This window comes from Perca flavescens, chromosome 9 (genome assembly GCF_004354835.1).
Source record: "Perca flavescens isolate YP-PL-M2 chromosome 9, PFLA_1.0, whole genome shotgun sequence".
NCBI classification, from domain to species: domain Eukaryota; kingdom Metazoa; phylum Chordata; class Actinopteri; order Perciformes; family Percidae; genus Perca; species Perca flavescens.
In genome coordinates, this window is record NC_041339.1 from 22,994,061 (window position 1) to 23,138,239 (window position 144,179).

At 39.9% G+C, this 144,179-nt stretch overlaps 4 protein-coding genes and 1 long non-coding RNA gene across 6 annotated transcripts; 3 read left to right on the plus strand and 2 right to left on the minus strand.

The window, feature by feature from the left end:
• Positions 1–9,345: 9,345 nt before the first annotated feature.
• srek1ip1 (SREK1-interacting protein 1) lies at positions 9,346–13,245 on the minus strand. Its single transcript, XM_028587685.1, has 5 exons — positions 13,077–13,245; positions 12,346–12,393; positions 11,206–11,352; positions 9,847–9,925; positions 9,346–9,639 (listed from the first exon to the last, which is right to left on the minus strand). Exons 1-5 carry the CDS (start codon positions 13,099–13,101, stop codon positions 9,405–9,407), a joined length of 534 nt encoding a protein of 177 aa, XP_028443486.1. The 5' UTR covers positions 13,102–13,245; the 3' UTR covers positions 9,346–9,404.
• A 9,738-nt stretch (positions 13,246–22,983) lies between these two features.
• alpi.1 (alkaline phosphatase, intestinal, tandem duplicate 1) lies at positions 22,984–33,997 on the plus strand. Its single transcript, XM_028587741.1, has 12 exons — positions 22,984–23,434; positions 24,172–24,288; positions 25,473–25,598; positions 27,696–27,811; positions 28,752–28,926; positions 29,966–30,138; positions 30,384–30,518; positions 30,607–30,682; positions 31,457–31,591; positions 31,914–32,105; positions 32,424–32,540; positions 33,723–33,997. Exons 1-12 carry the CDS (start codon positions 23,191–23,193, stop codon positions 33,995–33,997), a joined length of 1,881 nt encoding a protein of 626 aa, XP_028443542.1. The 5' UTR covers positions 22,984–23,190.
• A 6,120-nt stretch (positions 33,998–40,117) lies between these two features.
• alpi.2 (alkaline phosphatase, intestinal, tandem duplicate 2) lies at positions 40,118–47,895 on the plus strand. Its single transcript, XM_028587935.1, has 11 exons — positions 40,118–40,193; positions 40,653–40,769; positions 42,268–42,383; positions 42,963–43,137; positions 43,916–44,088; positions 45,552–45,677; positions 45,835–45,904; positions 46,247–46,385; positions 46,559–46,749; positions 46,865–46,975; positions 47,624–47,895. Exons 1-11 carry the CDS (start codon positions 40,118–40,120, stop codon positions 47,893–47,895), a joined length of 1,566 nt encoding a protein of 521 aa, XP_028443736.1.
• Positions 47,896–48,365: 470 nt separating this feature from the next.
• On the plus strand, positions 48,366–56,839 carry ankle1 (ankyrin repeat and LEM domain containing 1). 2 transcript variants are annotated; one of them, XM_028587501.1, is made up of 9 exons: positions 48,366–48,779; positions 49,679–49,831; positions 50,188–50,293; positions 50,440–50,563; positions 52,062–54,512; positions 54,964–55,132; positions 56,148–56,310; positions 56,389–56,521; positions 56,667–56,839. In XM_028587501.1, the coding sequence occupies exons 1-9, from the start codon at positions 48,715–48,717 to the stop codon at positions 56,831–56,833; spliced, it is 3,531 nt and encodes a 1,176-aa protein (XP_028443302.1). In that variant the 5' UTR covers positions 48,366–48,714; the 3' UTR covers positions 56,834–56,839. The 2 variants fall into 2 exon arrangements, with proteins under 2 accessions (XP_028443302.1, XP_028443303.1); XM_028587502.1 differs by having other exon boundaries at positions 48,366–48,467.
• Positions 56,840–64,494: 7,655 nt separating this feature from the next.
• On the minus strand, positions 64,495–91,728 carry LOC114562145 (uncharacterized). Its single transcript, XR_003693444.1, has 4 exons — positions 91,441–91,728; positions 78,663–78,769; positions 68,844–68,957; positions 64,495–64,866 (listed from the first exon to the last, which is right to left on the minus strand). It is a non-coding gene; the product is annotated as an uncharacterized LOC114562145 (long non-coding RNA).
• Positions 91,729–144,179: the final 52,451 nt, after the last annotated feature.

A 144,179-nucleotide genomic window follows, 5' to 3' on the forward strand; every position in this document is an offset into this window, starting at 1 on the left:
TTCATAAAATTGATACAGTGTTAAAACTGCACACAAGGGCATTCACCGTTTGTAGATTGCAGGCTGTGGGAGGATTTCAGACTGGGCACTGCAGCACACCAACACGGTGCTCTGTTCAGACTGAAGCTGTAGGTGGGGGACAGAGTGTCTTGGGTCTAGCATTTGTGTGTGTGTGTGTGTGTGTGTGTGTGTGTGAGTGTGTGTGTGTGCACGTTTTTGTTACCTCTTGGAGACCTTTTTGTGTGTGTGTAAGATGTTGCTTAGGGCCCCAAAATGTTCAGAAACGTCTGTGAGCAGATGCCACATAGTGTTCTCAGTCATCCATTGTTAAATGCCTCATCCTATTCATACCAGCTTTGCTTTCCCACGAGCACCCACAACTCTTGCTGTCCTGCTGATAAGGCTGTCTAAAAAAATGTGAAGTTCTCCACAACATGTAGCGGCTCCCCATTTATTAAAACTGGTGCTGGAGGTGTTATATTAATGTACACCACTTGAGTTTTGCTGGTTGATGCTAATACCTGTTTGCTTTGCAAATATGTCAAGATTGTCTGTCTTTTCTTGTATGTTATGGTAGTTGGTGGCAAAGATCCACTATGTTTTGGAACATAAGTTGAACCTATAGCTAACCTATATGCTAAGAAACAGCAAACTATGTTAATTGTTCCCAAATATTAAAAAATAGGCAATGTTGTGGTGAGAAAAATATGTATGATGTGCTAAAAATGACGTATTCTTGGTAAAAACCTTTGAGAGATGTTAGTAGTAATCACTTGAAGCAACCAACAGACTGACGTCAACATCTGTCAAAAAAGATGTGATGACATCAGTGCCAGTCTCATTATGAAGTTTTCCATCATACCAAATAAGAAAAAATGAAAGCCAAGGATAGTGACGATGTAAGAGGACAAAAAATAACCATCTTGATCATGTTCAAGCCATCATGTGCCCCTCTGGCCCTGTTTGATGTCTCTTTCAAACAAAGGGACAGAAACCCCCCACAGAACAGAACAAAGGCATACAACACTTTCCATATAAATGTTGAGTGGAAAGAACACTAAAACCAGAGTAAGAGTGAGCAGATGTGCCCCGGCAAAGAGATGACACCATGTTGTTCGTCTTTGAAAAAGCCACATGTGTCTGATGTTGGGGACATGTAAAAAGTCTATCGTCGTTCGAGGAGTGGAGAGGAAAGGCTCTGTGGTGCTGAAGCTGTTGGGTGGGTGGTGATTTTTTTTCTCTGCTGGTGCGTTGTCAGCAGTGCCACTCCTGCCACCTTCTGGACCTCAGTGAGACGGAGGCATTGGGTCAGAAAAGGATGAAGAAGTCAACAGCATGCGTGTGTACAATAGACCTCATCCAAAAGGTACATGGAAATTACAGCATTTCTTTAAAATACATGAGTGGGGTCCCTACAACTGAAACTTGAAGAGAAATTAAACAGCCAGCAAGAGAGGCAGCAAGTTTGTGATCGAAGTTCTGAAACTGCACTACAGGTGTAAATGGACTGGGACTGTGTTCTATGGTATTTCGAGTTGGATGCTTTCATACATGAGGGGATGCATGGAGTGAATAAAACATATCGAGAAAGTAGAATAAAGTCCCCTGGGGTACTAGCATGAATACCATACCTGCCATACAAGATGGAAGGTGTGGTGACAAATCTATTGCATCAAAGAAAAGTCATAAAAGATAAAATCCATTTGGAGAAGCTCAGACTGCTGGGGTGCCATCCATTCATTCAGTCATATTATGGTCATTTGAATGCAGTCAAACATTATGGGAAATATCTCCAATCCTGGCTCCTGGCACACAGCGAGAAATAAACTGTTTTTGCTCAGATGGGGCACGACATGACTGATTGTGTAGTTTTAAAATAAAGCCCCCTCTCTGCAATGTTTTAATTTATTTGCCAGGATGATCACCGAGTACATACTTTAAAAAATAAGAGTGAACTCAACAGGAAGTTTATGGGGTATAAAAAATGTGATTAAACTCAACATTAAATGGTACATCAAGCTGTTTAAAAAGCTACCATCTAGTGGATTTTTAAAGCATGAATATGCAAAACATCAAAGACATCAAAATCATTTACATCACCGTTCTTTCTTGCCAAAGATAATTGAGGTCTAGAAATCACATTTGCATCATTCATTACATCAGTAACCCTCACTATTAATAAAATGTGTCAAGTTCTCTCTGACCTTAGTGTTCAATCTTTCCAACTTTCTTCATACTGTACACTATGTGGCTGAAAATACTGTGTACACTGAACCTTCTCCCGCTATACAAAAAAGGGATAAAAGATCTTACAGTAGACAAGAGATTCCCAATCTCACCAGGGCTAATCTGGAAAATAGTGGTTAAATAAAATGATTTAGAAATTATACACTAAGTAGAAAAGCATCAGAAGGATCCATGATTTACAGAATCGAGGCCTACATATCCTGGGTTCTGACTGACCCATATTCCAGAGCCAGGAAACTTGTCCTCACCACCACCACCTCCACAAGCAGCCCGGTCCAACACAGGTTAGCCGTAGAGGGCCTACTGATCGTGATCCAAAGCGACCCTGTACTAATTCCCTGGTGAAAGCCACCCAGTCAGTCCACCGATGCCTCAAACCTCAAGGTTTATATGAACAAGCTCCACTCTGAATGAGAACCCAGGCCGGTAATAACAGACCTCAGGTTTTGACCGAAGAGAGAGCGGTGAACAGAGACTCACCCCGTTCGCCCCCTCGTTTTCTTTCCCTGCAGGTTTTGGGAGAATGTCGAACACGCTTCCTGTAAAGCGATGTAGTATTTATTACAGCCTCCGTTTTTGATGGCTGGGGTCATGTAGCCTGCTGTCTATTTATCCTAGAGGTCATTTCCTACATTAGGCCTAGTTTTGGGGCCAGGAGAGGAAGAGAAGAACGAAATCTAAGATGCAGAAACTAAATTGGTAGCAAATGTATAGCCTCCAACTTGCCCCTTGGCCCTAATGCGTTTTTCAAGTGAGCTCTGCTCACCGTGCTCCAAGATGCGGGGACGGCTTGCCTCTGAAATAATATTTCAACAGTGGTTACAGACGCAAAACCGGCGCCATCTCTCAGCTTGGGTTGTTCCCACCAAAGTGCAGCATAAGGGATTTTCTTTTTATTTCTGGGAAGATGTTATGCTTTGCTGTGTAGTGGTGGAGGCCTTAAGGTTAAGAGAGCAGGCCCATGAACAAAAGGTTGCAGGTTTGAATTCCCAGGACGAATGATCTATCTAGTCTCCTGAGCTATTCCACTGAGGTGCCTTTGAGCCAAGCATTTTGTATCTCCAGTGGAGCTGTGCACTGGCCTCAGCAAGAGACTGTGGTTGTACTGGGCTGCTCCCAGGTTGGATGAATGAAAGTGTGTGAACGTGATGCAGGGCGTTGCTGGAAAAAAGAGAGCATGTGTGCTCAATTTCCCAAGAAAGGTTAAAAACAGACACCAGCACAGAGGCTACCAGGCCGCCCACACAAGCCTGAAATGGAGCTACTAAAGTTATATAAACAAATTGAAAAACACACCTTATGCTAATGAGGAATCATTTACCCTGATGGGGTCATTCTGGTCAGCCATTTAGCAAAAAGGATTTCAACTAAGTTTGAGATCAGTTTCTCAAAGATGTTTACCTGGAGGCTAAATTGCTGCTCTTCTGCAGCTAAACTCTCTAAAAGATGACTTTGACCATCTCATTTTCATTTAAATGGCCAAGTGGAGTCCCATTTGCTCGCTGCTTTCCGACAGCCCAACAGGCTCAATAAAAGCCAATGATCTGATGAAAACAGAAAAACCTTGTTGTTGTCTTATGCAAACAGCATATGGTTTGCTCAGTGTGGCTGCACATGGCAGCACTCCTTCGCCTTCATTTGCTCCTTTGTATCGAGTTGTCCTCTTACCATCTGGGCAAAGTTTCCCACTCTCCAAGTTTCTTTTGTCAACACTTTACAGTAGTACAGCCTTCATCAAGTGTATTAATAATCATAATGTTAATATGTTTAACAGCAGGCATAATGGTATTGGTATTTTAAAATGAAAATAATGAGTGCTCATTTATAGATGCTTACAACAAATGTGTAATTCACATCACAGTATTTTTATAATAATAACGTTTTTGTTTGAATCTTGATGCATTAGTACTCAAGAATCACTTCTACTTGTATTTTAGAAACATCTTTGAAGCTTATTACTCATTATTGTTGATTGCTCTCTGAGCTTTACCCTGCAGTTTCAGAAAATGTGCATATTCGCTTTCTTGCCAAGAGTAAGATGAGGAGATCAAGAGATCAAAACCACTTTTATGTCTATGATATATTAAGCTTTTTGAGTATTGATTATTTATTTACAGAACAGAAGCAGGGACTTCCTGAAGTATAAGCTGGTTACATGGCAACCTTACTGTGACCGTTAAGACTCCAGGATGTCACATTGCCTGACCAAGAAATAGGCCAGCGCTTTGGTTTCTGTACAGGTATTAGAAATGAAATATAACAAGTTAATTAGTGAGCTTTAAAGGTGCTGTTAGCTGGATGTGTTACATTTAGACAAAGCCAGGGTAGCTTTCCTTTGTTTTCAGTCTTTATGCTAGGCTAAGCTAACTATCTCCTGGGCATTATCATGAATCCCACTTGCTGAAAAATTAAGCCAATGCCTAAGTACCAAAAACTGCAGTTCATCGAGTGGCCGCTTGGGGCTGGCAAATGAGAGTCAATCCGCATAGACCCACATCTTAAAATGCTCAACTTTACAGCAGAGTTAAACATGTTAACAGTATGGTTAAAAAAAGGTTTTGGTATCTATAGCTAATTTCCCCATTTATAACAACTGTGGGGGGAACTGAGTGACTGTAAATGGCACTATTTAAGACAAGTCTCAGACATGAGTTACTGAGTGAGGACATGGGCTAAAGGTGTGAAATCACTTCCATCATCTGCCACATGAATCATACTTCACGCATTCCCAATTCCCAGCATTTTCATTGAGTACTTGACTGTCTCCACAAACAGCCAGCAGCAGCTAAATGTTGGTTTCTTTGACAAATTTGATGAATCTGCCCTCTGGACCTCAAAAAGATAAAAGAGCAGGGACTCATCAAGTCATAATGACGGGCTGTGATCAGCAGCCGTGCACGTAGCTGTCAGGTTGTTGCAGATGTTTGGAAAGATATCCCCTTCCCCAAGGCAAAGTGAAATTAATGGCGCTATTATAAACATCTGTCAAACAGCCCAGATCGCATAAAACACAAGGGCTTCCAAAGATCCTTGTTTTGTAATGTATGTACTGCTCTGTGAGTAATACTGACGGCATGGTGGTAGTGGTATGGAAGCAATAACTAATAAACTAGTGCAGTGCCCGTTAAAAATGTGCCTGTTTGGAACGGGCCGATTGCTTGGCCTGTGGTATTGCTGCTTGTAGAATTCATCAAAACCAAATTGTAACCCAAAATTATTTAAAGAAGTGTGTGTGTGTGTGTGTGTGTGTGCAGAGAGAGAGAGAGAGAGAGAGAGAGAGAGAGAGAGAGATTGCGACGGTGTTGTCTCGTGTCGTATGATCATTAAATGGAACCCCGACTAGTACGACATGTTGGCCTTATAAGATTAACGTGGGCGTCAGCTATAAAAAGGTGCTACAAAAACACTCCAAATCTTTTGTTTTTTTGTTAAAAAATGCAGAAAATATGTTCCCTCGTAGGCAGCCATGGTTATTTACGTTGCAATGCATTCTGGGGTAGTGACGTGTATTGGTTGTGTACCCACGTACCGGCTATTGACAGTACAGTAACAGCGAGATGAACACGTCTGCCGTTCAGCCTTTTCATTTTGACCGTAGGCTTAAAGGACGAACCTAGGGGCTAATAACAGATGTGTACCCACTCTGTCGTTCTCTGGGACAGGTTTTCATGCTAATTGATTGTGTTTGGAGCTTCAACGACGTAAATAACCATGGCGGCCTACGAGGGAACATATTTTCTGCATTTTTTAACAAAAAACAAAACATTTGGAGTGTTTTTGTAGCACCTTTTTATAGCTGACGCCCACGTTAATCTTATAAAGCCAACATGTTGTACTAGTCCGGGTTCCTTTTAACAAATTTAACATTTCAGCAGAGGTGTTAATTTCCATGCAGGTTTAGTGGCTTGACAGTTAACGGTGAAGTACGGGATTTGATTCGTGGGGGTACTTTGGCGACGGTAATGTTATTAGTTAGTAGTAGACTTAATTAACCCAGGGTGAGTCTGATGAAAAGTGCTGTGTCTGCCCGGTTCGGCTCTGAGATTTTCTCGCATTGCACAGCGCTGTGAAGGAATAATCTCCGAGATTACTCTATATTCTGCCTCTGGTTAGAAGTGGTGAATGTAGGCCACAGCTCACAGCAACTTAATACTATATAGTGTCTGGCGTTTGTTTGATATTTAGTGTTGGCAAATGGCTTTTTGTTGAGTTTCCTCTTAGCGAGAACATAAACACGGAAAAGAATAGCGCCTTTTTTTCGCCAACCTTATTCCACACAAAATTTGCTATGTTCCTTTCAGCTATCCGCTCGTGCTCCAGGAAAGTGAAGAAAAGTTAGTTTGGTATATCCAGCAATCTTGTAGCTAACGTTGGAAGCAGGAAAAGAGTCAAAGGTGGTAACACCCCCCCGCTGTTGTAAAGCCTTCTGCATGTCTGCGTGTGGCGTGCAGGTACCTTCCCACCAAACACGCCCCCAAACACGGACAACGATGTGACTCAAAAACAGTGTCTGTTAGCCTGCCTATATGTGGCATCACCCTTTGTCTGCGTGTTGTCTGTAGCTGGTTGTGCTTTGCATGTGTGGGATTCTGAAACGTCCTTAAATTTGGGAATTGTTGTTTGTTTATTCAAAGTCAAATGCAATTTATAGATATAAATAAATGCCTCTTAATGGTTTGCTGCACCTGTCTGTGGACCACCATGGGGCCACATGTCTGGGCTCCAAGCAGTAGGGTCCCCACAGGAGGCGGTCCAGCCCTGACTTCCTGGTGACAGTTTGTGCTCTTTGGTTCACCACTCTGACCATGAAAAGTGTGTGTGTGTGTGTGTGTGTGTGTGTGTGTGTGTGTGTGTGTGTGTGTGTGTGTGTGTGTGTGTACTGTAAGTGGATTCAGTAACCCTTTTAATTAATTTGAAAGGATGTTTATATATTCTGAATCTCAAAATGATTGTAGGTGTGTTTTTTGAAATGTTTATGCATGTGTCTGTGTGTATATTAGCTGTTTGAAGATATTCATGCCAGTATGTGTACGTGGATTGAATCTCTCCGTGAGGACGTGATATAGCCTACGTGATATACGTGACTCCCCATCTTTATCAAATCCCCCCCCCCGCCCCCCCTAAACATTTACTGTAGCAAGTGAGATTGATGTTTGACACAGGTGCCTCTGCCGTTAAGGTGTCGAGCCAAAGGGTGTTGTTACTCAGCAGCTTCTGTCTATTCATGATTATTTGGCAAATCATAAAAGTGTCAAGTAGTTTTGTAACACTCCTACTAGTCTCCGTCTGCCTGTCTGTTTGTCTGTCTCCACTGCACATTATTAGTAAAAAGGATGCCAGCAACTTGAATGCATTGAATATTCACATCATAACCACAAGGTGGAGTTAGATATTTGATACTGTAAGTAAGTCTAGGGTTGTAAGTCATTATTATGGGTTTTAGTCAGATCATTAGTCTTTTAGATTACATATTGCAATGTTTTTCATCTGCCCCGTTTCTGCCATTCACTCTTTTATTCAGTGTGTTTTTCAATTTAAATTCCTTTTTTGTCTATTCATCAACCACTATGTAAAAAAAAGTATGTTAAAAAAAGGGATTCAAATACAAGTACCTGATGCAAATCAGTTCTGTTTCACTCAATGGATATCTTTTCCATTTGTTTTCCCAGTGCTGCTTCTTTTTAACAGGCCGTGTTAGCCATTGTATAGTTTATCTGCTGATAGCCTGTTCAGATTGTCCAAAAAGTATGATAAAGACAAGACAGTGAGGCTTGTTACTGTGCTTCACACCTCAAGAGCACTAAACCTAGACTCTGACTAGAAATATTAAGAATTAACGTGATATAATGTAAATGTGTGTATTTGGCATGTGCCATTGAATGACTGACTAAATCATGTTGTATTATTTTAGAACTAAATGCTGAAATGTTAGCTTAGGATACAAACACACCAATTATTGATTTTCTACAGAGCGTTTGACACTTGATACTACACAGATGAAATGTTTTCTGTTACATACAGCTTAATATTTTTAAGATCATTGTCCTTCATCTTACATTTAAGGTATGTTGCTGCCCTCTACAGGAAATATGAATTATATTTGTTCTATTACCATGTAAGGTTCCAGCAGGTTTCTCTGGCATCATGATCTGAGAACTTTTTTGACTAGTTTCTGCCATTTCACATGTTGAATTAATGCAACTATAAATTATTTCCAAAACTAAACTGAGACAGTAGAGATAGATACAAAAATATTTTTTATTACAATGAAGGAACACTTAATGTGGATGACCAAACAAGACAGATTGACGCAACGGTAAATTGTGCATAGGAAATAAAAAATGAAAAGCTGTATAAAGGGGTACAGTTCCCAAAATGCAAACACATCAATGTTTTTGGAATTAACTTTTTTTATGTCATGATGGTTTCTAACCAGGGGTGGGTACATGACAAGTCATATTTTGACAATAATCATATTAACAGCAACTACACTACACTTTTTTTTGGTCTTTTGATATTAGCCAGTAGTTCAACTGCTGCTGACTTGTCAGCACTGACAAAAAGAATGTGTTGATAATTATTCATATTATCATTGTTACCCTTAGCCATTTGAATCATGTCAAATGAGGTTTGGCATTCATAGTTGACCTTTTAAAATGTTTTAGGGTACAATTTCAAAGAAATAGTGAAGCATAAAAGTCTATAAAAGAACAAAAGACAAAAGGACCGCATGCAAAAACTTATTACCAAAGATATCCATTTTTTTTCTACATTTCTTGATTGGACTTGAAAAACTCAAACTGATGTTCAGCAATATGTATGACAGGAGACTTAACATGTTACATATTTCACTGTCAAATGTGAAATGACAGTGGGTCTGCAAGAACAAAGAAACGCTAAATCTGAACATATTCCCTGGGTTTGTATGTTTTCCAAAATGATTCAGAGAACCCCAAACACATTTGTTTCATGTGCATGATGTTATAGGCAGTGTACAATGCACTCTACAGTGTTTTTGCACTAATTAATCATTTAAATCCTGGTCTCAGTAATATACATTACACTTGTATGGAACAAGATGAGGTGCCTTATTTACACTTTTCATGGACTGGAGAATAAACATATTGGACCTCCAGACACTGCAGAGTTCAGCTGTCTCAGTCACTGATGTCTGAGGATTCACTGGAGCTGGAAGAAGAAGGGGAGGAGGATTCTTGTTTCCTCTTCTTCTGTCTCTTGTGATGCTTCCCATGTTCCCTTTTGTTCTTTTTGCTTTTCTTCTTTTGGCTTTTTACTTTCTTCTTCTTCCTCCTCTCCTCTTCGTCAGATGAGGAGTCGGAACTTCTGCGTTTTTTTTTCTTTTTTGTATTCTCATCACTCGACGACTTAGACCTGAAGAGGAGAATAAAAATACAAATATGTAAAATGACCATTAAAGGCAAACGCGTCAGGTTTCTCAACACTGTATTATTTTGTTGCCTAAAATAATATCAGATTTTACTGAATTATACACCTCTTCACCAGCAGAGAACAAAAATATATATAAAACCGTGATGTTTAGGGTCAGTGTGGACCAAAGAACAGAAAAATTGTAGTTACCTCTTTCTTGACTTTCTGTCGCTGCTCTTCTTCCGTTTGTGTCTTTCTTTTCTACCATTGTTGTCATCGCCATGGGAACCTACACATATTTGTAAACAGTCAAGGCACTTTTTAATGGAAAAGTAGCTGTGTCTATATACAATGGAGAAAGAACTGGAATACAGCATTTTTCCCAGGAGATGTCACACCCAGTTTGTAATACTGCAAATGTTTAAATATTGCAATACTTTCAGCACTGGGCTATAGGCTCAATCATCATTGTGTTACCTTACTTCAGCGATAGAGTGTGCCTTAACAGACATTTATTTAAATGGAAATGTTTATGATTACAGCTTTTAAGTAGCTACGAGGAACTTTAAACGTTTCTGAAACTGTTGAATTTTCCATCTGATGATTATAAATGACTTGTAACAGCAAACGAGACTAACAATGAAAAATAACTGATTTCGGTGTAACACCGGAAAAGCCTGTCTTTGAGAATCCAACCAATTAAAAAGTAGCAGGAGATTTCTTTAGTAGGCCTATTTCTATTTTCATTAAGAACAACTAAAAGCTAAAAGGGAGACTAACAGACGGCGGCCGAAAACACAAGTAACCTCAGTTTTTTAGTCTGCGTTTGTGTTAGCCTATTTTCTTTTTGTCCCCCTGTACTTGGGTTTCATGAAAGGCTCTATAAACATCTAACTTCTTCTTCGTCTTATTATTATTATTATTATTATTATTTTTATTATTATTATTATTACTACATTGGTTGCTACAGCTAAAGCTTTGGCTGGTGACACAGAAACAGTGACACCCCGTTTAGCTCACGATACATCCAAAGTAGGCTATGTTACCGTATGCAACAGTTGAAAAGCAACGGTAACTTATTCTCTCATTGTAAATGAATGATTTTCTGTCTGAGCAAAACATTCATTACAACTATATGACTTCCCGGTAACGCCAACTCTAAAGGACCTTTACGACAGCAGGTGTGGTAAAAATACTACCGCTTGCATCTAAAGGGGCCGCTAGAATCAACACAAACTGAAAGTTCCACATAGCCACTTTTAGAGCAAAATAGAAACTGTATCCTGTATCAGCATCAGTAGAGAAACTAGTCATTAGCATTTCTTTTTTTCTCTCTTGCTGCTTTGTAACGAAGCATCACACTCCGGGTTGGCAAACATTTGTTTGTGGGGTATTAACATCAAGTTCCATGACTTATGACTGAGTACTGATGTACAAAGTTTTCTAATGGCCTTTTTTTTTTTTTATCAAATTCAAATTGTCCTCGTGAATGATCATCTTATCTTTTCTATAGAGACTGTATACTGAAAAGGCCTACCTAAAAAAAAAATCATGTTTCATGGTTTTTACCTCTACTTCGCCCCAGCTTCTCATTGCGCTGAGGTGGAGGTTCGTTGTCTTCACTCTCCTCGCTGCTGGTGCTGCTTACATCCAGAACAATGTCTTTCTGGGGGTCAACTCTGACAAAGTTTCGGCACTCAAAGGTCAAGTGGCCCGCTGAAAAATAAATGTCCAAACAGAATGAATGAATAAATATGACAAAGCAGGACAATTTTACATTTTAGAATTATAAACCTTCCAGCTGCCATAAAGAAATATAAATCAGTGCCCAGTGAATATTACCTCAATTTAAAAAAAATATTCAAGCATTTGATTATCATTTTACTACTAATACTCACTATTACCATTAAGACTTCTGGATTACATCTAATTGTAAGAGCCGCATACAATACTCACTGGAGCTTTGCAAGAGATGCTACCTTAACTTTAACAAGCCCACATTAACCAAAGTTAAAACACACACACACACACACACACACACACACACACACACACACACACACACACACACACACACACACACACACACACACACACACACACACACACACACACACACACACACACACGCCATCCAGCAGTCCTATTATTCAATCTTGCCTTCACCCTTTTCTCCCATTTCTCACGCTTTCCTGTACTGTGGTGCAGTTCCTGATTTTATGGGGCCAGGACCAGAATGGAGTCGGAGAATTACGCCAGCTCATATTGTTAATCAGACATTAGCCTACATGAACAACAGCTGCCACACATAAAAACAAAGAACTGAAAATGTAAATGCAGTTGATAAAGCCTGTGGGGGCAAGACTTAGAACTGATATTACCTCACATTACAAAGTCATTGTATCCACTTGCCCCCACTATCCTCACATTCAAATCCACTGAATGAAGTGAAATCTGTACAGACACACGCCAGATGGTACTGTTCAGACATGCTAGCATCATGTGATGCTCTAGTGATGGCAGTGTTGATCAGTTAGCTAGTCCATCACATTGGTCCAGACTGAATATCTCAACAAATACTGCATGGATTGCCATGGAATTTAATGCAGACGTTCATGGTGCCCAGAGGATGAATCGTAATGACTTTGGTGTAATGACAACTCCTCCTTTACCTTGTGATGGAACTTGTGTGTCAAAAGCTTTACTTACGATATCCACATTTCTTGCACCCAGCTCTGATGTTGTCCTTATTTGGACCTGTGAGATAATAAGTAATACGAGTGTTTTAGTGTTTAAAGTAGCCTAATTAAGTCTGTGTTACGTTATAAAAGCCCACGTGACAGTCCAATAACAAGACTATTACGTTAGCCTAGGTCACTATGTTCATTAGCTAGCTACATGTAGCTAAATAACTGCATTTTAAGTGAGATGTTATACGTCGGGATCTCCTTTAATTCCTATTAAAGCATTACGAATAGGTAGCTAGCTAGCTATGGAGTTTCGCTTAATACTTCTACTGCAACAACTAACAACAAACTAACGTTAAAGCTTTCCACTATGACGTTAACGTTACACTGGGGCACATTTCAGCTAACGCTGCTCATCAAGTGTAGCTAGCTAGCTAACGTTAGGCTTTATTACAGCGCTAAGGTTAGATGTAAACATTTATAAAGAAATAAAAATAGTAACACTTATGTCTGTTTCAATTGTTTAACAGTTTCTCGTGAGACGTGAAAGATATTTTTTCTATTATTAAAAGGTTGTTTGGTCTGTGTTCTAAAGTTAACGTTCGGCTAACGTTAAGGTTAGCATCACTTTGTTAAACCATATCGTTAATCTGTTTTCCATAGCTAAACGTTAGGTAGATTTCAACAGGAAACTCCTTGAGTCATAAATCTGAAAATGTAAACCTATAGACATAAATCAAATCTATAACCAACCAGGGGTAGCCATTGAGTTATCCATGGTAAAGCCGTGAATTTGAAGAGCAAACAACAGAAATTACACGAGTCTTCACTCAAAATAACGTCGGATGGAAACATTTGTTCTAGAAACTACTAGGTTCCGTCTTCTTCTTCTCTTATTTTCACCCCCATTTCACTCACTGGCGGCTTGCAAACCAAATTGTTGGCGCATTACCTCCACCAACTGGATTGGAGTTTGGCGCAGCAGCTTGCAACGCCCTTCCAACAACAGCAAATACATTTCAAGCCAGCTTTGAGCTGAAAATACAAAATCGTCAGCAATTACATTAAACAATATAGGCTACAACAGTTGAATCACGATGTTGAATCTGTGTTTTGCATTTAATTTCAATACAATATAGGCCTAAAAAAGCAAATGATGCAGGGTTTAGGAACTGTTAATGTGAAGAGGCAAAATGCTCTAAATCTGTTAGGTTTATACTATGAATTATGAATACTGTCTGAATCACTCAGTGTAAGGGGGTTTAGCTAACATATCTTTTTTTATTTATTGTTGGTGTATTTTCAATGTTTATGCTATATGTTTATTTGTTGGTGTAAAGGCACATGGGCATGGGTTGCCATAAAGAGTGATGCAATGTCTGCTGAAAAGTGTGATACATTAAAAAACATTAAATTTGCTCTTCCTGAATTGCCCTGATCCTTTCTTAGTTCACTTCAAGTTCTTTAATTTTTATGCAGAGAAGCAGTTGCTGGCAATGACAATCTTAGATGTCAGCCTCCCTCCAACAATGCTCATAAATATTTATAAAAAACAACCATGCAAGTAAAAACAAAATTTGAAACTAAGGCACACAACAGTGCAAAGATAAACTTTATAGATAAAATATACATTATACAGTATGTAAAATATAAAATAAAATAATATCCTGGAATTCATGCATCAGGTTGTAAAAAAAATGAATGAAGAATTTTTCAGAAACAATATTTGCCCATGCTTAATTGCTTTCCCAGTAAAGCCAGTTGTGGTTTTTGTCAGGGGTTAATTGAAGACAGCCAGAGTCAGACTGGCAGATGGAAAATGTCGACAGATGTGGGGCCCCCAGACTTGCCCTCATCATCATGTCTGTGACTGTAACACACACACACACACACACACACACACACACTCTTGGTCTTTTGATCATGCCATCTGCTTCAGTGACCGTTCTGGCAGAATTAATACTGCAATTTACTTTATTTACGGTATAAACTGTCGTTATTACAGTCAGTGTTACTTAATCAGATGATGCCTCACAATAACCTGCCTCACAGCTCTGAAGTTCCACTCAGCCAGAGGACTTTGATCTACTCCACCTCACCTTATTTTGTCTTGTTGTCACCTCACACGCTTATAAACACACAACCTTACTTTGTTTGCTCTATTTCCAGCCAGTGACCAGATGTATCCACGCCTTCTGTCATGTATAATTATCAAAGTCACAGAAAACTGAGGAGTTTTTTTTTTTTTTACATCAAATTATTCAAGGCATGATAAAACGAGATCTTTTGTAAACATTTTAGTACCTTTGTTTCATTATCAGTGTCTTTTACGGTAAGATTAGATACACAAATGACAAATGATACAATACCACATCTGCTCTAATGTTTCAAGCCCAAGTCAAAAACCTGCATACCACCCACTCACCAGTTAATAATATTTAGAATTACATAAATCATTGGTCTGTCTACATCAACAGAGTGGAAGAAATGCATACCACCAGTCTGCTGGTTGCAAATTAACTGTATATATCACATTGCATTCAATGTAATACAGTGTGACTGAGGGTAATCTGAAAGTGTAATTCCAGATATCTTTTTATAAGTAGTGTTTTTATTCACACATGCCATTTCATGTCTTAAAGTCACAGTCTGTGATCCAGATGTAAACAAAGGGTATCCAAAAAACAAAGCACAAAGTTGAGGGATATGATTTAGAGGCACAAGGATCTTTTGGTTGCCTGGCTTTGTTAACTCCAACTCTGGATAAGCAGTCTTGCAACGCTAGATTGTAACTGCTTGTGTTTAAAGTGATTCAACTTGCCTAGTTGTAACACTTGGTACTCATTATTACTTGTCAGTTCATGGTACTCATTATTACATGTCAGTTTATTGTAAACGTAGAAACCTTTTAGATTTTTGTAGAAAAGATGACTCTCCATAAGCTGATTGCTGATTAGCAGGTGGGTTTTACACTTAATGCTTTAATAGGAAAAAAGTGCCTCGGAACACACCAAAGCGTGACTTGAGCGTACGTTCTGCGCGTGTGCAAGACGTAATACGTCTCCATAACAGCAGGCAGCACTAATCTGTATTGTCACCCAAAAAATGAAAACCGGCAGCTGATTGGATGAACGCATCACGTGGGTCTGGTTTCTCTGGAATTTCAAAGCCAGACCATCATGGCGGCTCGTTCGGAATATGATCTCATATTTTACGAAACAGTTCACCGAAACGTGTTTCTGAAAACATTTTAAGCGAGAAATAGGCCATGCAGTTGCTGAATCTTCATTTCAGATCAACAAAGGTCAGTTTAAAAGATTTTCGTCAGATTTTGAGAGACTCTAGTCACGCTCATCCCGCTCGTCATTTGCGGGTTAGCACTCCACCAATCAGATTGGTCATTGAGTCCGACTGCCCACCTTATGATTCACTGACTGACGACGGCACAGAACCCACCGAAGAGACTCGAGTCACTGACCTCGCCAGACTGTCTGACGGCCAATAATTGGGTTGGTGAGTCAGGGCCTTAAGCTGAAACTGCTCCAGATCAGGTTTACTATGCAATGATGGTTACCAAGGTGATCCAGCTCAGTTAAAAGTGAACTAACCAAATTTGGCTAAGCTGCTAATCTTGCCTTGTGATCCAAGCCCTGCATGGGCATTTAAGGAGGGCCTTATTGGTAGCTGCTGACAGGCTGGTTCACAAACTTGTCTACTACATGTCTGCGGATGTCATAAAAAGCCTCCTGAAAAAGATAAGACAAAAAATTCCTCACTTGCTATGCTATTACTATTTTCCTTTCATCATACCTGAGCCTCACTTCTACACTCTTTGTCCTCCATTTTGCCATCTGTTAAGGTCTAACTTGATAAAAAGAAACAGCAAAGGTGTATTTTTGTAAATGTGAAAACATTGAGCAAGTGAATCTCCAGTGAAAAGCAATCACACTGTATTTGAGATGCTAGAACAACTTTGACCATGTACCTCAGAGTTTGTTATACACCTTCTACACATGATTAAAAAAAGACATTAATATGGTTCTGCAAAGTCTTCCTCTTTTTCTCTGCAGCCTCTGTGCATCACAGCTGAAAGAGGGATTTTTTTGTTTCCCTGGTGCTACAAACAAAACCCAGCTTTTAAAAAAGTTATGGATGTAAGTGTCACAATGAGATACTTATAGTTTCTGGGAATTTTTCTTGACTGAAGTTAGATTTGAAAGTGATGCAAACAAAACATTTCCAGGAACCCGTTATACTGCATGAGCCTGAGAGACAGAAATTCTTCCTCAGGGCCAACAAGCCCTTATTCACAACTTCTGCGATGAGACGCTGATATTGTTAAACAAGAAACCCAACGTAAAAATGCTTAAATGCAATCGATAAGATGACAATAATAGGTAAATGTGCAGAAACAGATGAATCATGATCATGATGAATGTGGTTTTTATTTCTTGATGGGATTAATGTAATCCTCCAACTGAGATGAACCATGTCATTTACACACCAAGGTCAATTCATTGCAAAATGGCTTTGTAATGTGTTTATGAGCAAAGTCGAAAACAAAAGATTGAAACAATATGTACTCCACTGGGACGCTCTACAGTCAATTAAACCTAAAATGTATTTCCTTGTTTGCCATCTTTTGCACGCACTCAGATTCATTATTCACATCTCCGTGCCACAAACACACGTCAAAGACATGGCTTCAAACTGGAACAAAGTACTCTGGTGGTGCCTTGAACCTTTTTCCCAGCCTGAATGTTGTTGACACCCAGTTGCATGTTACCCTAACAATCATCTTGAGAACTGGGCTAGGGGGCAGCAGGATGTTTAGGTATGAGGGACATTTTCCTACAGAAAAAAAACACAGTGTTCTTGAGCAAGAGGTTGAAACCATTTGTGCTCACTCATCTACATCAATTAACATGTTTTCATAAAGAAAGACTAAGTGTAACCAGAAATGCAAGTGGCTCTGTAAGGCTATACGTACCCGCAGCAGTGCTTATCAGCAGTTACTGCAGGTAAAGATGCTGGGAATGTCATTGATTTTACAGGTATGTGCTCATAAAGCATTATATTTGGACACAGTATTGTTCAAATTCCAAATTTGACCTGATGATGGTGTTAGATGAAAAGTTGAGGGATTACCAAAGTTAATGTAATTCATCCTTATGGGGACATGAAAGTGTGCACCTCATTTCTCAGCAATCCATCCAGCGGTTGCATTTCACTCAAAACCAAAAATGTAAACTTCATGGTGGTGCTAGAGGAAACATCAGCAACAATCATGTGTGTAAAGAGTGCCAAGAGTAGCAGAAAAAATAACAGCTATATGTTGCCTCAGTAGCGCTTATTCTGGCTCAGTGACGGTTGAAACCTTTATTTTGTATAGTGGTACTTTATTCATCTATTGTGAAAATGCAAGTGTGGACTGTGTGATGAAGCTCATAGTTTAGGTTTTTTTTTTAAGCCAAGGACCCTTTAAATGAAAGAGAGACGGAGCAGGGACCACCTACTACATACAGTATATTGTATAAAATGAAGTTGCATGTTAAACTGGGCCTACAATAAGGTGTAGGGCGGCCTAAAGCCTTTATACATGTATACATTTTTTGCTATTAAAATAGCCTAATAATAATTGGCATGATTTTATAAATCATGTTTTAATGTTAAACATACATGTGGCACAGTGAATCCTTAGGATTAACTGTGTATGTGGATGGCCTTGAACTACCTGACTTATGGGCCAGTTAGCAGTGGGGATTTCTGTTTGCTAATACAATTTTGGATTCATGTTAAGACTTTTTAATTTTTGAAAAAACTTGTATTAACAATAATTTGGAGGCCCCCCTGCACTGACTCTGAGGACTTCCTAGAGGCCCAGGACCCCCTGTTGAAGATCCCTGGTTTAGGCTACTTACTGTAAAACCCATGGAATGACACATTTCTTAGTGCATACAGCCCTCTGGGTGGTCCAGTGTGGTCCTCAAGTAATGTCAACCCCGTGCCTTATTGGTAATCCATGCATGAGTGTGTGACCTGAATGCCTAAATTGTAAATGAAAATGAATACCTCCAAGCCAGCTGAATGAAAGAAGCTGTCCATTCTACAGCAGTTCTCCTTACTCTGCTAACAGGCTTTGTCTGGTCAGCACCTGGCGGACACTGAGGATGCTGCGGAGGATGTTTTTGGACAGAGGCCTGCCTAGGAAAATAAACCTAAGTCTGACCTCAAGCGCCAGTCGCGGAGTCTTCCAACCTCACCACCTGACACAATGTTCCTCCCACAAGCACAAGCATCACGCCTGGGTGGCCATGTAGGAAAAGGGAAATCTCTTTGGCGTCCTCTCAGAAGGGAAAACAAAAGCTGTGAAGAAGAGCAATATTCAGATTTTATGCTGTTCCAGCACTCTGATTGGACTCATTGATGTGTTAACATTAATCTTCATTTACTTTGACTCCAATTAAAAACGTATTTGGGAATAGTTTTGCACATTGTTCTTTCACTGCAGGGCTATGTCTTGTGTTTCTGCCTGGTCTTGTCCGAGGTCTTACCAGATGAGGCAAATAGCAGCTGGAATTGATTTGTTTTGAACGATACGTCTGTATGCAGTAGGAGTGTGGTTGCTCTCCTTCACCCCCTCCGCCCTCCCACCTCCGTTCCTCCCTCCGGGTTCTCTCTCTCTCTCTCTCCCTCCCTGAATCTTTCTGTGCGTGTTTGATAGCTCCTGTAATGAAGGGTCTTTGATGTGGAGGAGATCTAGGGTAAGCAGAGTGCTTAGTTGAGTGGGAGTCGAGGAATGCAAGCAGGTACACCACGGTTGTGTGTGTTGATTGAAACTCTGTTCTCTCATCAGACCACGCTCGACCATCCTGAATACGAACGCATCTCACTGGCTTTCAACTGTTTCTGTCTTTCCGCATAATTCTGGATTTCATTCAACATTTAGCTCATCAAAGTACAAGTTTATTTTCACATGCTCGTCTTTGTAATGTACAGCATCTACACACTTGTTTACTACCCTGCATTCCATAAACCCTTTGTCCCACTTTGACTCCTTTGAAACCAATTCAGAAATTTCCTGCAGCAAACTACAAAGCCCTAACCTGTGTGAGCTGCTGACAGACGTGTCCACAAAGGAACGAGAGAAAAAAACAAACACTTTGATACGATGCATTGTGGAGGAAAAAGATGGGCAGCGTAGGGAGGGAAACAGGCCCGCTCTCTGATTTGATGGATATTTGTGACGCAAACTGGTAAAAAGGTGAGTGCTGCTGGTACTGCAGTTATCTGTGAGTGTCCAAATAAGTGTGTTCCCCTCTCCTCCTCAGCTTCTTCCTCAAACAAAAGATGCAAGCCAGATCTACAAAATGGTAGTGGTGGAAGGAAAATAATTGTTTTATTTTTTTTATCAGTCATTCGTTACTTCTCTGGATTCCTTGGAGGTAAGAAACTTTGTCCGCCATTGTTTCAGAAGGAAACAAGAAAACAGGAGAGGCAGAAGAGGAGTAAGAAGAGCAAGGTGGAGAGAACTATAACAGTGTTGGGAAAGAGAAATAAGTCTGATATACTGAAGAGGTTTTAAGAATCAAAGGCATGATGATACTATTGATGTGCTTCTTTCTCACTGGATGTGGCTGCGCAGGTGAGTCAGAATTTTGTATTTGTGATGTTGCTAAGAGAGCGAGAAAAAGGGCGAAGGTTAGCAAACCAACAAACATGAGCAAATATTTAATGTGGTCAATGTGTGGCCATGAAAGCATTTTTTCATGACTTGATGTCAAATGCACACAGTAACACTGGAGCCATAAGCCTGGATATGACTTTAACTTTTTCATAACTTTTGGTCTGAACTCAGACATAACAAACTATAGACAATTATAACACATCACAAAGAGGCAAGGCACAGACACACACACACACACACACACACACACACACACACACACACACACACACACACACACACACACACACACACACACACACACTCACACTAAACTCCATATTTCCTTTATGAGTCTAATTAAAAATTAAGAGGGGCCCCTTCTCAAAACTTTGAGACTGTTTGATGTCGAGGTAGCAATCTCTCCCGTAGTTTCTGTGAGCCGTCTTGTGTTGGGACGTGGGTCTCTCTGTATTTCACTTGTAATTGTCCCCCAATGGAGTTGCATGCCAGCAGTAAAACCTTTTATGACTGGCCGTCAAACTGTTCTGAGATGGGATCTCAGTCACCAGCGTTTCACATTAAAAGGGCTTACATCATTTATGGTACCTCTTTAAATTGATGGAGATATATTCTTCTCCTGTCTTGTGGATGTCACTCTGTGATTGTGTGTGTTTTGGGGAAGGGGGGTTCATTTTTGTTTCGAGGCCAAAATAGATCACAGGCATCATTGCAGACTTGGTGTAGTTGTTCCACCAGTGCTGTCTCTGTTTTTATTCTCTCTCTGGCAGTCCGTCTGTCTCCTCAGTCTTTTTCTTTTTTCCCTGGATGTCTTACTCTCCCTTTTATAAGATTCCAATCTACAACTTTGATCATCAATATTCTTGGCCTAATCTCTCTTTCTCTATCTCTTTCTCTTTCTCTTTCTCTTTCTCTTTCTCTTTTCTTTCGCTTTCTCTCTCTCTTATTTTTGTCATATCTTAAAAATAAGTCATTTTAAAAGCCATCTTTTAAAAGCAGGGAAAAGATTTTGGCTCTTTCTTTGAAATTGTGGTTGTGTGGTCTGGCGCCACCCACATGTACATCCTTGCTTTGACAACCTGAACCTAAACATTTTCCTCCAGGAATTGTAATCTAGATGCAAAAATCTGGCTAACTACTATAATTTACAGAATCTACAGAATCGGTTAGAGGAGCCTGGCATAAGGAAGGGGAGCAGAGGGGAGTACAACATTTGTAATTTACTTTTAGGGGAGTCTGACTCAGGATCCAGATGCTGGAGGGAGGGAGTGCTCGTGTCTGTGAAGAGGTGTGTGTAACTGTAAACCAGTGTGGTCTGCTGTAGGTTCTTTACATATCAACCATACAGGGCAACCCCTGCAAGAAACGTCTTTATAAGAACTCAGGAATCCCAAGTCACTTGAATGTTCTTCCATTCTGTGAGGATTTTTTTAAATATTATTATTATCATGCTTTTTTTGAGACAGTGAATATGAGATAGCTGTACAAGACCAAGGATCGTCTAGTCTTAAACCCTATCATCCACCAGGACGACCAATTCTTTCATTGTTGTGGTGGTTTGGGGGGATTTTTCCTTTATTAGATAATTAAAACAGGGCATCAGTGTTACATGTTTCGTGCTGTACCCACTAGAATGCCAATTGACACTTCATCAAGGGACACGGGGAATATAGACTTTCAGTAAGGGACTCCAAGGAAATTATATAATTATATCTGAAACCCCTCTAAAGAACTTGTAATAGTTTGTTGCTTTTTGATATCTTATATTCTGGTACTCTGTTCAGAAAAGGAGGTGGTGTAGAACTTGGATTTACCAAATTTAATACAATGACAATGTCCTCCAGCTTAGGTCTCATTGACAATTTGTTGATGACTCTTTTCTCTTATGAGCTTTTCATTTACTTTATTTGAATTAAACAAAACAGCATCACCTTAGAAAAGCAAACTCCCGGCAGAGTAGACAACAGCAAAACAAGAAGGAAAAGATATAGCCCAAGTGTAGAATTTCCTTCCACAGTAAAATATTCACCATTCGAAAGAGACGTGACACCTATATACTGTATATGAAGCAATGGCTGTCATAGATTCAAAACAAACAATATACTGTTTTTAGCAACAGTTAGTATTAGTCCTCGTCATGGGTTATGATTGTTCTTTACCAGGCTGGATAATTTTAAGATTCATGAACAGGTGCTTTGTTTTGGTTGGGTAGAACAGGAAATCAGTTTGAACGCACCACATGATGAAGAAAAGCCCCCCACTGTATGAGTTCCTCTGCGTCGTGATCTCAATAGTGTACACAAGTCACCATCTGCTACACTATAAATATCCCATATACACTTGCTCTCCATTATAGGCCAGGAAATGTATATATACAGTAGGCTATACTGTATATATTCTACAAGCAGAGACTCCACACGCAGCATGTGATTTATTTCAATGGATCATGGTTACTTGTAGTCATGATTGCTTTGCTCAGGGGAATAAAAACATGATATATGTTTTTGCTGTTAACAGGAAAGTTACATATCTAACCTTTGGAGGTAGGTAGGTGACAAATGTTGGTCCTTTTTAATACATACAGTAGATCAAGTTGGAAATATTATGTATAACCTATGAAGAAGTGGCTTTAATTTTAGATACTTTATGTTTGAAATCAGAAATTGGTTTCATTACTGAAATGTATATAACATATACATTGAGATTGAATTTCTTAAACTGTTGTTGTGCTCTGCTTTGTTTACATCATTCTTCTAAATTCCCAGGAGTTTGCCGCCTTCCCACAAGCATTAAGCATGCCATATAATCAGCCAGCAAAGCTACTAAGCACTGTTTGGTGGATGGATGATCCACACTGAGACCTAAAACAGCCACCAGGTGTTTACACTTGTTTTGCAGGAAACTAATTTGACTTTCCCAACATAAGATAGACTTTCTCTCAGGGGCAAACCCATAACAAATGGAGACAGACAGGCCTCCACAAGATTTCCTACTCTTTGCGCGTTGCGCATTGCCGCTGGTATTTCCAGTTCATGCGGTGTGGGCCGAATCATGTGAGGCCTCTTTACCAAGATCACTGCTATGATTTTATTGCAGCCTTGATTAGGCACATGTGACTAACTGCAAACTCCTGTTGGCAACGGGTGAGCGGTTGCCTGAAGGCAGAGGTCTTCCAAAGCAATGAATTGTAACAAGATTCAGCCTCCCGGGTTCACGAGGCAAGACCCGTTCCTCGGGAATTCGATTCTTCTGGCCGAGTGGAACAAAGTTGGACCAACTCACTTCATTTCACACATTAACTGTTGTGTTTGCGTAAAAGAGAGACTTTTTCATTCTGCAGGCAGTATTCCGCAGCCACTACCTCACGGAAGAAAAATGCAAAACCCGCTTCACATCCCACGGAAAAACCAGCCAAGACAACTTGGTGAGGGAAAATTTTGGGGTCTTTTAAATGCAAGAGGGGGGAAATGGAAATATGACCATTTTCCTGACATGAAAAGCAGAGCACATCAAGACTCAATCATGATATTTTCAAGAATAGCTTGGACCTCGTTCCCTTTCTTCCCTTGGACTGTTTTTCCAAGGGATGGGGGGGGGAGAAATGGAAAAAGACACAGTTATGATTTGTATCGTGATGGATGCCAACACAAATTGGGTAGCCATTTTTTTTCTCTCCCTGTTAAAGGCTGCTGCATGAAAAAAAGACCCATTTTACAATTACCACATCAAAGGACCATTCACATTCCTATCACACTTCAGAGTGTGTGTGTGTGTGTGTGTGTGTGTGTGTGTGTGTGAGAAGGAAGAAGGAGAACTAAATGCAAGCAACCTTTTAAAACAATAAAACGGGGGTGGTGCATTTTCAGAAATCAAAGTGAGTAGAGGGGTTGTGATGCTACATCACTCTTGTGTGGTCCCAGCTTCTCTCTCTCTCTCGCTCTCTCTCTCTCTCTCTCTCTCTCCCCCCTGTCTCTTCCTCCTCTCACATTTTCTCTTCCCTCTTTTGTGGCTCTAAGCCTATGAGCTGGCGTGGGCACTTCCTTACTACACACCCAGCGGGGCTTTAAAAAGGCAGGGCCGGAGGTCTTAGCAGCCACACACACACTTTCTCTTTTGGTCTCGGTGTACTGTTCTGAAAGCTGGCTGTGTCAACCTCTCCAGCCTCCAGGTCGCTTGGATTAGAGATGCAGACGCCACATTGCAGGACCCCCAATCTCCTGCTCATCCTTCTGGGCCCCGTAATGTTGGCTGTGGGCCGGGCCGCTATGAAGAGCCAAGGTGAGGAGACGACAGACTTATTATTGCTGCCTGTGGTTGGGATATTAGTAGCACTTTGTGGGCAGACAAATGGACGCGCAGAGGGACTCAAGCAGGTAACCTCAACCTGGGAAAGGGTGAGTATGTGAGAACAGACTGTGCTTGAGAACTTCAACTGCATTCATGAGCACAAACACAGGTGTGTAGGTGTAATGAAGAGTCTGTGAAAGTGTAGATGCACAGAAGTGCATAAGTATATTTTTGCCTGTGTCTACCTGTTTATGTAAAATGTGGGATGGGGTGTTTGCCTTTCCATTGTTTTGATTTGTGGCAGGAGGGATGTTCCTGTTTGACCTCCTGCACTGTGACTCTCAGTAGGCATGAACGGATAGAAACCAAAGTGTCTTCTTGGCTATTTTTATCATTTTTGTCACCACTTAAGAAAACCTCCTCTCTTGTCTAACCCCAGGCAAAATATAATTCAAAGTGTCAGAAAAAGACGCAGAGAGATGCATGAGTGTGCAGGCACCCACAGACACACTTGAATTCACTTGAAGCCTCTGTTTTCTTTACTATTCTACGCATGCAAACACCATACACCCACACGTACACAATCAATATCACACCTGATTCCAGTGGTGGAATGTAACTAAGTACATTTAGTCAAGTACTGTACTTAAGTACAAATTTGAGGTACTTGTATTTAACTAAGTCTTTAATTTTCATGCCAATTTCTTCTTCTACTCCACTGCATTTCACAGAGAAATATTGTACTTTTTGCTCTAAAATATAATGTTTTATTATAAATTACAAACCCAACAATATATAGGCCTAGAAGTACAAGCTGAAATGATTAGATGATTAAACACTTAGTTGATTGACAGAACTGTTTTGATCGTTTACAGTTTCTAAAATGTGAGGATTTTTCTGCATTGAGTACTTTTACTTTCAATACTTTAAGTACATTTTCCTGATGATACTTATAAACTTTTACTCAAGTAACATTGTCAATGCAGGACTTTTACTTGTATCAGAGTATTTTTTACAGTGTGGTAATAGTACTTTTACTTAAGTAAAGGAACTGAACACCTCTTTCACCACTGCCTGATTCCTACCTGCAAAATCTCTGAGATCAGCACATATCCATCTTAAATCCCCACATACCCATCTCATTCTCCATCTATGTGTGTGTTTCCACGGAGAAGTGCTGTATGAACTTGAGCGGGAACCAGCCTATTGGGATGCTCAGGCTAGGGCAACACTGGATGCTGCGCTGAAACTCCGCCCTCGGGAGCACCAAGCCAAGAACATCATCCTGTTCCTCGGCGACGGTAGGTCATGCTATCGTTATGGAATATATTCCAACAAACATTCAACACTGACTTGGTTGTGGTTGAAGTTGGAAAAGCTGCTACTTTCAGCCTCAAGCACAAATGCAGCTCAATATGCAATGCAAGTCAATGCTCAAGTGTGTCATTTACACTGTGTTTGCTGGCTCAGAATGGATTGAGGGAACGTGATTGGTAGAGCATGCGTGTGTTTGCCAGGGCTGTTGAGCAAGTGGTTGTAATAAAACTTTGGACATTCTTTAATCATTTGTTCAATTCAAAATTGATAATGCGGACTTGACCAGAAAGCTCGTGGAGTTTGTGTGAGTACTGACTGAAGAAAAAAAGGCATTTATCTCTTAGAGAGGAAGAGTTCACATCTCCAACCATTACTGGATCCCTTTAATCATGAAAGTGATTTTTTTCTTTAAGTAGTTTTAGCTGCATAAACTTAAAGTTACACTGATTGATATGTTTATGTCAACAATGGATCACATGACAAAGTGGAATGTTAAAGGGGTCACTTGCAGTGACCAACCCAGAGACTCCTGACTACAGTTTTGGGTTTACGGAGCAATTTAATGTAAAGGTAGGAACTAGCTTGTTAACATAATGAAACATTTTGCAGCTAAAGAGCCAGATATTGCCCTCAGGAGTTGTTGGAAACCAAAACAGAGCTAGGGTGAGAGTGAATATTGTACTTGAAACGCGACTCTAAGAGATTGCTAATGTTGCAAAGCACTGATTGGCACAAACTGTGCCTATTTTGTTGTTAAAGTAGGACAACTTATTGAACTTTGCATTGTATTTTTGTGTGAGTGCATTTTCTTCCTCACAAAACATTTGCAAATGTGAGCTATTTTATATTGTGCATTGTTTTCATCCAAGCTTTCTTGCTACTACTAGCAGTCTTCTTCTTCACTGCCTTTGTTGTTACATTGCTATGTTTGTTAGCAGCATGAACTGTCGATCAGCTGAATAGAGTGAAACCAACTGCAGGATGTGAGTTGCGTCACCCGTGTGCTTGTGCATGTGCGTGCAGTATTTAAACAAAATGGGGACCTATGCGTAAAACGTTGCGCCATAATGTTATTAGTGGTCAACAACTTCTCAGGGTATCTTTAAGGTGGCAGGGGTTGGCTGTCTACCTGAAGATCCACTCCTGACACCCTATGTGTCCGACTGTACTGACTACCAAAGGGACAATTATGGGGAAACTTTCCATCTGGATTGGATTTGATTGGAACAGTTTTCACATTAAATGTCTCTGGCGTGGTATATTTACAGCTGGGGAGGCAAGAAATATTTTTTTTGCATAGGGGATCTATTTAAAGGCACAGAGATTTAAAAGTGTTTTTTCCTTTTAACTACTAGAATATCTGCTTTAAATCAGACCTACTAAGTCACATTTCTGGGTGGTCGAGGCTGAGTTTTCTTTGTGCATCTCTCCAGAAATGCCCTGCCCAGAGCATGTTTTCAGTTTTATGACTGTGATGTTAAAGGGAGAGTTAAGTGCACCACTGTGACGTGGGCTTCATAAAGTATGGTTTTAAAAGTCAGGGGTGAAAACCAATAGTGGACCACAGGAAGAGATAAAACAGGTCCCTTAATAGAAAATCTAAATACATATACTCTATGCTAATATATATGCCAGATAGTGACATAGCTGAATCTTTAAGTATGTTTATATATTATATGTTCTACCAATAGTGGTCTGAATACTTGCCTGGTAGAGTCAGTGTTGGTCTGTGTGATGACTTTGTTTGAAGATGTGGTTATCCTAGACAACCAGTGCCTTAAATGCCCTGTTCATTTGTGGATTCAGTTGATGTTAATGGCCTTGACGTGCTTCCACTTAGTTTGTTTAGAGAATTATTGAATTATTTTTTCCCCTTCAATCTGACAGTTATAGTTTGAGCTTTTCAAACAAACACATTTAAATATTTTTGGTCTGAATTTTTGAAACGTTCACTAACTGGACAGAGGGCAGTAAACCTTTACATAATGTGAATACATTAAGAATATAGATTTCTAAATCATTGTTTCTTCAATATGTCCATACAGTATCAGTGACTTTACCTGTAAATCATTGTCTCTCAGGGATGGGTGTGTCCACGGTGTCAGCTGCTCGAATCCTGCGAGGTCAGATGGAGGGCGGATCAGGGGAGGAGACAATGCTGGCCATGGACACCTTCCCATATGTGGCCCTGTCAAAGGTGAAAGTACAATACTGTTAACCTTTAGCTCATCAGTCATTATTTACAAACACAAATGAAGTTGTGCTACAATACAATTTGTAATTTGAAGGTGGCAGTAGGGTTTCATCAAATAACTTTTTTTTAATGAACAATTTCCTATTTCTCAGAAATAAGACTATTTTATAATGTTCATAATTAATGTACATATGTATAGCTTTACCCCTTAAATATAGATTTGTTTTTTAAACCAATTTTAGGGAATGGCAAAGTAGTAATTTAGCATGTGCATATGTTTTTCAAAGTTTTTTGACATTTTTCAGTCTCTGCACTCTGTGACCCCTCTGTTAATTGCTTTGTCTCACACACACACACACACACACACACACACACACACACACACACACACACACAAGAGAGAAAGGTACCGCATACTACTGTAATACACTTGAGTATGTTATTCAGGCATGTGTATGTATGTGTCTGTGGTTGCTTGGTAAATCAATACATTGTACACACATGGAGAGAGTAGAGTAGATGAATACACAAGAAGGGTGGGTTAGTGTGTGTGTGTGTGTGTGTGTGTGTGTGTGTGTGTGTGTCCATTTTTCACATGCTTTGGTCTTTACACAAGTTTCATCTCGCCTCATACATTCCCGCTTCAAATTAAGTACTCAAACCTTTGTGTGAAAATTATTCCAAGGGATTTTGCTATAAACAACACTTCAACTGAAAATGCTGATATTGGGATAGAAACATTAAAAACAGCAGAAGTCAGATAAAATAGTTTTCAGCTTCATGGCCAAGTATAATCCCTCCATTATTGTGTGAGTGTGAATGAGTATTCAGTGTATTTGGTGTCTCTGTGTTCTAACCTATAGAATAGAGATGAAATTATACTTTAAACGTATGTTTATTTCCTGCCCTGCCCTTTAATGGTGTTTGCGCTTTTACTCCACAGACCTACAGTGTGGACAAGCAGGTAGCAGACAGTGCTAGCACAGCCACAGCCTATCACTGTGGGGTGAAGGCCAATGCTAAGACAGTGGGGCTCAGTGCTAACGCAGTAGCCTACGAGTGTAACACCACCTTTGGTAATGAGGTCTACTCAGTACTACGCCGTGCTAAAGCACAAGGTAAAGCCACTAACTAGCTTGGTAAAGTGTAGCTAGTGTGCTGTGTATTGGAAGGGTCATTTGGTTTGAGTCACATTACTATCTCAAGATATGCAATGACCATATCTGCTGTTGAATAAATTATGAGTAATAAAACAATCATCTGATAAGCTTGTTCCCTGCTACTTTAGCATCACCAGTTCAATGTTCACAATATGTCTAAATAAGAGATCATTTCAAATTGGCCTGCATTCACGTTTGTGCTTATAGTCATGTACTGTATGTCACGTGCACAAGGTATATCATTTGTGTGCAACTGCCTGTGTGTCCAGGCATGTTTATGATTCATGTGCGAGAGATCATTAGTGTCCATTATTAGAAATATTATACTCACTCAATACTCCCTATGTGTTGCAACAAGATGTTATACGTCTTTGTGTCAACGCACTACATGGTAGAGTCAAGATACAGTAGTTAAACATACCTGGATAGCTATTATATTGTATTTCAATGGTACTAAAGTATTTCCCATTAAGCCATAAAGCAATACAGTTTTTATTATAACCACGTTTATTGGAGCCAGTACTTTCTTTTTAAAGGTAAACAAGGTTGGAGCCAAAATAGCAAAGTTTCCCAAGGGCAATTTGATTAGGGTGTTAATTGAATTATTAGTAGTTAGACCAGCAAACACCACAAAATAAAGCCCATGTAGAGAGTAGTGATTTCGATACTTCACTCATTTATTGCCGCAGAAACAAGCTTTTCTAGAGAACAATATGTTATATGGTTAACTGGAACCTCCATAACCCCCTACCTCTTCCACTGGGATTCATTATTTAGCCAGGAAAGACTGCGGGACTGTGGCTACACTCATTGAACTGAGCCTGTTATTATTTCTTCCTCCAGAGCAGCTCTATGTCCAAGAACATTTTGAATAAGTAAACTTCTAAAGTGCATAATTAAGGTCCCACTGTCATTTGTTCAACAAAAAACTTTCACATTGTGTGTGACTGCCTAAACAGTTTTACCTCTGATTTGGGTGCATCTATGCGTTGTTCAGGTAAATCAGTTGGTGTAGTGACCACCACCCGTGTCCAGCATGCCTCCCCAGCCGCTGCTTATGCCCACTCTGTCAGCCGCAGTTGGTACAGTGACGCAGATCTTCCTTCCAGCGCCCGCCAACAGGGCTGCGTCGACATTGCAACCCAACTGGTCACCAATGTTGACATTGATGTATGTAAGAACAATTCTGTTATGCACTTTTTATTTTTAAAAGCTTAATGCATTTTCATTTTCCATCTTGAGCATCAGGACTCAGATTATTTCTGGTTTAAATTGTAGCCATATAATCAAATAAGTATTAATCAGCAGTTCTGTGAAATCAACAGCGCTCTATTAGGGCAGTATAATTCTTCAGTACCATGACCACCATAGGCTACCAAATATAATGATCCCATTCTGTCTGGTTTCTTTTTAAGGTAATTCTGGGGGGAGGGAGGATGTATATGACCCCAAAAGGCACTCCAGACCCTGAGTACCCTACCTCCAACTCTCGCAAGGGGGACCGCAAAGACAAGAGGAACCTCATTGACGTGTGGCTGAAGGCTAAACCAGTAAGATTATTCAACATTGCTTTTTAATATTTCCATATATTTTAAGAAATAAGTCACAGATTCAAGTGTCTTCTGGTTTGTTTTTCAGAACAAGAAGTCGCACTATGTTTGGCACAGAAAGGAGTTTGATGAGATTAATATTAAAGCAACTGACCGACTCATGGGTGTGTATAGATATGTTAACCCAGGCAGAAAAGCAACAACAATGCATGCACATGTGATGTACACACTCACACTCACACACACACACACACACACACACACACACACACACACACACACACACACACACACACACACACACACACACACACACACACACACACACACACACACACACACAATGTGCCACTGAGGTGTTGACAGATAAACTTCTTATCTAAGTTACGAAACCTTTTCAATGGCTCAGAAACAAGAGGATTCCAGTTAAATCAGCTAAATCCCTTGCTGTGACGATGCATAACAGTAATACAGATGCAAAAGAATTGTTACCGTCTTGCACAGTTATAATGCTTTCATGTATGTTACAGATGTGTACTGTCTGTAATCTTTACTACATATAAAAGTGCTCCTACATGTTTCCCTAAATGGCCGCAATAATAATTCTTACTATTAGGATGCTTGGAGAATTTTTTTGATGAATGGAATGGCTTGTCTGAACATTTTAAATGTCTACGCAGAACCCCTGTAATCAACTTTTCAAAATAGAAATAGTATATGCAGTAATTTGTGATTCATTAATTAGTAAGTGGCATTCGTGATTTTAGAAGCAGCTTGGATTTTAACTGTCTTCAGTGTTGTGTTTTCTCTGCTCTTCTCTGTTCTTTAGCTTTGCCAGTTTAGATGTAGCTCAGCATTACCACCCTACAGAGCCAAAGTCTTATTTCTTTTGATTCTACAGTGGCTTGAAAATATTGTATTCTTTTCGGTGGTTCCAGGTCTGTTTGAGCCTAAGGACATGCGGTTCGAGGTTTTCCGGAACAGCACACGTGACCCCTCGATTGTGGAGATGACAGAGAAGGCCATACAAATCCTCAGCAAGAATCCCAAAGGGTACTTCCTGTTTGTGGAAGATGAGTACTATATCAACGATCCTCTAATAGAAAATCTCATTAAGCTTGTTGTTATAACGATCATGAAGAATTATGGTCATGGTGGTTATTTATACCTTGAGGCACTTTTACTGTATGGTCCTTAGGCCGTTTAAATCTGATTGTACATGGCTGTCAATGTAAAACAGGGAATTCATTTCAATTCAAGGTTTTTAAGATACTTTTGAAGAATCCAAGGCAAATACTGCTGCTACTAGCTTCTGCTGAAATGAGTCTAGTTGATGTGCACTAGTCAGATGTTTTGGGCCAAGTCTAATTCACTTGTTTTGTGCTGGTCTGTTACGAGGGAGAATTGATCATGGCCACCATGATGGCATTGCCAAACTGGCACTGACAGAAGCTGTGATGTTCGACCAAGCCATTCAGCGCGCTGCACAGCTAACCAGGGAATCCGATACTCTCACTGTGGTCACTGCTGACCACTCCCACGTCTTCACCTTTGGTGGTAACACACCACGAGGGAATCCCATCTTCGGTATGGTTCAAAACACTTGGATTCAGTTGGCATGAGAGTCAGCCTCAGGCGCATCAAATTTACAAAGTGGATTTGTATTTAGATGCAAACCATATGTGGAAAATAGCATATAATGACTGTGAATGAGTTTTTAGACATTCATATATGGAGGTTTTTACTCAATATTTAAGATTGTGGTTACGTCACTTGCAAGTTGAAAGCTTCAAATTTGTATTTGTCTCATAAAGTTCACGTGAGTCTGTGTACTTGTTTTGCCTCTATATGAAAACATACTGTTACTGTATTATTTATTACTCACCCTCATTTTTTGTCATTTAGGTCTAGCACCAAAAAAAGCCGATGACAAAATGCCTTTCACCAGCATCCTGTACGCCAATGGCCCTGGTTATGTCCATATAAATGGAACCAGAGGGAACATCACAATGGTGGATTATTGTAAGCAGAAACTAATGTCTTTCAGATGTGGCACTCGTATATGCTGATGTGTATATAGACAGCGTGAACTGCTGTGGTTACGCCTGACTCATGCCTGGAAAGCAAAGATCAAATATGATGAAATTAAATTATGACATTCACTGTGCTGTCACTGTGGCCTTATTGTGTACATGTAATTTTACAGCTATTTGTATTTCTTTGTGGAATACTGGACACCAATGATCCAGTTCCTCCTCCTCCTCCTCCTTTTGTTCTGCACCATTCGCTTTAATCATTGCATGAGTGTTTTCAGTATAGTTTAAGGTGGAAATACCTCTATCCAGGGATGAAATACCTTCTAAAACCCCAAATTTGTCTTTTTGAAAGGACCGACGTCACTTTATGTTTTTGGAACCACTAGTTAAGTCTCAAAAGTGCACAGTCAAATCAACTGGCACCTTAAGTAAACGTGCAATGCAAGTGAGAGATTTATTTCTAAATCCAGGCTAGGCTAAAACAGTATTGCAACATGTTTTAGAGAATAGAGGTATGATTATTTAAAGATAAGAGTTCTAACAGATTCTTTGCAAAAATCAATCCACAATGATGCAAAAGCCAAGCCACCAAAGACTACACTCTGTTTACATCATAACTTCAATAACACTTTGGTATCCTACTTGTTTTCCACTTTTGAATGCCAGTATTGTTTGTTTTTTGGGGAGGAAAAGTTGTGGAAACTGTCAGTACACTTACTTTTGTTCTTACTCAGTACAAACGTCAGGCAGTAAATGCTATAATTTCATCAAACTGACTTAAATTACCTTCTGGGTTTAGAAGATGTTGTAATTAAATTTAATAAGGTAAATTACAGCAGATTTGCAAAACAATTTTTTTTATGGGCAACAGCCACAAAAACATCTATGAGGCAAATGTAACCTTTAAGGTATCCAAATGTGTTCTCTGGATTTGAATTGACAAACAAAGTGAATACAGTGCTGTGAGCAAACAGTGTCTCACTAAATAGTCTACTTGTTTGCGAGTGACACAGTCACTGTGAAGAAGGAAGTTAATCTGGACTGAAATTGAGGTTAATTTATGATGACATGGTCTATAAAAGCATCTGTTTTGTATGAACAGTTGATGATCCAAGCAGAGAGTTGGCTAAAACAGTGGGTTACATTACATCTACTCGTTTCTCTCCAGATGATGAGGAGTACATGCAGCAGGCTGCCGTCCCATTGGATGCTGAGACGCACGGCGGGGAGGATGTGGCCATCTACGCCAAAGGCCCAATGGCTCACCTGTTCCATGGGGTGAAAGAGCAGAACTACGTGGCACACGTCATGGCCTATGCTGCCTGCTTAAAGCCCTACACAAACTGCCCTCCTCACCCCCACAGTCACACCTCGAGTGGCTGTGTAAACACAACCTCGAGCCTCCTATTTGGCCTGCTTAGCCTCCTCTGGTTACTCAGATGACCCCCAAAACACACACACACACACACGCACGCACACACATGCACACACCCACACACACACACATCAACACAAACACTTACACAAACACATTGTATGCATGCAACAATAGAGACACTTGATGCACTAAACATTCTTTGGGCCCTATTTTAACGATCTGAAACGCAAGTATCAAACGTAAAACGCACGTAGCTTTGTGGGCGGATCTTGGGAACTTTTGCTATTATACGTATATATTACACATAAATGACTCTTGCGCCCGACGCAAATCTAAAATGGGTTGGTCTGAAGTAGCTAGGTGTGGTTTGGGCGTAACGAAACCAATTACCAACCATAATAAACCAATCAGAGCGTCATCTCACATTCCCTTTAAGAGCAGGCGCGCTTATTCCATGGCGGATTGCTATTATGACGACGGATTTGCCTGGTGCACGCCAGCGGGAGCTGTCCAAGATGCGGCAAAGTAATAAATGCCCATCTTGACCGGGTGGCAATGTTGCTGCTCCACTAGGGCGCATCTCCTCAAGTCTGGAGAGGATTGCTGCAGCCATGGAGCGTGGGACTCCAAACGCACCACCTGCAACTGTTGTGCCCCTTCCTCCTCCCCCCACTCCATCTCTGTCCACCCGCTCCACCAGGATCGCATCGCGCATTGCCACTCCCGGACCAGATTTCGGCGGAGTGTCCAATCCCGCCGTAGAGGACTTAAGTCTCCTTAAGTCCTCTAATTTTCCCCATTTATGTCATCAACACATCTATGATTCATGGAAATGTTGTGTAAAACACAACAAGCCACAAAGAATGCTGCGGCTTTTTAAGGACTGTACTGTAAAGTGCCTCCTGACCGATCCAAACACCTGAAGTGCATTTTCAGTAATATTTTTCTTTGTAATTATGTATGGTTTGCAAAAATGGGAATTGCTGCGTCCGTGTAGATGACAGAAGCAAAGTGTATGCGCATTGTGCACATGCTACATTATGGCCAAGCGTGCGCCCCTGACCTTAGACCAGGTTTTTCCTGGTCAGTGGCAGAATTGTTTTCTAAAATTGCAAAATAACATCAGGGAACATTTGCACCTGAACACGCCTCCTTTTTTCACTGAACCGCCCGCGGGAGCGCAAATAGATTCCTTAATTTACCGACGTGCGTCTGTGGAGGGAAAAGTCCGCTGTGCGTCGGGTGCAAAATAGGAATGATACATGCGTCGGTGTACAAAGGCAATTGCGCTGGGTGCAAGATAGGGCCCATAGAGTGCATGCACACAATCACTGTATGCAAACAGGCTGGCAAGTCAGAATGCAGGGATACACGTATACAGTACTGTATGTGTTAACATAAATATCCTACATCCTGATCACACAGTGTACATTCACATGAGCTTGTAACTAGAGTGCATCCAAAATGCAGGCATAAACATGCATGTCATAGCTCTTATTCAAATACAAACTAACAAGCAGGCAGGCATTGCAGGCTGGAACACAGACAAATATGCAAACATGAATTCACACGCAAGCAGCTCTTTAAAGGTGCCCGCCACACGTATTTCATTACTTTGTTGTAATGTCTGAACTTCTACCATGGACTGTGTAACCTTTTTGTGGAAAAAATGGCTTGGTTACCTTGTTTCAAGCCATTCTAGCGTTGTATAGAATTCCTGCAGGAAGACTCAGCTCGATTTGTGCCAATTCTCATTAATATTCAACGAGCTAAGCTGCTTGACTTTGATTGGCTAACAGCTAGCCAATGAGAGCCTGGCTATCCGCATCTTTTACCCAGCGCAACTGGGCAAGCTCATGAATAGTAATGAGCTCAGGCAACACCACGTCAGACTGACCAGCTTTTGTAATTGGCCTGATTTCTTCGCTTATTTCTTTTCAGTTGCTAGAGCTGACAGAGGAGGTAACAGTTCATTTTCACATTCACGAAATAACACAAATACATATGGACCTAACATATTTCAAAAAATACAAGTAAAAACGGTTTTGTGTGGCAGGGCACCTTTAAGAAACAATCCATGCAAGCCATTGTAGAGGCATCTATATTTACTTCAAAAGGACTATTTCAAAACTTTTCTTGTATCATGACTACTAACTTGCACTAACTAACTCTTTTATTAGTAAGAATGTTATCCTCTTCTTGTTTTTCAAAGTTAAATACAAACTCTGTTAGGACTCTCGCTTAGCGGTATTAAACATTTGCAAGGAGCTGTAATTTACTATTTACACATCAATCTGAGGCTTTACCCAGAATAACTTGAAACAGGCAAGCAGGCTGAGGGATCACTGTTCAGCTTGTGGACATTTAGACAGTACACACAGCTGTTGATGTACATGATCGTCATTGTCCATATTGAATAAATAACTATACGACAGTAGCAGAAACCTGGACTACAAGCCATCTTGCCGCGCCACGCTGCGAAACCCAAAGACCTTACAAGAAAATGCTGTACCTCTTTCAGGAGTGAAAAATATGTAACTTATATGTTTGTTTGTTTTCATCAAGTATGTATCTTGACCTTGTGGTTCCAAATAGTACATCTTTTTTCTGTCAGATCACTTGATATGTAATCTATTTGGATTGTACGGTACATGAATGTATTTTGTAAGCAAATATTTTGTCAATGTATTTTTATACTGTGTTTTTGCAAATGTTACTTAAATAAGGATGAAACACTTTTCTTGCTGAGTCCCAATTCATTTAATAACAATTATTTTAGGTAAAACTTTATTTTTATGGGCCCCTTAGTTTTATAAAGATTTCCAAGAGCAACTGATATCTGGGACTTTTTTTTCTGAAAAGGGTTTGCTGATTTCTATAAAAAGAAACATTTAAAAAAAGAATGAAGAAGGCTCGGGGGTTGTTTAAATTTACGTGTAAGGACTGTGCTGCTGCATTTTGAGTTGGAGGCGTCCTACTGATTGTTTGGATAATCCTGCAAATCATTGGTGTAGTCTAATGTATTGTAGTGGGTATACTGCACTGTATATATATATATATATATATATATATATATATATATATATATATATATATATATTAGGGCTGTCAATCAATTAAATAAATATTAAAAAGTAAAAATTAACTAATTAATTGCACAATTTGCTGTAATTAATCGCGATTAATCGCTTTTTAAAATTGAGACTGAAGCTTATAATAATGGATATTTAAATGCTAAATCATTTAACTTTGCAAATATGAAGAAACAAAAAAAACAAGGAAAGGTTCTGCTAAGTTCAGAATGTTTAATATCTTTCAGAACAACAGCAGCAACAATTTGGCTTAGTCCTGCTGAAGGCTGCTGGAAACGGCTAGAAACTGTCCGATTTGAGAGCAGATTTTTGTCACCGTCCGCGGCTGCTGTCGCCTGCTCTCGTCTACTTTACAGGCGAGGCGCAGTTCATCTCCAACAAGCCTATGTTCAGTCGCCGGCAGGGCAGTCGGGACTCACCCGGAAATGGCGAGCGGAGTGAGTTGACGTGACTAGTCTCTCAAAATCTGACGAAAATCTTCTAAACTGACCATTGTTGAGCTGAAATGAAGACAGATTCAGCAACTGCACGGCCTATTTCTCGCTTAAAATGTTTTCAGAAACATGTTTCAGTGAACTATCTTAGTACAATATGAGATTGTATTCTGAACGGCCGCCATGACAGTCTGGCTCTCAATATCCGGAGAAAACAAACCCATGTGACGCGTTCGTCCAATCAGCTGCCGGTTTTCATTACTTGGGCAACAATACAGAGTAGCAAACAAACACAGCTGCATTAATTTCGTTAATTTTTTTTAACGAGTTAAATATTAAAAAATGAACGCAAAAATTAACGCAAAAATTAACGCGTTAATTTTGACAGCCCTAATATATATATACACACACTACTGGTCAAACACCCCAATTTTTTTTGTTTTTTATTGAAATTTTAACAGTACAAGTCCAATGAATAGCTTGAAATGGTACAAAAGGTAAGTGGTGAACTGCCTGAGGTTAAAAAAAGTAAGGTTACCCAAAACTGAAAAAATAATGTACATTTCAGAATTTTACAAAAAGGCCTTTTTCAGGGAACAAGAAATGGGTTAACAATGTAAAGCTGTTCTGCAGCAATGGAGGTTGATCAAGCTTTGAAAGTTGGTGCTACCAATTCCCACAGGAGTTCCAACTTGTCTGGATTACTTACAACCCCCTCTGTTTGTATAAAAGTATTGTTGGAACATGTGGTACCATACCCTCGTGAGCATTATTTGAACAGTATTGTACTGCAGAAAGTAGTGTGTTGCCATAAAAATGGCGGGAAAAAAGGCAATTAACAATGGAAGAGAGACAGACCATCATAACACTTAAGAATGTTCGTCTTTCCTACACAGAAATTGCGAAGAAAGTCAAGGTATCAGTGAGTACAGTATTCTTCACCATCAAAAGGCACTTAGAAACTGGGGGAAACTCTGACAGGAAGTGGTCTGGCAGATCCAAAGCAACGACAGAATCCGAAGACAAGTTTCTTAGAGTCAACAGCTTGCGTGATAGGCGGCTCACAGGACAACAGCTTCAAGCACAGCTTAATAGTGGTCGTAATAAGCAAGTCTCAGTTTCAACTGTAAAGAGAAGACTTTGAGCTGCAGGTTTGATAGGTCGAGTTGCAGCAAGAAAGCCATTGCTAAGACGTCAGAATAAGAAAAAGAGGCTTGCCTGGGCAAAGAAACATTGTCAATGGACTACTGAAGACTGGAAGAAGGTGCTATGGACTGATGAATCAAAATTTGAAATCTTCGGTTCATCACGCAGGATTTTTGTACGCCGCCGAGTAGGCGAAAGGATGGTTCCTCATTGTGTGAAATCAACTGTCAAACATGGAGGAGGAAGTGTGATGGTCTGGGGCTGTTTTGCTGGATCCAGGGTCGGTGATTTGTATAGAGTGAAAGGCACCCTGAACCAAAACAGCTACCACAGCATTTTGCAGCGTTATGCAGTACCCTCTGGTATGCGCCTATTTGGTCAGAGGTTCATCCTACAGCAAGATAATGACCCAAAACATAAGTCCAAGCTATGCCAGAACTACCTTAGCAAAAAAGAACAAGATGGTAAGCTTAAAAACATGGAGTGGCCAGCACAGTCACCGGATTTAAACCCCATTGAGCTGGTTTGGGACGAACTGGACAGAAAAATGAAAGCAAAGCAACCTACAAGTGCCACACATTTATTGGAACTTCTGCAACAGAGTTGGGAAAAACTTTCTGAAGAATATTTGATTTCCATTGTAGAAAGAATGCCACAAGTGTGTTCAGCTGTTATATCTGACAAAGGGGGCTACTTTGATGAGTCAAAAATTTAGAATACATTTTGGTTTATAAATTGATTCCATGATTTCTTTTTTAACTTAAATTGTCTTTATTTCCTGTATTCGGATACACTTTTATGCACCAATTTACAGTGAAAAAAAAAACTTTATTTAGCCTATGTGAAGAAGAAAAACAGATGACAATTCAAAATATATTAAAAATATAATGGAAAGCATGTTGTTGCGTGTCATTGGGTATTTTTAAGAGGGTATATTGAAATCCTGGAGCTTTCTTAGTGGGTATACTGAGTATACCTGTATATCTCGTAGACTTCACCACTGCTGCAAATAGAGCGTTACAGTAGTCTAACCTGCTTGAGATAAATGCATAAACCAGTTTCTGAGAGTTAGTATCCAAAATATTGCCAAGGTTTCTGACTTGCTCACTGTATTTCAGAGAAAGTGATGTGAACACGAGTTTGTCAGTCTTGTCTGTATTCAGCTGCAAAATGTTGGACATCCAGCAATTAATATCATGTGTAATATCATGTGAGACAACACAGGGAACTACATGCCTAAACATCTGTCACATGCCACCTCATCCACACAGCACTATTGGATACCTACAAAGGAAAATGGAGAAATGTATTGACTTTGCTCTTGTCCTTTGTGTGTGTGTGTGTGTGTGTGTGTGTGTGTGTGTGTGTGTGTGTGTGTGTGTGTGTGTTGTAAATAACCTGTGGCTCACATTCAAAGGCTCCTCTATGTGCCCTTTGCTCCTTGGCTGCAGCTATAAAGGGACATCAGTGTGTGGCACACCTGTACTCTTTTAATTCACATAAAGTCAATGCCATGGCTAGCCAAAATAAACTCATTTTTACGTTTTTTTTAATTTTTATTTCAGTGCAGTGGACTTTGTCTGTTCCAGGTAAGGATCTGTTAGACACAATTAGGTATCTACAGAAACTAAGAATGCTTACTCATGTTGGGCTTATTTAACTTATTTAACTGGATTTCAAGGACAACACGGAAAAATGCCTTTCTTACAGTACTCAACTTTCAATTCAAGAAAGAAAAATGTTTCTCGTTAAAAAGAATAAAAGTGCCTTTTTATTATCTTGATGGAAAAGGTGCCTCATGCTAAAGAAATAATATTCACTATTACTCATTTGTTACAACCATTTTTATATACAACAGAGCATGTCTAAAAAAAAAACGCAATGACACAAGGCCACACAATCATCAATAAACAATTAATTTTCCTTGTCTTGTATAATTATTCTAGCTTCATGGGAAAATTGTCTTTTATGACTCATTTTATCTCTTATTTTTAATTTAATAACTGACTGTAGATGACCCTATTATATTGTCTTTTTCTTGCTTATAGAGGAAGAGCTCCATGCCAGCTACTGGAACAATAAAGCGAGACAAGCTCTTCACACTGCCCTGAATGTTCAGCCTAATATTCACAAAGCCAAGAACATCATCCTGTTCCTGGGTGACGGTGAGTCTACAAAGGGAGCTCTTCCCAGCATTTAAGATGTTTCTTTGATTTGTGGAGCATTTTCCCTTTAGATAATTGTGTTTGTTCAGGTGAGAAGAATCCATTATATTTTAAAAGTGTGGGTCTCATCATTATTGTGGTATAGTTCACCAAGGGAGGGAGAGAATGCAATGCAAACCAAATGCACTAATGTGACCCCAAAAAGCATGGGTTTTATGGGTGGAAGGAGCTGAATGTTGACATCTGATCACCAGCAGTTATTACTGCTTGGAAAGTCAAGCATAACAAAATGAACTAAGGCAAAACCACAGTCAGTCAGTACATTGCATGTGTAGCTATTTCCACGTGTCCTTAACTGATCTAAACACCAGAAAAGATAAACCACTACAAAGAGTAAACAAAAATCCCATGCATAGCTAAAGTTTTAGAAACTGGTCACCTATGAAATTAGTTTCAATTCCCCTTAATACTAAAATCTCCAAACTGCTAGGACCGGTTACCAGATTATGCTATATGAATATAAACTGAACAATTTCGCACAAAAATTTAGCAAAGTGAACTTTTCCCACTATATTTAGATAAAAAGAAAAAGAAAACAAATTGTAAATCCCATGTAAAGAAGCCAGACAAGATAAACTGAGATTTCCTTATATGACATTAGAACATTAGCCATGACCCAGGATCAAACACAAAGATAAAAAATAATCACTAATGTGCACTACCTTCTGGTAACTCCACCATCGAGTATCAGTATCTGGCAACTTCATTGCACATATTTAAAATGTATAGATAATTTATGGTTTTATGGTTACAGCTGCCTCCATCCCAAACCACATACCTGCTGAGAGAAGCACATTTCAGATGTTATCAGTGTTTTATGAATGTCTGGGATTGATCAGTAACATGTAATCAACCCATAAGGAAGTTCTTAATGACAGAGTGTTAATTCTGTACCTTCATAAGGAAGAATGACGTATTTAACCTGAAACTTTTGCAACTGACAGCAGTTTAATTAACCAATTTACAGATTTATGTTGAAATAAATGGAGATTTTCAAAAGCAAATTTGAAATGCTCAGCTTAATAAAGATAAGGACTTCCTGGGAAAACATAGACAGAGAAAAATAGGTCATTTGTTTTAGCAAATGTAATTAAGGTGCAGGAAGGAATTTAACTAATGCTTCATCCAATCTGAATTTGTAATTTTCAGTACTGAAATAAAGAGGGAAAAGTCTCTGAAAAGTAATATTGGACAAGAAGCCATGACATTTTCATGAAATATAAAAAAAAGTATAATAAAGTTTGTAGAGGTAAAGAAATGTGGAATAATGCTGTCGTTGCATTCACCGTTTGTATTGGTAAATAACACAGATGTCTTTCACCGCCTTGTAAACTCTCATATCAGCTGAGCCTTATAAGGTTCACGGAGCACAATGACAGCCCTTTATTGGCCTGGCCTGTTTTATCTAACACTCAGGTGTGTTTCCACCTGCTTCCAGGTATGGGGGTACCGACAGTGACAGCTGCCCGGATCCTCAAAGGCCAGTTGGCAGGACATTCTGGGGAAGAGACTAGTCTGGTTATGGATACCTTCCCTCACCTGGCGCTGTCTAAGGTCCGCCCACTCCGACCAACACATTCAAATGGTTACATAGGAATGTGTATTCAAACTCTCTGAATGAGAATAAGATGCATGCACGTAACGGTTATTACCTTGGTTGGACAATATTGATTCCCTTTTTTCACGTTTAACAGAAGTTTGATTACTTACTTTCATAGTGATTATCCATTACCATCTTCTTGACAAAAGGTTGCCAAGGTGTAAGACTGGAACTTCCTATCCCACCCATTTTAAATGGCAGGTGTTTTATTACCCAGACAACAACTAAATTGAACGTTTTAATATCCATAAACTCATGAGTGTATTGCTTGTATGAGTTGAGGGTACATGTGCATACGTGTGTACATGTATGCTTTTATGTTATATGTCATATGTTATATGAGCCCCTAACCAAAGACAATTTTATATCATTATGTGATGGACAATAAAGCTTTTTGAATCTTGAATCACGACCATGCTCACCAAGTCCAAGAATATAATCTCAGTATAAGTAACTGTGGATTAGAACACCTTCTAAATGCCTGAGCTGATAAATGCTCATGTAATGTGTGTGAATATATTTTGCCCCTGCAGACGTACAATGTGGACCAGCAGATGCCAGACAGCGCTGGTACAGCCACAGCTTACACATGTGGTGTGAAGGCCAACTACGGCACCCTGGGTGTCACAGCTGCCACCCCGAGGTACAACTGTAGTGCTTCCTATGGGAACGAAGTCACATCAGTTCTGCACCGTGCTAAGAAAGCAGGTAAGTTCTGGTTCATGCAGCTTTTCTATATACTGGTTTTCATTTAGACTTGGCTTTATAGGCTATCTTTTTCGACACGGTTTAGATGAGTCCGTGTTGATGTGTTATTCATTAAAGCCATAGTGCTTGGTTTCTGTTGCTCCCATGAGGAATTCTAAGTAATAACAATAAAACTATCGGCCTGTCCACATGATACAAGCCTTCCATGATCATGCATTACCCCAACCCTCCCCCACACAATTGCTAGTAGACAAGGAGGACACAGAGGATTAAAAAAACATGATGGACTCTTCAGAAGAGGTAATTATCTTCACTTGAGTTTCTGTGCGCAAAAGTCGCCGGACGACACAATCTTCTGAACATAGCCATACTGAGAAATACAGAGAGAGTTGTGTGGAGCTGATAGTCTTTTTATTCATTTTTTTGGGCATTTTTAGGCCTTTAATGACAGGACAGCCGAAGACATGAGTTGACATGAGGCCCGCTGCCTCGAGGAGTAAACCTCTATACATGGGCGCCTGCTCTACCAACTGAGCTATCCGGGCGCCCGGAGCTGATAGTCTTAATTAGCTTTGTAACAACTCATTTGGCAATGGCTTGAATGCAACAGATGTTTATTAATATCAAAAAGTTACACACTAAAGCTTTAAGGACATTTACTAGCTGTCGCTAACTGTTCTTTAATGTCTCATAAGTATGTAAAGTATATACATGCCAATAAATGGGCTGCAGTATAAAAATGACCACATTACGACTACATTTACAATGTGTGTTTCAGGAAAGTCTGTGGGAATTGTGACTACAACCAGAGTGCAGCATGCTTCTCCTGGTGCAAACTACGCTCACTCTGCAGACCGAGGCTGGTATTCTGACTCCGACCTCACCTCTGAGGCGATAAAAAATGGCTGCCGTGACATTGCTTACCAGCTAGTTCAAAACACAGAGATAAATGTAAGCCTTAATATAAAAGTATTTCTGTAACAAAACATTAGAGCATTGAATCATTCAGAATTCACATCGGTAGCTCTGCATGTTGGCATGTACAACCCCTTGGATAAGGGATGTCTACAAGACCAAACAGCAAGTCTAGTTTTCTTGACTTACTATTTATTGGTTTTCTATAACCTGGACGACAGAGAATATCCACTGGCATATTATAAAGTCAACCCAATCATTATTAGGAAGCCATATTAAGTCAACAATTTGATCAATATCAGACAAACAGATTTGATGATTACCTTGCAATACACTGTGCCTAAATTAGCATCCCAAACAATGGTTGTTTGGAGAACATATGCAGAGTAAACCAAAGGGGCAGCACAAGGGCTTAGTAGGGACTACTAAAATCACTATGATAACTTTGGAATAAAGAATCTGCTAAAAGCTTAAAATGCATACTTTATACTGTATATATATATATATATATATATATATATATATATATACACTACCGGTCAAATGTTTGGGGTCACTTAGAAATGTCCATTCCACTCCATTATAGACAGAATACCAGCTGAGATCAGTTGCATTGTTTTTTGTAATCAGGGCAGCAGTTTTCAGATTACATTATGTGCTTACATAATTGCAAAAGGGTTCTTGACTGTTGTAGACAGAAGTGGCTGAAGAAACGCTTGAAATTCCATGCTTGCCTGCTTCCATGATGTCTAAACATCATACCCAAATTGAAAGTGGTACAGCTCCCATATACTTTGACACTCTGGGGTGTGCCTGATATCATTGGAAAGGTAACACTCTCAAGTTTTTGTTACAAGTGTCAGGGTGATTCTAGGCTTTACTGACAGAGTTACAGAGGCTAGAATGGAGTTTTTTTTATTTCCGTCCAAGTCATACATCTGTAAAATGATTAGAATACACTGCTGTAAACACATCTGACATGTGACAGACAACACAGGGCATTAGCCACATGTCTCAGCTTACTACAGGAAAAGCCAAAAGACTCAAAAATGGATTTCATATGATTTTTTTTCTACAGCTATGTCTGTGCGTTTTTTTATTTCCATTTAAAAAAAGTGCAAAGAAAAAAGCCAAAAAACTACAAAATACAACACTTTTCAAATACACAAACAAACCCACATCAATCACCTTTCCAATGATATCAGGCACACCCCAGTGTCAAAGTATATGGGAGCTGTACCACTTTTAATTTGGGTATGATGTTTAGACCAAAAAGCATGGAATTTCAAGCGTTTCTTCAGCCACTTCTGTCAATAACAATCAAGAACCATTTTGCAATTATGTAAACACATAATGTAATCTGAAAACTGCTGCCCTGGTTAAAAAAAAACAATGCAACTAATCTCAGCTGGTATTCTGTCTGGAATGAAGTGGAATGGAAATTTATAAGTGACGCCAAACTTTTGACCAGTAGTGTATATATATATATCTTTATCCAGGTCATTCTTGGTGGAGGTCGTCAATACATGTTTCCGAGAACCGTGAAAGACCCAGAGTATCCGACTAATAAAGGAGACAGAAAGGATGAACAAAATCTGGTTGAAAAGTGGATGAAGAACAAAAAGGTAAGTGGTCCCTCCAACTGCAACACTTTTTTTTTTTAATGAGCTATTAGCAAATGTTTACAACTCCTCCCCCCACCCTTCCAAAGACTTCCAATCAATTTGTTTTGTTTATTATTGTTTGTTATGATTTTTTTTTGTTTTTCTTTATTACCTACAGAATGTGAAATATGTTTGGAACAAAGCTGATTTTGATGCCGTCAATCCTGCAAATACAGACTTCCTGATGGGTAAGGAGAACGGTTTAATTCACCATTTCATCAATCACCATTCAAGGCACTTCTCAAATAAAACCACTAAAGATTTGGCTATTGAATGACTGCCTGAACTGTCCTTGGGTAAATAGGGTGAATCAAAGATAGTCTCGATTAAAACTAATAAGACTATCTTCTCTTTTACAGCCTCAATACAATTTGAAATTTTGAGCCATAATACAAGTTGTTGCTGTTGTTTTTGCAGAAAAATTCAAACTGTGCACATTTAATGCATTTAGTGCATTAAGACTGCCAGCTCTATTAAACAAAATGGTAATATGTTTCTTTAAAACTGAGGCCTTTTGTTTCTCCCTTTAGGTCTTTTTGAGCCCAAGGACTGCCGCTACGAGTTGGATCGTGATTCGTCCATGGACCCCTCCCTTACGGAGATGATGGAGAAAGCAATTAAGATTCTCAGCAAGAACCCAAAGGGATTTTACCTCTTTGTGGAAGATACGTGTTTTTGTTTTAAGTACATATTGCCCTGACAACAAACAACCACTTAATCCTGAAACTGTCAGTTTAACTGTCATTTTCCCACTACAAATTACCTTAAATTCTGAATGACTAAACTGGGGAATTTACTGCTGATGATGCTTATTTGTCAATTACTTTCTTTTGGGCTTTAAGTGGGAGAATTGACCATGGACACCATGCAGGGAATGCCAAAAGAGCTCTCTATGAGGCTGTTGAGTTTGACCGGGCGGTCGGGCGAGCAGCTGAACTCACTAGTGAGCTGGATACCCTGTCTGTGGTGACTGCTGACCACTCCCATGTATTTGCCTTTGGAGGAAGTTCTGCCAGAGGAAACTCTGTTTTAGGTACATTAAAATGCACTCAAGACAAGAGCTGAGTTTTTATAATAAAAAGTGAACATCATCTGATGTTCCAAGTTTGAACAAACCTGTAGATACCAATTTGTCTTGTGATTCACAGGGGTGTCTCGCTCACTAGCTGACGACAAAAAGCATTTCACCACTGCTGTGTATGGAAATGGACCAGGATACCGGAACGGAACTCGCCCAGATATGAATGAGACTATTTCATGTAAGTGTACATTGATAATCTTTCTATGGACGAGTAATTTAGTAGCTCCATCTTGTGGTGTAATGGCATAACTACGGTAGAGGCAAGAAGAAAAACTGAATCTAGGTATTCTTTGTGACAAGAATGTCAGGATGAAGACGATAAACCACCACCTTCCTAATCATACTAAAAAAACGTGTTATTGCTTTAAGCAAATGTTGGTTCTTTATAAAGGACAGCAACAACTTGTCTACCACCTTTATCAATTGTATCTATATAAAATATTGAAAAAGACCTCTTTTATCACTGTTATATTATAAGCATAACATGAATTATTCTAAAATACTATAACACTATCATCCTATAATCATTCATTAAGAAGAGTCAGATAATCTGTCCAATAAGGAAATTTGGTGCATTATACTTTAATTTACTATAATGTACTTTCTACCTCATGTTAAGATGACTGATTGTTTCCTACATTATGCAATGATACAATAGCTCTGCAGTATCTCTACTGCAACAAAAACGTATTATAGGACTATCCCATTTTTGTTTCTACTATTATAAAGATCTGATTTTAGTCAAAGGGTCATATCGCAATTTGCCTATGTGCCAGAAAACCTTAATATAGCTACTATAATGCTCCTATGTTCCATTGTTCCTCAGCGGACAATGATTACCTTCAGCAGGCTCCTGTCCCTCTTGATTCAGAGACCCACGGCATCGAAGATGTAGCCATCTTTGCCAAAGGTCCCATGTCACACCTTTTCCACGGGGTCCAGGAGCAGAACTACATTGCCCACGTCATGGCTTATGCTGCCTGCCTGGAGCCCTACGAGGATTGCGAACTGCCTCCGCCCAACCACGCTGGATCCATCCACCCCAGCCTGCTGTTCCTCCTGATGGGCCTCCTACTCCACATCCTCTGCTCTGTCTGAGGTGGCAGCCTTTGGAATATTTGTCCTGACCTTGGAATAACTGTGTTATCTAAGATTTTTTTTAATAAAGAGATTATTCTTTACACTGAATTTCCTGTGCGTAATTTAAAAGACTGTCTAAAATAAATGCAATATGTGTAGATGTAGGCTACATCTAAAATTCGATTTCTGAAATGGGGCATTGAAACTATTTTAGTGAAGTTAGGCTATGCTACTTAATAGTGGAATCTTTATTTAAAAAAAGACCACACCAATCCTTTATTCAAACATTAGCTAGGTAGAAATAGGCGAATCTGAAGTAGGCCTGCCTACCACATAAACTGTCTATGCGCCTAACACTGATAGTATCGATTAGAACGTGCACCTCCCTTTTATTAAACGTCTCACCTGATTGGGTGAAATGAAAGCTTTGGCCAATCAGAGTCACCGAAGGGCGGGACTTCCGCCTGCTGCCAGAAAGGAGGAGGGTTTGTGAGCTTGGAGGGAATTTCAACCAAAATAGTCGTGCTGCTCTTTGAAAACTAAGATTAGGTGGATAAACAACTGATTGTTAGAGTTTGAAAACAATAACGGTACATCTTTTTAATTATTTAAGGGAAGAAACTTATGATAATACACATTCGCTGTTGGCTCACTGCATATAAAAACGTAGCTTGATGTGTGCAGGAGGCTCTGTAGTCTGTTTTCAGTCGCTATTATTTTAGCTAGCTAGCCTTAAGTTAGAGGTTCCACAGCTTGCTGCGCAGGTCTCGGCTATGGACTAAATCGGAGAATGCAGATACACGACCACGCATCATTCATAAACGGATCACATTGGTCATGGATTATAAGACGAGGAGGCTCGAAAGTCAACTGTGTAAAGCTGTGAACGATGGAGAACCGAGGTGATGCGCAGCCCCCCTTTCTATTTGTTTTGTCTAGACATGCCTTTTGTTGATGAGATGCGACAGCTCTGACTTGAAACACGTCTGTACGTAACGTTAGCCAGCCATATTGCACGATTAACGTAACACAAGTTATTTTCCCGATGCAATATTAACGTTACAAGTAAATTGAATACCGTTATGCTCGATGAATAACGTTACATTCTTTCTTTCTTCTTTCTTATTTGAATCACTACCTTTTGTAAATGTTTGGAATCTATGAAGTCCTCAAAATCACTGCGCTTTAACGTGTTTTCCCGTTAACTGTTATCTTTGTTGTAGCGTTTATTAAAAAAATATCCATGTGCATTAGGGGTCTGCTTGTGACCACGGGTTTCCTTAAACATTGTAATTCGTGTTTGATAAATGAAATGTCCCCATAATCTTTGCCATGTAACATGACTCTTCGAGTCTCACTGATGCCCCAGAGATCAGTGAGACCATAGTTAGTTAAAGATAGAGGGTATTCCATATTGTAACTACAGATAAAGCTCCCTAAGGCAAAATAATATGTACCTGATTTGGCTTCCTGTTTACTAACATACTACAGACTTACTTGTTATTTGTCTACATCATCTACAAATTAAAGATAAACAAGGATATTTGACACCGCCTACAGTGTAGTATTTATAAGGTATAAGAAACATCTGATAATAATATTCCTACACTAACTGTCAATTTGGTAGTGTCAATATATTGACAGGTAATATACCCCCCTCGTAAGTGATTATGCTTTTTTTATCTGTCCTTTATTCACACTGCAACATTTAGCAGAACATCGTACCCATATTTTCAATACAGTAAAACTGTATCCTATAATACAATACATGTCAGATTGTAACATCTCTCCTCCTTGGCAGATATGTGCAGCTGCTTCTTTCACAAGGTGCATGTCCTGACGGGGTGGGTAGTAATGGAGTGGCTGCAATACACTTGGCTGCTGGCAAAGAGACTGAGAAGAACACACGCTGCTTGAAAATGTTACTGCAATATGGAGCAGACCCCAATATCAGGTATGGTTCAAAATACAGTGAAAAGGAAAAATCCCTTGTCCACATTTTCCATCTGGATAACTCAGAACTCCTTTGTTTGAACTGGCTTATTTAGTTTAAAGTTATTGTTACATTTCTTTTGATCAATTTGACAAATGCAGCATCAGTACGTGTATATGAAGGTTGTATAGATTTTGTATAGAATCTTCCACAGACTTTTTGCATCACATAAAGTCTGCAGTGATGTTCCATCATCTCCAATATCCTCTTTCATTTGGAAATATGTTAAAATATTTATACAAGACACTATCGAAATTCTTTGAGCATAATGATAATGCAATGTTTTGTAAAGTTGTGTTTTCTTTTATTTTTCCCAGGTCGTCAGATGGCCTGACTCCTATCCACATTGCTGCACTGTGGGGATGTTATCAAAATCTGAATCTGCTCTTGTTAAATGGAGGGAACCCAAACATTAAAGATGTTGTAAGAATAGTTTTTAGTGTTACCAATATTTTCCATAAGTGCTGTAAGTGCTGACACATCCAATCTGTAACAAGATATCTACTAATGTGTGCTTAAAATGTTAAGTTCAGTTTGGTTTACACCTGTTAACTTCTTAATTAATGTAGGAGGGGAATACACCAGGGCAGCTTGCAGAGCAACAGGAGAATCACAAATGTGCCCAGCTCCTTCAGGAGTACCATTCCAGCTCAGTGGACACAGAGGAGGACAACTTACCTCAATTCCAGTACTGTAAGAAAGTCTCTTTGAAGCTTACTTAAAACACTTTGTCTGAAAAATAGAACTTGAATGCAAAGTTAATTTGTCCAACTTGTGTTATTTCATAACAACTTGAAGAAAATTATACTTTGATACGTAGTGTTAAAAATGGCATGAGGATACAGTATATTACAGTAATATTTATTCAGCCAGTCAAGTGTTTAACATTGTGCATGACTGAAAGCACATTGTCATATAATAATACCACAATTATTACAGTGTTCGCACACCAGTCTGCAGTGATAACTTCTTTAACACCAGTCCTGCCAGGCTCTTTATTTTCTCTAAATCCCACGCCCAAGAGCATCGCACTGATAGGCTATTAATGTGTCATCAGTCTCCACTTAGGCTGTGCCAACATTTCCATCAACCATCTAAAACAACACATTGTAATCAATTTCAGCATTTCAATTTTGGCAAGTAAAATAAATGGTAAATGTAATCAGAAATGATGACGCAAATTATTACATTCAACAAAAATAATGACCATAAGTCCCCCTTTGCATTAGTATTTGTCTCTCCATCCTAGAGCCGAGTGTCGTTCAGGTCAACACAAAACCATAGAGGTTTCTGTGAGCGACTCCTGCAAACAAATCGTTTGCACCACGCACAGTTCTCCTTTTGTTTTGTTGCGAATGCATTTGCCCACATGGCACTGCGTGTGAGTGAATATTGGCATGCAAATTAGTTTCTATATCCCGGTCTTTGTCTCAATGTTCTTATACGAACATTATGCAAATGCATCAATTTGGCTGCCGGTGGAGAGTACCAATGTTAATCGGTGCTACTCCTGGCGCAACTTCATGATAAAAAAACACCAAAACCTATTGTTCTTTCATTATGACAAAATAGTTATGTGCAGAATAAGTATTCAGAAAAAGTCAAAGCAGGAGGGAAACATGTCATACACAATGAGGGAATAGTTCAGATTTAGGAACCACAACGTTAATGGCATGGGCTGTGGTGATCCTAGTGTTAAAACACTTAATCTGAAAAATAACACCTGCATGCAAAGTTAATTTGTCTAACTTGTGTTATTTTATTACTGGAAAACTTGGAAAACGATATGTATCAAGTAGTGTTAGAAATGGCATAAAGATACTATATATTACAGTAACGTTTATTCAGCCAGTCAAGTGTTTAACATTGTGCATGGCTGCAGGCAGATTGCCATATTATATTAATACCACAGTTATTACAGTGATCAAACACCAGTCTCAAGTGATAACTTCCTTAAATCCTTAAATAAAACGCACATATCTGACTCTGCCAGTATTGATCTTGGATATTGTATCCTAAAAATGTAGGGAACCAAGGTAAAAGAATACTTTGTCAATACGCCTCAGCAGTGCCTAATTTACTCCAAAATCTGTCAGTAGCATTACTGTCCGGCAGTGTGTAAAGAAAAATAGTCTGGCTATTAGTCATGTTTTACCTTTTGTAGTAAACGTGTTCTTTTTTTTCTCCACAGCTGTGTATTCAGACCAAACAGACACGTCCAGCTATCCTGGATCAGACTATAGCTTCAGTTCCCACTCTTCTATGATAAGTGACTTTGGGGAAGCCCCATTGAGCAGCACAAGGCGCTCATCATTTTTCAACCTGTCTGACGTTAATGGAAGGCCAAATTGCAGACTTGCTGGTATGGACACTAAGATGCATCACAGCCAGGACTGGAACAATGCCTCCTCACATTGGTCATCTGAAGGTCCCTCCATGTTATCAAGCACTCGCATGTCCGCAGTGGGACCTGCAGTGGCAATGCCATCTCTTAAGGAGGAGGATTTATTTACTGAAGATGGTGTGTTCACATCAAAAGCAAATGAACATGCTGCCACAACTGATGGCAGAATCTCCCCCTCCAGAAGAGACACTCTTCCAGCATTTCCCTCCAGGCGAGTGAGTCGTAAGAGTGTGAGCTTCAAAGATGTAGATGAATATTTCCCTGTTTTTAGTCCTGAATCTCCCAAACAGGACAGAACTGGCGTTGACGGCAGCCACTGCACCAGCAACTTACACTTTGACATGTCTGAGTACCCTGACTTCCTGGATTCAGAACGCATGGCCACGGTTTTACACATGCAGGGCATCGACGTCACGTCGCCGGATCACGTTTATGTGTTTTGCAGGGAAAGCAGTGAGAGTACAGAGGAAGAGTTGGAGAAAACAGTCATCAGTCACTGTGCTTTGGAAGAGAGTGATGATGAACAGGAGGGTGAACATGTAAAAGAGGCTCAGGTGAATATACCAGAACAGCCAGCCCGTTTACATGTTGGCAGCAGCAGCAGCAGTGGGACTGGAAGTAGTCATTATAGTAGCTGTGACAGCGACCATTACACTAGTGCTTTGGATGCTTCTATACACCCCAGACATCTTTTACTCTCTGGGGCTGAATCTGACAGAATGATTCAGATTTCTTCAGACTCTGATTCTAAATTGACAAGGCAATATTGGAATCTTCCACCTGTTCAAAAAGAACCCCAGATGGATTCAAAACCTGAAACTAAAGAGTATGTACCAGGTATGCATGATAAACTGGAACTGGCTGAAGTAAAACAGCCAAACAATGATTTGTTTGAGGCTTGCAGTGGTCCTGTTGTGGACACTTCAAGTCGATGTGGTATTGACCAGCCAGTGGCAGACACCCCATTGAACGATGCAGCTAAGGCATTACATGAAAACGTCAACCTTCCATTCACACCAAGTCCTTTTGTAACAGGCAGGACTCGCTCGAGGTTGAGTCGCTGCTCACTGAGAACAAGCAGAACCCCAGAGAGCCTCCTCTTCATGTCTTCTCTCTTTGAAGAGACCCTCCCCACACCAGTTCGAACACGCCGCCAGACGCCTAGATCTCAGAGCAGCGAAGACTTTTACAGTTCACCACATGCACCTTGTTATACACCATCCTATTCAGGGAACAGCCAAGGAGGAGACTTGTTGCCTGATGATTGCCAGGCCACACAGTCCAGCACCCTCAGAGCTGGCTCAAGTGTCAGCGATACCCAAGCTGACACTCTCATCCTCTCCAAGAGCGTAACTGATTCTGCTTCTGAATCGCAGACTTTGTCTGACACAGTCGCTCTGGAGGGAAACCAGGACTCTTCAATGGATGCTTATGAAAGAAACCTTGCAGAGATTATACTGGCCATGCAAGGCAATGATCTTGCCGAAAGCAGGGATTTTCTGACTGATGATCTGACAAGTACAGACGAGGCAACGACAAAGGGAAACTTAAATGTTGCTCCTGGTAAGAACAAATTGGATAGCCTAAAAAACGAAGATGCCTGGATCCCCAAGGACTGTAGCTTGGACTCTGTCTCATCTTCATCCAGCTCCACCTATTTTTCCCCAAGGAGATCCAGGGAAGACTCCGACCTTCCTTGCACTCCTGGCGCTGGATGCACCCCCAGGTACAGCATGAGCCGGCTGTCAAACTGCCGCAGGCCACAGCACCTAGCTAACCTGTCTTACACCCCTGGAGGGCGTCCACTTATTCAGGATCTGGATGAACCGGTGGAGTACCTCTACACTGATTCGGAACAGGGCCACAAGCTGATCGAGACCCACGTCCCACCTACAGCAAACACCTCACTCAGCAGCAGCATGAGTACAAGCAGCAATGATGAGACCATCCTTTATGACTGGCGCTCCATGCAGACTGACATGGTGAATGGAGGAAAGGAGAACCAGAAACCCCAGATGGTGCTACAGAAGGAGGAAAAGGAGGAGGAGAGGCTTTTGCCGGAGACCAAAGGAATAACTGACAAGGAGCTGAGATTGAGGCTAGTAGAGCTGGGGGAGAGTCCAGGCCCTATCAGCTGCCGTACCAGGCCCACTTACATGCGAAGGTTGCACCGCTTGTTGCAGGAGTCAAACTCCCAATCACCACATCAACAGAAGCAGTTAGACCCGCCACAAACAGGTAACGCTAGTACTCTTTATTTAACGTTCCCGATTAATACTTACCTAACTTGAGCTATGATTAGGTAATGATAGTATTTTGGAGTTTGTGGTTTGGATTGTGAGCAGCTTTAGGATGAGATGGGGAGTGTGTGAGAAGATAAATGGACCATAAAATATATATTTTTTATTATACATAATACATTCATAATTATGGTACTATTAAATGGATGTTCTGTGAAGTAGTGAAATAGTTATAGCCTTTCGTTGTCTGTAAAATCACTCTTCTAACATGCAAGCATGAAAATGGAAAATTGAAGTCATTATTTGTATTGAAGCTCACCACCAATGTTGAGGGTGGATTAGGTTAGAAGCAGTGAACAAATGAGGCATATTAATACACTTATTATCATTTAGCTTATCAACCCAGTTACTGACACAGCAAGTCTTGTGTTCTCATTTTATTTCTGTAGATTTAGGTTATAGTCCAGAATTGTGTCGGGCCCTGCGGACCTTCGAGCTGCCTGATTGCCAGGCTGAAGAGCAGTCTTTGTGCCAACAGTTTGACCAACCAGATCAAAACAGAAAGTGGAGGGAGGGCATCATCAAGTCCAGCTTCAACTATCTGCTGCTCGACCCAAGGTCTGCTTGTCTCTTGATTTGTCTTTTTAGTTGCTTTCTTCGGGGCAGTGTTGAAAGCTCTCTGAATAAAGATGAAACAGACTGCACAAAAATGTGCATATTGTGACGAGATGATGCCATTCTTATTTTGCATGAAAATCATTTTTAAAATCCACCGCTTGTATACAGAACAGGTGGCTATTAGGCATGGGCCGGTATCTAACAGTATGATAACCTGAAATCATGGTTTCACAGTATTACGGTATTGCAATTACAGCTATAAATGTATTATTTTTTAAATATCTGGTTACAAAACAACAACTTTTTTTTTTCCATTGAACTCTATGTATTTTATTTTGAAACGCACTGCACACTGACAGGGAGAGGGATTTCTAAACTGCACTTTCTGTCCTTGAAGACTCAGGAAAAAACAGCTCATACCCTAGCCTAGGAACGGTTCGATTTTTGTGGTTTTTAAACTTTGACTTTTTCAAACCACGATATACCTTGAAACCGGTAACCGGCCCATGCCTAGTGGCTATGCTTTGTATGAAAACCAGCCATTTGATTCGTCATTTTAGGATTTACTTTAGGAGTTCATACATAGATTTTTTTTACCCCATAATCAGAGAAAGCAGCTACGATTTGTCGGTTGTCATTTATCATAAATGTTACTGGGATGATAAAAAAATAAAAATCAGACAAAAATCTGCATTAGTGTCTCAGTAGGCAGAGCGGTGTAAACTTATCTCCATATGTGTGTTTGTATTTATTAGGCTCCATAATCATAATAGAAGGTACACAGAGCTAAAACTACACAAACAAAACAAGTTCATTGGCTGATTTTATAGATGATGAATGGACACGTGGACAACTCCGTAAAATCAATAGTAATAACTATGTCTTTAACAATGTATCTTTAGGACTGGCTTGTTTCCTAGTTCAGTCTTAACAACCACATCTCTGAAATACAGATGAACACTTTCACCCTCAAAGTACAAACATAATTATGGATCTTTCTTTTCTTCTCTGCCAGAGTGACGAAAAACCTCCCATTCCGCAGTCACACCATGACTCCACAGGAGTGTTTCCAGACATTTATCCATGCTATATTTTATGTGGGCAAAGGAAAACGCTCCCGTCCATACAGTCACCTGTATGAAGCTTTAGAGTACTTCAAAGGGGACAAGACCTCCAAAGTAAGGCAGTACACACTAATCAGTCTTGAGATGTAAGATACTGTAGGTAACACTGTCCCTTTCTTCTCTGTGTGACAGAAATTGTGCCCCAAAGTGCAGCACATTCTGCAGGTGTGGACCGCCGAGCAGGGCGTCATCTCTCTGCATTGTTTCCAGAATGTCATTCCAGTGGAGGCTTACACAAGAGAGGCCTGCATGGTGGAGGCCATCGGTGAGTACAGACAGGGCTTTTCCAAAAGGAAATCCATAAATGAACAAAAAAAAAACGAAACTTGAAACGAAACAAACTCTTCAAATCATTGATCTTACACCAGTCTAGAATGTCGGTAACCTTCTTAATTCTCCAATTGTCCCAGGGTTGAAGATGCTCACCAATCGGAAGCGAGGGGATTATTATGGCGTGGTGTCCAACTGGCAGGTGAAGAAGAAGCGGGACCTCGGCGTCCACTTGCTCTACCGGGCCATGCAGATCTTCCTGGCCGAAGGTGAGAGGCAGCTCAGACCAGCAGACATCAGACAGTAGTGAACCCCACTGGAGGGGGTGGGGGTGGGGGGGGGGGGGGGGGGGGGGGGGGTTAACAGCAACAAAATGCCAATGAACAGCAGGGGTAATACCACTACTTCAGGGTACAAGAAGGAATGCTAAGAATATGAACATGATGTGGAAATCACAATTTTGTGACTGCAGGTCTGTTAGAAGGCATGACAGCTATTTTCCAAAAAGCATTCTTCCCAGTAGGACACTTTGCTTCTCAACTGCTGTAGTACTAATGACTTTTTCAAATGATCCACAACACATTCGAATGCCTTTCATTATAATCAAATTGCAAATAAACACGTCCATGCATACTTTCTTAAAACAATTTTCTAAAAGAAAGTTGGGAGCGAAAGGAAGACTGGTAGTTAATTACGTAATTTTTGTAGTCTTTAAAAAAGATATGATGGTAATTTTAGCAGAGGCTGGTAACTGGTACTGAGCATGATAGGTCTCATGGATAAATCAACAATAAAGTGTATAGTTTTAGAATCTCGGTGTAAAATGTGATATATTTTGTTTACATGGCTGGATTTCCATTTTGTTTGCTGTCTTTTTTGTTAAAAAGAAATGCATTACATGCAAGCCAATGATATGATAGTGTCCAATAGTAGCAGACGTTTGTGTATACATTTCTTTTAGAAGGGTCAGTATACTAAGACAAGTAAACCGGATGCTTAAGTTTTGCTGGTCGCACATCAGTGTTGTTAAAATAGCAGAACTAGTTTTTTTATTTGTTAACATCATTGGGTTACAGCTGTTATTTGTAGTCATAATCTACATCATCCACTAGTATAATGAATAAAAAGGGCAATTTTTAACAGTCAAAGAAGTCCCAAATTGAAGTCACTTTTTTCTTGAAAAGTTATCTCAAAATCTCATCTCATGGTCTACAAATTTATGTCCAGGGCAATGAGCTGCAAAACCATTCATTATCTCCTCAGGGTAATTCACTTGATCAATTATCTGGAAGCTGCATATATTCTTTATTTCACACAAAAGGCCTTAATAATACATATTGAAATTTTTTTACATTCCTATACCCAGGTTGAAAAAAATCAGCATGAGATCATATCAGGGAGAAAACCACTTATCTCTTCCATTTTCTTTTAATTATTTTGTTGTAATGAAATGACAAGACTGTTAATAATACAGTGATTAGGTGTTTAGACACTTTTTAGATACAGTTTCTTTAGCTTTAAAAAATAAAGCCCTTTCATTGTTGTTCATTGTTGTTTGATATGTTTTCTTGATTGTCAAAAAAGAATCAGAATGAATCAGTCATGTGTACATGTAATCATTTCTGTATACATCTTTTCATTATGAATCATTAACTTCTACTGTCATTGCTGTATTTTATTGCCCCTGTATATAAAAAGTAAAATACAAATGGCATAAACCTGAATTGGGTGACCTTTTGTTTTTTTTCATGTCCTGTTCTTTGGTGTCCCTCTAGTGGACAAAGTCATTAATGTTCTTCAGTCCAGAGTTCTCTTATTGCAGTAACTGGTCTTCATCCACTATGATTCATTAATAATCATGTTTGGTGTTAATATTGCAAACAGTTAATTCATTGACAGCTGTATGTTGTGTTTAAGTTTAATGCCCCTCTTTGACAAGATATTCAAAAACTAAATTTCATTTTCACAACTTTATTTAAATATTTGTGAATCACTGAGAAACAGTCTGTAGTTGTTTACCATTTTGCACACAAGAGCTTCAGTTACCTCGATCCTACAAAAAAAAAAGACTAATTAGGCTTTAGTGTGCAATACATCCCTTTGCAAGGATGCAAAGCAATGATGCACATCCTTATTTAGGAACTATGGTGTTCAATTACTGTTATCGTGACTCATTCTGTTTCATAGATCTGCAGCTTTTTGCTAGTGGTTAGCCAATGTTTTCTTACAAGCATCATTGTGGTTTACACAATGAATATCCTTTTGTCTAATGTCAGCCCCGTGGCTCGGTGAGACATTAAATTACTAGACTGAGCAGGGCATAATTTATCTGAATATTTGCTCTCCCATCCACACATTTCACAATTTAGATTTGAGATTATCAAAATATTGTGTAATGTAGGCATAAAATAGCTGTATATTATTAACTACATTGCAGGGTCTAAATGAAAATAAGTTAAGAGGGTTTTTCCAGTTGTACTGTTCCTCATCTCTGCTGGTCAAGCAGTGGTTACAATACAGAATCAGCTCTGTTCAGCTTTCCGTTGAAATACCGTGCAGGTACTTTCCTGATGAGATAGGACAGAAGCCTGCAGAAACAAGCATACTCTCCTAGCAGACTGGGAAAGTCAGTCAGTATGTGATCGTCTATGGTTGTTTTATCATCACACTTTAATCATTCACATATACCGATATACACCAGCAGGTAAATATGAAGGCACAAACTTTACTTCCACTGTTATCATTTGTAAAGACATAGTATGGAATATATTTTTCTCATGAAGATGCAAATTATTCAAGTTTACTGGAATTATACAATGTCTCAAATTGTATTTTGCTAAATGTGATCTCAATAAGGCAAGCCGGATAAGCAGCTGGCTCTCACTAAAACTATTTCATATTATTTATTTTACAATACATTCCTCATCTTAAATTTTAATAAAAATGAAATGCAATTTAACCTTAAATGATAAAAGAAATATTAATCATATCATAAAATAGAAGTCTAGTCTACATTGAGGCCTAAGTGAATTAAGGCCAAAAGGACGCGAGACAGTGAAAAAAAATAGGATTTGTTTGCATTTTTGTTGATTGCATGTTCATAACAGTTTTGTCGGGGTTGTCATTGTCAGTTGCAATTTATTTTCATTTTCATAAACTGTGCTGACTGTTCTGGCAGCTTGTTGTGGTTGTGTGTGCATTTCTGTCAAAACGGTACTGTTATTTTCTATATGTAATAATCCGTTGAACCAAAAGTAATTTCTATAAAAAGTTAGGAACCTTATCATACCACTTGCACTACTGCATTTTAATGCTTAATGTACTTTAATTAATGTACAGTATATTTATATATTGCATTATCTTATAGTAACTGTAAATGTAAATAATATAAATATAAAAATATAAATTTTATATAAATAAAATACAATATAAAAACTACATTTTATTTAAATTTTTTAAAATGTTTCTTGCAGTAAAATGTGAAGTGAGTGAGAGCCATTACATTCACCTGATATAAAAAGTCCAAAGTAATGATGGATACAAAATGTAACAGTAGCTTATCAACAGTCAGAAATACCATTGGTATTATTTATTTGGATAAGCATTAGATCAGTGGTATGCAGCGTGAAGCAGATTTCTGAATGTTTAAAGGACAGGGCTTTGACTCTGTTACATCCATCGTCATCACTTTCACATCTCCTTGAACCAAACTAAAGAATAGAGGAACAAAGAAAGACCGTACCACATCATTGAGGGCTGAACTGGTGACTTTATTTAATAAAATACAACAAATCAAATAGCGTGCAGTATTAAACTAAATATTAAGTTCTGCAACTAATGGTTCTTGAAATGAAAGCAAGAATGAAAAGCAAGTTCATATTTTATTCCACCTTCTATAAACAGCTGATGGTAAGAAGATATCTACCATTTGAAAGCTGTTAAAGCATCTATTCTACCAAACTGACTTCATAAAAAATATGAAGTCATATTCATAGTCATATTAATATATTTAGATTTACATTGAGTAGTTTAGCTGATGCTCATATCTTAAAAATCCAGTTGATAAAATTATGACTTTTAATGACAAAATCTTTTTTTTCCTTCAAAAAGGTCACTGACCATTTGGAAATACATCTATTCATATTGCTTGTTTATTTTCCATGCAATATTTACAACAAATGCATCTTTTATAGACCCTAGATGCAATGTAAGCCATATACTCTTTGTGTATTTTTCTTTAAAGGTCATTTCATTCCAACTATCTTTTGCATCTTTTTTCTTCTTCCCCCTCTTCTGTCGCCAGACTCAGACCCCTACGCCTGAGCAAGCGTGATCGAGATGCAATCTGAACTGCCTGTCAATTCACACTGTGCCTGTTGTTGGTGGGAGGGGGCGGGGGGGGGGGGAACACAGGCAGAGAAATAAATAATGCCATCATCAGCATATCGTGACGCTATTCCTTGTGACGTTCGGATGAAATCTGGGACACAGTTGCATTCATCGTTCAGTGAGCTCTTCCACTCAGTTAAACCCACCGACAGCAATGAATGTTGATTGTGACCTTTGCTGTGGTTTGAAAGTTAAAAGTATTTCTTTGTTTGTTTGTTTGTGAAGGGATCGATGAAGAGATTTTTTAAGACATCATCGGCTATGCTTGTGTGCAGGTTTCTGCATGTGTTGTGACATTTTTTCCTTCTTTTGTGAGACACATGAGTGACAAAGGCTGGCCACAGGGTACAATCAACGGTCGATGGTTTTTTCAATTTAGCTGAAACTCACCGACAGCGTTGAATGTTCACTGGGGCGAGCACAGACCTGATGGTGACCGGGGTTGACAGTCTGCTTAGAGATGCAGAGGGAACAAGTCTTCTGTGTGGGCGGAGAGGCTTCTAACTCTCCCCCTCTCTCACTGAATCACTCTTTCATTCTTTGAGCAGGAAGGACACAGAAAAAGTGTGTTTTTACCATACTTTGATGATGCTATCTTTTCCATCCAGGCTCATCAGATAACTACAGATGTCTAAATAGAATATATCTGTTCAAATTCACAACACCTGCTGATAAATATATATACATGCATATATCATGAAAACCTAATTCGGCTTTTTGCACCTGGTGTTGGTCATTCATTTACTGTACCTGAGGACAAGAGACATGAAAAAGGATTCATATTAAGGAACAAACATGCTAAGATACATACATACAGTATGTAAAATGCAATATATTTCCTTTACCGCAGCCCTTGCAAAAGAAAAAGCAGAACTGGCTTTGCCTCACTTCTTCTTAAATCCTGGCAATGGCATTGAGTGCTTTATGCACTATTAACTTCCATGACACGTGGTCATTATGACACCACTACAAGACAGTGTCAGTGTGTGGGAACACATTTTACTTCACTGCAAGTAGCAGTTAAGAGGAAAGTAATCTCGAAACTCCTGACTCATAGTGAGTTTTAATAAACACAGCACCTGTTTGGAGGCTACAGCTAGTCGCCACATGCTGTATTAAAGCACAGCGGTGCAGCCTTTAGAGAGTCACCAGGATGCTTTGAGAGCTTTGTGCAGGGTCGAGGATGAGGAAGACATCGGGTATGAAACTGTCAACTCACTCAGATCAATAGTGTCTGCTGTTTCGCTATGATGTGTCACTAAGGCTGGAGACTAGGGTGTTTTTCTTCCAACACCAATACCAGTAAAGAAACTGTCCGCCATCTTGTATGGTTTTATTAAACACTGCTGAATCATTGTTGCTCATCATGAGAAAAAGAAGTGCTGACTTTTGTGAGAAGCACAAAAATCAAACGCCACAGTGCTGCTGTATAGCAATTACATACGACTTGACAATTAAACTGCAGCAGTGAGTCAAGATGTGGTCGGATGATAACTATGGTGCTGGAACTCTTTTACAGCATGATAAGGAGTGATGAAGATGATGTGGTGGATATATCATGTCCTGCCAAACACTCATTTCATACAGAAAACAGAGTTGAAAATAACACCATGACTTTGATAGCCTTTACTCTTAGGCAAAACACAATGAGTATTAATATCTGAACATTTTTAAAGACATGAATTTCTAAGTCATGCTTAAAAGTAAAGACTGTGGTGCTTCTCTTTTTTTGTCTTTGGATCACAAGTGCTGCTTCTACTTTGTCATTCTCTGTGTATATCAGTCCTCTGAAAAGCATGTCATTCCCCCCCTCTCTCCCCTTTCATGTCTTCATCTGTCCTGTGGAAATAAAGCCCTAAAAATGCCCCAAAAAATAAATAAAATCCAATTTGCTAGCTGTTGACACGTCAGCCAAGCTTGGGCCAAAAAGCACAGTCCTCGCTGCGAGGGACACCACAAACTCGGCCTCTCTCCACTCTCCCGAACAGTGATTTGAGTGACAATGTTGGAATTGACAGAAGTGGATTAAAAGGAATGTTGCTTTATAAGGTCTTCTCTGGCCGCAGGACGAGAGTGACAGTAGGAAGAAAGATTCGGGACACGCATCTAGAGAGGGAAGGGCCCTGAGCTGACAATGTGGCCCTAATCTGAGTGACAAGGTCTGCACATCAGCCCTCAAACCTGCCTGGGTTGGGTCGGGGGGGGCGGGGGGTGGATGATGAGGGAGCTAAGGGGAGAGAGGAAGGAGAAGGGAGAGAAATAAGAAGAGACAGAAGGGGGAGGAGGGAGAGGGCAGGCAAGGGTGTCCTTCCTTCAAACATGCTGGCCTTAATGGCACAGACAGCTCTGACATTTAACCACTGAATCATTTTCAGATAAGTGGATGTGGTAGTTGTGTGGGGAGAGTTGTGACTTGTTAAAAATTCAGGAGGTGTTTTTATGGCTAAATATAAAGAGCTTTGAAAAAGACAAGAAAAACCTCAGCTAAGAAATAATGGTGATCACAGAACATGGCCGATCTGTCTAATGGGAGAAACAACTTCAATTTAAGGAAAGATGGAAAAGAAGAGAAGCAAGTTTGTGGCTTTAAGGGGCAGTAAATTGCAGGACCACTTGGGAAAATCTGTGCAGGACACATGAACTGATAGCTCCTCCTTATTTAGTAACTACTGTGGAGGTTGTCTTGAGCAACAACATAACAGTTGGTTCAGTGACCCTGCTCAGTCGAAAACCAAAACTGCAATGGGCAGCTCCCAAAAAACTATTTACTATGAATGTGATACAGGATACCACAGATAAAGGCCACATATGCTGAGCAGATTGTGAATGAAAGAAAGAAAAAAAAAATGTCAAAGCTGCTCCAAGGAGTGCTAACAAAAGCAAACAGAACAAGTATGTGTAACGGATACTGTCAGTTTCACAATTAGTACTGCCGACAATGTCAAAACACCCTAGTAATTCCAGAATGACGAATCATACTGGAGGTGATCGAATTACTCCGAAATAACAAAAGAACCATCTCTACTCGATATTACAGTAGCGTGTGAATGTGCTGTTCTCCATTAATGTCAAAGGATATCCTTTCATCAACTGAGGTGGAGGGAGAATGTTAGGCTAAACATGCGACCAAAAGAAGGGGCGTATTTGGACACTCTCCCATCTCACTGTCCCCAAGGTGTAGCCTTACATTATTATCACTCCACAACAATAATTTTGGGCATGCAAAAGCAAACCTTTGCTTGGAAAAAACATATATCAAACAAAACAAATTGCATCTATATGAGACAACGTTTTTTTTTTTTTTATAATGAACTGGGTTGAATATGAAAACTATATGCTAAAAAGATATATGCAAAACTCCCTACATACAAAAAAATCTAAAATCTAAAGCTCAATAAAAAATAAAAATGTTATAATCAAGACAGTGATGAACTGAGTAATGACATTAACTTCCTTTATTGTTATTTAAATTTTGTTAATGTTAAAAGTTCTTTAAAAACACAAAAGTTTTTAATGCACTGTAGGCAACATGTATAAGAGTTCTGGGTAAAAAAATAAAAATAGAACCAACAAAAATCTTTTCATGAGATTCTGGGCTGAAATACAGGCCTCTCATTATTTCATAAGCAAATGTGTCTCTTTCAAATCAGGCTTTAACTATTTGGCTTCAGTGGAAACCCCAGTTTATGTCTGTCACTGAAAATTCCTAGCGAGTGTGCTGGGAGTTGTTGCTCTCTGCCTGCAGGTACAGACCGGCCTCCTCTGTCTGCCTGTCTGCAGATATCATACCGCGACGTGATCTGTTTAGCTGCCTGACTTAATGCTCACCTGCTCACGCGCCTCCGGCTGTGTGTGTGTGTGTGTGTGCGTGTATATGTCTGTATGAGTGTGTATGTTGACTTCTTCTGTCTCCTCACAGCTGGAATGGCGTCTCCGTCTTTATCTGCTGCCCTGTGATTACATACACAACCAACACACACACACACACACACACACACACACAAAGAAAGATTGATGGACTTTTACTACACTGACAACATGTTTACAAATTGAAACGCTGTTAATCCGCTAGCAAACAATATGCAGTGAACAAAAAAGCACACGCAAACACACAGAAGGATTGACAAGCTGGACTGTAAAGAATGGGGCTGGTTACAATAGTTGGGGAAAAGGAAGTAAGAGAGCCGGATTGTACATGCAATGTCTTTGAGGTTCTTTGTACATCTAAATATGTAGAACAAGGGGTTCAATTCCCACTTGTGCTGAAACTGGATGCTTTCCTCTGTGTTGAAAGGCCCTGGATGTATTGTGTGCCAAGCATATTATATATATATTTTTTGTTATTTTATCCTCAGGTTGTCACGCCGCTGACAGATGCAGGCTGACGTGTACAACGCTCAAAAAAAACACACAGACACACTTGAGTAGGGGTCTGAGACCCAGCTGGAGGTGGTCTTCTGCCAAACCTGACTGTGTTCATATTCATCACACACACACACACACACTGATTGGAACTGACAGGACACACACACACACACACACACACACACACACACACACACACACACGCACACACGCACACACAGCTGGATAAAAATATCTACTGGTGAGTGAATCAATATTTGAAGGGCAACCTGCTATCCTAAAAAATATATAACAAGAAACTATTTAACCACCTCTGCTGCATTATTCTGTCTTTGACTTCTTTTTCTGCTATTTCATCTCCCATCACAAATGGCATGTGCACTGTACATTTAAACAAAGGGAGGCCATTGAGAAAAGAGAAATAGAAGTGTATGTGTGAGAGAGAAAGCCACAATTGGATGTAGACCAGTAGCAGTGAGTGATGTCGTGAGAGAAGAGCAGACTGGGGAGAAAAAGCGAGAAGTGAATAATAGCCAATAGACTCTGAGAGCGACAGGATGAGAGAGAGATGGAGAAAGAGTGCCTCTCACACAGACACACACACACACACACACACACACACACACACACACACACACACACACACACACACACACACACACACACACACACACACACACACACAAAGCAGAGACTCCGCAGGGCGCCAAATAATAACCTTCCTTGTCATTATCATCGCCCAGCCAAACCGCTCCACACCTCCTCCACTTCCTTCCATCTTCAACCCAATCATTGCCCTATCGTTTACAGTGTGCTGCTAAATGGGAACATCAATAGAAACATCCATTAGCAGTGCGAGTCCTTTCCTCTCTGATTCTCAAGTGCTTTAATAGTCGGCACACACACACACACACACACACACACACACACACACACACCTTGGCCGACTGTTAACCAAGCTAGCCTTGCGCAGGCAAAGCCGAATTGATGGAGTGTGGAGTGTATCATTACAGCTCGTTAGTAACATGGTTGCTGTGAGGGCCGTGCCGTCAGTTAACCTGAAGCTAGAAACCATGAGGATGGGGCGCTTTCTGATTTACAGTTTTTTCCAACTGCTTACACACGTTTTCAAAACTATGTCTCCTTTTTTCAAAACTCTACACACAATTCCTAAAACTGCACACACAAAATGCAAAATGCCTCACATCTCCTTCAAAATGAAACACTGCATTCAAAATGCCATGAACACATCTCAAAATGAAGCATTTGAATCAAATGGCTAACACTTTTTTCATAATAGTAAATATATGGATATACCAGGTACACACTGTTGTTCTAAATCTAAAGCTCTTTTATCTTTCATAGGTTTATATCTACATTTACAATGTTCTAGAGTGAAAGTAAATCTGCTGAAAGTGGTTGAAAAGTGCACCTGCAAAAAATAATGGAATGTTACAGTAAAACAGAAAATATTGATTGGGCAAAACATCACGTTAGTAAGAGTAGCACAGTGTTGTATACAGTAGCATGAAACAAGAAAACAAAAGTACAAACATATGTAACCAAAGATATAATTTTTAGAATAAACAATATGTGTATGTGTATGTGTGTGCGTGTTTGTGTGTGTGTGTGTTGTGAGTGTTTGTGCATGCCTGTGTGTCGGGGCAGGGGGGTGTGTGAGATGGCTCTCCTTCTTACTCTTCTTCCCTCCTCCTCCTCCTCCTCGTTGTTATCCCCTGTACTTCCTCCTACTCCTCTTGCTCTCTGTCTATTGTTGGCATCCATTGTTCAAAACCGATAATCTGACCTTTGACCTTGGTATAGGCCTATACTAAAGCAATGATTGGTAAGTGTTCAGTTATGACATAATGTGTTTGCAAATGTGAGGAGTGTGTGTGTGCCCTGGTAAATAAGTGTAGCATTTTGATTGGTTGGGTTTAGAAATGGATAGCAAGTCACTTCCTGTTAGATTTTTGTGTTTTAGGTAGAGAATTGTGTGTAATGTTTTGGAAAAAGTGTTTTATGCAATTGAAAGCTGAGTGAAAGGCTGAGAAATACCTAATGGTTTTGGAGATTTGCTGTGTAGTTTTGCACTTTGAGTGAGAGGTTTCAAAAATCGTGTGACATGAAAAGATTTTGTGTGTAAGCAGTTGGAAAAAACTGTAAGTAGCTTTTATACAAGCAGCAATTCTAGAATGTCTTCTTTCATTTATGTATTTATTTATTTTGCTCATGTTGCATTGTTTTTGCATTGTACTTTTCAAAATGTCACTGGATTTTCTCTTTAAGCCTTTGTAGGTGGCACTTGTTAGTCTTTTCTGGCAACCATTGCTCAGGATGACTACTAAAGCCTTCTTGTATGTATTACAAACACACCATTGTCACTTTGGGATACATTTTCCCTGAGAAGGACCTGCCAGACATCAGGTGTTTAAACCTGAAGAGTGCATAAAAATAAAATACTACTGTGTAATATCCATTAGTACTAGTATCCAAACTCATGAGCTCTGATTTATATGGTCAAATGAAATTTAGACCATAAGACCACTGTTACACACATGAATCCAACACTGGCATAAGACCAAAGTGTTAACTTCTCTTTTTTGAGTCGATGTACTACAGTTTTTTGCATACCACATTTTCAATGTGATAACCTGAAAACATACTGTATGGATCAATCCAAGTAATCCTATTTGTTGTTTACTAATGATCTATTTTGATCAAAACATTTCATAAAACACACAAACGGTTAACTGATCATAAAAGGACAAACTATCATATTTAATGCAATATGGAAGGCCAGCAAATAAAAGGCCAATCTTATTTAGAAGTGCATTAATACCTTGTTAACCTTAGTCTGAACTTTAGTCTAGTAACTAAAGTATGGGGAGATGTTTGACAGTTTAATGAACATCAAAATAAATCCTGCCCAAACCTATTTAAAACAGTAGCAGAATGAGAAAAAGATAAGGAGGGACAAGAAGGGCAAATACAGCGAGTGCAGAGGGAGGGAAGGGTTTCCCACAATGCCGCCTCACACACTTTAATTTCAGCATGCATGTTTTTTTTTTTAGGGCGAAGCAGGATGCTGGGAAGCCTGGGAGGGGCACAGGGTGGGTAAGTGGGGCTGGATATGGGGGTTTGTGGGATATGTGGTGCGGCTGTTAAACTTGACTTGTGAAAATTGGTTTTGACTGATGGAAATAGAAGGAAAAAAATGAAGCAGGTTTTGTGCATGCACACAGAGACACGCTACAAATGGCATACACGTACAATTAAAATTAAAATGACATTGCATGAATTAATTCTTGTTCCAAAATAAGACATCCAAATTTGATGTAAAAATACATATTTACAAGCACCAAGAAACCACTTTTAAGAAGTTAAATTACTGAATTCAGCTAATTTCTTCTTCTTTTAATTACTGAATATAAAGCATTTTGGAATAAAAGCCATCAATTTGTCTTAAATTACTCAGAGGAGAAAATAGCAGTGTATAATGAGTTTGTTTTCTCACATTCACAACATTATTATCCCCTAACTCGGTGGTCTCCGATTCTTACCGTAAAAGGCATGTGTGTGCGTGTGTGTGGCACGGTGGTGGTGGTAGACCGCAGACAGACTCTAGGTGCCGTTGCACGTGTGTGTGTAAATGCATGCCTCCTTCATGTCTGGACCTGGACAGAAAACAAACAGAGGAGAAGAAAGCACAGGATAAATTCAGGTGTTGTTTGGTAAACCATGTTATTAAAATGTCATACACACTCACACTGTGATGTACACTTAAATTATTCATCAGCTCTGACTGATGCGTGTAACAGTATTAGCGGTAATATGTTTGCACTTTCATGTCATATGTACAAGCCCACTCACAACCCAGTTCTTATTTACACTCTGGGTGGTCTTGAGAAACAATAACAAGCCACTGCTGTGAGTACATTAACACAATTCATCTTATAAAAAAAGGTTTGGACGTAGGCTAGGTGGTTTAAAGTAGAAATACTGTGATGCCTCAAGGACATGAGCCCCGCTAACACAAACATATGGAGTCAGCCTTTAAAGCCACTTTGCAGTTTGTGAAATCAGATCTAGATAAAACATGCAAGTGATTGTGTTGCGATGGCTGTTGTGTCTCTTCTAATAAAGCTCAAATGTCATTAATGTGCTTTTATGTGGTGCCCTAAACAAAATAAAGAATGTCGGGATAATGAAAGCACTGACTGTAATGTATTATATAGAGCTGGGTGTCTGACATGCCCACAGCACGGTGAGGCTGGGAGTGATGTGCACTGAGACAGAATGAATTATCAAGAGGACTTCCTGAGTATAACATCTTAAGTTGACCAGATGGTATTCAGCTAAACCGATACATGATTTACTTTGTTTGAAGACATTTACATTTACAATCATAATTAGCAAACTGACAAAAATGTATTTTACTTCTTTTCAATAAGGCATCAAAGGGAAGGTATTATAAGGATATTAGTGTGGAAAAGGATATAACATTGTGCATGTGTATACATGTGCATGCAGTACGTTTGTTCTCCGAAAGGCTAACACTGTGCATTCCCTGCTTCTATTTTTCTCTATCCTAGCAAAAGAAAAAGCGGCTAAGACTGCAACTAATTTTTGTTTGATCCATAAAATGTCAGAAAATACTGAAAAGTACAGTACAAAGAACAATCATTTTGGAGCATCAGGAAAGCATGGAAAAGATGAGTACCCCAATTAAAAATGGAATGTGTGTATACACTGTATATCAAAAAACAAATAAATATATGCACGTATTATCATTACTATACTGTAGTAGTAGTTGTAATAGTATTAAATCACATGATAGTTTCCATGGTTCTTCCAGTATCCCCTGATTTGAGTGCCACTTGGTCTCCCATTATGACTAATAATGAGTCACACTGTGTACTCTGAAAGCTGTGGGTTCATTTGTAGTCAATAAGGACATTAGAGTTCCTGTGAAAGACAATCATTTTTTTTAGCTACTTTGGCCAATAAGGATTTATTTGAGCACCCTGCTGTTTGCAGTTTTAAGAAGTCCCTCAAAGTCCTTCTTACTTCTTTGCTTAGACCATTTGGTCCTTGGCAAAAACACTAGTGAATGGTCAAATGTAGATGCGGCATGTAAAAGTGCTTCTTACTAAATATATCTAGAAATCTAAATATGCTGTTTTGGACCAGGCCTGCGATCATAAACTACACATTTCTGTGCAGACTCTAACTTTGATATTTTATTATATGTAATAGTAATATTGTATGCTTATCAGTCTTCTTTTTCCTTCCTATTAAATGCAGTCAGTCCCATGTATTATATAAAGCAGTTTAGACACAGCTCTAATGAAACCTACGCTAGAAAAATAACACACCACACCTTAATAAATGGACCTGAAAATTCCTAGAAATTAAATGTACAATCTTAAAACCTAGTTGCAAATGAAAACACACACAAAAAGAAGAAAAGAAAATCGGTCCAAAAGGTTGTTGAAAGGTGGCTTGCGAACGTAGACTTGCATATAAAATATTACTCTGAATTCCTCAGCCGGATCTACATTCATAGAGAAAGAACAATGATTGACCTTGGCCAGATGAAAAATTGCCTCAATTGTTCATACTTCACTTTGATGTTAAATACAGTGAAAAGGGGCCGCACAGGAATACTGCTCGCCACAGCTGAAGGAGAAATTAAACCTTTTATTCCTAAAAACTGCCTCCCTCGTTTCTCTTTCTAAAGTTCCACTCTGTTCAATTGCCTGCATCTGCCAGAATATGCATGCAATTTACTATTTCTGTCTTGCCCGAGGTAATGCATCCTTCAGCTGCTGCTCTTTTCTATGGTATGTTCCTTCATACAATCGTTTTTTTTTTAACCACCTCCTGCATCATTTCTTTCCCACCTCTCAATTTTTCTCTCATTGTTTTTGTTCTCTCTCACTCCCACCCCTCTCTTTCTCTGCTCCAGTTAGCAGACTTGCCGAACCCAGGGAGGGCACCTCAGTCATTAAGGTCCCGGCACGGAGTCACCAATTTATACTCTCATTAACAGATCCATGTGCTGCTCAGTTCATAAAAAAACCCCGGGACCACCCACATGTTTAGGCCCCCTCAAAACAAAATGCAACAATAAAAGATGTGTTCTCTCTGACGGCTAAATGAGCCAATTCACGCGAATGGAAAGAAAGAAGTTGGAAATGAAGGGACGGGTTCGATGATACACAGGGTGTTTATGTGTTAACGAGAAGACGCCATTAATCAGGGTTGAGTGCCTGAATAGTCCTTGTTGTGGGATTGGCCTTGCAGTTTTTGTTCTTTTTATATAAAATAAAGGAAGTCTTGTATAAATTACAGTTTGTTTCCAAATGTGTCAGAATAGAGTGTGTGCGTAAGCGCAGTTTATAGGACAAACTGCGCTTTAATTCATTCCTTGGTTAGCATGCGTTTTTAAACTGTGCGGTGCTGTATCAGAAGCACGACAGAGCAGTGTGCCAGAAGTCATGTAACACTGATGCAAACACCTAATTTCTAGTGACACAGGTGATGTTCTTTCTCTCTACTGACTGCTACAAAGAGACTGCAGGGTCAAGCAAAGAAAACGCAGCTAGAAGTTATTAATGAACACCTCCTTGGAATTTGAAGCCAGTTGTGGTCCTGCGTGGCTCAATGGACAAAAAAAAACACAAACATTGCAAGTTAGGAGTTCAACTTCCATTGGGCCACCCAGGGTTGAAATGTAAGATACTTGGTAGAGTAAGACATGTCTCAGCTGTATGGAAAAAAATCCTGCAATTACAGTTTTTCTTTCAGGTTTCTTTGAGCTAAATAAGGGCACACAGAAAAATATATCTTAAAGAGTAGAGAAGCATTTATGGTCTTTATGGTAAACTTATACATCTAAGCCTTTTTTATCAGATGGCTTCAGTTCAATACTAAAGATAAAGTAAAGACCAGCATGAAACTGTAAGATGCTTCGATAAAGGCTTCCAGATAAACGGACCTGAAGTTAAAAGTTGCTAAAGTTGGTTCTATGATGAGATGTAAAGTCATTGACTCACTGATGTCCTTTGTAAAGTAAAGGAGTAATTTGTAAGTGTACTTCTATGAATGTCAGGTAAATCTGCCAACTGCTTTGATCAATTGGGATTTTTTTTTTTTATCTGCTGCACCATGTCCAAACGATACGCATACCAGACAAGGAAACAAGCTCCATGGCTGTTTGCATTTCTTTACCTTTTATGTCTTAACATACTATAAACACTGATCTTTGTGCTTTGTCAGGGTATGTCTGTGTTCTTACCATATTGTGCCTGTTTGTAATAAAACTAGCAGAGGCATGTAGAGCTAGACCACCCAGAGCAGTTACCCAAACACCCTCCTTACTCACAAAAAAGAAAGAAAGAAAAGTCACTAGTCTTAATTATATCCATCCTCTGGGCGTGTCTTTCTGCCTAAAACAGACATCTGAGCCAGCCCCCCCCCACCACCACCAACAGGCCACAAACCTCACCGAGGCCTTATGGAAAGAACGTTTTGGTGAACATATTGACCTTAGATGGAAAAACCTATTCATCACTGTGAGGAGTTATTTTTACTGAGATTACAAAGACAATCTGATTTTATATTGTTTATTGTTGGATTATCTCCTGTACCCTAGACTTGACTTTAAAAGTTCCTGCAGAGGTTTGTTTGATAACAAAATCTGCAAGATGTTAAAATCAAGTAGAAGTGGGATGAAATACCAATAATATCAAAAACCTGCTCAAAGCCAAGACTTACATGAAAGAGAGGAAAAGACTAGACAACCCTTGCACGCACACACACCCGTACGTTGTAATAAAGAGGCGTCTGCTCCAGGGAGGAGGCTGTTGTGACTGCACTGTTCTTTTTTATGATCTATAATTTGCATGCTGGCAGTGTGATCGGGCAACCTAGTGGTGTCCACATAGAGAGACATAAGACATAGAGACAGAGATAGAGTCTACACAGGCAGGACCCCAGCGGCTATCTGCCAGACAAATCCTCCCAAGGCTTTGATCCTCTGCCCACGTCTCTCTGCGGTTTTTGTTTTTAGACAAACAACTGTGATGTTTTGCTGAAGTGCAATGAGATTCCAAGGCCCCAAAAAAAGGAGGACTCTTATGATCTGCTGCAAAAAAACACAAAGGAACACCAGCTCAAAAGAGCCAATTTATGATGAACGCAGCTTAGAATGTATGTTCATCACCCCTGTTCACCCCTTCCTTCCTAATGTTTTCAATATTCTCTTCACCAAGGATCAATTGGTTAATCTACTTCTGTTGCATTTTAGCTTTTGTTTGCTATCAAAAGCCATTTGTTCCAAGCAGTGTGGGTAATGACCCTGAGCCGACACTTGCTGTTTGGCCGGGAAGAGCAAGCGCAGGTAAGTAACCTCATATATTCTCGGGGGCTGAGCTAATGAGAGGGAATGGGAATACGGACTACAGTCCATCATCTACTTAGGACGCAGACAGCAGTGCCGTCGTTCTCTGCTGAGTGTAAAACACACACACACACACACACACACACACACACACACAAAACACCCTAACCATCCTCCTCTTCATGCACCTAATTTTGCTCCTGTCTTAAGTAAATGCACTATGTGTAGCATTTTATCATCAATAAGTCAATATCACATTAGTTCTGAGACATTGATATTATTACTGTAAACAAGCTGGCAGTTTCCTTTGACCTCTTAACTGAATTTGTGTAGATTTTGTCAGTCTGCTGGTATGTTTTACTGCACAAAACATTTCAAAGATGCCATTCTTCCAGCACAAAAAAATCAAGTAAAATAAAAAAAAACACTACAACACTACCACAGGTGTAAAAGCCATCAGTCCTTTGGACAATAGTTGTACTTATGCAATTTTATGAAAATAAACCACCATTAATCTAACATGGATATAGGACTAATGGAAAAAATAGTTTTTCAATAGCTTATAATAATGACATAAGGATTCTTCATCATAAATTACCAATAGAGGTATATATAAAAATAAATTTCAGAGCGCTGTGCATTCTTTATCGTTAGCTTGTTGTACCATCAGCTACTTAAAGTAGCAGCCGTATATGGAGGAACACACATGCATGCACAGAAGAGGTATAGCGGAGTGTGAATTCCCCAGCCATGTGAGGCTGAGTGAATTCTGCTGTGATGGGACAGTGGTAGGGGGTCCACTCCTCTGCCTTTATTCGATTCAAGTCGAGCCTGGCAGCCTCTCTCACTGCTCTGGCACGCACACGAATATTTATGCTTGTGTATGTGGAAAAAGAGAATGGATACTGGAATAAGTACTGTACTGTATTTAATGTATATGTGCATGTGTATATATACTTTAAGTGTGTTTGTGTGCATTTTCCGGCCAGATAACTCTAAGGGGATCATTAAAGTACAGAACTGTCCCATCTCTTTTTGCATTTCTTTATCTCTGTATTCTCTTTCTCAACTTCAGTCTTCAAAAAAGAACAATAAAGAATATTCAAACATAGACCTTTCTTGAATTGCTCTCATAGCGATCCAAAAGAAACCCCCAAGGCCAAGCAGAAAGGATTCAGAGGCCTCATTTAGTAGGCAGGTATAATCGAGACTCCCCCATCCCATCCCATCCCTCGCAGCAATTAGAGAGAGGCCAGGAAGTGCAGTATTTTATGACCTTATAAAGACAGAGGCATCGCTCTATTGGCCCTCACCCCCACTTCTCCATTTACCAGTTCTACAGTAATCCTCCCCTTTTTGGTTCTCGCTCAGGCTCACTTTGAAATCTTCTCCACCAACATCTCTTTCCCTTTCTTGTTGATTCCTACTCTCTCTGAAATATAGTCTCACCACCACCATCCTTCTCAGTTTTAATTTTTCTATCTCTGCCCCCTCATGACCATCAATCTTTCATCCACCCATCATCCATCTAGTCATTTTAAAACTGTTGTGGCTTCAAACTCAATAAAAGCGCTCATTTTAATCTTTAATCCTCTGGTGGTTGGTGGGTGTCTTTGCTGAGGGGGAAAATGCTTTGATGGAGGAGCACTGTTGTTCTATGCTTTCCTTTGTGTGGACACAAATGTAACCATTTTCAACACTTGTCCATCAGGCTTCTATGCCCGTTCCCCAACTAGAGTATGTTCTCCCCCTTCACCATTGTAAACCATCGTTCATCGTTTGCCGGTTATTTTGCGTGAGCGTGAAACTGACAATTACTCGCTCTGTCCTCCAGTCCTGCATTGAATTAATACAAGTTGACGGAGTGACTCATTTGCTTGTCATTTCCCCATATGCATTTTTTTAAAATATGAAACCATGTGACACATTGTGGCCTCAGCATTGCAACCCAGCCTAAAATGGACACCCAATAACAACCATTGCGCTTCTTGAGTCCTGCAGCTTTTAAAGCCAGCTTAGCAAGACTTGGCTGCTCCTGAAAGACCTTCTTCCACCGGAGCGGAGGGCAGACACACTTGAGAGGAAAAAGGGGGGGGAGAAGAAAGAACAGTGCCCTGTCTGGATACTTGCTTACAACATCCTCCATCTTATTCCTTTCTTTTTTCCCCAGACTACGCTTGCATCATTCGACCAGTTCCAAACACAATAGGATTGTGTGTAGCTGTACAACTTGTGACTCCACTAATCTCTGTTGCTTGATATATAGCACATCCATCAAAACAATGATGAAAGAAGAAGCGGAAGGCGTTTCTCCATCAAATGAGTTCAAAACCCACTTCCATTTAAAAACAGCTTTGTCTTGTCCAACTGGAGTGATTTGGACAATATTTGAAATATTGGGAAATTCCAATCATTAAAACTGATTCGTTTTGGCATTGGACAATGTCTTGGAGGATAGTTTCCCATTCTTTTAAACCATCTCTGTGCACCCCCACAACATTCCTAATCTTTTTCATCATTTTGCCATTTAAAATGCTGAAATGCCCTTTCTTTTAGTGGTTGTCATTTGTAGGTAATCAGAAAGATTGGGCCATGCAGCAACGGCATTGAGAGTACCTAGAGAAAAGAACTGAAGGGAGGTGAAAATGTGAGAAAAGACAGAAGGTTGCATGGCTCAGGCAGACTGAAAATAAGTGAGTGAAAGACATGAAAAACTAGAAGAGAGAATTAGATTGACTGGAATGGGTTTATTTGAAATGAGTTGAGCTGAACTGAAATAAGCTGAATTGAATTTGTTCTGTCTTCTGCAGAATGTCATTGTGAGGCACAGTTCATATTGTAAGAGAGTGACAGAAAATGACTTTTGCAATGGCAGGGCACAACAAGGGAGTAAGTATTATGTTGTGTAATGTCACAGGTTCATTTCCCTAACAGCCAGGGTCTTGAACCCTAAAATGCTCATTTGTGCACTCCCATTTTGTATCATGACGGTATTTTGACTTATATCCAATTCATGGTTGCTTTTACATTTATTTGATGTTCTAAGGAAAGAAGGAAGAAAAAAAAAGTGGCACCTTTAGAAAGTCAGCTTTCACAAATTGGAAATCCAACCCAAAAAAGATAGCTGAAAAAGACTCACCAAAGAGAAAGAAAAAAACAGATCCTGAACATGACCCTTTACAGAGCCTACAATATAATAATAATAACACCAATAATAATAAAATATAAATGACCTATACTTCGATCACAGGGAAATGCACTGGATTTTCTATGACTAAATGTAAGAAACCCTGGACTGGATCCAAACAAGGCTTTAACAGAAAAAGCACACCATTGCTTTAGTAACCTCTGGGTGGAGGGTGGAGGTTGAGGAGTCTTATCAGAAGGGAGGATGACAGGAACTGAAGAAAAAAAACATTTTCTTTTACTCACACTGCCTCTCCTCTTTTACTACCCCCTATCTGTGTACGGTGGCAGTCATTCTGGCTGTGCCTGCATGGTGGAAAATGATTTACTGCTGCTTTCAGCCTCACACTGAGATAGTAAGAAGATTAGTCTCTGAAACTGGTCGCTTTGGGAACCGCTGAAACACGTTAAAACAATAAGGTGGCTCTTTTCCAAGTTTCACTCCTGTGTTATGCCTTTTGACTATGCTGTTCTCCAAGGTAATGTTTTACATCTTTTTACTCCCTGCATCCCTGAAATGTTGGACGTTTTAAAATCCGTAATGGATGCTGGAATATCCTCACATCATGAAATGGATTCTCTCTTTTCTGACACAAAACAGGGACGTACTAAACATCTGTGATGACACAGGGGGAGTTAAATGCAGCGGCATAGAGTCATAATTAGGATATGAGTTCAATAAGATCAATACTGATTAAGATATTACCATATTATAAAATGTGTTGGACCGATATTCAGTATCGATGAACAAAGAATATAAAATACGAAGAGTATTTCCTTTGAATTTCCATCTTTTTGGGGTGGAAATAAATAGTTTTAGTTTAAACGGTTCCTAAATGCAAAGTAATGCAAAGTGGTGCATATTGCCTATTTATTATAAAAGGACACCAAATTAATTAAATGTATAAAACCCTCAATTACATTCAAATATTAAAATGTGGGGGGCGCCAGGGTAGCACACCTGGTTGAGCGTGCGCCCCATGTACCAAGGCCCAGTCCTTACTGCAGCGGCCCAGGTTTGAGTCCTACCCGCGGCCCTTTGATGCTCTCTCCATACCCCTTTTTCTGTCTTCGTCTGTCATATCAAGTAAAGGCCCAAAAGCCCCAAAAAAATCTTTACAAAATCTTTAAAAAAATATTTAAAAAATATTTAAAAAATATTTAAAAAATATTTAAAAAATATTTAAAAAATATTTAAAAAATATTAAAATGTGCAAAGAAATCTAATTTCAGGCTGTTCTTCTCTAGCTGTGTTCAGAGTGAAAACAATCTTATTGAATGTAAATGATGCCAAGCCAATTATACTTGATCCATTGTCATCCATTGGTTAGCTACAGTCGTGATAACATGGAAACAATCCACTGTCAACCAGTCCCACTTTGCGCAATTTCTGCATTTCCAAGAGACCAAATTATATAAATGAAAAGATACAACATACACAAAAATGATAATTGCTGGTGGGTTCCTCTTCAGTACAGAGAAATGAATGTGAGTGGAAAACAGAAAAAGGTGGTGAGATAAAGGCAATAGAGAGGTTGAAGATGCAGCAGGTGACTCAGCCAGGATGGTTGTTCTTCACCGGGCGGCTGCGGCTCGACGCCAGGGACACACACAAAAACAAACACAGACGCACTCAAAGGCATAACAAAAACACGCGCACGCATGCAAACACCAAACCCACCCCAGGTACACAGCTGACTGAGGCAATCAGGTGAAGGGGCAACAAAGGATAGACAAACACACGCACACAAGACAATGTATAACCCCGGGGTAAACCGAGCTCTCTTACCTCTCTTTCATCGCTCTTGTCTTTTTCTCGTTTGCTCTTCTGCTTCCCTTCCTTCCCTCTGCTAACGCTGCAAGCGCTTGTTCTGTTTCTTCTTCTCGTGCCAGGTCCTTTCATGGACAAGGAAAAGGACAGAGAGGGGAAACAAAACCATTAAGAAATTGTTTGGAATAGAGATATCTCTACCAGCACCACACATCAAGAAAATAAATATATAAAATACTCCATTCATAGAGTTCGGCCTTGTGGGATTCCAGTTATTGCCTCTAAAATTCAGTTATCTTTCAAAACAGTTTCTCACTCGCCATGTAGAAAGAATGTATGAAATACAATTCGATGCGGTTCACGGCCTAAAGAAGCAGGTGCTTGCACAAACACTTAAAGTCAAGAAATATTTTGTTATGTTGTATTTTATCCCAAGTGATGAGTAACTGTTTTAAAAACATACAGTTGAAAACCTGCACAATGCTGAGCGACAACAACCGGTGTTGTATTTGCAGAGTGGAGGAACATTGCTGTAAGGAGGAATGAGGTTCAATTTGGGGTCAGGAAGCACCAACTATAACAACCATTGGCAAAAAGGAGCCATAGAATGACGACTATTAAGCTCCTATACTGCTGCATGCCAATCAGTTTGCATACCTGCTTTGGCTTGTTACTCTGCGTTTCATCGTTCAGTTTTTTTTTTTTTAAGATGACGTGTAATTGTGCTGTTCGGAGAATGATGAGGGTTTGCGTGTATGCAGTGTCTTACAGCGCATTCATAAAATTGCTAACAGCTGTGACAGCAGCCATCGCACACACAATACACACCTTTTGCCCATCTCATTTGTAGCATACAGCTGCACATATAAAGCACGAGGGTTAAGCAAATATTGTACAATGGCCAGGAAACACTGAACCATCCCTCCCTCTCTCACACTCACTCACACTAACTGCAGCGTTGCTAAGAGTGTGGCAACGGTGTGTGTGTGTATGTGTGAGAGAGTGTGTCTGATATGTGTGAAAAAATGACTGGCACTACTTGTCCTCTTTAACACCCCTGCTCCCCTCCCATTCATTTTAATCTCTATTCTTAATGATAAACCTCCTCAGTCACACTCTCGCTCCGTCTGTACCCCTCCACCCACACCCCTCCAGCCTGGTGTTGACCCTCTGTAAAACCCCAGCGAGGCAACAGTGCTCCTTTGTTTGCCCGCCTCCCCCTCCTCTCTTTTTGCCCCCTTGCCCTGCCCCGGACGACGCTGGTTGGCGGGGACGGAGGCATGCCTCGACAGGAACGCCGGAGAAGAGGAAGGGAGGGAACGAAGGATGGAGGGAGGGAGGGAGGGATAGGATAAAAATATGTAGGTGGAGAGAGGGGGGGGCACTTTGGGGGAGAAGAAAACACAATTTTTTTTCTCTTCTCACTTTCATTCCTGTAATTTTCTGTCCATTCATCACTACATTAGAGGGGCTTCTCAGAGTGTGTTTGTGGGGATGAGGGGGTCGGGTATCGGAGGGACTACGCCCTCATTAAACCCACCGACTCCAGTTGACTGAGATTTGAAGAAAGTCGATTGCAGAGGACTATTTCTAGTTTGGACTAGGATGCTAATTATAAAGACCAAAGTAAATAGTAGATAGAGATGAAAAAAAAAAAAAAAAAAAACTTTGACTCCAGATTTGTTTTTCTGCTCTGAAAGCACAAAAACACTTAAAAAGAAAAGATCTGTTCCTTGGCTTTTACATTCATATGGCTCAGAAATAATGTGATATTCTAAAAGGCAATTTGTAAAAATAGTGTTTAAGTACACAACTTCATATTTCTCATTTATGCAAAAAAAAATACTGGACCTGCCCATTGAGGTTAGTTAAGACATAATTTTAGCTGTTTCATTCTGGTACCACTGCTACCTCAGCAAATCCAGTTCCCTAATAGCATAATACTGCTCTTGTAATGGTGCCTGGGGCATGTCTGATTTGGAAGAGGGAGACAGCACAGTAGAGCATTGCCTTTTCCCCTTAGCCAAAAACACACATGTGCGCACACACAGACGCTGTGGCAGCTCCAAGGCAATTGGACCATTAACCCCAGCTAATCTATCAACATTATGTTTATAGAAAACGCTAATTCATTCCGTGTGTGTGTGTGTGCGCAGGTGTGATATGCTGTCTTTGTAAGCCATGTGTGTGTCGGCACTGCTGCGAGTGTCGCGTCTCTCAGTATGCATGTGTGTACACTTGTGTGGCATGGCTGCCTGTGTCTACAGTGTCTGCTGTGACAGACACAGAGAGAACATGACAGGGAATGTGAGAAATAAAAAGTGTGTGAGTGTGCTAATGTGTTTTGTGTGTGTGTGTGTGTGTGTGTGTGTGTGTGTGTGTGTGTGTGTGTGTGTGTGTGTGTGAGTGTGAGAGAATGTATGTGTGGTGTGACTGCCAGTGATGCAGCACTCAGCCTTGATCTAGACTCCTGCCTCTCTCGGACACCCCGCTGCGCCTGCTTCATCAATCAATAGGACAGATGAAGACGGTCTCCTGCCGCGCTGCGAGGAAAAACGGTGGCTTGCGTGCGCGAGTGTGTGTGCGTTTCTGCATGTAAGGAGGCTGAATGCCCTCGGGGAGAACGTGGCAGACATGATGCAAATCTCCAAGGTTTCCTGCCCACACAGAGATCATCTGCACTAGATTTCCTTCTTGTATCGCCAGAAAAAGTCAGACTCCATTTGATAGCTGATTTGCATAGACTGATATATTTACCAGTGTTTTAACCCTAACTTCCTACAACCTCTTCCAAGTCTCAGAAGATGTTACACGGAAAACATGTTTTTGTGTAAACAACTTTCAACTCAATTCTATCATTTTCTCACCTTTTGAGGGTTGTGGGAAGTGGTGCAACTAATTTTGGAAGCGTTTAATATAACAGCCAAAAATCATGCTACATTGATAACACAACTATTCTCTCTCTACATCTACAATGTAATACCAGGCTAAAAAAAGCACCAAAGAATTCATTTCTGTTGGTCAGATGAGACATTCACCCTGAATCCAGGAAAACTCAATTACATGCACAAACTACTGTAATTACTTACTCCCTCGCCCACACACACACACACACACACACACACACACAAACAGCCCATTGATGTGTCTATCTACACTCCTTAAAACCCTGGCTATAAAAAAAATACGTCTCAGGGGCTTATTCAAAAAATCTTTATGAAAATGGTTTTAATATACCTTCAGGCACAGTCAAATGAAGTGGAAAATACTTAAAAGCTGAAAAAAAAAGCAGGCGAGCCAGATCAAGTGAACTTTAAAAAGCCTGCGAGACTCTGAACATAGCTGTAAGAGAAACACCTAAAACTGCCACTCATAAGAGCATGTGTGCAGGCTAAAGTGATCAAAAATAGCTCGTTGGGTGTCATCAGAACCTGGTGTATTTACTCATTTGCAAAGTAGGAAGATACACCCTTGGAGAGTGCACACTACTACCAATTGTTTATTGAAAACAAGGGATGTGAAACGATTAGTCATTGCAGTATACGCTTGTGAGTCAGAATAAGCAGCAAGTTTGGTTTGAGAATAGCTCAGACTGAGAAAGTATAGTGTTCCCATAGGTCACATTATGATTCAGGACACCCAAACTTAAAAAAACATTTGTGCTAACCTTTTCAGAAATGATTTAGGGTTGCGCTAGAGAGGCTTTGTCCCTGTTTGGATGTGGATGCATTTGTGTTTCTATTTCTTAAAAATATTTACAGAAACTACAGATTCTACTACAAAAACACATGGTTTTCACTTATACTGCATTTTATTTTCTTTAACTTAGTTAATATGGAGGAATGCTGACATGCTGTTAAAGAAACCTTTAGTTTTAATAAAAGTGTCCTCAAAGTACAGTAAAATTAAGACCATGAATCAATTTCACGACATTGAAATTGTAGACGTAACTGTGCAGAAAGAGTAGGAAGCTAGATTTGGGTTTATTTTGTTACTGGGAAGATGGAATGTGTGTCATTTCCTGGTGCTCCAAATGTCCAAGTGACTTGAATGTAAAGCCACAAAAGCCATTTCTCCCACAGTGCCTTAATCCTCCAAAACTGTTATCAGTCATTTGGAGGTTTTGACTTCTCAGTATGCAGCAAGACCGTTTTGTTTGTTTTCAATGTAACTTGTGATATTTGGCCGAGGCTCAGTGCTCTCTTTGTTAGCCATTGTGTGGAGATGAATGAATCTTTCTTCCAAATTTCATACAGAGATGCACTGTGTGAAACCATAGAAACACCTTTGAGACCATTAAACTGAATTCTAGACTATGCAGGGACCAGGAATATGCTGCTATATAGAAACTGATATAAAGCAAGTATTAAGTCTTGATTTAAGGTAAGTTCTACTGTACTGTTACACAAATTTCAAGCGTTAGTTCAAGTGTTTTTTTTCTTTTAGTGGTGTCCTGCATGTCTTAAGATGCTTCTTCACACATCAAGAAGAGTACATTTAGTGATAGCATTGTGAGACTGGAGAAGAAACAATGGCATTGCAACTCATTGTTCAAATTAGAAAAAAAAGCTGTTCAAGAGTTAATTTCTCACACGAGCAGTCATAGATTAGCAAAAATGCAAGCTGAGGCTGCAAAGCCTTCTGGTTTATTGATGCTACCGTTAAGAAATGAGCATTACTTCCCTATTCTGTGATGGATTTTTCTCTGCATGACTGTTGAAAGTCAGTGCAAAATGGCAGAGCTCTTGTTTTGATTTTGAGCGACTCATAACACACTGTATGCTCATAGATCAAATGTGCTTTGACCTGATACTATTCTGAGAATATCCTTATACTGTGTCACATTTACGTTACACAGTCATTTACGGAAATGCATAATGTAACTACAGAAGGGGCCAAGAAATGTGATGCAGTCTTTCTTTGAAAATAGTTTTAATCTGTATTCCAGTTAGGATTAGAAAAAAAAGCATATGTGTATGGAGAAAATTGACTGTATAAATTCTCAACCCAAAAATTAAGTAACTGAAAAAAGAAAAATCCAGACATGAAATCCTGTGTCAGTTCCTAACCCAAGATGACCTGATTACATCGGCACATTGTGTGATTTGACATTGTACCGACGCCTGACGCTCAGACAAAGGAGCCGGTGCAGGCCTCGAGGGGGCAGATGACAAACACTCCTAAACCATAGCCAGACATAATCCCCCCCACCAACCCCCCACCTCCCGCCCACAACAAACGCACAGCGGAGGGGGACTTATTCAGAACATATTAGGGAGGTGAAGGAGGCCAGGCACTGAGGGACTCTCCCCACTTGGCTGTCCTAATCATCTGAGACATGCTCTCCAGAGGCAGATCCCCGCCCAATCCCCTTCCCGCCTACAAACCCCACCCCACCCCCAAATGCATGACCCAGACACGTCCAGGAGAGTTTACAAGGGCGCGCGGCCATAACTAACTGGGGAGGCTGACCAAAATGAACAGCTCCTCCCGGGAGCTGTTGTTTAATTGTCCATCTTCTTGGTCCAAATTAAACATGCTCGAGCACATTCAAGTATCCATACAGACACACACCCCTCCCACTGCCAACACCCCACTTTTAAACAGACTGGCACGTTCCATAGAGCATGCCATTGATGCAGAATGATGAGCGAGACCCCATTGTCTCGTTATATTGTCTTCAATTAGGCAGTAGATGATAGGAGACAATGAGAGAAGCATTTGTAATCATGAGCCTCCCAAACTCATGCTGGGAAACAGAACTTCATTATGCCCAATGGTCCCTCATTGACGATAAAAGCAAGAATATGCGTGGTTCATCCTTAGGAAGTTTTCAAGCATAAATGACTTGGAAAGAAGTGAGTCACCAGGAAATGCTGTAGGGGGTTCTGAAACTGAAAAACAACAGATATGTGGAGAGACCAATCTTCTTTTGTCTGCACTGCATGTGAACAGCAGGTTTCAACCTGAGAAATCTTCTTACATGTCTCCTCTTCACTTACCTGAAATCTCATCCTATGCAAGTTTACCACCCCGATATTTCTAGTTATAAAAGTCATAATCAAAAGGGCTTTTAGAAAAGAGACATTGGTTTGAAATAAGAAGAAAAAAAAAGTCACTGATAATACTTTAAGAACAAGAAACTTAGTGTTTTTTTCTGGGATAGTTTGTTAGGGATGAATTTACAGGAATAAAGTGTAGCCGTTATGTCTTTTCATCTTCGCAACATACACGTTGTACAAGCTTAGATCTGAGAAGAGAAGCTCTGGCAGCGCTGGTGTCAGCTCAGAGCCATCTGTAGAAATTAAACTTCTTTAAGAAAGCGAAAGAAAATCTCGAGAGCGTATTATCTGCATTTACCTGGAGAGTGTTCAGCTGAGAAATGACTCTAACCTGACACTTTGCCGGCTTTGTAGCTTACCCCGTCATTTAAATCACGTTCCAACATGGCTGTTAGGCTTTGATAGAACTATCCGACCGGACAAATACAGCTTTCATAAAATTGTGCAAATGATTTCTTTCAACTGGGATCGCCGCGGTATTGTTCCCCCATCCCTGACCCCCCCCCCCCCACACACCGCGTCTTTCCTCTCTCCTCACGGCACAAAGAGCTAATCTGAGACGAACACTCGCACCAGCTCTGACACATTGTCAAACCAAAATGGGGTGATTTTATTTTCTTTAAATAATGTAAGTGAAGCATGAGGTAAAAGCCATCATGCATGGAGGACAACAGAGGGGTTAGAGAAAAAGCTTCGTATTTTTCTCCCCATACACGCTGCAGGGATTATATAGTATGCTCCCTTTTACCCATCTTTCCCTTCAGCGGTTCTTCAACATGTACAGAATCAGAGAGTGACCAGATAGATGCATAAACGTTTTGGTTTTTCCCATTTGCAGATGGAATCAGTCTGTAATGGGTGCCAGTAGGAGGGATATCCGTCAAGTTGAGCAGCCCTGGGGCCAACCAACCTTTCCTGCAAGGCCTCGCTCCCTTATCTGATTCCAGCAGACGGGGTGAGATGATGGCCATGCCAGCCAGAGCCTTTGATTTTTTAAGTATATCCCTCTGCTTTCACACTGCTTTATTGATCGCCGACAGACCTCATTGTGTTCTTCTGCTAAAAGAGTGCTTTGAGAATTCTCTATTTGTAATGTGAACCCCCAGATGAGCAGGGCAGAGAGGTGGACAGGCACTAATCCTCTTTTTGCCCCAGTCACCAGCATCGTCTACGATGATTCTTGTGGATCGCCCGCCAAGTTTCTCATCGCCAGAGGCGTAGATGACTCCCATCTTCCTGACATTTCTTTTTTTTATGGGGAGGGGTCAGGGTATAATTCACACTTTAACGCCTCACTTTTTCTGAAGAACAATAGCTGAGGTTAGTTACCTAGAGTGGTAGTCAAACACTAGAAACACTAGAAAACACTTAAAACTAGAAATGCCGGAATTCCATAACTACTAGAACTGCCCTGACCGCCAGATTCCAAACTCTATAATCTCTCATAATAAATACTTAATTGTTGTAATTTTTGTAGTTAATTGATACTGTATTATGTATTGTGTTAGGATATCTTTAGAAAAACGTAATAACACCGAAATGTACATTTTAACGAGTTTAATTATACATTTGAGTAGTAATACGCCTATGTGTTTTAATAATTCATATCATGGCATAGTAAACCGTAATTTCATAAATATGGTGTGGAAATTCATTCAACTTAACTCATAACAGCAAAATAACAATTAAAAGTATCTTATTTGAACATTTAGCTATAACCTAACCTGGCACTGCCTCCGTTTTGGCGTCTGCCGCGGTGTGCAGCACTGCTCGGACCGAGCGCCGCTGCCCTTTTTTTCCTCCATGAACTCCGCTCTCAGCTCCTCTGCCAGTTGCTGCATGAACTTCCTCCGGACAATTTTACTGCTGGTGCACTCCTTGGAGAGGATGTGTGCAATGATTCCAGCCAGTTCGAGGATGTATAAAGTTATATGAACATGTAAACAGCCACCTACGTGTACCGCGCCTTTCACAGACCGAGGGCCCGGTGTTTGCCTTCTGAGTCAGAACAGAGTCCATCCACGCCGTATAAGCCTACGTTAACGACTCTGGCTTTGCCTTCGGCCCACACTTGTTACTTGAGACCGCTAGTTATGTTTCTCTGACAGAGATTATGGTAGTTACTAAGGCAAACAAGACGCATCTTCAACCGCGCGAAAGATTAAAATCAATACCGCGAAAATCCGAGCAGTCAATATGACCGTGTATGGCCAAAATAGGTAAAAGTGATTGTATTTTCTTTGCCTTTCGTGTAATGTATATGAAAACAATTTAAAATTAAAATACAGACTCTTTTAGGAAAAGTCAGGCAGGATTGTATTTTTTTATTCAGCAAAGTTATTACACATATAAATTTCAAAACAGTCAAAATGACCGTCATGGCCGTTCTAGTGTTAAAGGAAATTGAACACATACATACTACCAAAGCAGTCTGCTCGATGCTTACTGTATTTCTACAGGACCTTTCAGCTGCATCGATTTCAGTTCATTCTTGATTGTTTTTGACCACAGGCTAAATGTTAAATGTGCTCATTGACCTCTGTGGACCTGACAAATTACTCTGTGTTGAACAGCACCACGCAACAGTACAAAGTAGGAAGCATCTGCCTCGTCGCTCCACCCAGATGGCAGCAGAACGTATGTAAATTGGTTCATTAACCTTACAGTGCTTTAAGCAGTGGGCCATGCAGAGGGCTCGTTCCATCCGGGGTTTCTTGAATTTTTATTAACGCCCATTAATGGCATCGGGAAAGTTTCCCTAATGGCCTGAGGTGGTTCACTGTGGTGTTATCAAACACTGTAGTAATTATACATGACATCCCTTGATTAACAGTCCTGTGATTATTGCACCATGTCAGATGATCTTTTTTTCCCCCTGTTTAAAGACAGTCATCTATTTTCTTGGCAAGAACATATTTCAGAGGAAGAAAAAAGAAAACGAGGCCTCATATTATCACAACGCTCCCCCACCCCGACAAGCAGGCTTGGATCTTTAACCCCTGACAATAGAATGGCATGAAGAAAAAGAAGCAGGGGGTGAAAATGTTTGAAAGGATTGGCGTTTTCATACAGCGTTTCCCCCCAGTGCTTGCAGAGTGTGTGAAAAATGATCTTGCAGTGCGTGTCTGTGTGGGAGCTTTCAGCAGTGAGGGCTTGCACCTGGAGCAGGGAGGAGCATGCGAGGGATCAAGGGTCACCTCGTGGGCTAAACAGGATTGGAGTTCTCCATCTTCCTAAGAAGGCAAGACGACCACTGCGGCTGCATTGCACAACATGGGCCTTTCACTCACCCCTTCCTTCCCTTCTCTCCTTCCTTTCTCGTTCACCTCCTTTTCTGTTCTCCTTTGGAAAGGCGCGGTAATCCATAATCCACTCAACTATCAGCGGCTCAATTATCCCTCCCGTTTGCCCATTTTCTCCCCTCGGATGGAGATTCAAAAACAATTAACCTCTTCACGGCTGGGGACTTTTCCCAGGAAAGGGCACGGTGGTAATTGAATGACTCCACCATTTACATTCCTGACCATGACTTCACTCATTCACGCATAAATCTGGTTACCGTAAATCCTAATCTGTGGCTTTGTGATTGTCCAATGTCATTATCACGGATGTTGTATTATCAGGCTATGAAGACAGTATTTTACTTCAAGCGGTATTTAACAGGACAATCTGTTAATATTTACATAACACCCATCTGACCTACTTCAACCTTAATAGCTTAACAGAATTTGTACTCAAACATGTTGACAGTTTAGTGATTCAGAAAAAGATGCCTTCAAACAACCTAAAATAATAATTATTCTCATGTCAAACTCAGTAGACTCTGTAAACTGTGAACTGGACTATTTCACACCAAGTGTCTATAAACTATTGCGCATCCCCCGCATCCTCAGCCTTCAATAAAATGTTGTCTTCTCCCCCTTCGTTATGGAGGGGCCTCCTATTCATCTCCAGGTAGAAAGCCTCAAAGTGAAGGAGGGAAGAACAGCTTGTTGCTCCCATTGAGCTTTTTTATTACTTCCCCCTTCAAAGGGTGATGGTAGAGGAAGAGACATCCTAAATCTCCTTGATGCCATGATAAACAGAAAACACATACAAAATAGTAGCAGGATTTCGGTTGAAGCTCTGTGCAAATTTGACCAACACGTGTTCTTCGTAACATCGTATTGGACAAGATGAAATGGTTGAGGGTACAGAGAGAGCCCATTCCAGCTGTTAGGGGATAATCTTCTAACAAACAGGTTGGTCAAAACTGGACATTGTTGACAAAAACAACTCTGGAATTATTAGGCTTATTCGACCACAAACCGAAAAAAGCATTACATACACCTCTACTCGTTTTGATTTTCACTGTGTTGTCGAGCAAAGATGTCAAACAAAGACTCCACTCCAACCAGCCATTTTCCACAAAGCAAGCTAGCTTCTTCTTATCTAGCTAAACCAGCAGCAGCCAAATGATGTAATCCCTAACCAACAGAAAACAAAGGCATGTACTCCTCAAAAGGAAGAATGAATTTGTCCGTCAAAGAAATCCACATATCGAAGCATTTTTTACCAACTCCCACCCTTTAATTGGTGTTTTCTCTTTCCTTTTGCTCGACTTCAGAAACCACATCGGCTTAAGACCCACCTCAAAGATGCCCAGCACGTCGAGGTGCGACAAACAGCATCTGAGGGCCTCATTTAAAACCTCCAGTAAAGTAAAAATCGAATCTTCAATAAGAAATTATATTTTATGTTATTTGACGCTCAAAAGATTCAACTCCCGTTCATTACTAATGGGATAATTATTTTATTGACCCTAATTCTTTTGAATTCCGAGACTCAGATTTATCAGCATCACAGTGTAAAAAACTTAAACAGGGAAAACGTCAAGCTTTAGAGCCTCCCGTATGTGGTACAGCACAACCCTGAACAGTCATATAGTACAATTAATGTAACGCTTAAAAAAAAAGAGCTAAGTAGCATCGCACTTAAACCCCAGCTAACTGAACAAAATAGTGTACAATTAAATAACTACAGGCACCATGGCCATAACTAGATTCTTGCAGACGCTCGCCAGAACAGCATAGCTTAAATCTCCCTTTTCACACACACTGAGATAAACACACACACACACACACACACACACACACACACCCACACACACACACAGAAGAAGTCTTTGATGTTTCTTTATGAGTGTGTGTATTGCAGCTGTGTGAGTAACCCACTCTATCCAAGATCCATAGGCTACACAGTGGCAGCAACAGTAGCGATGAAACTGCAACGCTGTACCACACACACACACACACACACACACACACACACACACACAAACAAACAAACAAACTCGCAAACAACATAGCTTTTCCTGATTGTGGATGGAGAAAGGAGAAAGGGGCACAGGCGGCGCCTGCATGAGGACAAAAAAGAGACGACGAAGAAAAAGAAAACCTCAAACTACTGGCTGTGCTCCAGACAGGAACTTCTCTTGATCATTATGTCTAGCCTTCAGGTGTCTGGGTTCGGGCCGACTGTAGGTGGTAGTTAGGTGGGGGGGGGGGGGGGGGTGTAGATAACACAACAGCCAGACAAAGATGGAATAAGAGGGCTGCCTACATACCACCAGCATCAAGGAAAGGAGGGTGGGAGGCAAGGGAGGGAGCAACAAGAAGAAAAAAGGAGGGTTATAAAAATTTCATTAGACAATCCTTTGCCAATGTGACTTTCTGTATCAGTTTCCTTTTCTTTTTTTGTCAGCTCCCCTCCCTTCTCACTCCTCTAGAGCGTTGCCTCTGATAATGGGGCAGACAGATTTTATAGGTCCTAATTAAAGCCATCTGAAGCCTTTCAAAACATAAAATGGCCCCGGTCCCCCGCTCTTTTTCTCTGATTGTGCAGAAATCACAGGGCACCGATTTTTGATTGTGGCTCCAAAATATACCTACATTTTACAACAGCCCCCTGCCTCCCCTGACCCCACTACCCCCTAATTTCCAATCAGTAAAATGGTTTAGTGAATGACATGACCTCATTGAGTGTCTGTCAAATTCACTGGAATTTGACATAAATGCTTGATGGCGGAACAAATAATTTCAAAATTAAAAGACATTTCAGTTCTTTATCTGAGCCTGACCAGAGTCTAAACTTAAGGGATGATTTTTTGGTCATATCCTGCATTGAAAATGTCACAAAAGATTATTGAAGATCCACCCTTATCCTGCCTGGCGGGTTGAAGTGGAGTGCAGCCCTGTTTTCGTGCGCTTCAAGTACTCCATTTTTCTCTCTCTCTCTCTCTCTAGACCCTCCTAATTGTCCTCATTGAGCCGTGTGGACCGGTTGCATAGCCTGCCTGTCTGGCTGGGGTCAGCGGGTTTACCGTGTGCTTTTTATCTATATTTCATGCTATGGCGCTGCGCGCAGACAGCCACACATTCACAATGAGAAACAGAGACACAGAAAGAATGTCGACAGGATGAAATGAACTCAAGAGAACACTCAAGCATCAAGTTAAAGTACATTTGTTTAGCGATAAAAAAGAGCCTATAAAGCGTTTTTTAATGTTTATTTCGCCTTTAATATAGCCTAAATAAAAAGGACAGAAAGCTCACGGCGCAAAAGTGACACATGCAGTCATACATTTGAAACTGTCTGTAATCGACTACAAATAGGACTAGACGATAAATATAAGTTCTACTTTCCGGAATAGTAGCAATAAATAAGCGATTAGAAGAGGAAAAAATATAACTTACGATTCATTTCAATAACTTTTGGGCGTTATTTTCTCGCCCTTGCGCCTCTCCGGTCGTTCGGAGACGGAAAAAAGTCTGTTCCTCCGGCGAAGCGAACTCATTCTCATCGGCAGGATGGTCAGCTTCATCTGATGGCGATACAGTTTGCATAAGATAACACCTGATTAATTCTGCCGAGGACAGTGGACGTCCGATTCCGCCGGTGTCAGGTCTTCAGTGATGCCTGCACTCGCCGGGATTGAGTGCTGAGAGGAGAGGGAGCGCACAGAAAGGCGTCATGTGAGCAGGAGAGTGGTGCGCCATTGGCCAGCCGGGGATAAGTATAATAATGCTGCTCTGTGCGCCATTGGCCCAGGACGGGAGCGGAGGCGCCTCCTCACTTGGCTGTGCGCAAGAATGTGAGTGCGGCTCACTGTTCATAATTGTCAGCAGCCAGGGAGGGGGGGGTGGGGGCAGTAAGTAACAAATTGTTCCAATGATCTGTTTTTTTTTTTTTGTCATCTACGAGTAGCGTGGGGAAATGCACGCATTATGTTTCCTCTCAAAAAAAGAGGAATGAATATAATGTCTGGTGAGTCCATATATCAATGAGTAACTGTCAACTTGAAGATGGGAACACTTTAATCTTTACAAGGTATTTGATCTCAACGTTTTCAGCAGTATGAGTAAATATGACAAAAACAAAAATGAAAGCTCTAAAAATACAGCAAAAGAACATCAACTGTACCGTTAACATTGGCCAGATGATAATACTATCTTGTCAGTCGACCATCATTCCTTATGTAGTTCAGATAAGACCTTTTTCAGTGGTTTGGTACTGCACTGATAACATGTTTAGTGTTTTACGGTGAAATGTAGATCTGTTACCCTGATACACATTCATGTATCTGATTTAAACAGACCTACAACTGCAATGACATACACAATTACAAGAACAGAACTAAATCATCTGGTTTGTGGCCCATATAGTTTGATTTGTTGCGTTGTCTTCCTGGATCATTTTTTGGTCAACGACCTGACTACCATGCGGGTGGATCAGGAATCGTATTACTATGATACTTAACTAAACAATTATCACAGCTCAAATGCAAGGAACAGGATCATGTCATTTTCACAAGCTGATGATGGAAATTAAGAAAGAAGTGAGAATATAAAAAAAAGAAATCTTACTAAAATGACTATAAGAGCAAACACTTTCACTTTTAATTTCTGAAATGCTGTCACATCATGTTGTCCCTTTCTACTTAATGGTACTAAGACCTAAACCAGCCTTTACAATGCATTTTTTATCACAACAAGTTCCGAAGCTTATTCATTATTTAGAAGATGGGGAGCTAATTGAAAGGATGCAACCTATAGGTGCTGAGGTGGGAGGTTACAGCGAGAAGACCCCTTGATGTTCTCTTTTACATGTATAGAAACAAAGGGAGCATGATATGTTTTACATATTTATACTGTTCTACCATCTTTTATATTTCCATATTGATTTTCCAGACAGTTGGACTTCACAGAGGGCAACAGCACATAAAAGAACATCCTCTCTCTGTCTCTCATGGTTCTCTGGAGTGTGGAGGGAGAGCAACTCAAGGTTCTGTATGGGTGGGAAATAGAGCGCATGTAATCTGGAGCGCGCATCTTCCCCTGCCCAGGCTGCGGCATTAAATCAATATTCCGCAAAGCTTTCTCTTGTTTTCACATTCACTTGACTGCTGCCGTGATGCGCTGCGAGGGTCGAGCAGCCGCTCCCTGATTTTTGTGGCACTTGCCCCCCTCCCTCTTCCTCCTCCTTCTCCTTCACTTCACTTCACACACAGACACCCTCATTTGGATGGCTCCAAGGCGATGCGGCCATTCCATTTGTCTTGTGCGTTAACGGGAGGCGGCAGGATTAAGGCAACGCGTTATCTCGACACAAAACATTATCTCCGCCTCGCTCTTCCAACACCGTGAAACAATGATTATTAACTGCTTGAGGAGCATGTTCAGGGGTTTTCGAGGCTTGTTGCCACACTGAAGGAACATGAAATATATTTCACAACACATTCCCCTGAACTAGATTTTTGAGTATTCAACTCAAGATAATGCTTCCCCTTTTCTAGCCACTTGTGAGTACTTTCAGTACGGGCTTGCCTGGTGCCCCGAGGGAGTATGGCTAACGGCATTATGACTGGACGTGTGACAGTAGCATTTTTACCAGAAACCAGCCCAGCACTTCCTTTTCAAAATTTAAAAGTATGTCGTGCTTCATCATCATAAGATACTGGTTGTGCATTCAAACACACGTTCACTCATACCCCATCGTTATGAAAGCAAAACCCTGCCTCTGCAAAATGGGTCATACACTGCAGTCACTTTATCTCAGCAAATGTATTGTGGTTGGGTGAGTGGTAGACATGCGCATGTGTGATTACACATCAAAGGCAAGACTGCAATATTAGAGCATGGCTGTCTTCGCTGGAGCAGGACTTGAGCTAGTCGACCCGTTCGATATGTTTGGGGGTTGCAAGTCTGTGTGATATAGTTAGCCCCAAGAACCAAAATGTCAGTCTTTCTTTAATGCCTTTTAGCAGCCAAGAGGAAGGTGCTCTTGCTCTAAAATGAACTCCAGTAGTGTCATTTTCATTCCACTGCAGTGCCCTGTATGCCTTATACGTCAGCGATTTCAAGCAAACAGTTGAACACATAGGATTTGCTCCAAACACAGAAAAACCATTCACCCTTGGTTCGTGTACAAAGATACACAGACAGGCTACTAACACACACACACACACACACACACACACACAGACTTGCAGATATTTATCCACTGTGGAGTCAATTTGAGCAGTAGGGTTCAAAGCCACATCAGTCAGAAAACGAGAAGACAGCTCTGTGCCACCGTCTTATAGACCCATCACTGTGCAAGCTAATCTGCGGCTCGTTCCAGCCCTATATTTAGACCAATTTTTTGTGAACACTTGGCGTAATTCGCTGAGACGAAAGGAGCTCTTCGAAGCTGTTAACCTCGTCTCTTTCAAATTCAGTTGGAATTTTTCAGCTGCGCATTCCAAAAACACCTGTTCTCACCATTGTCGTTCTGTGAAATACTCTTCATTTCAATGGGGAAATAGTTGGTTATGAATGGAAATGATGGTGCAGTGTGTCTGTGAGAAGATGCGATGAGGTGGTTGATTCTCATCTTGTTCATGAGAGAATTGGCTTAATCTGAAATCAGTTCAAATAATGACTTATGGAAAAGGGAGCAAATATTCCTGTAATATCACTACACCTGGTAAAATGCACTCCATTTATTATTACTCAGGAAGTACAGTTAGTTTAAATCAATGTGCGTGTGTGTGTGTGTGTGTGTGTGTGTGTGTGTGTGTGTGTGTGTCTGTGTGTGAGTACCAAATGCTCTGATCTAGTCCAGGTGGGCCAGAGGGAGTTTGTCATACTAAAAGCCTTTACCTCCATCTGCTGTGTGGCCTGCACATGCACCCACATTTACACACAAGCATACAGGCAAGAAGGACTGTCTAGTTCAAAAGCTTGTCCCTTAAGCATTAAACACTATACGCTTTGGCCACATAAACACGCCCCATTGGGAGCCTGCATGGCATCTGCCTCCCAGCTCCTGGAGCCAAGGCATGGGGCCGAGGGAGGGGCCTGGGGCCGAGATAAGCTCTTCCTTCCCTGGTCATCGCTACGCTGTGGGGACCGGACAGGCCTGGAGCCTCAGCTGAGCACCGCTGATAATATCCACATGAGTGTACGTGTGTGGTTGGATGTGTGTGCGTTTGCGTGTTGAGAAGTAGAGGATGTTAATGTGTGTGTGCGTGGGAGCAGGCAGGGATGCACAGACTTGCCCAAATAGTCAAATATCACAGCTAAGACTGAAGCCTGAAGTATTTAAAGTTGTGCACTTTGGTGCCAAACAATAACAGAAGTGTGTACAGACATGTTTGCTTTTGAGAAATGCCTTTGCTCTTGGGAATCATAAATGGTACAACTGAAGAACAAAGGCACAACTAAATTGCAATTTTGCTAAAATGTCTGTATGAATAACTAATTTAATTGAGATCTGAACTCTGATGATGATTTGATACTATAAATAAAATAAAATTGATATTGAAAATTGAAACTCTGACATCTTGATTTTTCTTTAAATTATTTTCCAAAGTATCCCTGTTTAAAACATATCATCAATTGAGTGTTAATGGTCTTATCTTCCTCATTTCAATATTGAAAGTCTCACAAAAAGCTGCACAAGAAACAAATAAAATTATCCAATTTGCAGATTGTCGTACGTCTTTTAAGGAAATAAAATTTGAATACAACAAAGTCGGAAACGACAAAGCAAGTAGTAAGTACAGTGCATTACACTCACTACATTTGACATGTAACAATGTTGCTTTCACGGTGGTGCTCATTGTATTTTTTTTATTTTTTGTATTTTGTTCAGTACCCTCATTTGCGGTGTAAGATTAATTGCCGTGTTGCTAACAGCAAATTAATCTGTTCTTGTTCTCTCGCTCTAATTCATTGTTTATTTAACATGAGTGTAATGTAGTCTTTTGTTGAATGACAGAAAGTGGTCCCTCTTTGTTCAACAGCACTGACCTTATCATTTTAACTTGTCATATTGGAATACTCATTTACTCATCGTCTTAAGAGTCACCTCACGTAACGAGCCAGTGAGCCAAATTAAATTAATTCAAGGCTACTTTTAATCATGTTGATGTTTCAAATAACAGTGTATGACAAAAAGGTCTGGATGATGATGGAAACACTAATTGGTAAAAAGATGTTTTTGAGATTGACGGGATATTTCTTTATATTAAAATGTAATAATATCATGATGAGGACCAGGAGGTCTTTGACAGTGTCTTTAATAACCATCCTCCCAAATGAGCAGTATTTCTTAAATGTGTTATGTTTTAGCATCAGCTAATCTTTACCACATTGATAATCAGCATAAAGAAAGCAAGTCACTGCTTGGGAGGTCACTATCTCCTACATCCAATTTTATATTTTGTTGGTCATTGGTCAGGTTTAGTGGGAAAGTTTGGGATTCATTTCCATCACAAAACAGGAAGAGGCCAATTCTCTTTATTTGCAAAAAAAGAGCTGAAGCTTTGGCTTTTGGAGTGAGTGAAAGAGTAATTTATCATCTTAGGAAAGCCAAAGAGACAGATCTTTTCTCTTTGTGGTAGGAAGCAACAGAGTTTATGGGATGTGTGGTTTTAGTTTTGAGAAAACCACCACAGACAATACCAGTGTTTTGAGAAAAACAGAGGTAGTACTGTAGTTAGTTAGTTTTGGGGCCCTTCTATTAAGCCTTGATCCATGGGTGTTCTCTTTAAGGTTTATGTATTAGCAGCAACAAGTAAAATTCCTGCACAGTGATTGTTTGGTGATTCTCTGCTGTCCAGTCGGGAGGTCCAATTTGTTTAATTATAACGTCCTCGATGTGAATCGAGCCAAAGATGTTTGTTATGTTTCTCTCATGTCATCCTATATGTTGCTCACCATTGTCGACCAAGGCAAAAATGAAAAGAAGTCTCTTTGTTTTTGCTCAGACAGTTGCTTTCATGTGACATGCAGATCTAACCACTGTAGAAGATCCACTTTTTACAACTGTGGAAGCTTGCCACTGCATTGTGTTTGATCCTTAGAGGAGTTGCTTTGAAGAAAGAAAAACTAAGTTTTACTCACTTCCTGCTTGCGGAAAACTAACTGCCTTGTTAAGAATCGGTGTACTCTACCGTGCGCTTCTACTGCATCAGTCAAGTTGTAATAATTAGCTGCAATAAGATGTAGGATGAAGGGAGACATTTCTAGTGTTTAACAAAGGCTGCTAGTTTTTAACTCCAGGCAATTGTGTGATGAATTGTGGATGTGGTGCAGCCTGGTTGGGAGACTTGCCATATTAAATGAAGAATAGCAAACATGGTGTAACATACTTGTCGTATGTGTAACTCTTAAAGTTGAAGCATGTGTTTTGACAGGGGTAGAGGGAGAGAGCAAAAGAGAGACATAGACATAGAAAGAAATATCCAGAGATCCAGGTCAGCTGTGAGGCCTCAGCTGGAGTGGAGGGCTACACCTGTCAGCGCCCGGGGGCCTCTCTCTCTCTTTCTCTATGTCGTCTTTCTGTCTCTCTCTTTCTGTCCAGCTGGACGTGCAGCAGCCTCTCAACCCCCTCCAACCCAACCTCCACCTCCCGGATCCAGGCCAGTTCAGCCCAGCCATGCGTGGCCATCTCTGGGAATTCATTCCGGATGCTTCCTGTTCATTGCATCCACTCTCTCTTTTTTCTCTATCTGTCACTCCACCCCCACAACCCCCCATCTACATGTCTTCCTCTTAACTGTCTGTCCCATAATCCCATCATTATTTTTCTCACAAACATGCTGAAACCTTATTCCTTTTTTCTCATTTTTTTTTATAGATTTTAATATCTAAATTATACCTCTTGGTATGAAACTTGGCAAACCCAACTAAAATCCATTTAAAGTCAACATTTAAACACAGTATTCAAATCAGGCTCAGCAACTGTGGCTGCATTTACCACTCCGATCTTACCTAATTCAGATATTTTCTTTTGGCTTTACCAATATCTGATTTAAATGCCTAAAATGTAAACACCAGATCAAATATGGTATTACATAAATTCCTATGAAAGTATTACTGCCAATGTCTGACCTGAATTGAAACACCCAGAGTGGAGTTACATCCCACATACCATAGGCTCACTTCTTTCCTGTCACTGGCTGGCAGCTTACATTGTTGGGAAAGACGATGGCACGGATATCCAAAGTTTTCCTTTTCATTCTAAAGTTTCAGCAGGCACCACTGAGGAGTGCACAACACATTCCCACCACTCCTGACTCCTGCTGTTCATCCAAAGCCTCCTTTCACCACAGTCAGCGGAGACATCAGCTGGGAACAGTAAAACGCTACAAGCAGCCTCTTTATTCTGAAATTGTGCCTGTAGCCTATTTTTCCAAATAGTGTCGGTACTGTAAAATTATAACACTATAGTATTGCTACAGTGTTGACTACGTTTGATGCAGAAAAAAAAAAAAAAAACGTTATCCCTTACATGTTTTGTGGCTGACTATTCTATATGTCTATATTTCTTGTTAAAACAATACATTCAGTCCACTGTCACCATCTGAGCATTAACAGTTGTCACATGCAAGCCTTTTCTGTCATCAAGGTATAAAGAGAAGCAAACAAAACCTTATGTAAAAGGAGTACATGTTGGTGACTATTGTATCTATTGCTATATCATTAATATCTGTGCATAACTCAGTTTGCATTATTATGTATCTGCACAAACCACACATACCTTGTGTATTGAACACATGATAGACAAAATATCTAATCTGTGCAAAACAAAAGTCAAGACTGGGGTCATATCTGATTTCTGCTTTCTCTCAATAACTGTCTCAAATGGCAGAAAATCAGACAAACTATTAGTTAACTTTAACTCACACACAGTGCTAAATGTTTTACAATTCACAAGAATATAACATTTATCGCAGTGCAATTTAGAACCATCTTTGACTCAGTCAATTCACAGCAAGATTCAATCAGAAGATGAAAACATGATGATCTATTACTACAAGTGCAGGACTCCATAAGGAGTAGATCTGTCATTAGCACTGAGGATCGTGACAAACCCAATAAAGCGTTTTACCAAAATCAAAGAAGCAGCTTTCTGTCTGGGCTCACTTTGGCACTGTGCAGACATACTAGTGCAAATTATACCTCAATTATAAATGATATTTTCATTTTTTTTATTTAGAAAAATGAACTCTGCTATCAAGGTCACTGTGCAAAAACATTGGGTTTTTATCTGTGTTTTTGTATCTGTGTAATTAAATGCTTTTCTCCTCATGCAATGCTTGGTTTTATGAGTATTCTGTCTGTCATGATATATCAAAGAAGCACAAGGATTACATCACTTCTGTGTGGCACTCGATTTGCCATTCCACTCAGGCCATTCCAGAGTCCATTAACTCCTGCTATAAACAGAAATGCAAAAATGAATGTGTTCTCTCTCCCTCCTTTTAACCACATCTCTTTTTTATTTGTTTGTATTTATAGCTCCACCTGCAATTTGCTTTATCATAATGGAGAAAGTGTAAAACGATATTGGGCACAGGATAAAAGACAAATAACAGTAATGGGTTTGGTTGAGCATGATAGCGGTCAACTGTCAACCTGCAATAAACTGTGCAGTTTAAAAACGTGAACATGGTTTAATGCTCTATAGCTTGTTCTGTGTTACAATTGATTTTCGGATAACTGGCTTGCCAATGAGTCATGCTGGCATTAAAAATAAAATAGCAGGCTGGCTTGCAAAAGCTTGGAAAAATCTGCCATTTAACCTCACTGAATCTCCATTTTGTCCCGCAGCAAGATGGAGCTGAGGATTGAATAACAGTAAGCGTATTCTCCAGCTGCACTCACACCACATCCTATCCTACATGCCGACTACTGAATTATTCAACTGTTTGTACCTGTGAGGCAAGCAGGCCCTGTTAAGGGCTGCCCCAGTATGATCTATAATTAAATATAATGCAACATGAAAGTGCATAAGACATGAGACTAGGGTTTGGACAAGTCACTCAGACTTCCTCCTAGGTATCCATTTTGTGTCAGTTCATATGCTGACTGCAGCTGTTTTTATTTTTGAGTATTTACTTTGTAAGCTTTTTCAGCCTTGCACACTGTAATGTTTTTCTCTTTTGCTTGGCTACTCTCTGAGTCAGTGGTCTTTAACGTTTGCTATCAACAGTTGACATTTGCAGGGCAATAAAATCATGTCATGTTTGATTATGCTATTATTGCCTCGATGTTCTCTAAGTACACAGTATTAAACTCAATAGGGCCCCTGTCTCTTGCAGTTTGTTTGGTTCCCCCTAGCAGCTCAATCATGAAGCCTTCCAAAGCTCACACTCAGAAATAATCCTGCTGTGCATTTACAAATATGACCATAACAAAACTGTTTATGGGCTCTCTAAATTCACCATTTGGGATTCATAAAACCCAGCTTCGGTCCATTGTTCCCAGCGATCAACCAACTCTGCCCGGACGTAGATGCAAACAGTTACCTAAACCACAACCAAACAGAAATTGACATGCTTCCCAAAGTTTAGGACAAAGCACACATTTTCATATTTTCTTTGAATCAATGCTAAGATCACTATTCTCTTAGACTGTGAGAAGAAAAAAAGTATTACTTAGCAAAATCAAGCAGTAGCCTACTAGACATAATAATGTCTAATCTCAGTTACAGATGAAGGCATTCACCTTGCATACACACAAACTCATACGCACAAACACACACACACACACACACACACACACACACACACACACACACACACACACGCACAGACACCACAGTGGGATCCTAGCATCTGTCCAAATGTGAACAGTAATATCTCCACCTTGCAGGCAGCTGCGGGGAGGGAAGGCTTAGTGGCTCGTTCACTTTCTTCCTTCACTGGCTGTGAAGTGGAGTCTGAGGTGTCAGGAGTTTTTTTTTTTCCATCCCCTCTCTCCCTCTCTCTCTCTCCCCCTCTCTCTCTCTCTCTCTCTCACTGTCTTTTCACAGCGAGTATGTCTCCATAGTGGTTGAGTCTGTGCTTTACAGGGAACACTGTGAGCGCCTGATAAGAAGCTGAAAGCAGATATATACATCCTGGAGTGAGCTACAGATATGCAGTCAGGGTAGACAGTAAACAGATCACATATATTATGTTTCTAGGATTTACATGTGGCATATGATGCAGAACTGTTAGCCCATGGTGTTCATAAAAGGCTGGCTAACTTCTATCTTTGCACCTAAAAGTGTCAGCGAGGATACATTTTAGCAAAAAAAAAAAAAAGATGTCATGTCTCATTTTGCTCCCAGACAAATTGAATTGACCCTTCCATCACTGGTGCAAAAAAATTATAGAAATAATTTCTGTCAACTGGCAAAATAAACGGAGTGAGTGTTTATTCCCTCCAGCCGTGTGTGGGAGTATTTAGAGAGTTGCACCCCCCCAGACAAGCTTTTACCTCTTCCCCTTTATAAGACCCAGCAATTACTCTGGTTTGCTCACACCCTGAATACCAATACAACAATGCCTCTTCTTTCTCTGCAAGAACCCCCCCTTCATATACACACACACACACACACACACACACACACACACACACACACACAATCTACTACCACCCTCCTCACCAAAACACGCCAGCACCCCCTTTATTCCCTTATTCCCCTTCTCAAATACAAAGTTGCCCATGGTTGCCATGGCTACCGCAGGAGTTCATGAATTCATGTGCAGAGGGACTTACTCTTCATTCCTTGAGAATGATCAGGAGGATTTTGGGGAGGGGGGGATGGTGGTGAAGAGTAGAGGTGGGGTGATCGACGGGACATTGGATGAGGGATTTGGATGAAGAAGGTAGAGGGGATAGAGTGGGTGAGGCAGGGAGGAAGCCCTTCCCTCTCCTCCACCACGTGCCCCGCTGAAGCAGATGGTGCCGTGTGGCTCTGCCATGCCACCATACTCGCCTTCTGAGGACCGCTGCCATAAGGAGGGAGGTTAGTAGGAGATTTGGGGTGACAGTATTTGGCATGGGCTACAAAGTGAAGATGTAGGGAGGGAGAATGCACTCAGTGCCTTGGGTTGCCACAAAGGTAAGCTGCTGTTATGTTCCTGTCTCTGTGATTTAGTGCCCATGTGGTGCAAGAATAGGAAAGCAATGGTAGCTTTCAGGTTCCGGGTTTCAGCAGCAGGCTGCGGTGCAACACGCTGCGTGTTTTAGTTTTGTTGATAAACTACTTCAATGGTTATGTCATTCAGTGATCAAATACTGTGTCTACAGTTTTACTCCTCACTATCAAGACAAGCATCAGATGGTACATTGTGCGCCACCTGATCCCATTATGTAATGTACGCCCTTTAGTTTTGTATTGTGTGCATTGCCACTCTCCCTGTTACTACACAAATTCCTCCTTTTGGGAACTAATAAAGTTGTTTTATATTATTTTGCCACCATTCAGCCATAAGTGTAAACATAATTTTAGGCTAACCCTGACCAATTGCATCTATTCTAAAATCCTGTGTAAGGAGATAGACAGACCAGGCTCGGTAAGAAAATTGTGTACAGGCCTGAGCATGGCGGGGTGGAGATGTGGATAGGTTTGTTGGGGGGTACGAGGTGGAGGGAGGGTGGTAAGTTGGATCGGGTGGGGGTGTAGTGGGTCATTTGCCTGAATACTTGTGCACGCATCCTGACTGTATCCATCTGTCTCCCTCCCTCTTGCTGTCACATGCAAACACTCATGCACACATTAGCCTCCCACATGCATTAAACCCATCTGCAGTCAGTGCCTTTTGCACAGACGTTAGCAGCATAATCACTACAAATAACATGAAATACACTGTAGCAAACCATATTGTACACACTGGCTTTCCAGCACACTCTATGCACGTAAGCACCAATGCACCCTTAAACATTCAAACACAAATGCACACACAGACACACCAGCCCCTCTCAATCCGTGGCCTGGAAGAATGGAACCAGTGTGCGACGAAGCAGCCAGCAGACAAGGGCAGGGCCGGGGTTTTGCAGGGGCGTGTGTGTGTGTGTGTGTGTGTGTGTGTGTGTGTGTGTGTGTGTGTGTGTGAGAGAGAGAGTGTGTGTGTGTTGGGGGTGCAGAGGGCTTGGAAATGTGTGTAGGTTTTGGGAGGGGCACTGGCCCATGCGTCTGAAAAGCATTAAAGTAAATAGACAGAGTCAAAAATAGAATCTGAGACATTGTGGCAGTTATATTATGACAAACTGGGAGATCTGTGGCCAAATTTACAGTTCAAAGCCCTTGAAGGATGTGAGAGTTGATCCTTAAAGGCCAGTTTGGGAATAAATTATTAAAATCATGGATGTTTCCATGCTAAATTTAGCATCTTGTCTAACAGCAGCACTCAAAGGATTCAAGCAAAATAAAAAAAAAAACAGCCTTTAAAGAAATACTGACTGCAAAATGAAAATTATGTCATTATCTGCTCACATTCTTGTCAGCTAAAACCCCAACAACTTTATAGAACCAAGTTACATACCCATAGGTCTTTCATAGATGAAATGCATTATTATTGGATTCATGGGCACATACTGGAAAGCTGTTTGTCAAACTATTTGGACAATGCTAATTTGGAGCATTGTTTTCTTCTTTGGTAGCTGTAAAAAACATGTGCCTGTTACAGTAATGGAAACACAAAAGGACTATTCCTTCTGAAATCCTACAAACCTAACCTGAGTATAACCTGAGTATATGATGACATTTCAGTTTTGATGAACTATGCCTTTAAAATCTCTTTCTCTCCCTTGCTCTAATTTTTGAAGGTACTTTGGAGTCAGCCTCTTAACCTGTCACAGTTGTACTTCTAGTCCAACATTTATTATCTGTGATTAAGATTATGAAACTAAATCTGACTTAACTATGTCAGTGTTTCTTTTAACTTTTAAGCCATTTAGCTGACACTTTTCCGAAGCTGCTTACACAGAGTGAGCAGGTAGGATGTTACTGTGTTTTGCTCAAGGACACTTTAGCAGGACACATTGCTGTGCCTCACACACATTTGTCTCAATGCTTGTAGTGTGTATGAGTTTTAATCACTAATCCCCATTAAAGTAACAAATAATACTGAATTACTGACTGCAATTTGTTGTAATGTCTACATTACATCTTCCACTCATCTGCAATCATGCATTATGGGAGCAACAGAGACAGTTTATCACAGCTGTTGATCAAAAACAACTACGAAACTGATGTTTTACAGTAAAGAAGAAACACAACCACACTACATTTTCCCATGTAGTTATACAGTATATTAATGAACTCATGGGGTTTTCAATGTAGTGCAAAGCTTCAAAGTTCAGGAAATCAAGGTTCCAATTCAAGGCAGAAAACCACCAAGCTGCAGGTGTTCTCCACACAACAGCCGTGTTCTGCAACATTAGTGCAACATAGATGGATATTTTTTCTCATTCATGCTGAACTTTTATTGCATTTTTACCATCATTATCCATGTTCACGTTTTATTGCTAGAGTGAGATTTTGAGAGGAATTAAGACACAAATTCTGTGGAAGGCAGTGTTTCCTCACAGGGAGGGGCCAGGACTGTCTGTGGGAAAATTCTGGGTCAACCAATAAACCCTGATTTCCCAAATTGTACCAACCACTTGGAGAATGACGTGGTTATTTTTTCCCCAAATTGTGTGTATCATCACTCCCCAGTTTGCAGGAAAGGATTTGACTAAACCTCGCAGATGTGCATTTGTGTTTTTTTAAAGAAACAAAGTCACTTTTTAATAATGCTTATTCAGAGTAGAATTATTTTTACTGGGTGGATAATGTGTCATTGATACTAAATTTGTTATTAGATATAATAGATATCAACTCTGAGGCTCTATAATACTTATGTTTTAGGACTTTGAATATCCACCTTTGTAAGAAGGCTGACAAATTTGCACTGCTGCTTCCAATCATTCTGCCATTATGCCTCATCGTGTCACTCACTGCTCTTTGTTTTTCTTTCTATTCACTCATCATTTTCTTTTCAGAGAAGCAGATGTGAATGAGTCTACATGTATGCATACAGTGTTTGTGGTTGAAAGTGTGTGTATGTGTGTGTGTGTGTGTGTGTGTGCGTGCGTGTGTGAGAGAGAGAGACAGAGATGGAGAGAATGATAGAGAGAGAGAGAAAGAGAGAAAGAGAGAGAGAGAGAGAGAGAGAGAGAGAGAGAGAGGGAAGTTAGCCAACTACCTCTTTCTTCCAGAGGGCCTGACTCCAGACTCCAACATGGCCACCGTAAATCAGTGGGAGAAGGAGCTAAGTTAATTGCACAGGCGTTTATGAAAAAGAAAGCCTTGATTTACTCCAAAAGCTTTACATCACCCCTGTGGATGTGGAGTGATGAAAGGAGTGGAGCAAGGGAAAAGGGGAGGAGGGATATGGTGGGGTTCAGCACGGGGTGTGAACAAAGTTCACTTGCAGCATATTAGATAAGCTGATTGGTAAACTAGATTGTGGACAGATATGCATCTATTGCCTTGGGAATAATTATTAAAACTTGATAGAAGTCAGGATGACTTTGGTTTAGAAGGGCATTTTTCATTATGGAGTCAAATATAGAAGAAGCGCATACAAAAAAAATGGCTGTAGTAAATACAAATTAGCATATCTTTGCATAATGTAAATACTGTGAAACAAACTCTAGGCATGTAACAATTAGGTGCAGTGTATGTATCTGGTCTTCCAGCCTCACACAGGTTTAAATTTGAGTTGTTCAAGGTAAACCGATCCCAACATGCTAGAGGTGGAAAGCATTGTACTTTTTCAGAGGCACATTCTTATGGTTTGGTTATTAGCTATTTCAGTCCAGTACAGATGCGAGGCAAATATTGCATAAGTGTGTTTATTGTCGATTAAATTTACCTGACAACTGCTGTTTCTATTTGCATACAATTGTGACACATTAATATGGTTTAATTTACATTAACAGTTATATTTGCATACAGCACTGTATAAGGTATACTGTAGGTCTAGTTTCTCCTGAACCACCTTCATTATTACAATATGTCAATCGATTTCTTCATTGCTGTAAAAATGTTAAAAGTTAAGTTGACCATCCAACCAAACTTGTTTTTATTTTGATAAATGAATAGATTTCAGTTATACTATTTCAATGGATGATCAGTATGTTTACATTGCAGTGTTGTGTTGTGCATCATGTTTACAGTAATGCTCTTGAGTACTCAAGAGCATTTTGTGAGTGTGTTTTGTGAATTACGTTTTTAGGTGAAAAAACACCTGCCCCAAAGCCTGACTCATCTACTGCTACTTCTAGTGATTTTGTATATTTACAGGATAACTTCCAAATATCTCCAGTGAACAAGCTTAAATCTGTAGCTAAGCTAGCCAAGACATATGTGAACACCAGTGCTTGATCATGATCAAACCCCTTATTCAGTATGCAGCGGTACTGTGGGTGTGTCTCTTCTGCAGACTGGTGCAATATGGCGGCCCTAGAAAGAAGATCCTTGCTTTTTTACTGCTATTTTACTGTAAGGACTGGCACCAAACAATGTTTTTTTTTTTTTTTTTTTTTTTAAAGATTATGTTTTTGGGCATTTTAGGCCTTAATTTGGATAGGACAGCCCAAACTTGAAAGGGGAGAGAGAGGAGGTAATGACATGCAGCAAAGGGCAGCAGGTCGGAGTCGAACCCGCGGGCGCTCCACCAAGTGAGCTAACCAGGCGCCCGACACCACACAATTTGACACCTACCACTGATGCTGAGGCTGATGAAAAAATATTGACTATCAAACTCCAATCTCGCTACACTGGACATATCTTGACATTATTGGTATTAGTATTAGTATATGCAGGACTAAGATCAAACCAAAAATGGGTCCACAGATGCAGGGTATAAAACCGAAAGCTATTTTAAAAAGTGTTTAGGGTGTTTTTTTTAAGTCTAGACTCTGGCTGTAACTTCATCTTCTCTTCGATAGCTGCCTAAAGTTTATGTGTGAACATTTGGTTATGCATACTGTGCATCCAACTTTGGATAAGAACACTCTGCTATCCTGACCTCCACAAAGAAACCGCAATGAAGAAGTTTGAAGAGTTCCCATGCCTTCTGAACATCTGTGTTATCCACAAAGAGACAGATTAGCACTTAACCCCACTTCTCTCCTTTCCTCCACATTTAGCAGCGCCAGCTCAGCGCACTAGCTTCTTTCCTGTGCGATGATGCTATCAAGGTTTCGACTGCCTTTTTGGCAGCTGTGTGCTGCATACAGCTCTGACACACACACACACACACACACACACACACACACACACACACACACACACACACACACACACACACACACACACACACACACTGAATAAGTAGGTGGAAGCGGTAAAAAACCGTTAAGGCCGTGGTTTTGAAGGTACGCCTCTGTGGCCGGGGATGGGAAACATTTGTTACAGTAGGGTAGAGGAGCTGTAGCCACCATATAGGAAGCTAGAGTAGTGGAGAAACAAAAAGGCATTATGCAGTGCCTGACAAAGGAAGAAGAGTAAAAGAGAGAAAGACAAAGCTATATTTTTACCACATGTTTTACTTGTGCCTTTTATATCAATAACAATTAATTTTTTTTGTCTGGTTTTAACAGCAACATGTTACAGATCATGAGTACAATTACAGTTTTGCCTTACACTTGTTTCCCTAAGCATTCATATCACTAGCAATATTGAAAACAAAAGCTAAAAAAAAAAGAATAGAAAACTGATTAGATGACCTGAGGCAGGTCATTGGTTTGATCAAACCAAACTTAAAATTGATTACAGAAAACAATGACACATTTTGCTTAAAACCTACATTTTTATATTGATTTTGACCAATAAAAGATACATTAAAAATGCAACTTGAAAGAACACTTTTTGCAGTCTTAAAGTGCTCATATTATGCTCATTTTCAGGTTCATAATTGCATTTAGAGGTTGTACGAGAATAGGTTTACATGTTTAATTTTCAAAACACATTTTTTTTTGTGTACTGCACATTGCTGCAGCTCCTCTTTTCACCCTGTGTGTTGATCTCTCTGTTTTCGCTACAGAGTGAGGTATCTCACTTCTGTACCATTTTTGTTGGGAGTCGCACATGCGCAGTACCTAGGTAAGGACTACCAGCCAGTCAGAAGCAGAATATGAGGGCGTGGCACGCTAGCAGCTAGGCAATAATTATAATGTGTGTTACAAAGTGACGCATGTTCGTCACGGAAGTAAAGGCTGGACTAGGCCTACTATGTACCTTTTTTACGGCAGACATGTTGACATGTCATAGTAGGAAAAGCACAGGTGTATTCAAAACCATTACAATAATGATGGCTGCATTCCACTTAGGAGAGGCCCTGGTATTGTGCATGCTGACTCACTGAAATAGCTTACTGGGACACTTGATGGAATTGAGCCATTGCTAAGTTTATCAATTTCAGCTGTGCTTTCCTACTATGACAAGTCCAAATGTCTGCTGTGAAAAAGGTCCATAGAGCTGTTTGGAGCAGTTGGTGAACAGTGTTTTCTGTTGGAGATGGTAAGTCCCTTTGGGGTGGACTTTGGGCTTTTTCACTTTGTATACCTATTACATGCACAACAAAAGATATACAACACAATCAAGGAAATGGAAAAAGCGAAAAAGCATAATATGAGCACTTTAACTCAGAATTAAGCAGAATCAGATGAAAGGATCTACATAATCTAATATATACTGTAGCCTATTTTGTTGGAACAAAAGTACTAATGAGCAGGTAGACAGTACAGGTACACAGACACGGGTTACTGTGGTCTTATATATGTCGGTTTTACTGAGCTAGGTGGCATTATTACATAGGAGATCAGATCTGAATGTTTTTCCAAGAAAAAACCCCCTTGTTTCTGTGACTTATATGTTGCCAATGCAGACAAGGGGAATAGAATATCATTCAATTAAAGTTCTAAGAGTTTTAAAATGTTTCATAGCACAAATGTATTTAAAATGTAATATGCATTCATAGTACTGTTCCTCTGTGGTGTTCTTATTTTCCAACTCCCCACTGGTCTCCAGCAGTGCTGCCTACATGGGAAGTGGAAAACAACGATCCATCAGACTATGAAACCTACTCTATTTGTGAAGACTTAAAATTAAACCCAGAAATGTTACAGGTTCCATGTGAAAATTAGGCTTTTATCATTTTTGAACCCTGCAGCTTGAACTACCAGACATCAACCCTAATTCACATCACTACTGACATGAAGCTACAGAAAATCTAAAATCATACAAACAAGGCATTCCGAAAGTAATTCATTTTCAAGTCAATTGTTAAACTTTGGGACAATGGTGTCTAATCAAGGTCACATATCACCTCCCGTCATTTTAAAGATACCTTAATTTGTTCTCATTATGTGCAATCAATCAATGATTGAAAAGAGTTGTCACTTTGTTGCCATAGCGGATAGCCTATCTCTTTGTTGAACAAAACTCTTCAAATGCCTCTTTTATATGGTGCTGTGACCTCAATAGAGAAACCTGCAATCCTTCCTCCGCTAAGCGCTCTGTGTTCTCAGGTGCTTGAATCCCTTTAGTTTTACTCCAAAGGGGATTTGAACAGCATGAATATGGATGTGACGATGATGAATCCGATGATGAAGGTAGTTTGGTCTTCCTTCAGATAAGCACTAATCGCATTTGAAGACCGTGGCGGCAGAACTAGGTGTAAACTTGGCCAACGGCTCTATGCGGATGGGGGTGCAAAGTAGAGTGAGGGAAGGTACGTGTGTGTGTGTGTGTGTATGTGTGTGTGTGTGGATGGGTTAGGGAATCACTCAGTGCAGCCTTGAAACACTCACCCAGAAAGAAAGCAGTGGGTCGGGAGAAGGATGTTATCTGAGCACACGTAATCCCAAACTAGGGATTGATATCTTGACTCCTCCCTACTCGTTCTTTTCTTCCTCTCTTCTCTTCCTCCCAACCTTCCTCCTCCTCCTCCTTCTCCCTTCATCCCGGAGTTTTTTTATTCCATTGAATGTCGCTTAGTGCTGACGAGGCAGCGGGATGAGGGGTTATAATTAGCCCAGATATCCTTATTCATATTAAAATTTCACATCTAATCTCCCCACAGATTTCCTACAGGGAAACAGGATTGGCTTGCCCATTCCCATCAAAAGATTTGATGAGTTTCATCACCTAGCAACAGAGTAAACCACATCTCCCTCGTTATGTTTAATTTGATTGTTGGCGCTGTGGCTTCTGCATTGGTGAAGGTACTACCTGCCCAGATACACTCTTGGTACTCCAAACTGGTTAAAATATTCTTGACTCGATATAATCTTTCATAGGCTTTATTTCATTTTCGAGCTCTTCACATTCATTTTGTTACATTAGCCTACATTTAACACGTTTTATTTCAAGTTGAGATGTCCACTTTTTGGAGCTAGGTTCCTGAACCTTGCACCATGGCTACTCTTGGCAGTTGAACTGAACTTTTTCTCCTCACTCTCACATATAACCAATATTAATACTGTAGCTAATGTGGATATATTTTTTCCATTTCTGTCCAATAGAGAATACAACTGTGTTTTGACATATTTTTAGAAAATTACATCTGAATTTTAAGACTCTGGGTGGGTGTTTGCCATGCTGACAGGATAGATAAACTTCTGTGGTGCGTTACTGATTGGAGCATGTCATACTGTATATCCTACAATGTTTATAAAATATTTTTCCCCCTTTATCAGCAAGCCCACATACTGTTGGTTATGTACAGCTTTTGAGCAGTATATCCCTTTGCAACATTCAACTTTAAAAATAATCCAAATTGTGCTATAAAGTTTGAATTCACCTTAGAAAATGGAAGCTACCAGGCTCATTAAGTTCCACTCAGAAAGTGGAAGCCACTTAGCGTAGCTTGTCAACATTAGCATGTCAGGTAGGGACCAGGTAGGGGCAAGAAGTATTGCGGTCTAGTTAACGTTAGCTGTTTTACTTTCATTAATTGTGATGATGGTAAATATTGAAACTCACAGGAACTGGTAGTCCTGTAACGTCTGTACACTCTGTCCAGTACAACGATTTAGAGTCACGAGTGGGTGCTGAAAGATTTGATTCAAGTTTGACTTTAGTCAAAATGTTGGGTCACATTTAATTTAGTTTATATCCACGACCTTCCACTTCCAGGATGCCGCCAAAAATTCTGCCGTATGTCTTTTTCGGCCGGATGACCGTTACCTTTCGCTTTCTTTGTGTTCCCATCCCGGAATGCTGTGTGGACTAGCCAGACCCTCCTCCGCAGTGATGTGGAAGAAGGTCTGTCAATCCGAGACTACATTTAATTTAACCTCATGCCCTTGTTGCAAGTCCATCCACTAATTAACGCGAGTGCAAATATGTCCTTCAATTATATCATAAAAATGTTTTCAAAATCATAATATAATTCATTATAAACAATTAAAATCAAAATTACAAACGCCAACTTGCATAATTGTCACCTAATATGTTTCAGGGCTTTCCCAACACATTGCACACTTATTAAATTGTGTTGAAATTAAATCACATCAGCCCCTAGTTTATCTTCATCCTTAACAATTTACCATATTCCGTGCTGATATCAGGCCTATTTTATTTTGCACAGTGTTGACTCTTCTCTGAGGCAGAGGTTGTGTCACAAGGATGCAGTGAAGCTTGCTTGATATGTATATATATATAAAAAAACGCTCAGCTCCACTCACCTCAGGGTGTGTGGTGCATCCATGGGGTATGTCCTACATGCTCGCTCAAGCATAAGCCGATGTAGCCTCTGCCTCCCTGGCGCTGCAACTCAGAGTTCGTCATTTATCTTAGATGGGTTTTTATAATGTGCTGGAAGAAAATTCTATGTTTTCAGACTAAGGGGAGGGTTACACAGTGGCGATCTCAATAGATATTTATATGTATTTCATGTGTCACATGTGTGTTATGCATTTAGATTCAAGGCCTTCAGATGAGGTTCTTAGCAACTTTGGATGAGTGCTTCATTGGAATGAGATTTATCTCTAGCTCTACATCACTGAACACAACCACTACTGAGGACTGCATTTTTTAGTTCAACACAGGAGCAAGTAGACAGGGAACATAAGGGAATAAGGGTGGGATTCAGAAGGGAACAAAGGACATGAATTATTTCTTGAGTCTCCTGGTCTCTATTTTGAGAGTGATAAAAAATAAGCAGAAATAATTTTAAATCACCTTGTTTACTTCTTCTTTTTTCTATCTATCTATCTATCTATCTATCTATCTATCTATCTATCTATCTATCTATCTATCTATCTATCTATCTATCTATCTATCTATCTATCTATCTATCTATCTATCTATCTATCTATCTATCTATCCATCTATCTATCTATCCATCTATCTATCTATCTATCTATCTATCTATCTATCTATCTATCTATCTATCTATCAATCTAGCTATCTGTCTATCGATAGAAAGTCACTGGGCTCAGCAATAACAATACATTCACAACTACAGTTTCAATATAGATTTTGACTGATAACAGAAGAGTGCCAATTGAAATGAAAAACATTAATAATTCTCTGTTCAAAAGACATACAATTGATTTATACTTATTTTACTGAGCACAAAATGGATTGAGAATTCCACAAAAAAGTATAGGACAAGTAAAGAATATTTCTTCTACATTCAACAGTTAGGGTAAGAACAAGCTATTGTCATGGGGCATTTTTTAACCCTTAATCTGAATTTGTAGACGCAATTCTCTCTCTATTGAGGCTTTTTTAAATGCACCTTAAACTATTTTATATATTTATATAGATGACAACAATGCAGCTAAGTTCTCAGCTCTGGCTCTGTTTTATTTTACATAATATCTTACACATACACCTATATTATTGTATCTAGTTAAAACTTACTGAATACAACTCCTAATAGTTAGTACAGTACTCCTAATCATAAAGGTAGCCTAATCATTTTTTATTCACAGCCATTTTTATCAACATTAAAGGCCATTTTTATTCTGTACCCAATTCCCGATCCTGCAGACATATACCATCACACTATCCTGATGCAAAAACTCCACCCATCCCGTCCTCCAAGTAGGTCACACCATCCAGTAGGAATTATTTACAGATGCTAATTGGCCAATGTGTGATGAAAGAATGACAGCATGTCAGCGTAGCTTAATTGGTATATAAGCTTTTTTATAATTGCACAGTCACATGTTTATTTTCCATCCTCAGCTCCACTTTATTTGAGCAACAGAACCCAACACCTGCTCAAGCACCGAGAAGTCACTCTAGAGAATATCATGTTAACTTACATACAAAAAGACACATCATACTGATATGATTCCATCATCACCATGTCATATATTTAATTTGTCATGTATAGACTAACCCAATTTGAACGATTGTTATTTGAACCGTATAGTCTGTCACAGTGTTCACAATTTGTTCCTGTTTGAGGCAGCATGATGAAAACTCCACAAAGACAGAAGCCACCTTGTGACATGGCCGGTGCCAGTTTAAATCTCATTCACTCACTGATTGACAGCAACGGCATTTCATGGTTGGGAGGCATTCATTCTGAGTGCTTTGTCTCAAGCTTGACCTATCACCGGGTCCTTACCCCATGAACATTTTTCTTGATATTTCTCGTTATTTGTGGGTTTTGACTTTAGACATTCTTTCTTTATGGTGATTTTTTTGACTGCTCATCACTGGAATAGGTCAGAAAAGACACTGTGGCTCGTTTAGGTCAAAAGTAGTTGGCACCATAAAGTGACAAGGTCGGTGGTTTGATTTCCACTTAATCTCAAATGGTATAGCTAGGCACATAGCCATTCTCTGTTGTCCTCTTGTTAGCTTACTCTGCACCATTTTCAAAACATCAAAACACCCCTTTTTCACAAGTTAGCCATAATGCATTTAGAGAAATGCTTGGTGTATGCACCCAAGGTCAGAAAGCATGTGCTCTGCAATAGTGTCTACTTCTCACAACCACAACCAGCAGCAGAGTTCAAATCATCTATTGAAGTCACATCACTTGTCAATGTTGCTGGAAAACCCAACTCATCCTAATACCTAAGCAACATTATAGGTTGATTTCCAAAGACTCCAAGAACGACACATACGACTGTCCATTTACTGCTGTACGGTGGCGGTTTAATCATGTGACCGTAATCATCTGACTGTTGTATTTACAGTAACATAACAGGCGCAGTTTTAAACATGTAGTAAACCTCGTGAAACATAACTAGTTAAGTTTAGGCAACAAAAATACTTAGTTACGGTTAGTAAAACAGGGATCAGGGATTGGCTTAAAATCATACACATAAAACTACTCAAATGAGGACGTAACATGACATCAAAGACGTCATTGCGTCACGGACTAAGATTCGTAAAACCACAATTTTAAAATGACCGTTGACTTTTGGTTTCACACGGGACACGAATCCAAGTCTCCTGAGTGAAAGTTGCGATAATTACTACAGCCACGAGAAGTTGCCGCAACGTAATTGTGGGTTGTTATGAGATGCTTGCATAATCTACCCATACAATCATTTTCTGGGTGAAGATGGGCTGGGAAAAACATGAAACTGTATCTCTCTAATCCTGATACTGTACAACTAGAGGACATAAGGTAAACTGGCCTCAACTGAAATAGTAAAAACAGCAAACCTCTGTAACAATTCAGTTGGTCTTCAACTCCAGTATAACATTGTCTACAGGCACTAAATGTCTTGATGTTCAGTCTGTACTGTATATGGATTATTCTCAGCTGTGCTGATGATGACGTGACTCTTGTGTAACAGCTACTTGTTTCACAGCTCCATGGCATTGTAGTTTTAAGCATGAATGGTCACAGTTGTTATTGACTTTTAAATAACTGCTTTTGCTCTACAGTTGTAAGCGAACACTTGTTGTCAGTGAATTATTTTTCTGTGCTAAATGTTGGCATTGTAAAGTGTATAAAAACAATAGCCCATGTTTGTTATACGTTTGCCATACTCCCAGTTTCCCTGCCCTATTTCATCTGAACGATTTGACCTGCCAGCGACACATCTGTGATTCATACCCGAGGCTTCCTGATTACAGATTCGTTTTCAGGCAGCTCGTCAGATCTTCTGTACATGGATCACAGGATAATTGGGTATTGCCAATTATTTTGATGCATTGCATGTGATGAGGAAGAGGTTGATTCTGCCTCTGTCTCTCCTGCAAAATAGCAAAAATCTATAACCACACAACTCTGATCATTATGAAGATGCTGTGTGTACTCCTGCATGACAATATAAGTTCAAAACACACCAAGGACAGCGTTTGTGTGAATTGGAAGAGGCAGTGGAAATATTTAGGAATTTATATGTGATCGACCAATTTTCATATTAAATGAATAAGAAAGGAATATTTTAAGAGACCATAAACAACGACGCCTGTTTGTTCAACATCACAGAAGTCTGGTGACAACAAAATTACATGTATTTTATTTAACTTCTAAAAAATGTACAGCCAACACTCAAAACCGCACAGACCACAATAATGCAATTAGCTAAGAGATGGGTGATGCCAAGCCTTCAGCAGAATTATAGGATAAATCTCATCTCTTCATTTCAAGAAGCCAAAAATAAGTAACCAACTCTTCTGTGCTGATTTCCTCATACTGTAGTTATTTCAGATATTGCTGTAATTGGCTGTGAGTGTTTGTCATAATGTTAACACATGTACATTTGAATGCAACATATCTTCAATAAGCTTTAAAATTATAGCAAACTATTTTCCGTAGAAAGTCACAGTTCAGAATGTGCATTCACTTGAACCCTTGTACAACAATGCATACATGCAGACATACACACAAAAGCAGACATGCATGGCTTCTTTTCTTTTCTTCTCAACACATGCATTAATGCACATCTGCTGTCTTTCATTATTGACATGCATACACACTCTTGCACTCACACCTGTTCTTTCTGTCTGTCTATCAACATGTCGTACACACCATGTCAAATTCTTTCTTTCCACTGTAAGTCTATTGACAGTTCAGTTTATATTGACACAGGCATCTGCACACGGTTTGTCATTTGTAGTGTTAAGTTTTTGTATATAAACACATAAACCACTCTATTCCCCCCCCTTGTGGGATTAATAAATAATTGTCAATCTGGAATGAATCTTGATTCTACGTCAAAAAGAGAATAAGTTTCCTCTGAGCTGGGTGTTTTCTCTTTAATTTTTTGTCTGTGTTTCAAGTCATGTATCTGAGCAGAGTCTGGCTCCTCTAGGACACTTAATGGAGTGTTTCGTTTCCAGGCTTTGGGAGCCGACTCCCTGCTGTTAATGCAGTAAGAGAGGAGCAGAGGTGCGGCCGGGCAAGCAAAGGCAGCCGCCGCCTCACACCGGGTGACTGACTGACTGAACAAACTCCATCCTGCGCAGTGATAACATTAGTGGTTCTTGGTGCTGGGCTTTCAGAACGGTGGCATTTGTAATATTTTGTGATCAGAATCATATTTTTAATCTGAAGAACTTGAGTGTCTTATTTTCTTACTCCCTGCCTACTGAACTTTTGCTGCATTTTTTAGCAGCATTTGCAAATAATGGTTTGAAGACCACCTGGTTGAGATACTTCAAAGATTTGTTTTAAAATGTTCTAGATTGGTTTAATTTCCTAATGTCCTCTAAAGGTATGTCCACAATCCAGGACAGATGCAGATATATGTGTAAAGGGTCGTAAAGGGTGCGTTGGTCACTTTCCCAATTTCTCAATATCTAAAAGTGTGTTTTTCGCAACTTGGCCCAACTTGTTGTTTTGTTTATTAATGTTTCTTTTCTGCTCAGCAACTTTTAACAATCCCAACTATGGTATGCCCTTCAAATGTCTGAATTAAATTAGTAAAAACCATATGAATAGCTGGAAAAAGTATTATAGACAATTTCTCTTGATACAAGTCTAATTTTTATTTGAAAACAGAACTCAGTCTCAGTCTTGAGTTGGTTGTAGAACTGATTTGGCCTAAAGTGGTCTTGACTTTAGCATAATCAAAAACATAGTGCCCTTGTGCTGACACTATTGACAGACAAGATTTACAGACAAGGACAGTTGTGAAAAGAGCGAGTGCAAGAAAACCAGCTTGTAACACTGGTGCATACATTAGTGTTATCAGCAGCTAAAATATCAACACAAGACATACTTTTAAGCAGTGGCTTAAAATGATTGGTTAATTTAACAAAGTTGTGGGAGGAATTTGTTTATGTTGAATGAAGACTGTCTTCTCAGAAAACAACATTGGTAAATGACATACGTCTATGCTTCTAGCTAAAACAGCAGTGGTGTGATGTTGACATACAGTATGGGCTGCTTTGGAAAGCACTGAGGAATGACTTAGTCTGTCATTTACATATGCATGTTGATAGGACAATATAACATCAGCTGCAGACACACAATAGACAAGACTATAAATTGAGAGATACATTTTGGTTTACAGCAAACTGTGTTTGACGATATGTGTTATTCTGCATGGATACACATTTATCAACACAGGTGACTATGATTTACCATTTTATGGTGGTCTTATTGGCTGTTTGTGGACCAAAGCCAGCTACTAAAACATTGTGCTTGAGGAAGATTGTCAATTGTGAGAAACCAACGAGATTTGTTGGACAAAATCCAATCCTTGTTATAACTTTATGGAAACATCAAATGGAATTCTTTGCATGCTGGGGTAGGCTCCAGCCACAGAAAATGTATGGAATTTATTTATAGTCTCAACCCACTTTCCTCCCAAACTGGGCTGTGCCTGGTCTTTCCAGATGTTTAATTGAAGCCCCGTCAGTTCCCATGTAAAGTTTTTCATTTGAGTTGACAGTTTCAGGCGGTGGGAGCGAGTTCAAAAAAAATTGCCTACCTATGAAGACTCTATTTGAGCAGCCAGACAAGATATACTGTAGCACAATGCCTCTGGTGATTATCACTGTCTGAATTAGATAGAGGTACGTTCTCTGAAAACCTACCGCCTTATTCCGAACCACTCCCTCAGCCACCATTTCAAAGCTTAAAATTGATTTGTTGTAGCTGATTTTAAAAGGTTAGAAAGTGATGGTGGAAAAAAAAAACAGTTAACCAAGAGGCTAAAAAAATAAACAATGGATTTTGTGCATCCAAACTATAGCCCCTGCACAGCAATTGGATGTCAACGAGGCCCAAGGGAAAAGGGTTGAGGGATGTATTTGGAAGTGGGCCCATAGTACCTTTGTATCTCGTTGGCAGGGGGAAGTCGCCCTCTGGCTACGAAGCAAAACCACTCTTGCCTTCTCTTTGAGATGCTGCCTGTTGTTGGTGTCTATTTGTGTAGGTAGAGGAGCATGCTAGTGACTCAGGCAGACGGTTGTAATTAAGGCCAGCTTCTCAGCCGGATGAGCAGCAAGAGATAATACGGATGTGTACAAACTACCAACCCCCCGTCCTCTACTCACACACACACACACACACACACACACACACACACACACACACACACACACACACACACACACACACACACAAAGCATGGGCAACTTATGTGACACACAAGGTTTATAATCATACATAGAGGCATGTGCACAAGATGAAAGCGTCAAAAAAATCTCTGTAATGAATTGAACAAGTAGGACACTACTCATTAGAGATGCATTTGTGTATGTGAGGCATGGGCGATTCATTATTTTCAGTCCCACAAATTCTGGTGCAAGCCGGCGGAATCAGAAAAAGATATTTTAATATGTTTTCAGCTCAGAAAATCTGTTTAGCAGTTAGTCAGGATGGGTGAAAACCCAAACTGGATAATACAAATTTGCTTTAAATGGCTTCTGCTGTCTTCATGTTTTTTTTATTGCAGTGGCACGCAAAGATGAAAAGAACTGAAAATGTATTATTTTTAAATTCCAAGGGTGAGGGTGAGGGCACTTTGTGCTCAAAGTCAGAAGAGATATAAATGGATGGAGTGTAAACATTGATTAACACAGCACAGAAGGGGAAACTGTTTACGTCCAAATATGTGTTTTTGGTTTTTGAATGTTGTAAACACCAGACATATCATATTTTATATTTGTTCATAACAACTGTAAATAAACTGGTAAAAGTCACACATGTGTAATGCTAGTATGTAGCCTTAACAAATATGGTGGCAATTGAAGTAAGTCCGCTGTACCCTATAACAACCCCAAAAGCTGTGTGCCATCATAACTCAATTCCTCCTCTGCTGCTACCTTTGCGCTGCTAAACCCCAGTCCACCCCAGTGCCCAGATTGTGTCGTTGCTTGGCTGCCTGAGGCTTCATTGAATAGACACTTCCTGTAGTTTAGGGCCGTGATTAACCAGCCCCTTAATGCTCCCAAGCACCAAACGCTTTTGTCATCAGTACGCCTCACTTCCCACTCTCCGGGAGTGCAGCAGAAAAGACAACAGTGAGCTCCCAGGCCTAGTCAAACACACAAGCACAATCATGTTAACCCACCATTGTTTCCCACTCTTTTCCACTGTGGTTTTTAAAGAGTAGTAGACTGAGGACCTCATTGCAATAAACTTCTCAACATGTTTAGAGCCCCATGGCCCCTTTCTGGGCTGGGGCATTGCCTCCAATTACAATGCTATGGAGACCCCTCTTCTGTAATTACGCACAAGCCTTTTTCCACATGGCTCTGAAAGAGGGCCTTCTGTTTTGCATGTGAATCTCCCGAGCCACGTTGTTAAGGGCAGCTTTTGTTTAGCTTTATGAACCAAATGAGCGATGGTCCCTCTAAATATTAGATAGATGCTAAATGAATTGGTTGTTTTTAGCTTTACGATAGCGCCTGTTCTAAAACTCATGGACATGGAAATACAGATTGCAGAGCTCAGAGACGTTTCAATCATGGTTTCAATTATTTTTTGTTAATATTTCTGATTTCTTAGTTTGTTCCATTTACAAGTTAGAATATTTTTGTATAGGTGCTATAGGGTAATTCTTTTATATAAAACTGGGACAGTGATTGTGATTGTTGGGCTTAATTGGTGGCAAAACAACCAACAGCATAGAATTATCATACTAGTGTATATTCATGGTCAGTGAAGGTAACTTTTAAATGGTTATGCATTTTCACATGACCTTGAAAAGAAGGTCTAGTGGGTGTAAATGCCATTCTATTGTATACTTGGGTAGATTTACACACATTTTCATTCTCAGGCATGATATGTATATTTATGTTAAGCAAAATAATATAATAAATATGATAAATTTAAATGCACATGCAATATTTATGAAATATCTTGTAGCAACAACATCTATACTCACAGACACGTGTTCTATTGCCAAATTTACGATCCAGTGACTTTACGGTAATATGAACTCTTGCCTCAATTTTTCAACTGTTTTCAGTTCGCTTCAGCTGTTTTAGGAAACCTGTTGTTGACTTTGTATCACCCTGCCCACTTAAAATGACTCTACTGCCATGACGTTTAAGGGTCATGTGGCAGGCTTAAAGCTATTTTTCACATATTGTTTAGTTTCCTCTGCTTGGGGGGCGCGACACACTCTACCCAACCACTACTATGGATACCACAAGTCCCCTCAGATGTGACTTCCAAAAGCTAAAAAATGTCTGAGGGTGGATTACAGTGGAAATAAGTCTCAGCCTTATAGTGTGTTTTGTGTTTTTAAAACTGTGTGAATAATTTCTGAATCTTTGTCATCATCTTGATGATGATATCCCAAAAATTGATAACCCCAAACACTTGAGATTATAAGGATGCACTGTTCTGAAACATTTCTGCTTTAATTTGTAATTTTTAATCATGTTGATTTTAATTATATAATATACGCCCTCCCAACCTTCTTTGTGCATTTACTGTAAGTGATGTGTGTCTGTGTGAAACCAATGTGATTCATCAATCCCTTGATTCTCAAAGCACAACACTACTCCTACTCATGTCACTGAGTCAAAAAAAGAAGAAAACATTCAAATAAACAATAACTCTGATAAGATTGAAGTATCATTTCAGCAGGTGTGTCACAGTACAATCCTCTCCTCAAAAAATAACACCAACCCTGTTCCATCAAAGAGAAGCAACAGTAACTTCAGCTGGCTGGAAGGTTGGCAGTTTGGTGCTGGTTAAGGTTAGTGTCATATTGAGTCTCATTTTACAAAGAGGCTCCCTCCCTGCTTCTTTTCATATTTTTTATATCTAGACTGAATAATTTTGATAATTTATTTGACTAAATATTCCTTATGAATAGAAAATAGCATTATATCAGAGACCAAACCTCTTGCATTTGTTGTTTCCATGCTGAATTGAGAAATTATTCATACAGACTGTTTGCCACACAACATCACACTCACAAAATGACCACGTAGGACATTATTGCTATAAACAAACCGGAATTCTGTTTTAAAAGAAACAAATGTAAACAAATGCATATTTTGAACTTTTTGGAGCTTCACAAGTACTTTTTCTACAGCTACAGCATATGCTGTCATCTTCAAAAACATCAAAGCACAACCATTTAGTGAGACAGAGCCGCAAAGGTATCAAAACTGATTTGGCACGTTTTTACTGCTGCTCTGTGTGTGTCTGTTTGACCTTCGGATCATTTCAGTTGGATATAGGTTACAGACAGAAATTGACAAGGGCTATCACTTTACAAAAAGAGTCATATATCTGTAATGGGACAATTTCTGGAGCCCTTTCCAAGATTTCCAGTAGTCCAAGTGCAGCATGTGAATATCAAAATGCAGTTTTAACCCCAAATGCCGGGGAGCCCCTACTTACCTCCCATTGGCCCCTCAGATTCCTCACACGCACTCACGCACACACGCACGCACGCACGCACGCACACAGTCTCAGAAATAAAACTTGTTTGCACAAGGATGAAGGATAAGAAGGACAAAGGTGTGTGTGTGTGTGTGTGTGTGTGTGTGTGTGTGTGTGTGTGTGTGTGTGTCTGCGTGCTCCTTGCTCACAACTCCCTTTGTCTTGGACTAATTCCACAATCTTGTCCCACTCACAATGTTTACAAAGGGCCCCTCAAGCGTGACCCCTCATTATGTACGGCCCCCACAACTGACAGGGCCCCTCAGGGCATCAAGCACCAGCAACAGAAAAAAAATCACACAAACCACATTTGCATTTGATTTGATTATCCTTCATGGTTGATTCATGGCCCTCTGAGCTTCAGTTAGGGGACCGTTTAGACAAGCCCTCAGCTTGACACACTAACTTGCACATCACTTCTTCTGAAAAGCCCAAATTCCTTTAGTCTGAGAATTTTGCTTTTTATTAGCAGGTACTTTTTGAAAATAGTTTGAGTTCATTCCATTTTGCAAATACCTTTAACGTATAACAAGGATAAGGAAATGACATGAGAGGCAAGAAACATAAGTGCAGTACATCTGTGCCAGAAGATAACTCTTCTGGTTTATCCTCAGATCTCAGTTTATTTTCCATCTATTTTCTTTTCTTTTTGAAACACTGAAACATGATACTGTACTATTTCTATCCATATGCCAAGCTTAATGGGCAACATACTATAAAATTTGAACACCATGTCATTTTAATCAAAATAAAACAACAATTATGTTGACATAATCTTAGACATACCTGTACTAATGTATTAATATATCTTAAATCTACCAAAGAAGAAAATAAATGGTTAAGTTTTCACTGTCAATCAATCCCAAGTTGGGACGGAAAATTTTAAAGTTAAAACATAAATGTTTTAAACGTCCAGTAAATCTTGTGTCAAACTTGGTAAACTGTACTTTATGTTTTATAACACAATGACAATTATAATTTAGGTGAGTTCACTTTAGTTTCATTTCCCACAGAAATGCTTGCAACATGGGGCACTGAATTTATTTAAATTTAATCTTTATCACACCACAAGTGAGAAAGAAATTAGGTAGCTAGCTCCCCCCACGGGCTCTTCGCCTCACTCCGCACCTCTAAGAGACTATTTTACCAGGAGTTTAGCCAACAGCAGCACTGGAGACGGACCTTCAGTTAGCGGCTGTATTATCTATCTATTTATTCTTTTCCCCTTGTCCCCTTACAGGCTCAGTAGAAATCACTTTGTCTTATAAGAAAGTTAGCCACCTAATAGAGACAATCAGTTCTGGCAGGTAGGTTGGAGTCAAATGTGAAATGAACCTCAGTAACATTGCCCCAATGTAAATATTTACAACTTTAAGCCTTGCAGTTTCATTGGTTTATGGATTTTACTTAATCTATACCAGTGTGATGGTGATGGCTTTGTGTGATCTTCCTGTGGCACTGGGCACAGCACAAAGAAAAGCAAAATACGGTCTGGCATCTGTGCAATAGTATATACTTTTGATAGGCAACCTTAAAACCAGTGAAATTATACTGCATTTTACTGGTTTCAACTTTGCTTGTTCAATTAGTTACACCTGACCACAACATGAATCAATCCGAACATCTGGCCTGGTCCATGATCAGTCCGAATAGCAATGTATGAGAGTTTCTTGTGTTAGTTAGTCTAGGGCCGATTGTTGTGACTGACACAAGCTGAGTCATGTTGAGTAAAACACGTTCTTTGGGCAACACATGTTTGTTTGACACATGCTGAAATGCTTAGCGGCCAATGTGATAAACACAAATTCAGATCAATGTGGGCAAATTGAGAGACTAAGCAGGACATGTTTTAAACACATCATTTAGGATCAAAAAAGGATCATTTTCTTTCCAAAGTTGAAAATGTTCATTGCAATGTATGGTACTCTGAAACCTCTAGTAAAAATGTATCTAAAACACATGGGGATCAATGGGGAAATAAGTACTATTTTGTTCTTTGCTGAACTATCTTTTTGCAGATACATGGTTTTTGCGTGACAACAGAAATGTGGTCATATGTTTTTTGCTCCAAGGCTGTTCAGATGCTCTGCTTTCCTTTTCCTTTTTGCCTAGTGCATGGGAGTGTTTATACGTGTGTGTGTGTGTGTGTGTGTGTGTGTGTGTGTGTGTGTGTGTGTGTGTGTGTGAGAGCACATGTCTGCAGGGCAGCTGTGTCCCCGATATGTGGGGACCTGACCCAGCTGTCACCAACCATACTGTTGGAGGTCTCTCTGCAAGCATGGAAATAAAATGTGCGTTCGTCTCTCAGCAGGAACTGGCAGGGAATTGTCAGTAGTTAATATAAACAAATGAGTCTCTTCTGAGCACATCTCAACTTTAATTTCTCACATTATACCGGTGACTTTAATAGAGTATTCATGCGGGGCTGGGGGAAGCAACAAGGCTCGTCTTTATAGCCCTCTGTACATACAACATGCACTGCAATGTGGCCTGCTGTTTGAAAAAAACAGTGATGTACATGCAAGGTCAAAGGTCATTGTCAAGACCTTGAATGTCCTACCTGCTCACTCATTGCAGTAACTCAGCAACAAGTAAATGGGTGGCAATAAAGATGCCGTTGTTATAAAAAGAATAGACCTGTCATTGTGATTATTAGAGGTTGAAAGATGCAATGTGACATATTGTCGTAGATATTTTTGCTACACATGCTGTTGTAATTACTGTGCAGTGATTGACCCAGTGTTTATGAAGTCAGGTCACAAAACCCGTTATTTTAGACATAAACACAAACAACCTTAGTGAATGTTACATCCAGAGAATGTCTGTTTTCATACTTCATGTTGTATAACTCTGCATAAATTGTGTATCCTCTATCTGTTTCCCCCATCATTCACGGTGCACACGGTGCTCTGGGGTTAAATATGATGCAGGCGAGTCCTTTAAAGCAAATGCGATCTGAAAGGCTGGCAAAGGCGAGGGGACGCAGCTGTCGGCGAGGCATGTCTTTTTTAAGGGCTGCCCCTAATGATTGGAGACAGTTGGCAATTACGTAAGTATTCACTTTTAGGCCACTGGGCTGTACACTCTGCCGAGCCCCCCGGACCCTGGCACACATGCAAAATGGGAAGAAGAAGAGGAGGAGGAAGGTGGGGGTGGGTGAAAAAGAGCGAGAACAGAAGAGTGGGGGAGCTGGCCAAGAACCAACAGGGGAACAGCGATGCACGTGCCAACATAGAGAAAGCAACATATACAGATGGACAGAAAGAGAGGGGGATGGAGGAATGGAAGGAAGGAAATTGAGACAAGTGAGCAAGAACAAAGGAAGAGAAATCACAGATGAATAGGCTGATAAGAGGAGGGGGAAATAAAAGAAGCGGAAAAATGAAAGAAGAAAGAAATAACAAGGAGAGAAATAATGAGAATCAAACTGCACCCTGTAACATTATGGTGACATGCAGGTTGTAAAAGTTGGAAATCAACTCAAGAGCTAACATTTTACAGTGTCCCATTGTACTCTGTTAAAGAATCTTTATCTGCAAACTGTTTTCAACAAATAGAATTTCACAAAATGATAAAATGAAAAGGTATGGATGACAGCAAATGTTGCTGCAGTTTTTATTCTGTTGCTATATTTACACAAGTGTCAACATATGAGCACGGTGTTGTATAACTATGAGCTTGTTTCAACAACTATGTATTGAATGTCAAAATACTTGCTTGGTAAAGTAGAGCAGAGGAGACAGCAACTCGAAAGGAAAAAAAATGAAGCTTTTGCATACAACTGCTGCATACAGTAGGACTGCTAGATTTTTACTCATGTGTAACGTGGCAGTAAATGAAATATACATTACTGTACACAAAATACATTAAATCACCCCATCAGGCAATGTTTAGTGCATTATTAGCAACATGTCAGCTATTACACTGTTTTGGTGTTTCCTCCGAGCCAAGAGCACGTGTTTGGGCCCACCACCTGTTTCTCATTGAATCCTGGAAGGTTAACAGCTGCCTGGGAAGAAGATGGATACACACACACACACACACACACACACACACACACACACACACACACACACACACACACATTGCATTATTCAGTGGGGATTCTGTGACTATCCACAAGGTGACAATCAAAATCATATTTTATTTGCAAGAATTTGTCTCAAGTGTAGCAGCAAATGTTCAGAGATCATTTGGTGGCACAGCGTTCCTCACACACATTATTATTATTGAAATCACAGTTGGTCACAAAGCATCTAATTTCTTTTTCATTTCAACCGTTATTGATCGTGTTGACTGGGTCACACACGCTGAATTGTCTCTCAGTAGCTCTCCTCACTTGTTGATCATGTATACCGACATGCTGTGCCGTGCACATGCATATACAGTATGTGTGTGTTGGAGTGTGGCTCATTTTGTGTGAGTCAAGGGTGCCCACAATTGTGTGCATCAGCAGGGGTGTGCATGTTTTCACTGCTATCTCAGCAGTGTGGTCTTCAACAGAGGAGCTGCTTATGGCCCTTGCTTTATTAGCAGACTTGTCAGTGGTGCTTGGAGTGGCATCCCACAGAGCCCACTCATCTGTTGTCAAATATTTATAAATGTCACAAAGCTGAGGCCTCTGAATGATGCCAACATATTCTGTGAGGGTCCCAGCTATAATGAGCCAGTTGGTTTATTGAAACCCTTTAGGGTGAGTGTGGCAATGAAAACGATTTTCAACCTACCTTGACCTTTTTTGCACATTCCTTTATTCTGCAAAAATAATTTAGAGGTATATAATTAAAATCTATCTAAACTGATTTAGTGACTTTAAATATAACGTATTCTGTCACTATGATTTGTCTGGAAAACTGATTTAATTTGCAGAGCGCTTTCAACTTTTTTGGCCCCATTTACCCATTTGACTAAATTCTGTAATTTCGTTGCTTTTTTGAATACACACTGCTTTTAGAGTGTTTGAATTGCATACATAAAAATTGGGAGGCTCATCATATCGTATGGATCAGGATTTGGCCAAATAGAGAATATGATGCATGTATCCTAATAGTGTTCAATGCCATTGTGTTTATAAAATAAGGAACCTTTTACTTTTACTTATATAATTTATACAGCCTCAGTTTTACTTTACATCAAGTTAAAGTTAAAACAAACTTGACTAGAATAATACATTTTACACACAGTAGCATACATTCATTAACATAAATTAACTTAACTTGGTGTCACTGTAAGCTTGCATATTTTTTAATTTGTTATAAATTACAATTAACTTATTCTATTACAATATGCAGTAAAAGGCGCCAGTGGTGACACTTGCACGCTTTGTTTGTCTGTTTAAAACACTGTCCTAGTGAGGAAGCTGCAACAAAGGAGCTGTGTTTATTCCCTCAGACAGTCCTTGTCACATTCTGTTTGTTTGAGAAGGAAGATTATCTTAATAGATTAAGTCTAAGTCAGGAGAGAAAAGACTATGCAGAGTGTGTTCAATGTGATGGTGTCCTGGTCGTGAGTTGCTCTTTTTGCATTTTTCATGAACCCTTTAATTTACTGAAGCTTTTAATATCACTACCCTCATTAAATCTTTGTTGGACCCTTTGTTGACATGCAGACTTTGTGAATTGTTTTTTAAAATAAAATAGTCTATATTTACATCCATATATACATATCTGAACAATACCACACCATACGTTTAAAGAGCCTTACATCAATTCACAACCAAAGATCATGAGTAATCATAAATCATAATATTTGTACTCTAATGGGCCCCTGCAATGAAAGCCTCTATCCATCACAGGCAAACAATGCCAGAGAGTGGCAATCAAACAGACAGCTGCTTTAAAGCCTGCAGACCTCATTTGCATATTCTACTTCCTGCATCCTCGGTACTCTGTGACACGCAAGCAAGTTTGTCTCCTGTCTCATCACTCGTAAATTCCAAACGGATTACCCCCTGTCTCTGACATGTTAGTAAGAAACAGCTTCGATTTTCAAAAAAATTAAATAAATAATAACTTGCAGGGCGGCTTGTCAAGCTGCGATTGCTAATCTATGAGGGAGGATTTGAATAAGTCCTTGGTGGCTCTTCGCGCTCTCTCCCACTCCTCAATCCCTCTCATCCCTCGCTCGGCGGCCGACTCAGAAGGAGGGCCCCTCTTCGAGAGCCCATCGCGCTAAGTGAGATTAATTTCAACATCATAAATAACTCGGAGCAGGTCGCCGCAGGGAGTGTGGAGACTCTGCCGTGTTAGAGTAACAAATGTATTTGACTGTGGGTTACCATTTCAATCCATGCTCTTAATCCTGTCTTTGTTTTAGCGAAGCACTAAAAAGCCAAGATGGGACCTATCACATTGACATGCTGCATTGTCACCAGTGCGCTCATCTAAATGGGTTCTTCAGAAACGACTGATAGTGTTTAATGAATGGAGATCACATATAACCTGTCCACCATTTTAACAATCGCATTATCCTTGCATATGGCATAAATCAAACCAAGACACCTCGTCCAATAGAGACACGCTGTAAATTGGAAGCGCTTAAAGGTGGCAGATGAATTTGTCAAATGGCTTGTAAAAATACTGCTTTGTCTCTGACTGCAATTCAGTCTTTCTATTGTACAGTCATGGGAAAAGTCCAATTCCTTAGTATAATATAACATTTAAATGTAGATCTAAATGATTTAGATTAATTTATCTATAATTGATCTAACAATAGTACAGACAACTAGCTCATGTTATTGTAATTAGTTTTCATGACAATACTTTTACTAGACTTGAAGCACGGTACTCAACTGCTTCATTATATCTGCTACAGGATGCCACTCTTACATCCACAGTTACTGTATACTCACCTAAAGGATTATTAGGAACACCATACTAATACCGTGTTTGACCCTATCCTATCAATATGGGCCAACATTTCTAAAGAATGCTTCCAGCACCTTGTTGAATCAATGACACAAAGAATTAAGGCAGTTCTGAAGGCGAAAGGGATCCCCCACACCATTACACCACCACCACCACCACCAGCCTGCACAGTGGTAACAAGGCATGACGGATCCATGTTCTCATTCTGTTTACGCCAAATTCTGACTCTACCATCTGAATGTCTCAACAGAAATCGAGACTCATCAGACCAGGCAACATTTTTCCAGTCTTCAACTGTCCAATTTTGGTGTTCGTGCAAATTGTAGACTTATTTCCCAATTTTTAGTGGAGATGAGTGGTACCTGGTGGGGTCTTCTGCTGGTGTAGCCCATCCGCCTCAAGGTTGTGTGTGTTGTGACTTCACAAATGCTTTACTGCATACCTCGGCTGTAACAAGTGGTTATTTGAGTCAAAGTTGATCTTCTATCAGCTTGAATCACTCGGCCCATTCTCCTCTTACCTCTAGCATCAACAAGGCATTTTCGCCCCCCAGGACTGCAGCATACTGGATGTTTTTTTCTTTTTCAGACCATTCTTTGTAAACCATAGAAATGGTTGTGCGTGAAAATCCCAGTAACTGAGCAGATTGGGAAATACTCAGACCAGCCCATCTGGCACCAACAACCATGCCACGCTCAAAGTTGCTTAGATCACCTTTCTTTCCCATTCTGACGTTCAGTTTGAAGTTCAGGAGATTGTCTAGACCTGGACCACACCCCTAAATGCATTAAAGCAGTTGCCATGTGATTGGTTGATTAGATAATTTCATTAACGTGAAATTTAACAGGTTTTCCTAATAATCCTTTAGGTGAGTGTATATTACAGCTGCGAGACCAGAGATCTGCTTCTTTACTTTGTTCAAGTGTGTAAATTTAAAGATGCAATATATATTTATTTTTTTCACAGCTTTAAGACACTGCTGCTGAGCTAGATTAATCATTTTGTTCAAAACTAATAGTAACAGTGATTGCTAAACCGCAGGTCCAGCTGTCACTGAACATCACCTGATGTATCTAAGTACAACATTCAGTTGCTTTTTAACTGGGTCTTTTGTTAGATGCGCAACTTTCTTAACCAGCTCTTTTATTTAGGCTTGTTGACATTTTGTGCAGGGTAGGTGGCATAAACTCAGCTTGTCTGAGTTTGCTTTCTGGAAACAGCTGCCAGTGGTTTTAATGTAACTCATTCAGTTAACAGTGGGATACCCAATGGCTCGGGACCTGCTGCGATCTCAATTGAGATGCATGTCAAATAAAAGTTCTTGTTTTAACAGCTGCGCGACCTACTAAAGAATATAGAATACTGATGAAATCGTTAGAACAGCCTCAGTATGGTTAATGTAAGATCAACTGACACTTGGAACAGCTGTTAGTTTCTTGAGCAAGTCTTAAAATCCCCAGATTGACCCCAAGCCAAAGCTCAGGATTTAATACATAACAAAAAATAGACACTCTGAAGACTTACACTGGTGTATGACAGAACCAATCCTATCCACATATATGTCCCCATAAATTTAGATATACAGTACATTGTATATTTTCACCCATGAGCCTCTGCCAGAATACGTCTATTTATATGTGAGTGCCTCCACTGTGCTGAATCCTTTGTAACTCCCCCCCCCACACACACACACACACACACACACATACTCCAAATGCACACACACTTCACCATGAAAACAGCCCTACGCAAGCAAACACAGTCACATTCATTACAACATCAGATTTCAGAATACATGAATATATGATTTGCCTCGCAGAAAAGCTCAACAAACAAAACGCAAAAGAATTCGGCCCACAACCAATGCAATCTAAACAGGATTGACCTTAACTCAAACAACCCTCCATGGTTCCCTGCTGCAGCTGAATTTGCGTGTGTTGGTCTCCATTTATTTGAGGGTGTCAGGGCCTGTTCCGCCTTGTTTACTGTTAAGAGGATGAAAATGAACAGCCAAATAGTGCTCCATTTATAAGCCTGTTTATACATGCTAATACCGAAGGCTGTTTTGCACCCACAGCAGCACTGCTGGATGTGACTCAATCAACACAACGGTGCCCCCCACACACATGTCTTCTTAACCAAGTATGAAAGTACATTTAAAGGTACAGCAAAATTGTGGCCTTGACGGACAAAAAGGATCCTTGGCATTGAGGTGAAAATCAGCTGCAGTGACCCTTTATTTGAAGACTTAAAGAACACACATGCTTTATGTTTCATTTACATGGCCAATTCAATACTTGTGTTGATGAACTACTATCTCCCATAGCCAGCACTCAAGTACAGCACATGTCACTGCATCATAAGTCATTTAATCTGCTGCAGTAGCTTCAAAGAAAGCATATTTCTTAAGTGGAAATACCACAGGCTGATATAAGAAGAGTGTTTTGTGCTTTGCTGGCTTTCATTAAGGTGAGCCTATTGCAACAACCCTACTTATGTCAAAGGATATCTCATACAATTTGTTTTTAATGTTATTAGCACTGACGCCCTATCAGAATGTTGTAACATTTAAAGGAAAGCACTGTGAAACTGCTGTACAATAAAGGTACTGTATTAGCAAGTAAATACATACAATAATAAATTAGCCCCTGATATACTTTTATTTTCAGGCTTTTACTCTGGACCACACCAGAATTCAAAAACGGCTTTGACAGATTTGGTTGGGAAACATCCTGAAGTGCATTGGTTCAACATGTGAAACTCAATTAAAATGTAATGCTTCTTTTGGCAAGAGGATTCAGTCCTGGCGATAAAAAATAACAGTGAGAAGTGTGGTAGTACCCTGAAAATATTGCTGCTGTGGTGCTGGTCATACTGGAAGAGCTGAGCAGAGACTCTGAAGGATTTTCTGTAATAATTATACAGCTATCAGCAGAGGACATTTCTCCCATGTGCATTGGGTGGCAGGATAAACACTCCTATCTTGTTTCAAACAAAGCATTGGAAGCACGGAAACATAAAATGCTAATAGAATGTTAAACTGTTTGTTACCAGGATATTGTAAAGGTAATATTTAGGTCCTGGTCTGACAAGTCATAGCTATGGAAGAGTGTGGATGCTGCTTTAGCTTTTATTGTTGGTTCAAGCTGTTTCTATTAACAACTATTCAGTGTCAGAAACTTTGGTGGATATTTGCGAGATCCTGATGGAACTATCTTATGGCATGGGAATATATCTGCATATTTCAGTGGTCAAACTGAATATTTTCTTGGCTAGTCAATCTCTGTTTGTGTCTGACATTATTGACATGGACAGAGCTGATGTGTCCGCTAGGTGCTTTGGGTGTCTGTGATGTCTGAGAGGGAAAAAAACTCCACTACTCTCACTCTCAGGCACACATGCAGAGAGTATTCAACACCTCTTGACAAGAAGAACACAAGTAAAAGCAATGACAAAGTCAATGTTCCTACACCTGCCTTGAATCCCCTCCAGGAGATCTCCACACTTTGGCGACAAAAAAATGACAGAACGGATTAGACAAACACTTGCCTTAGACTTTATGTTCTGCCTGACTTATTTACTAGGGTGACAGTCTGCAAGTTTGTGTTGACATTTTTTGGCAGGGTAGATTATTGCCAGGTCTTATTAAAAGCCTGATCATGACCATATAAGTGCCAATAGGCACGGCAGAAACAAATCTTTGAGGAGGGTTCGGCGAACATGATTCAATACAGAGGGCAACCACACAAACAATCAGACAGGTGTTTAAAGGTCCCATGACATGCTGCTTTTTGGATGCTTTAATATAGGCCTCAGTGGTCCCCTAATACTGTATCTGAAGTCTCTCGAAATTCAGCCTTGGTGCAGAATTACAGCCACTACAGCCAGTCCCATAATGAGCTTTCCTTAGAATGTGCCATTTCTGTGTCTGTAGCTTTAAATGCTATTGAAGAGGAGAGAGGAGAGAGGAGGCAAGGTGGAAGGTGGGGGTGTGGCCTTGACCAACTGCCACTTTGCTTGTTTGAAAGCCATGATGTTTCTCTCTTTCTCATGGGTGGGCAAAATTCTCTGGGCAGGCAAAGCAGAGAAAGGGAAGGTAATTGCTCCTTATGACCTCATAAGGAGCAAGATTCCAGATCAGCCCATCTGAGCTTTCATTTTCTCAAAGGCAGAGCAGGATACCCAGGGCTCAGTTTACACCTATCGCCATTTCTAGCCACTGGGGGACCATAGGCAGGCTGGGGAAACTCATATTAACATTAAAAAACCTCATAAAGTGAAATTTTCATGCCATGGGATCTTTAACATGTGTACAGTTTACCTACAAATTTCACCAGTGTTTTAAATAATTGAGATAAACTGGCTGTTTCTGTTTCTTGCACTATTGGCCCATTAAAACTATGGCCATTGGTGTGGCTGCATTCCACAGTTGTCAGCAATACAGTAAATGAGTACATTTCTATTGCAGCTGTTGTAAAAACAGATGGCGAGGATTAATCAATTAATTATCGGAGATTGAGATGATGCGATATGAGATCTTTATTTCAAGAAAAAAGATCTGAGTTCAAGTCTGCAGACATGTCGACCAAAAAATAAAACACATACACTTTTTTCTAGCAACTGCCTGGTGTCATACATGCAGAACAGGAACAGCTTGTCAAATTGTTTTGAATCTGCCTGTGACAGAACTTAATATTTTGGTAAAAACTTCTGCAAAATGATTTCCGCCAATATGAGCGAGAAGAGCTTCGACAGAAATACTTTGTTTGAATAGTCAGGGTTTGTCACACTTTGTTTGCATTACATTGATAATTCTGATCAATATACTTTTATATATAGTTTGATAGTAAAAAGACTACTGAATTTTAAAATTATATTTAGAAAAATGTGAAAAGTGTATTATACTGTAGCAATGGTATGGATTTTATGATTGGGTCTATAGTTAAAAATAGATGACATGGGAGGTTAAAATTAAGAAGGGGTCGGTTATTATTGGGGTTACTGTAAAGCATAAGAGGATATACAGCAAATACAACACTGAAATTCAACCTGATGGTTCAATCTGATGGTTGACTGTCTCAAGGGCTGCGCTGACTTCAAACGTTGTTTGACACACAACAGTAGCTATCTAAATCTACACTGTAATTCTTTAGGCAGGAAAATGCATAACATTAAGAGTGACAAGAGAAGTTTTCTTGGCTTGAGTTCTGGAAATAGATTAGTGTGACGAGTCCAAAATATATCACTCAAATATATCAAAACTTAAAATTTTGCTTGAATAAAGATAGGAATAAAACTCCATATAAAGTCTGATTCATATTTGCTTGCAGTCATTTTTTTTGCGCTTAAAAATAACTTTCTCTCCTGAGGGGAGGTAACATTTAATATAATATGGCTTAGTACTTCTTACCTCCACCAAACACAGAAGGCCAATTCTACAGATTTAAAAATAGAACATTGTATTCCCCTCACATGAATGAATTCTGTCTCATAATGTTTCACACACTTCTAAGCAGCAAAATGCTTCAAACAAAACAGCTTGTCCAAATTGAGAGTATGTGGACGGATGGATGAAGTCAAATCTACAATACCTACAAAGCATGCATGTTGTCATTCTTTTTGTCATCCATCTTGATTTGCTGCCATCTTTCATTCGTACACAGTCACTGCATACTATTGCTGACAGACAGACAGAGGGCTGAAGGAGAAACAGCCCAGCCGGCCTCTGCACCCATACAAATTTATCATTTGTGCAGTCGCTCAGGACATTTCACAGCTTTGTTTACCTTGGACCCTGCTGTGAGTATTAGGTGGCCGGGCCAGTATTGCAGATGTGATTACCCATTCACAGATCCACCACCTTTCCATCCGCAGAAACCCCCTCCCTATTTTTTTATACGTCCTCTGACACAGTTAATAAAAAAAAATCCCAATAGGCATTTTCCTCGAGACCATAATTCACAGCAAGATTCATAGTCAAAGCTTTATATTTAAGGGGGATTTAACTGTAATGTCATGACAGATACCCAATTAGGTCGTCTCAGGGTGATGTCATCACTAGCAGCCTCAGCCTGCCGTAACTCTGGGAATGCTTCCAGAACTTCTCTGAATGGAAAGATCGACAGGGTTTGGAGTTTATGTACAGCACTGCTGGCATTGAATAGACTGGCTTTGTCTACTCAGTCTGGCCCATATGTTCAAAGTACTGTATATAGGAAGTAGGAACCATACCGCACCAACCAACCACACAAATGCCTTTGCTTGTGTAACCTGGTGTGAGGAAGGCTTTAAGCTCCCTTGATTTTAAAGTTGTGGTGTTTTTAAGTCAGGGTGAAAAACCTGTCTGCATCAATATTTGTGCTTGATTAATTACTTCCCAGTGTTTTTTTCTTTTTCTTTAAAATGTTATCAACCCATTACAGTTAACTTTGCATGTACACATTTAAAAAGAATGACCTGCTTCAAACATTCACACCTAGGAGTTGCCGAGTACAACCACAGCCAGATACTGACTAATGCCAGCCATTTGACATTCATCACTGTCATCATTATTATCAGCTCAAAACAAATATCCCATTTGTAAAACTGTCTCCCCCTTTTTTTCTTGCTGCTTGTTTGTCATTCCTACTGCTCTTTCTCACCTCACGTTTAAATTGTCCATAACTTTATTTGAAATGCTGTGCTTTTGAAACAAATGTGTACTTTAAAGGCGACCTCAGGGCAAGTATCCACATATAAAGATTGAACAAATACACAATAAAAGAAAAAAAACATTTTGCTAATTAATTCCTTTTTTTACTGCCTCCCTTCTCTCTCTCTCTCTCTCTCTCTCTCTCTCTCTCTCTCTCTCTCTCTTTCTTTCTCTCTCTCTGAGTTTCTTTCACCTTTTCTATTCATCAACTTCTTTAAAATTTTCTCTTAAATTGTATGCCTATGTTTTACCTTAACCTATGGAAAGGACTCAGACTAACCGGGATTAATAAATGAAATAGTTGAATATAAAGCATCATGCCAACTCGTTCTAATGCTCCCTGTCATTCTCACATTATAAAACTAACTCCAAAATGATCCAATTTTGTGCACTCACTCACTGAAATAATCTGTGCTGAAAGCAAATAGCCTGGAACTGGTGATTGCCTTTGCCAGACATTTTCTCATTAAATTCCCAGTGTATCAGGCAATTACCAATCCACATATATAGCATTTGGGGGTTAGGGATAAAGAGGGAGCAAGAGAGAGACGAATAAAGAAATGGCCAGATGCTATATGGTCTTCGATAAAGTCATACTCTCGTCTAACCTATGTCCACCCTGTTTATACTTATGCACTTTAGTCTGTGCCATATCCGACAGATAGTAATCCCATATGTATATTATTTCCTGGATAACCCAATCCAGTGTAGCTCAACTCCAGATTTACAGCTTGCTAAAACCATTCCTGACATACCACCGCCACACAAAGTGCCATGCAGCATATGCCGTGCCCACAAAACTGGGGAGTTTAAATTTTTTTTTTTTTTATCATACAGTAAAAAAAAGAAGCATACATCTGGTCCAGCTGAGATGTTCTGCTCAAGGCCTAAACGGGGTGGGTTGGTGAGGACCCAACGGCTGTCCCGATCAGGACATATGTTGCAGGATGTCGCCCGTCTCGTAACGGTTCACACATTTTATTCACGCTCGGCTGCTTGTTATCTATGTAAATTATGAGTCAGTTCACATGCACAGGCACGACAAGCCCATATGGATCCACTTTTACATGTTAATGAGGTCACGTTAAAATAAAACTGATCTGGATAAAAATGGTTACAGTGAGTGGTAGTGTTGATCGGTCTGGTTTATTAGGACGTCTTCAGTAGCTGAAGGAGATGGTGAGAGTTTGTGCTGGTGGTGATGCAGGTGAGAGTCACTCATTTACATCCTAACAATTGTGGTTAAACGTGTTGAGAGTGAAATATAAAGTTTATGGTCACATAATAAGTACCACTGCAGAGAGTACAGAACTTTGTAGGGACAGTAGGTGTGATGGATTATGGAATAAGCATGCATCCATGCACACAGGCTCGCACATATGGAATGCCCATCCACAGGCATGCACAAACACTTAATCAGACGCATGAATGCACTGGCATGCACAAACACCTTTAACTAAATACAGTTGCAGTCAGTTAAAGCATGCAAAGTTCATCATATCGTTGAACTGGTTTCTTCAATGTATGTCAGGTTACAGGCAGTTATAAACATGCAGCCTCTCTCAGCAATGACACAAATTGACTTTGTTCTTAACATTTTAAATGGCTTACACTGTGCTTATATACATTGTTAGACATAGTCATGCTGTTCTACCACGTGGTTAAATACAGGGGTGATGAGGTCTGGAGAAATAAACCCATCCTATGAAATGTTGAAAAAAGAATTGTTAAAGTCACAAAGACTAGTCAGAAAATTGCTGACTAATTTGGTTGAAAGCAAAGTTGAAAATGTTGCTGTTTCAATTTTTTTTAAAGGAAAAATTCAATAAGTATTTTGGTGATGTTTTCATAACGTCAACCTGCAGTAAAACTGATGGTTGGCATAACAGGTAAGATTAATCTATACATTTGGACAAAAACCAATGGATATATGGAACTGGGGTTAAATTATTGTCAAAACAGACCGAGCTCTTTGCAAATGCTTTCTAAAACGGCCGGCAAACACTGATTTTGACACAGTTTTCAGATACATTGCATTTGTGTGACAAAATGAGTCACATCTACAACAAAAAAAACTGCCACAGTAGCCTCAGTAAATCCAGCCCTCGTGTATAAATCTCAGATAAACAATGTCCGTAGATATTAGACGCTCCAAGAAAAGTGACATCCTTAACCCTTGCGCCGTGTTTCCTCTCAAGTGCCTTTGTTTGAAATATGCTTTTTCATTTTGTCTCTTGTTTTTCTACAGCCATAAATGTATCATGATGTGACTCTCTTGACCCTGTCTCCTAGAATAGAAAGATTTCTTATCTCACTGGGGCTACATGGTTAAATAAAGGTTAAATTAAAATGAGACAAATAGGCCATAGAAAAACTCAGATTCCTACCATCTCGGACATAGAGATCAGCATCATCCCTTGCCATCTGTTGTCCGCATAATAAAAAAGCCCCCGTCACAATCATCCTCTCAGAATCAAATCAGAAACCGACTCAAGATGCAAACAGCGAAGGAGACCGTGGCTCCAGCAGCCTGTCAGCTCCGCTCACATCTTTATCTTTTCTCTGTGTCTTTCTACAGAGAAGACAAGTGGGAGAGGGCCCTGCCTGTGGCGTACTGAAGAAGGAAACGTCCATTCTAATATCCTGTCTGGGGTGTATACTCTCTCCGTCAGCCTCACGTCTATCTGTGGATCTGGCTGGATCTGGTGTAGGGAGGATGCAGCCGCACTGATATCTGATGTTCTCTCTCTTTTTGCATTTAACATGGCAAGGACATGCAGCAAATGACTAGAGAAAGGTGACATACATCCTATGTGGTTTATGTAGAAATAAAGTCATAGACTGTGTACGCGTATTTGTATAGAAATATAGTTTTTACCAAATGCAATCTATTGTGTGAACAATCCTAAAATAAGGGTCAAAACAGAAATAGGAGAATATGAGACCAAATTACTTATTAAGACAGCTAATTTTGGTAGTGTGGTATATGAGAAGTAAAGTGCAAAAACATTAAATCATTGAGTATTTATACCAAATAATCTGTCAGCATTCTGAAGATGCATGACTTTCACACATGGATTCAACACAGATTAACTAATTTGTCTCAAGGTCCCAGCACACTGACTGATTGTAAAACCATCATTTGCTTATTTTTGCCAGAATCCTATACTGTTGGCCTACAGCAGCAACCACCAAAGCAATATTGATTCAAAACAGCAGTGAGCAAACATCACATGTCCTGTTTGTACATACATTTTTGCGAAAACCCAACTGATATAGTAAAAAGGGTACGGTATTTCTATTTCATAAGCAGTAACTTCACACATGTGCAATGGAGGGTAGATGGTAAAGAAGGGAGTAGAAAGACACCAGCAGACCCTGAAACAAACTGGAGGAAGTGAGGAAAGGAAACAGAGGGAGAAAAAGACACAAAACGGCAGCTGCACATCGGCCAGAACTCCATTCATGGCACCTCTCCATCTTGCCTTGCATGACCTTCTCATAAAGTACAGGCTGTGGGTTTTTTCCCAGTTTAAAAATAGTCCCTGCTATATTCTACACTTCACTGAATTGTTTCGATAGTGAGGTTTTTTTTCTTCTTTTTCTTTCCCGCTAAAACTGGTGCTTTCACCTCACCCTGCATTGCATATTGTATGACAGAGTGTCAGAAATATGCCCATGGTGTGTACAATACCAACCATCAAGCATGTTTACCCTTACCTTTACCCTTACCCATGCTCCTGCACTTCCAGACTTTGTCTGAGGCTATACAAAGCTCCCATTGTGCAAAAGCAAGCGTCAGGCAGTACAAAGTTCTCTCTCTGAGATTTATTGTCACTCAAAAATACACATAAAGGGAACTGGCTGAATGCTCAAAGAAAAGGTGTGAAATTATTATTTCCACACACCTTTTTTCTTATGGCATTCCACTGTAGCATTGCTGGAAACCGGCGACATATGAAAATAGCCAAACATAACAGAAGAGTAGTAGTTATATTTGAAGAGTTTAGCTGTTTAGTATGCATAACTTTTTTTAGAAAAAGAAAAGCAAAAGGGATCAGTGTGTAATTTCAAGGAGGTTTCTCTAGTGTAGAGCGGATACGGGCAGTCATGGTGTGTCAAAGAATAAAGGTTATAAGGATTTACTCTTTTTTTTTCATCTGATGAAACATCTACAGTCTTTTGTAATAAACCTATTTCAAAACTAAATTAATCTACATGATAACCAGTCTGACCACACCTCATTGAGAGTGTTTCTATTTCAACATCTTTTTGAAACAAATAAATTCAGAAAGAGGCAGAAATTGATGATTGCAAAATGACTGCATTCAGTATGCTCTTTCCCCTTTTTCCTGATTTATTGCTATTTCGCAGTTTGAGAAAACTGCATATGTTCATTATTATAATACATAGGGAGTGCTCTTACTAACATTATGGGGGCAACACACCACAAACAGTTGGCATAGCAGCAACTGCTGCTACTTCACTGAGGGAATCCTCACAGATGGAATAACAACTGAAGCCCAGATTACAACAACATGAATGTAATCAACCGGGTATTTATTTGCATTTCTACGATCTGAACCCTAACAATAACAAAAACGAATAATCTGCTTTTGTTTTTACCCAGTACAGTTACATTATGTGTACTTATGTGATAATTTGTTGAGGCACAGCAATCAGGTTATCTATTTGTCTCTTCCTATTGTCGTTACTTGCTGAACTAAATTCCATGCCAACCCAAGCCGTGGCTGCCAAAATTATGACAGTTGTCTCAGGTGAGTGTAAGGTTAATTTATAAAATAATTTATAAAACGCTGACAATTTAAATTGTAATTTAGGCATTCAAGCTTAAGTCACACATTTTATTTTTGCTGTTTACACTGATTATGAAACATCACACCACAGAGTTTTTTCTGAGGGCAAAAATCAGGAGACGTAGTACAAATGTGTGCTTGCTGATAATGTACTACATGTGGCCCTCTTTGCTCCGTTTTTTTTTTGCCATTGAGCGTGCCACTATGTCTTTTTGGAGATGGATGGTGGGAAAGGAGGTGGGTGGGGGACGAGGTTTCTGCTTGGGCCCTCTGTACAAAAAAAACAAAACAAAAAAGAGAGCCCCAATCACCAGCTTAGGGTGCAAAGTGCAGCTGTCCTGCTAATGAGATTTTAAAATGGGCCATAATGCCCCCTTAAACAGCCCCTACATGGAAAATTATATGCTTCATGTGTTGATTTGTTCAAAGGGGGAGGGGGATTTGGCATATGTATGTGTGCATCAGTGTGTTTGTGTGTGTCTGATAATAGACAACAATAGCCTGTAGCTAGGCCGACTGTCAGAGGGCTGCTCATAGGACGACCTTCCTAATCTGAAAGACATGCACAAGATATGCACAATGAAAAAAACTGAATTGTAACTTTATTCCTATTTCAAAACAAATACGTTAACTGAATTGAGTAACTGAATATATCCAAGAAAATGTTGTTGCTCTCCTGTTTAATTTAGTGTAATCAATCATTTGGTAAATATATAAGGGATATTTGTAAAGGGTGAATATCTCAGTTTGTAGTACAACACATGACATACTAATCAATGCATTAAATGTTGCAAAAATCAACATGCAATGCAAACATATTACTGCTTCCGTCATGCAGAACATGCATATGATTCTTCTCTATTCCCAATACTAATACAATCCCAAACCTCACTTACTTGGTTCAGTTCTTTCGCAAGTGAGCCGCACACAGCGCTAATTGCCGAGATAATGTTTTAATATATTGACTGTGTACTTGTGGGGGAAAGAACAAATCCGAGCTAGAATAAATGTGTAAATGCTGCTTGTTGGTTGAAGGAGAATTAAACATAATGAGAGAAAGAGAAAGAATAAAAAGAAAAAAAAAGACATTTATCTCTTGATTGGGCTTCTTTGTTAACATGCTGAGAGAATGTGGTTATTTGGGGAGCCAGCTGACAGAAGAGCGATAGAGCAATAAAGAGAGAGAGAAAGAGAAAGAGAGAGAGAGACCGAGATAGAGAGAGAGAGAGAAAGAAAGAACAAAGGAAAGAAAGAAAAATTTTGGTAGTGACAAAACTGGATATGCCTTTTTGTGCTGTACCGTGTGTGTTTCTGTGTGCATGTGTGTGTGCATGCATGTGCGTGTGCATGTGTGCGTGTGTGTGTGTGTGTATACACATAAGTACCAGTGATAAGATCCACTTGCTCGCATTCAGAGGGGTGACCAGCTGTGAGGATGAGTACAAGCGTGTGCATTTGTGTGTTTTCTCTGTAAGTGTGTTAACGCATGCAGGGTTGTGTTTGAGTGTGTGCGAGCCCGCAAGTGTGTCCCGTGTGTGTGCGTGGATCTCAATGCGTCAGTGTGTGCATCAGACAAGAAATGACTGTATCTGGCCACTGAAATGGGACTCTGTCAGAGTGTGTGTTGTGTGTTTGAGAAAGAGACAGAGACGGAGAGTTACGGGCCCATATGAATCCATCTTTTGTATGAGCTATGTATGCTCTTTGTGGGGGGAAATTGAAAAACATTAGCATGATAAAGGCTGGCTAGGGCTGCCTCGCTGATCATGTGAGACATTACTGAAGAAGCGCATAGATAGAAAATGACAGCCAGCTCATTCACGCACACAGAAACCAATGGGTGTGCCAATAATATCTAGGAGAGGCAGCATTCATGGCATTCAGCGGTATCAAGCGCCATCAGTTCACCATGAATAAAAAAAAAAGAACACTTGCTACTTGTCATTTTTTTGGAAGGGGTGTTGTAAATACACAAACTACTGTACTGTGTTCTTTTCTTTGATCTCTCCGGTCTTTCTGTAATTTGTGTGTGTGTGTGTGTGTGTGTGTGTGGGAGCATACAGGCATCTGTGGGCCTCTCTAATTAGAGAGTGCGGCAGGGCCAAGCTCTTGTTTTTAAGATCCCATTTCAAAGCCGGAGACGTAGAGGGCTTATTTTTGGGCCGGGAACGTGTTGGTTTATCCACAAACCTTACTTGCTTGACGACTGAATTGCATTGTTAAATGCTACGATTCAGACAAAGGCCGTGCTCTCATCTGTCACTGTGTGACTCTTTGAGTGCTGACGGTAACGGATTTGGTCTGATGGTTGTGTGAGGCTTTATTTAATGAAGTGATGATTTAGGAGGGCTGGGGGGATATCACAAATTCCAGAACTGTGCCCAACATCGCCCCCTTGTGGAAGGACAGTGAATTACACAGACAGCTCATTAATGCCATATGCATTCAGAAATTAGGCCTGTTTCAAAATCAGGTCAGCTGAGATGAGATTTGAACAGTAATTTGATACAGCCCTCATATTGTTGTGTTGGGGGTATGTGTTTCTTTGTGTTAATGCTTCAATATAATTGCCCATCTATGGTCTGTGTATGTGTAAATGTACATGGTTTACCCTTTTTTTTAACCAATAGACCTAGAGCACTATCACCCTCCTTTGTTTCTTTTGACATCAAAGCGAGACTTTCATGTTGGTGCTCTTCCTAGTGTAGTGGCACAAAAGGATAATTACATCAGATGTCTGTGCATTCATTGTGAAAACCTCCAAAGCCAACAGCTTCATCTCACCTCTTTATCTAAGAAACACGAGTTTGGATGTTACCACAACAACCCATAATTTATATTTATTTTCTGACGATGACACATACTTATTTTTTGAAATTATAGACAATCGAACATCAGCATCATGGTAAAGTGCCTAAAAAACCTTGTCTATAACCATAGGATTGTGATTTTAATGGTTTAATAATGGCAAAGAAGAATCTGTTGAAGTGTCAAGGCACAAAACCCCTGCTGACTTGTTCTTACCCACTGCAAGATAAAGCATCTATTTGTTTAAAAAAAGAGATGAACATGGAGCATCTTTGGAAGAGAGGCTCATGGATTGAGCCTGCTTCTCTTTCTCAATGGAACCATTCACTCAGAGGCGATGTGCAAACGAGGAAATCCAATGGCCTCTGACTGTAAGGGCGTTTCCTTTGGTCTGGTGAATGTTATTACAGAGGAAGATGCTGTCCTCTAGTGACAAATTTCATCATAGCAGTTTACCACTCAGTCTAAGGTCTTCAATAGGAATAAATCCGTATTTGGAAAATATTGCAGCCTGACCAGAATCAGTCAGAGACTGTTTTGCATGAAAAGGTCTTAAGATGACTCATAAGTTTGATAGTAAGACATATCATTTTCTTTTCTTGAAAGCAATATATCAGATGGGTCATATTTTTTTTATTTTAAGGGAGATAATTATAATCCCTCATCCACGTAAAAAAAAAAAAAAAAAAACACTTCTTTAATAAAGCATAGCAGAACAAGCTAATGGTAGTTTTGAAATTTAAAGACCAAAGGAAAAAAAGGATTTAAATGATCCCTTTGGGAAATTTGTGGCTTGGGGAAGGAAGAAAAGAGAGGAAAGAGAGGGATTAATTATTATGGGATAAAAAAAAAAAAACTTTCTGAAATTTTACTTCCTTGGAATATGAATTTTCAACACAACACACCCCTAGTGCCTCTCCTATCTTTTAGAAACATTTGTATTACATTAAAGTGATGATAAGCGTAATAATTAACTCTTATATTTGTAAAGTGAATTAAATCCCACTTCCTGGGATATTGTATGTTGCATTATACTGTATATGTATGTTGTTTTACCTTGAAGATATAGTGGTGAGGGCATTATTCTGAATCACAACTTAAAATCAATTTGATGCTATACAGAATGGTCAGCAAATGTATTATTTATTAGAAA

Excerpts from the sequence above, each read along its gene's own strand:
- srek1ip1 (XM_028587685.1), bottom strand. The coding sequence starts at position 13,101 with ATGGATAACTCAATGGCTACCCCTG. Across the intron at positions 11,353-12,345 it reads GTGCAAGAAATGTGGATATC|CGGGCCACTTGACCTTTGAG; the intron begins GTAAGTAAAGCT and ends TTTATTTTTCAG. Across the intron at positions 9,926-11,205 it reads GAAGCTGGGGCGAAGTAGAG|GTTCCCATGGCGATGACAAC; the intron begins GTAAAAACCATG and ends AAATATGTGTAG.
- alpi.1 (XM_028587741.1), top strand. The coding sequence starts at position 23,191 with ATGAATTGTAACAAGATTCAGCCTCCCGGGTTCACGAGGCAAGACCCG. Across the intron at positions 25,599-27,695 it reads CATCCTGTTCCTCGGCGACG|GGATGGGTGTGTCCACGGTG; the intron begins GTAGGTCATGCT and ends ATTGTCTCTCAG. Across the intron at positions 30,683-31,456 it reads AGCAACTGACCGACTCATGG|GTCTGTTTGAGCCTAAGGAC; the intron begins GTGTGTATAGAT and ends CGGTGGTTCCAG.
- alpi.2 (XM_028587935.1), top strand. The coding sequence starts at position 40,118 with ATGGCTAGCCAAAATAAACTCATTTTTACGTTTTTTTTAATTTTTATT. Across the intron at positions 45,905-46,246 it reads AAATACAGACTTCCTGATGG|GTCTTTTTGAGCCCAAGGAC; the intron begins GTAAGGAGAACG and ends TTCTCCCTTTAG. Across the intron at positions 46,750-46,864 it reads CAGAGGAAACTCTGTTTTAG|GGGTGTCTCGCTCACTAGCT; the intron begins GTACATTAAAAT and ends TGTGATTCACAG.
- ankle1 (XM_028587501.1), top strand. The coding sequence starts at position 48,715 with ATGGATTATAAGACGAGGAGGCTCGAAAGTCAACTGTGTAAAGCTGTG. Across the intron at positions 55,133-56,147 it reads TATCTGCTGCTCGACCCAAG|AGTGACGAAAAACCTCCCAT; the intron begins GTCTGCTTGTCT and ends CTTCTCTGCCAG. Across the intron at positions 56,311-56,388 it reads AAGGGGACAAGACCTCCAAA|AAATTGTGCCCCAAAGTGCA; the intron begins GTAAGGCAGTAC and ends TCTGTGTGACAG.